A 142,807-nucleotide genomic window follows, 5' to 3' on the forward strand; every position below is an offset into this window, starting at 1 on the left:
CTAACCCTAACCCTAACAGAATATTCTTTACTGTTGCTCAGTGAATGATCTATCATGGCTGGTCTGGTGTTGACAGGGACTCTGTAATCTGCCTACCTAATATATCAGTTAAGTAACCAGCTAATGTAACAGGTACATTTCCCATCCTACTGAAACTAGGTGAGATGGAAGGTCAAAGGTCAGTCTCACCTGGGTTACATCTGGATGGATCCTGGTAGTACGGGTCTAGAAAGACAAGGGGAAACACCAGTCATTTTCTATCTATTTGTCTATCTGTCAGCATGTCTGCTTACTAATGAAAACTATCTTGCTAGCAGAGGAGGACACAGCAAATACAAATAATTACTGTACACATACACTATCAGCACACTATCAGTTTCGACATGAGCTTCTCCTAAAACCAGAATTTGGTGACATGGAGTCTGAGTGATCCATCATGAAATGCTGAAGGCTCTAGATACTGTGGGACAGTTGTGAATGACACATTGTTTCAATAGAAAGTAGATTTCAAGAACAGTCTTGTTGGATTGGAGGACAGGTACGGTGGTCCCAGAAAATGGTGGCCAACAAGGTGCTGGAAAGGAGAGAATGGCCAACTTTAGGATGTGCCTCACTGATAGATCAGTGGGCCAGCTGATTGGGTACTGGACTCTGACAAGGATACAGGTTTATCCATGGACAGGACATCAAGGCACAGCTGAGGTCAGGACAACATCAAGCTGAGAGAAACATAATGTTGTTTTTCTAACTTTGCAGGCCCATGATCTTCACATGTGCTCTAGTATGATTTGGAGGTGAATGTGATGGTCGGAATGAGGATCAGCACCTTCAAGTTTGAAGCCATGGTTCTGTCCCAGAAAAAGATAGCCTTTCCCATCCAGGGGAAAGGGAAGCAGCGACTCCAAGTGGAGGACTTCTAGTACCTTAGCGTGTTATTCACCAGAGACGGTAAGGATCCTGAGACTGACCACAGGTTAGATTCACAGGCTGCAATAATGCAGGTCTTGGTTTGGACCATGGTAGTAAGAGTGCTGAGCCACAAGGCAAAGATCTTGATTTTCCAGACAGTCTTTGGTCAGATCTTCAACAATTAAACTCTTGAGCAGGACTAAAACACTGAGATGAGACAAGGTGGAGAGGTCAGTGATCCAGAAGACCCCGGTATCAAGCCTCTGCATTAAGATATGCCAGTTGTGGTCTAGGAAGAAAGTCCAGAGAAGACCCAGGACACCCGGGAATCTCCCAGGAGAAGCTGAAGAGATTGATGGGGAACAGGACATCTAGACCACTCTGTTGCCTCCACAACCCTGAACCCGGATAAGCAGCAAAACAATGATTTGGCTGAACTGTGTAAATGTAATAACTTCATTAATGTAGTATTTATGGCGTTTTTAAAACAAATAATTACAGAGCTATTCACAAAAAGACAAAAGTAAAACAGAATCAGTAGTAAGACACAATCAGACAAAGACAGAAATTAAAAAAAATAAATAAATATAAGGGACAAGGACAAACATTAGACCCATACAGAAAACCACAATTGGTTAGTAAAATAAAACAATTATTAACTGGGATTTAAAATATGACACAGGGATTCAGGCCATTACCCAAAATTTTCAGCCTTGTGTAAGGAAAGCTAGAAGGCATCTACCTGAGGATCTGAGGATACTTTCAGGCTCACAGCATCAAAATTTACAGAATGTAACTTGGGGCTAGACCAAATTAAGCCTTAAAAATTAACGCAAACACTTTAAAATCAATTCTAAAATCGTTGGGACGGTGCAGAGAAGATAGAACGGAGGCAATATGGTCCCATTTCCAGGTCCGGGGTAAAAGTCTGGCTACTTTACAGCAGTTTAGCTGAAGAGGCATTTACTTATCCATTAGTAGAGGGGTTTATATCCAACAGGCAGCTGGTGGGCCATGGCAGCTGTCAAGTGAGCAGCTGGCCATTTCAAATAGGCTCATTTTATGTTGGAGTCACAACTCAGCTTTGAAATAAAGATTAGTCAGTTATTTTGAGCTGTGGCCAAATCCAAAACTGTTTATGAGCCAGATATGCAGATATGTTCCAAAGAAACTGAGAGAGGTTCCAATGAGCTCAACCTAATTTTCTGAGCAATTCAGTAGAACTGTGGTCAACTGTGTCAAAAGCAGGACTAACAGGATTAGGGCAGAGCAGTCACCAAGCAGATTTTTCAAAAATTTTCATTGACTCCTAGATTTATAAATTCATTCTTATTTACATGAAACATTTCTGTTATTGCCAGAAGTTGCAAAAACCTCCAAATGTTGTCATTTTGTAATCATGGATGTTTTACATAGATTCTTGCCAGAAACTCACAGCTGAATCCATGTAGTATTACTACTACTACCACTACTCTACTACTAATAATAATATTGATAATAGCAATCCATTCATCCATTTTCCGCCACTTATCTGGGACTGGGTCACAGTGTTAGCAGGCTGAAGAAGGCAGCCCAGACATCCTTTTTCACGGCCACATCCACCATCGCCTCCTGGGAGATCACAATGTGTTCCCAGGGCAGCTGGGGTATGTAGTTCCCCCAGTGTGTCCTGGGAGGAACCCAGGAGACATCCTAATTTGATGCCCAAACCACCTCAGCCAACTCTTTTAAATGCAGAAGAGCAGCGACTGTACCCTGAGCCCCTCCCCCTCTCTCTGAGGGTGAGCCCGGCCATCCTGTGGAGGAAGCTCATTTCAGCTGTTTGTATCTACAGTCTCCTATACTTTATTTTTTCTGTTTTAACAAAATAAACATGAGCTCATTCAGTTACACTGGATTCTATACATCACAGTTGTTTGTCACAGAACGCTTCCATTGCTTTCACGCTGTCACATCACTTTCATGTTTCAGAATTGCATTTACTATAGTTTAGTCAAATATGTAATCTCATTTAGACCAATACTCCTTCTTCTTTCTCTAATGTTAGACTGAATGTCAAATGCTCCATGCCCCATATGCTGTTTTACTATATCTTTCCATTGGTTCAGGGTAGGAGGCTCTTTAAGAAGCCAGTGTCATTTGCCTGCCTTCTTGCTTGTTACCATGAGAATTTTTAGTGAGAATTTGGCTCTGATGTCCACTTCCTTAGATATGTTTTCTAAGTAGAAAGTGAGACAAGTGAACTCAGTGAACTATCAAATCCTAATATTCTCTTACTGGCGGCTTGAACATCAGTCCAGGAAGGGTTTTGCTTGATGTAGTCTGTTGAGTTGTTCTTCATCAATAATATATATTAATACAGGTCCCCAATAATCCATCTGGTGGGCTCCGAGTGGTGTGCTTTAATAAACATCCCAGTACCATCAGAGGGTTCTTCCTTGCTCAGTCCTTCCACCTCTTTTACATACTGTAGTAGTGTGAGTGACCTTATAAAACTGTCTCTCTAAACCATAGATTGGAAGTCTACTAATTCCACATACTTTATCAGAGAATCTTTGCCCTATCCGTTCTCTATATCTTAAATCTCAGGATGCTGGTTGAAAATTTGCATCACATTCTGTCCACCTAAGTAATTGTATCTCTTTCTGAGTCTGAAACTTCTTCAGAAAGTTGAGTTATATACCTAAGTGTATCCACAATCTCATTGTTTCTGTCATTACCCAGAGCTTGTGACCAGAGATGAGGGGTGGAATGAAGATTGACAGTATTGTTTTCAGGCTCAGTTCCCTCTGCACCCACTCGGACCCTGAGATACTTGAACTCCTGCACTTGAGGCAGTAACTCACATGCAAATCAAAAGGGGTGAGCCACCTTTTTGCTGCAGAGAACCATGGCCTCAGACTAAGACTTGCTGACCTTCATCCTCATCCCAACTACTTCACAGTCGGCTACAAAAAGCCCCAGTGGATGCTGGAGGTCACATCTCATTGAAGCCACCAGAACCACATCATCTGCAAACAAGCGGTGACACAGCCCTGAGGTCACCATAATGGACACCCTCCAATCCCCAACTGTGCCTTGAAATCCTGTCCGTGAAAATCACAAACAGAATTGACAAAGCACAGTGTTGGCAAAGTCCCACATCCACCAGGAACAAACTTGACTTAATGCCAAGAATATGAACACAGCTCTCACTCCAGTTATACAGGGACCATGTGGCTCATAGCAGCAAACCTGACACCTCAACTCCAACAGCATCCCCACATAGGACATCCCAGCACCATACGGGGTCATAAGACTACTACATATCTACAAAGCTCATGCAGACTGGATGGACAAACTCCCATGACCCCTCTTGTATCTGTGAGAAGGTAAATAGTTTGCACTGTTCCTCCCGAATCTGAGGTTTCACAATCGGCCAGAGTCTCCTTCCCAGCACCCATAAGGTAAGCGTTCCCAGGGAGCCTGAGCTGTGTGATACCCTGATAGGTACTGTCTCCGACCTCCATGCAACATTGAGGAGACGAATCAGCCATAGCAGCACAACAACATACAGGAGAGGAGAAGCTCCTCCAGAGGTGCGAATTGAAAACCTGTCGGACTGGGTCCTCCAACACACCTTCCCAGTTCACCCTCACTTTAGATTAACAATGACCATCCAGTATCTCCCTCGCCACCTGATCCAACAAACAAACAGGTGCCGACAGCTCAGTCTCTTTCTTTACTCAAGTATCCAAAATATAGACACAGGTCTGATGAAACGACCACAAAGTTGATCATCAACCACTGGTCTAAGGAACTCTTGTTTCAAGTATATGGACCACCTTATATTTCAACATGGTGTTTGTTATGGACAATCTATGGCTTCTCCATCAATACCAGTGTTGTCAGTGTTTATGATCAAGTGTTCACACAATGTTACTCTCCAGGTGGTGCCTTATCCAATAATAATAATTATAGCAGTAATAATGATATTACCTGGTCCCTCTGCCTTGACGATGGCCTCGGGGGAGATGCAGACTCCGCGGTCATACAGCGGCAAGTCGTTGCAGGATAGGCTGTCTGGCCAGCTGTGGTTGTAACGCTTCATCACTGGTTCACAGCCACACTTTGCCCGTTCACACACCGCCTTGCAGGGTTTAATGGGTTCATGCTGGAAGTCGATAGTGCAGATAGGAGCGTACATTGCACATAGGAAGAACAGCAAGTCCGGACTGCAGCCAGTACCTGGGCAACAGACAGACAAACCACCAACAGCTGTCAGCTAGTAAGTCCAATCAGAAAACGAGTATATCTATATATATATATATATATTATAAACATTATTTTCCTGAGTTCAGTCGTGTTGATCAAATACGGGTTGACAGTGCAGTCTTATCTGGACTCTTGCATATTGCTCAGAAGGTTAATCAACATTTTGCTTTGGTTTGTTCCACTCATTAATTAATTAATTCATCACCATCTTTTTTTTCATGTTCTTTTAATGTCTCTTACAAGAAAAGATAACCTACCAAAGTGCTATGTACTATCAGTGATCTGAGAGAAAATGATAATGGGTTAGCCCCATGTCACAAAAGATTAGACATGTAAGATAAATAAATAAATAAATGTATGCTTTGTTGCTTTCTCACTGAATCTTATAACAAAATAGTGATTCAACCTTGTTTCAGTGCATGATTTTTTTTCCCCCTTTGCTGTTCTAAACACTCAAGTGTGTAGCAACTCATCCTTTGGAGAAATGTGCTGTGCATGAAGTGATGCATTTTAAATTACTTGTTTGTGAAACATAAACAGAAGAACAAACATCACAGGTCTACCCAGACTGTTTGACCGACAGTGCAGAAGCACCACAGCAGGCAGCGCTTAGCACCAAAGATGGAGACAAAAGTATCAAATCTGTGAAGGTATCACCCGTAAAAGGGGGCGGTAAGCTATTAAACAGGATCTGTGCGTGCACATTTTGTTTGAAGCCACAAAAAACTGCAGAGAACAGATTGTACTTTTGACCTGAGCTGAGCAGGCGGCAACTCAAGTACAAATCCCCATAATCCTTGACACCAAAACCACACTGCCCTACTGAATTGTTACTGATCCCCCACCCCCTGCCAAAGTTCATGGCAAATCACCACGTTGTAATCCTGAATGATGCAACCCAGCTGCAGCGTGTGTGTGTGTGTGTGTGTGTGTGTGTGTGTGTGTGTGTGTGTGTGTGTGTGTAGGGGGGGTTACTGGATATAGAACTGAACTTGAGGTTACACCAAGAAACGCAAGAAACTGACGGACACAGAGTGAAAAACTGGTAATATTCTGCTCCTCGGGTGCGAGGTGAACCAAGTGAGGGCAGCTTCTTCACCCACCCCTCCTGCCCCCTCTGATGCTATACGACCACCACCCCGTCCCAAAGCCTGCAGAGAGGAGCAGAGAGGAGCAGATGCCTGTGCACTTCCAGCAGAGCTGACGCACAGCTCCCAGAAACCCCATGACGACGTTTGTTGTTGCAGTTCAAAAATGACAACAGTTGAGTTTCCAGTCCTTTGGGCAAGAGCAATAATTTGAAGGTGGGTCTGAAATTTAAGAACTGTGGGCAGCATGTTAAACATTTGAAGGGCTGGCTGAACCGCTGCATATTTAAAATAAGATGAGGCAGCACTGGTGGCCAACTGGAGGAGAAAGGACGCTCAGCTCACAACTTCAAGACCGCTTACCAAGGTTTGGAGCAGAGACAGACGACTAATCAGTTAGCCGATTAATTGGGCCAATTTCTGCGCTTACGAGGCTGAAAAAAAAAAATGTCTGCAGACACATCAGCAGGCAGCCTTTTGTTAGCATCGACTATTGGAAAAACTGTCAGAAAAATCGGTCATAAAACTCCTTTCTGATGAAACTGATGTATTTACACACAATCCAAGCCAAGTCTTTTTTCACAAGTAAGAACAAACAAACTAGCTCCAAAAAGTAACCTGGCTGCCTTAAAATGTTGAGTTTAGTGAAGTAAGGATAAGCAGCTCTTTACACTTGCATCCACGTTTGTAAAACTCACAACAATAAGCTGAGCTGACAAACCTGAAGCTCACAGTTTAATTAAATTAGGATTTCAAGTTCAAACAACAACATTTTTAACTCTATTCAACTCAAGCTGAATGAACTGAACGCTGAATGGAATCAATATGTTGCCAGGGCAACAAATTTCTATTGATGTCTTTTTAGTAGCACAAACTGAGACAGACGAGTTGTTTCTACTGGACACCTTGTGGGATCAACATCATGTTTTAAAGCTGCGAGACAACCACAGTCAGGTCAGAGAGGGAGAGAGAGAGAGAGAAAGAGGGAGAGAGGAAGAGAGAAAGAGAGACAGCAGTGGTGGAGCGAGCTAGAGATTGAATAAACCACAGTGACTCCTGAGGAGGAACTGCCTGCTCTCCTCAGCTCCTCCAGCAGCCACACACACACACACACACACACACACACACACACACACACACACACACACACTGCAGCATCAGCACCAGCTGCCTCATCAGCTGGACACTGAATGACTGGGCTGAACTGTGCCAATATTTAAATGTATATAATCTATGTAAAATATACATTATAATTGTATTAATTGTCTTTGTGAATGCTTTGGCAACAACATACTAACTGATCATGCCAACGGAGCAGAACTGAGTGGAACTGAATTAAGTGCATGAAAAGAAGTAAAATGTCATTCTCTGATATTTTTTCCCTGCCAGTTACATCGTAGAACACAGAAAAGGCCCAGGCCTGTGCACAGCCCTGCAGGACGGTGCCACGCCCCGTCACCTGACTGACCGAGTTTGTGCATGTGTAGGATTTGGGTTTCAGGGAAAACCCTGAAGACCATGAACGCAGCATTTGTGGCAGCTGCGTTTCAGCTCGACTCACAGCCAACCGCTTTTACCACTTCAGTCTTTCTGTGCCACTCTCCATATTTTATTGTGTTGAAACGTCCAAACAAAACAGCCTCCTCCTCTCAGACTAATGTCACTTTCACATTCAGTGAAATTATGTTTTTTATTTCAGTTTGAACTGCAGCAGCAGTTATTGATATGGAAACGGGGCTCATTAGTCCTGTGTCAGCCTCCAGTTATGGCTGGCTGTGGGTGTTGGCATTTGGCTCATGCACCTGCAAACATTACCACAATGACTGAGATATATGAAATGTTATCAAATTTAAATGGTTTTATTATTCTGATGCAAAGCATATATATGCATGATATGCACAGACATATTTCTGCTTTTGTGCCTCCACAGATTGTTAGTCTTGAGTTTTCTGCTTGCGGCTCCAGCTCCGATATATGACCCTGATCATGCACTGGGCTCCTGACAAAACACACAAGATGGAATGATTTGAGCAGATGCATGAAATCATTAGTGGTTGAGATGGAAGGCAGACAAAGTCCAGGATTAGCCGGTCCCACTTGTAGGAGTTGGACCTCAAAACTGGAAAACTGTTCAGCAGCCATGAGTCTGCGTTCAGAGCTGAGGTTAGATGAAGCCGTCCTGATCCTGCGTGGCAGCAGCAAACAGAGACAGGATAAGGCAGAGGAGACATGCTATAAAAATACTGTTCCTCTTATCTAATATGTTCAGTTGACAGAGGCAGATAACATATATACAGAACGTGCAGATTTGGATTTGTGTGTTATGAGCCGTGCAGCTTATCAAACCCCCCCAAGGTTTCTGACGGGCGGAGCACACTGTGCTATCAGGCTGAACGTGCTAAATAAAGTCCTGAACTTGAAGTGGGCCGAGCCAGCGGCAGGCGAGTTAGATTCGTGAAGTTCTTCCAGGCATGGCTTTCTGATGAAGTGCAAAATAAATAAACTTGACTTGACTTGACTCGACTTAAAATAGAATCAACTGGAATCTCCTGCGGTTTAGCTGAACTCACAGAACAAACACAGAGCAGGGCTGTGCCGGGACCAATCCCCCAGTGGGCTGGAAAATCTGGACAAAAGAACGAAAAAATACAAAAAAACAACAGTGACTTGCCACGAGCCTATGAGCAAGGCACTTAATCACCAAGCGCTGCGCGGGGCTGCAGTCTGGCCTGCGGCTGTATGGGCACACAGTGAGGCGGGCCGGGAGGAAACTTCAAAAATAAAACTGTGGTGCTGGGCCGTCCAGAGATATTTGAGTGGTTTAGTGTCCTGGGACTAAATCCCAGCCGCTGTGCTTTCCCACCGCCTGAATTAGGAAGAAAAATATCCAATGAGGCCAATCAGAGACGCCTGGCTCTGCTGCAGCTCCTCAAATCAAACAGCAGATCAGGATCTGAGGGGGAACACGTGGTGCCGTCAGGACGCCGCCGCCGCCGTCTGTGCTGCTGGGCCGCTCATAAAGGTGGAGTACAAAACTATGTAAATATGAAATCATTTGTGTTTCAGGGTAAGCCGTTCATCTCTCTCTCTCCCTCTCTCTCTCTCAGATGGCCGGCCACCCAGAGGCAGGTTCTGCTCGAGGTTAACGGGTTTCATTCCTCGCAGTATTCATTAAAATTGTAAATTCTGTAGAAAAAGGTCTGCTAAAGCTTTGCACCGGTTCAAATCAAACAAATGGACTTCTCAGTTGACTTATAACATGTGTAGATATATTTAAATCAGAGTACATGGGGTGAATATGAAGTCCTTGTGTTTTTGGGCGGGTGTTTGGAGAAGAAAAGGCTCCACGGCGGCAGTGAAACGCCTCGGCCGGGCTCTGGCTCCACGGCTGGACATTGTTCTGCAGCGAGGACAATAAAAGCTTGGAAACTTGTGAAAACAAAAAATGGAAAGTGTGTTCTTAACACAAATATTGACTTCACTCACTTTAACATCCTCAGTGTCACTCGGTGCTCGACCTTTGACCTGGCCTCTGCTCAGGTGCTGACAGGTAATTAAACCGCACACCTTGGCTCTTCACCAGTACCATCTTTAAAGACTCTGCTCCGTGTTAGAGAAAAAACTTTGAGTGATTATTTGATGTGAAATGACGGATCTGCTGCTGCTCGTTTGAAATGCTTCACACAGAGAGACACATTCTGGAAGGACTGAAGGATCTGGTCAAAAATATCATATGATGGTTCATTTTCCAGATGTTGTGATTGTGACACGATTCACATTCTTAGTAGGAACGATAATTTCTACATTTGAAATTTCACTTTTGCTGAAGAAGCTTTTAAAATGAAGAATGAAGTTTTCTCCCATTTGGAGAAAACTATTTGTAGTTTACAATTTGTAGCACCATGCAACTTTATTTATAACAGTGTTTTGTCAAATTTTACCTTTAAAAAAAAATGCAGTTCCTGTGTTTTGGATTTTGCTCTTGGCTATGTTGTGATTTCAATAATATTTGGATTAATTGTTCATATGTAGCAGCTGCTTTTTCCTCAGTGGTGCACTGACATTAAGGGACAAGTTTGTGCTTCAGTATTGATCCTGATATCGATCGATGAGCTGAAGGCCTCGTTTGACTTTGACAAACTAAGATTGACTTGTTTTTCTGAAAGTGGAGGCTTGGTGTGAACCAGGACCGCTCCGTTTGGAAAGGAACTACTTTACTCCACAAACTGAGCACGACCTTTCAAGCTGTAACCTTCCGCGCTGAAGCTAGAACATGGGCAAAATGAGGCCCGGGGCCCAGATCCGGTCCACGGGACAATTTGATCTGGTCCTCAGACATAAATGATGATTTCCAGCCGAGTCCAACCTTCTTGCCAAAGTTCTGTTTGTACAGGAAAATAAATTGTCTTGTTTATTCTGAGGCAGGTTAGTGATGAGATGTAGTCCCACTTCCTGGAGTTTCTTCCCCCCAGAGAGCGCAGTGAAGCATTGTGGGACAGCTTTCCCAGCATTTTGCTTATTTTCTCAGAGCTGAGCTGCTGATCATCTGCGTGCCAAACTGAGGCTTTCCAGTTCAAAAATAGACTTGAACAAAGTGAGAGGCAGGACGACTCGGCTGTTCCTGCTGCAGCATCGCACACATATGAAATATCGATATCACTGATCAGCTGATTAAAAAGACGTTTGAATGTGTTGTGAAGCAAAATGCACTGGAAAAATGTACAGAAACTTGACTTACAATCCATTTTAAATTTGGCCCCTCAGCTCGCTAACCCTAACCCTGCCTCCCCCTGAGCTCGGCGACACCCGCCTCCACCAGGCCTGCCATGCCCCGCCCTGCCCCGCCCCACCAGCAGAGCCAAAACAAATCTCCAAACAACACGACTGTGTGCGCACACAACTACTGACAAAACACTGAGTTTCCAAACCGTTTTCCAGCAAAACATTCTGAGACTTTACACCGAGTGTCCCGCTTTAGAAAAGTAACGTTATCTTATTACGATTTTAAAAAATGACAAACCGTCACAGTCCAGCTTACATTCACGTTGTCCGCTTTATTTTAACTTAGAAAAAGTCATTAGCCTCCACAAAAGGCGTAGTCCTCTGTATTTTTTCTGTTTGAACAGCAACATACCGGCAGTACATTCAGAGCATCTGAAAATGATTAATAAGTTTTTATCTGAGGAAGTTTGTTTTCTCCCACATTCGCACTAAATGAAGTTTTATTGAAATCAAAATGATGGCGCTCTCTCTCCAGGTTTTGTTTCACCTGTTTTCTGTGGCTGACTGTTGTAAAAGTGCTCGGCTCACTGTAGGCTGCACTTCAGCGAGCGGTTCCTCAACCACAGCTATGTTCAGTCACCTGTCAAGGCTGAATTATGCTTCAGCGTTAGAAGAGCGTACGGGGGTTGTGCGAAGCATGCATTTCCTACGCAGCGTATGTGTGTCCAACATACCTCTGCGAAACACACTGAGCAATTCTCCTCCCACCAACGTAGACCCTGTGACGTATGGTCACTGCTCTTCTGTACGTCTTTGTAATGGCGAGAGGACGAGTCGTATAGGTGCGGGTACTTGCGCACCTCCTCGGCCAGGCGTTCTTCCGTGAGATCCAGCATTCTCCAAAGTTTTCAAACACAACCGACGAGTCGAGACACAACAGTTGTTTTAAAAATGGCGCTGCCGGCCGGCACAACAATAGGATGTGATGCCGGTTGCAACGAAATGCTGGAAATGATGTACTTCGGCGGACCAATCACAGCTCTTGTGGGGCTGCGTAGGGTCCGCGTAGTTACAATTTTTGGGAGGCGCGCGGCAAGGCGCGCGGCAAGGCTCTGCAGCGGTCGCACAACCCCCGTAAACTTCGCACAACCCCCGTACGCTCTTCCTACGCGGAAGCATAATTCAGCCTTCAGTCGTAGCATTACATGGCTCCCCCCTGTGGCTGATATTTGCACTGCAGGTTGAGGATCATTTTTAAATGAAGAGGTAAGAATAAGAAGCTGAAATTCAAAGTTGAACTTGACGACTCAGTGTTGGGTCGCCACCCTGACTTTGACAAACACTGGAATCTGGACCTGGTCCTGCTTCCTCAGCTGAACCTGGTCCTGCTTTAACTTGTCCTTGTCCTTAACTGGTCCTGCTGGACCTTCCACAACCTTCACCTCAGTTGCATTTATTCTTTCCTCACTTCTACTACCATGTCTCTGTGTGTGTGTGTGTGTGTGTGTGTGTGTGTGTGTGTGTGTGTGTGTGTGTGTGTGTGAGTGTGGCTGTCAGATGAAAGACACATGAAATCTGAATCAACATCAGATTTCTTGTGTTTTAATTGTGTGTGAAAGCCAAGAGTTTAACCCTTTGAAACCTGAGCAAATTGACTTGATTTCTCTTAAAAACACGGAAAAAATGCAATTAGCAACTTAACAAGGAATGACCTGAAATTTTACAGATGTATATATATCTCATATATATATATATATACATGTATATATATATATGAGAGAGGGAGAATTATTAGAACATGATCAAAAAACTGGGGGAAAATGTCCAGAGTAACTTTTATTCAGTAACTATGAGGAGGCCACATTACAAACAAGCTACTTGTTACTTTCAGATAATTTTTTCAAGATCATTTTTGTGGGTCACAGATGATTTAGACATCAGGGAAAGAAAAAAAAATAATATGCAAAATTATCCTGATTAATTTTTTCATTTTTTATTGTTCTTTGTGTTTTCTTGGGGGCTCATGAAACAAAAAGCTGGAGAACCTCTGCTCTAGGCTACTAAACTCTATGTTCTTGGTTTCTATTGGTTCCAAATGGGAAGCATTAACTGATTAAGATCCAGTTTCTTTGCTCAGATTGTCCATCACAGGCTGCCATACCAGACTGTTATTCTATTACGTGAATCACTTTTATTATGTCCAAACTGAATCATGTTTATCACATTAAAACCTTCCATGGTGCTGCTCCCAGCCGTGGGTTTGTCATTCCTGCACGCCCGGCTCTTCTTCAAACTGAATTCCAGGGAAAATAAAATAAAATACAATGTCAGCGGTCCAGTAAATCAAATTTTTTAAGTTGGACATTGATGGATTCAAAAAAATGTGTTGTGATTTAAGTCTTTTTTTTTATTTTTATAAGAGCAGCTGTCATGGTTTTGTAAATAATGTGAATCTGTTCAAACCCGCAGAACTTTATTTCAAATTCTAGCGGAGACGCCGAGGTTTCCAAACATGTGCTGCTGAGTTCCAGGGAAATGTGGACAAAATGAAACACGAGACATGCAGATCTGTTCTATGTGGTGTGATTCTGCAGCATTTTGGTGTGAACATCTAACTCAGTATCTTCAGCAGAGACACCACAGGGTCTCAGTTCACAGCTCCTGTTGCCTCCAAATTAATAAACCCTTTTTTAATCAGTTGGAGTCAATTTGGCCCCAGTAATTTAAAGCTCCAGAGAATGATCATAATAATAGGCCTAATTGTTTGGTACTTTATGATGACCTAAATAACTCATTAAATAAATCAGGTTATGCCCTAAAGCAGAGGGAGGTTTCCTTCAGATTATAAATGTCATGTTCTGGTTGCTCAGTGTCCAAAACAACTCAGACTAATGTGCGTGGCATGTTGATATTTCCTGTGTGTTTTATGCAGCTGAAGAAACGCTGCTGGCCTCAGAAAGTGTGCAGGACGCTGAAAACACAGCATCACGGTCATTTCATGGTTACACACTTCACATTAAATTAGGAAAAGGCATGAAATATGATGCAAATAATAATAATAATAATAATAACAATAATAATAATAAAAAGGTTAATCTGATCAACCACAGATGGTGTGCGGGTTAATTAGTCGGTTAATTAGTCGGTCGGTGGGCGGCGGGTCTTACCCAGCAACCCCTCGAACTGCTCTATGGCCAGCACGGCGTTGTCCTGCGTGCTGTGATGGAGGTGGTTCGGCATCTTGGTCATGTTCCAGGGCATGGACCGGCACAGCGGGATCCGGACCGGCTCGCACGAGGCCGCCCGGACCGGCTCCGGACACAGCGCGCAGGCGGCGGCCAGCAGGGCAACGGGCAGGAGCGGGGAGAACATGTCGGTCCGGTCCGGAGGGGCGCAGCGGGCGGCGTCCGGGCAGCAGCTGCGTGAGCAAAGTTTAAATCCAACTTGTTGAGTTTGTTTGTTTGTTTGTTTGTTTGTTTGTTTCTGCGGGGTTGTCGGTTTTTGGTGGGTATTCCTGTGGCGCGTGAGGTTCCGGTCCTGTCCGCTCTGCAGGCAGCTCGCGACTGAGCGCAAGAAGTTGCTCACTTATTCAACCCTTCACCTCCTACTCTTCCTCTATCCCTCCTCCTCCTCATCTGAGCCTCTCCTCCTCTGCTGCCTCTCCTCCTCCTCCTCCTCCTCCTCCTCATCATGCAGCCTAATCCTCTCCTCATCTCCTCCTGCTCTCCTGCTCCTCCACACCAGAAAATAGATTCCATTTAGATGAAAAGTCAACATCAGCAAAGCCATTTAAAGCTCAGAGACTCTTTCCCTCTCCCCGTGTGTGTGTGTGTGTGTGTGTGTGTGTGTGTGTGTGTGTGTGTGTGTGTGTGTGTGTGTGTGTGTGTGTGTGTGAAATCAGAGTGCACACACTCAGGTTTGCAGCTAGCTGACTTGTTTGGTCGCCTGGCGGCTGAATACACCAAACACAGAGTGCCCAGAGAGCTCGGGACTGTATATTTGTGTGTTTGGACAGGAATGTTTATTTAGTTCCACCTCCATCCTGCTCCGGGACAGAGCGCCGGGTCCCGCCGCCACACCGTCACACTGTCACGCAGCCACGCAGCCACGCCGCCACGCCGCCACGCCGCCACACTGTCACACCATCATGCCATCACACCGTCACACCCCTCAGAGACGAAGCGATCTGACTTCTGAGCTTGTTTCAGAACAAGAACAACACAAGTCAACTTTGTAACCAGTATGATCAGTTACTGACGGCTGATTGGCCTGAGAGACAGTCTGAGCTCCGCCCACACCGCCACAGCTGCTGACTCAGTGTCCCTCAGCAGGACAGGCCTCCTGGTCTCGGCCGTCCCACCGCAGGTTTCTGTGGCAGAGCAGCTTCTGTCCGGAGGATCTGGACACCCTGACTATCTGGAGGCAGGACAGACCCGTTCTCAGCCGAGTTAAAACCCTCAGGACAGGTCCAGGTCCAGATCCAGGTTCAGGTCTAGGTCCAACTCCAGGCCCAGGTCCAGGTCCAGGTTCAGGTTCAGGTTCAGGTTCAGGTTCAGGTCCAGGTCCATGTTCAGGTTCAGGCCCAGGTCCAGGTCCAGGTCCAGGTCCAGGTTCAGGTTCAGGTCCAGGTCCAGGTTGAGGTTCAGGATCAGGATCAGGATCCAGGTCCAGGTTCAGGATCCAGGTCAAGGTTCAGGTCCAGGTCCAGGTCCAGGTCTAGGTCCAGGTCCAGGTCCTGGCCCAGGTCCAGGTCCAGGTCCAGGTCCAGGTCCAGGTCCAGGTCCAGGTGTGTTTCCAGCTGCAGTTCCAGTCTGAGAGTTTATAGAGGCAGACAGTCCTGAGCTTGGGGCTCTTCTGGGCGTCGCCCTCTGGGCAGCAGGTGTGTATCTCCCAGCCAATCATAGCACAGCGCAGTGCCAGAGCGGCAGCACCATATCCAATAGGAAGCTGTGAAAATTGCGGGCATGGAAAAAGGGAAATGCAGTGAGGAGAAACGCCGAGCGGACAAAACTGGACAGGAGGTGCCAGCAAGCCAAATTCCTCCTGGGACAGTGACGTCATTTCATTCTGTTGTGTTTACAAATGACATCGACAACTCAGAGCTGTCAGACTTTGGTCTGAGACTGAGACTCTGCCCCTCCCCCAAGCTCTTCCAACCTGTGATTACACCCCTCCTCCTGAGATTAAGCCCCTCCTCCAAGCCGCTCCCGTCAAAGATTAAGCCCCTCCTCTTGAGATTAAGCCCCTCCTCCTAGCCCCTCCCACCCTAACACAGCTGGTGTGTGTGGCTCTGATGTGGCTGCAGTGTGGAAGCAGGAAGTGGCGAGCTGCAGCTAAGGTCAGCCAAACGTTTTTATTTCTAGGATGGCAAAGTTATTTTTCACATTTCAAGTGGTTGTTTGGCAGCTATATGTTAAAGTTAGGCATGAGGCATCAGTTGTAAGTCAGTTAGCTCACACCTTCACCATCCTAGGGAAAAAAAACTTGTCTACAGTAAGATAATCTATATGAGTACAGCTGAAGTGGGCTTGATGTGATTGGTTGATTGGTTTTAACAAATGAGATTCCAGCTCCAGGAGCCTGAGAGACTGGACGGAGAAAAGTTTCCTGCAGAAGCTTTACTGAACCTCTTTCTGTGGGAACGTTTCCATGACAACCACAAACCAGATTATAGCAAGGTTATTGCGTTCTGGCTCCGGTTATGCTCTCACTTAACTTAAGATAAGATAAGATAAATTAGAACTTTATAATAATAATAATAATAATAATAATAATAATAATAAAACTTTATTTGTATAGCACCTTTCATACAAGAATTGCAGCTCAAAGTGCTTCACAATAAAATGAAGAACATTTGAAAACATTAAAATAAAACATTAAAAACAGCACAGGGTGGAATTAAAAAGAAAAGGCTAAAAACGAGAACTTTGAAATAAAACAAAAGATGCAAATAAAACATTAAAAGACAACAGTGCGGAATAAAATAGGAGCTAGTTAAAGGCTCGAGTGAAAAGGTAGGTTTTTAGTCTTCTTTTAAAGATATCTAGTGAGCTGGCTTCCCTGATGTCTAAAGGTAGTGTGTTCCAAAGTTTGGGGGCATAAGGAACAAAGGCGGCATCCCCAATTTTCTTTCGACTGTTGTAGGGAACCAATAAGCCAGCAGAATGGGTGCATAGCTAATAAGGGAGTTGGCAATGTAGCTCGGTCCTAGCCTAGAAGTGCTTTATATACAAGTAGGAGAACCTTAACCCTTCATAGGGCACTCATTGAAATACTTTGAAATTCAAAAAAACAACCCTAGACTGTTATTAGAGAACATGACAGGACTTTATTACTTCTATAAAATTTTTCTAAAATTTTCATTTTGTAATAGAAAATCAAAGCCATTGAGATTGGTGAAATGCCACAATCATGTGACCTGGGATGTAGAGCGATCTTTGCTGATTGGCTGGGTGAAGACCAAATGATTATTGAACTGACTGAGACAGGGAATGGGCCTGATATGTAAAATTTCTGAAATTACCAAAAATAGTCACTTGCCCTATAAAGGGTTAAAATCAACTCTAAATGTTACAGGGAGCCAGTGTAGGGCAGCTAAGGCCGGACTAATATGCTCTCTCTTCCTGGTTCTGGTTAATAAGCGAGCAGCAGAGTTTTGGATGAGCTGAAGTCTGTCAGTGGTTTTCTCTGGGAGGCCAGTAAAAAGTACATTACAGTGGTCAAGTCTGCTTGAGATAAAAGCATGTATTAGTTTTTCAGCATCTTTTTGATTTATAAATGGTCACACTTTAGTGATGTTTCTAAGGTGGAAGAATGATATCTTCGTCACCTTATTAATGTGAGACTTGAAACTAAGATCTGGATCCAATACAATGCCAAGACTTGTAACCTCAGATTTAATCCTGGGTGCCAGTTTCCCCAAGTTGATGGACAGCATCTCTCTTTTTGTTTTGGGGCCAACTAACAGGATCTCTGTTTTGTCTTCATTTAGCTTTAAGACGTTATCGCTCATCCATTTGTTCACTGCCATGAGACAGGTAGTGATGGAATTTATCGCTGTAGCATCATTTGGTTCGGCAGAAATATACAGTTGTGTGTCGTCTGCATAACTATGAAAACATACATTGTGCCTTCTGATGATGTCACCGAGTGGCAGCATGTATAGTGAGAAAAGTAATGGACCAAGGCAGCTCCCTTGTGGAACTCCATAGCAGTTGTCCTGTTCCCCAGACACATGATCTCCCAGTCTGACATAAAACTTCCTCCCTTTGATGTAAGTTTTAAACCAGTGTAACACACAGTCAGAAAGACCAACCAATTTATGAAGGCGATTGATTAAGATGTCATGGTCAATCGTATCAAACGCAGCGCTAAGGTCTAAGAGGATAAGAATTGAGACCTTATTTTCATCATAGTTAAGTCTGAGGTTGCTGACGATTTTAGCAAGCGCCGTTTCAGTGCTATGATGTTTTCTAAAGCCTGATTTAGATTAGCTAGTTACAGGAACACTAGGTAGTAAAGCAAATGCTAACAGCAGAAGCGCTTAAAAAGGAAAACAATATCAAATTAATTAGTAAAAATAAATCAAAACAAAACAAGAAAATTACATGATAAAATAAAACAGCAAAAGCAGTAAAAGCAGTAGCCCTTGTGTCTGGTGCCGGGACTCCAGACCTCTGTTTTATTTATTCATTAATTTATGAATTTAATTGTTCCTTTTTATTATTATTGTTTTTATTAATTCATCTATTATTTATTTACTTATTATTTTTTGTTTAGCGTGGTTCACTTCAGAGCTTGTTTGGTTCCTGTCTGGAGCTCAAACACACAGCAGACTCACTGCTGGGCTGTTAAAGAGCCAGTCAGCAGCAGCAGGAAGGCTCTGCTGCCGCCCCCTGGTGGCCGCAGCTGTCAGCCGTGTGCAGCCTCCACAGCTGGAAGCACCTCGCTGACCGGGCTGGGTCACGTGACCCAGATGTTGCAGATGTCACTGGGTCATGTGACCCACCTCACTGGGTCATGTGACTCAGGAGAAGCGTGTGTGAGGTGTTCAGGATTCTTTGTTCTGTTTCTTCTTTTGATGACAGCGACACAGTAACGAGACAGCCTCAGATTCTCTGTCTGTCTGTCTGCCTGCCTGCCTGTCTGTCTCTCGCTCTCTGCGTGCCTGTCTGTCTGTCTATCTGTCCCTCTGTCTGTTTTCCTGCCTGTCTCTCTCTCTCTGTCTGCCTCTGTCTGTCTGCCTGCCTGCCTCTCTGTCTCTCTGCCTGTTTCTCTCTCTGTCTGCCTGCCTGTCTGTCTGTCTCTCTGTCTGCCTGCCTGTCTGTCTCTCTGCCTGTCTCTCTCTCTGGTTTTCCTCAGGTGACCTTTGACCCTGGCAGATGTTTTGTCATGATTTTGGTCCATAAAATTCAACGATGGCGCTGCGAACTGCAACTGCAGCCAATCACAGCCTGTGGTGTGTGTGTGTGTGTGTGTGTGTGTGTGTGTGATTTCAGATAGCAGTAATGGTTCTCAGATGTTTGTGGAGCTTCCCATGTAAGAGCTGAGCTACAGCCAACAGACACACACACACACACACACACACACACACACACACACACACACACACACACACACTCTGATCTGACTACATGTGAATCTGAGTCTCTGGGTTTTCTGACTCACATGGATCAACATGCAGAGGACTGAGTCAGCACTTTTCCTTCTCTCCTTCTCTGCTTTCTTCTCTCCTTCCCATCTTTCCTTCACCGCCTCCTTCACTCCTCTCTTTCTCCCTTGTTCCCTTGATCCCTTGATCCCTTTCCTTTCCTCTTTCCTTTCCTTTCCTTTCCTTTCCTTTCCTTTCCTTTCCATCTTTTCTTTTCTTTTTCGTTCATTCTCTCCTTCCCTGCCTCCTATTTTCCTTTTGTTCTCACACCTTCATCCATCCAGTCGGTCCAACATCTCTGTGTGTGTGTGCCTGTGTGTGTTCCTGTGTGTGTGTGTGTGTGTGTGCCTGTGTGTGTGTGTGTGCGTCTCTGTGTGTGTGCCTGTGTGTGTGTGTGTGTGCGTCTGTGTGTGTGTGTGTGTCTCACTGACGTAAAGGCCTCTAATACTTGGCAGGAAAATCCCCTTATCACTGGAACACTGAGCTAATTACACACATATACGCACACACACTCACACACACATACACGCACACACACACATACGCACACGCGTGCACACACACACACACACACACACACACACACACACACACACACACAGCAGACTCTTAGTAAACACACATTCCAGCACAATTGAAAACTTTCTGTACAATCTTCCTCCTCGCTAAGAGAAGCAAAACAAACTGCTAAGGAAACACGACCTGTGTGTGTGTGTGTGTGTGTGTGTGTGTGTGTGTGTGTGCGTGTGTTTGTGTGTGTGTGTGTGTGTGTGTGTGTGTGTGTGTGTGTGTGTGTGCATGGGGTTGGGGGCTTCACTGAAAGGTCTAGTTTCAGGCTGAAAACTATTTCTACATCCGCCTCTCTCTCTCTCTCTCTCTCTCTCTCTCTCTCTCTCTCTCTCTCTCTTTCTCTCCCTCTGTGGAAATATTCTTGGAAACTGCCAGAATCTTTTCCAAGATAAATAAGACTGCAGCTGTCCACACACACACACACACACACACACACACACACACACACACACACACACACACACCAATATGTGGAGAAGTAGCATTTAGTATTTAGTTCTGAGGACTGAAGCTAAATTATTAATAAATAACTTTTACTGCCAGAACTCTGTCCTTGTTTCCTCATCTCCTCTTTCCTTGTTTCCTCATCTCCTGTGTCCTTGTGTCCTTCTTTCCTCTGTCCTTGCTTCCTCTCCTCTCCTCCTCTCTCATTGATCTGGCCTTTCCCTTCCTTGTTTCCTCTCCTTGTTCTCCCCCCCTTCTCCTCTCTTCTCTTTTCTCCTTCCTTGTTTCCTCTCCTCTTATTTCCTCTCCTCTCCTCTCCTCTCCTCTCCTCTCCTCTCCTTTAGAACAATCTGAATTCACCCAGAGCTCAGATGTGTGATCATACAGAACATGCAGAACGCTGTAGAGCGACGAGGCGTACGGTTTGGAGATGTTTCTCTCAGGTTGTGTTTCCCTGGTGATTGACAGGTGACCAGGGGGTGGGCGCGCGTGTGTGTGATATGATGGGGGGCGGGGTTTGTTAAGATGTCGCCTGTGGCCCCACCCACCTGCCACCTCACTGTGCTGGGTGTTGATAAATCCGTGGCGCTGTCCGCGGTGCTGAAGCGGCTCCTCCTCTTAGTCCCGCCTCCCTACCGGCTTCCTCTTCAATCTAGAATATTCTTCAAAAATACACAGAACTTAAGTTTATAGAGTTGCCTTCATGATCAAAGTGACGAGCAGCAGAGAGACACACTGCTGTCTGAAGTATTCCTGTAATTTTCCTGTAATATTCCTCATGTTTATTGGAGTTATTTGGTGGCAGCAGCAGCTAACAATTCTTTTCCTTGTGGATTAATGGGCAGATTATTTCCTCAGTGACTGGATTAATGTCTTGCTCTATAAACCATCAGAAAACAGGGAGAAATGCCACAGCATCACAGCTGACATTTTTAATATCTCGTCTGGAACCCAGTGAAGGAACAAGGAACGTGGAGAACCGGCCAACAACATGTTCATGTTGGTTTTCAACCTGCACACAATCATCTGATTTAAAACACTCAGAGAAGCTTTTATTTTAAAAAATTACTAAAGAACCATTTATGGTCCCTAAAGAATCCATTTTTGACTGTTCTTTCAAGGCACCTTTTGGGCTCTTTAAAGAACCATCTACACAAATGGTTCTCCTGGCTGAAAGGTTCTTTGTGGAACCAAAAATGGTTCCTCTATGGCATCACTCTGAGGAACCATTTCTGGTTCCAGGTAGCACCTTTATTTTTCTGTGTGAAGGATCTGAAATGTCCCAGATGCTCGGAGAGTGACTCAGAACCATCTAGAACTCCCCAGAAGCAGCAGCCAGCGGCGGAGCCTGAGCTCAGATCAGATGAGAACGTGGAACAACAGAGGAACAAAGTTATCTGATGCATGGAGAACCGTGAGGAAACATTCAGCTGCTCCACTGAGAACCACTTTATCAGAGTCTGCATCAGGTTCTGCTGCAGAACACCTGACCTGCAGTCAGCAGGCAGAGCGGTGGCGCCCTCTAGTGGCCAGCCGGCACCACACCTGCACATCACACACACACACACACACACACACACGGTCAGAGACATTAAAATAACAGAGCTCTGACAGACGCAACACAGCAGGATCTGCAAGAAAATACATTTGTAATGAGATTAAAAAATCAAGTCAAATCAAATATTTTTGTGTCATAGCAATGTTTAATGAATTAACTCCATCTTTCAAAACATGGAACAAAGGCTGAAAATGAGAAAATGAGCAAGAAATCACCCAGAAAGAAAAGACATAATTAAAATATTACAAGAAAATTTTCAGAAAATTAGAAAAAATAGAAAAGATATCAGGAAAATGACCATAAATGACCAATAATAAATAAATAAATAACTTACCTGAAACAACACATGGAATCAATAAAATTGCCTTAATAATTTCTTTACTCAAATGATATATTTTAATGTCAGATCAGTGATGCTGAGAAATCAGATTTCTTGTTTTTAAGAGGATTCAGGTGCCTTACAAACATTTACATCAAAGTGAAATTAAAGCATTATTCATTATGCTGAGGGCCCCTGAGGGCCCCTGGGAGACACATGGTGTGGACGCAGAGTCGACCTTCAGCGAGCTGCAGAGCCCGTCTGAACTGATCCTGTCCTGCAGGGACTAAAATTTGTAAAAGAAAAGAAAAACTTAAAAAATGCAACAAAACTATATTTGTAATGCTAGAGATGATTTATGTAAACGTCAGGTCAGTGATGCTCGTTCAGCTGGGGGCCCCTCGAGACCCTCAGGGGCCCCTGGGGGCCCCTGGGGCTCATTTTGGAAACCAGTGAGACAAAGGTGGAGTGTAGGGAGGCAGAGGTGTGCATGTGTGTGTGTGTTTGTGTGTGTGTGTGTGTGTGTGTGTGTGTGTGTGTGTGTGTGTGTGTGTGTGTGTGTGTGTGTGTGTGTGTGTGCGGTGTCATCTTGCAGGGCAGCAGTTTAGAGTTCAGCCTGGCAGCTTCAGTCCACAGGATCGGACTCAGCAGAGCTTTTAACCCCACGAACACACCGCAGGTGATTGTTTTTGTTTTCTTTCGTTTTGTTTTGTTTTGAAAGACTTACTGACTGAGCTGAGCTGCTCTCCTCGACGCTGCAGAGATGAACCTGTGAGGAGAAACGTGAAGCTGCTGTGGAGCCGGACGGACCCGGAGCTTCTGACTGACGGAAAAACAAGTTTTCATCACATCACAGCTGGTGGGCCTGTCTGTCTGTCTCTCTGTCTCTGTCTGTCTGTCTGCCTGCCTGCCTGCCTGTCTGTCTATCTATCTAATAATGCCATTCTGTATGTATACATGTATTTAAATAATGCAGCTTGCAGTGAATGCTCTGGAAGGTAATACTTGTTTTAGGGTGTGACAGTATGAAGTTCAGTGTGTGTGAGTGTAAAAAACAACAGCAAACACACTGAAACACAAACGAAAAAATAATGAAAAACATTTATAAAATTAAATATAGCAAAACATGAAACAAAAGTAATGTTAGTGTGTGAGAATATGGAGTCAGTGGACCGTCCCAGTTCCTCTGCATGTTCAGAGTTTCCTCTCCAGAACGTTCCTCTGATCTCCTCCCAGAGCGAGCACATCACTCCTCCTCCCTTTCCTCCAGCCGCTGGTTTCCATTCATTCCACGACGATATGAACATGAACTTTCAGAGCCTTCACACTTTCTTCACTCCAGTTTTCCATCAGCGGAATAAAGTCCTCCACATGAGTTTTCCTAAAAGCAGCAGCACTGTTGGGTTTTCAGGACTTTTTCAAACTGAAACGCTCCCTCCTCCTCCTCCGCCAGGGAAAATAGTCCCTAAGCGGGGAAACGTTTTGCTTTCTACAGCCATATATCAGCTGTGTGGTTTCTGAATGTTGAGGACTTTTTCCGCTGCAGAAGCAGAACATTATAAGGCGGCTGCTTCAACCACAGAATCTTTAGAATGAATGGTTTCTTGATGTGGAAAATGTGGAGGAGCTGTGTAAATGGAAAAAAAAAAAACATTCAAAAACAGTCCTTTAATAAGAGAGTAAATGTGCATCCCTCACACTGTAACACACTGTGTAACACTTTGTGTAACACCCTGAAACACCCTGTGTAACACCCTGTGTGTGTGTGTGTGTGTGTGTGTGTGTGTGTGTGTGTGTGTGTCAGTCCGGTCCGGGTGGCCATGCAGTCCCTAGCTGAGGAGATCCAGAGTTTCTCTCGGACGCGGCTCAGGAGGCAGTGCACCCGGGTGACGTCACTGAGTGGCCGCCGCATCATCGAGACCTGGAAGGGCTCCACCGTCACCGTGGTGGAAGACCCCACCCCGCCGGAGAGGATGCTGGGATACGTCCCCGACACCTCCTGGGACCTGCAGATCGGTACAGTCAAGCCCTACCTGCTGCTGGGTGAGTGACCGCTGGGACTTTCACACGTTTTCATGTTTCACCCCCATGTTGACTTCCACGGCGCCCCGGGGCCTCAGGGACCCTGACAAGAAAGAAGATATTTTGTTGGTTTTACTGTAACGAATAAATGGCAAAGATTCAGATTCAGCTGAGATTTTACTCTGAGAGCTGTTCTGCTGTGGAAGGGGATGGAGCGATAAAAACACATTGTTGTGTTGTGGATTAGCAGCCCAGGGGAACACAGAGCCACTGATGAGGAGCACTCACACACACACACACACACACACACACACACACAGGGACAGCACAACAGACAGCACAACACTACACCAGAGGACGGATTAGCTTTAATATTAATTCATTAAGTAAATCCTTAACTGGGAACTTCTTTTCTCTACGGCATGAGTTCATTAACTAAGTGACAACTTAGTTAATGAACTCATTATCTACCTGCCTTACTAATGAACCTGCTGACTAACGTGTGTGTGTGTGTGTGTGTGTGTGTGTGTGTGTGTGTGTGTGTGTGTGTGTGTGTGTTTAGGCTCGCAGGACGCTGCCCACGACTTTGGAACTCTGAGAAAATACAAAGTAAGAGTCCTGATCAAACTAACCTTCACCTCGTTATCAGAATTTTCAGTGAACTCACAGCTGAATGTCAGTTTTGCACCTCAGTAAAATAGTTCCAGTGTCACCTGAGGCGTGAATACATATTACTGTCAGTTGTCAATGTTTTGCTAAATGATATTGGATCAGTTTGGGGTTGTGGGTCTGTTTTAGTTTCACTTCCTGTTTACAGATTTGAAGGATGCTGATTGGATTAACTTTGGTAGCTGTAATATTATGTGACCACACATTGTTTAAATAGAAACTTACATTTTAAACTTACATTTTACTAAACCAAATTTAGCTGCTTGTTCCAAACTAACCAGCGGCTCCAGAGCTTGTACTCTGACAGTGAGTCGTGAGCCGCGAGCTTGGTTATTGAAATGCTGCAGTTGTTTGATTGTGAGCTGCGTCTGGTCTCAGGTGTCTCACATCCTGAACGTGGCCTCCTGCGTGGAAAACGTGTTTCCTGACCTGTTCATCTATAAAACCGTCAGCATCGTGGATCATCCGGACGCTGACCTGCTGCCTCACATCAAAGACTGCTCCGACTTCATCCAGCAAGCTCACAGAGAGGTAAACACAAGGCCGTGTATGTGTGTGTGTGTGTGTGAACTGTATGATTTAGCAAAGCACTTTCATTCCAAGGTCAGCATGTAGCGATGCTTTGTTACCCCGTCTCGCTGTCCTGTGGTCGGGGTTGGACATAGACCACCGGGTCAGGGTTTGGGAAAGGTTTAGGCAACAAGCAGGAAAGTGGATACGCTCTGGTCACATGTGTGGAGCGAGGGATGGGACTCCGCCGCCCACCCCGACCTCCTCCCTGCACCGGCTGTCCCCTCCTGCCTGACACTGCCCGGCTGTCCGTCCTGGGGAGCGATTAGACTAGTTTCTGTCTCTGTTAAAGGGGTTTTTAGGGAGCTGTTCCTCGTCTGATGTGAGGGTCTAAGAGGACGTTGAGTCGCTGTAAAGCCCTTTGAGTCAAATTTGTCATTTGTGATATTGGGCCATACAAATAAAAACTCAGGACTCTGGACTCTCAGTCTGCACTGACAGGAGGCATGTCTTTGGTCTTGATAAGTCGCTGAATTTCCAATTTGATGCCAGTTTTGTGACGGACAAAAAGAGGCAAAAAGTACAGAAGTCGTTGCTTTCCTCCTCTCCTTGTTTCCTCTCCTGTCCTCTCCTTGTTTCCTCTCCTCTCCTCTCTTTGTTTCCTCTCCTCTCCTCTCCTTGTTTCCTCTCCTGTCCACTCCTTGTTTCCTCTCCTGTCCTCTCCTTGTTTCCTCTCCTCTCCTTGTTTTCTCTCCTCTTTTCCTCCAATCTCCTCTTAAGTTCAAGTTCTAGTTTATTTAATGCCCAGTGTCCCTGTTTCCAGCCTTTGTGGCTTTTCAGGCCTACAAGTTTATAACAAATGAAACTGGATGAACCCCCCCAATGTTATCCTTGTAGTGGAGCGCACCCCCCACCCCCCACCCCCCCACCCCCCTCCAAAAAAAAAAAAAAAGAAAGAAAAACAAACAAACAAACAAACAAAACAGAAAGCAGGGTGAAATAGGAAGAAATGTTGAGAAGGAGCACAGAGAGAGGAGAGCCTTCATGGTGAGACAGGTGGACAACAGGTGACGACCCAAATAAAGACAAAAAACCTCTCCTCTCTCCTTGTTTCCTTTTCCTCTCCTCTTTTCTCCTCTCCTCCTCTCCTCTCTTGCTCTCCTCTCTTCTCTGTGTTGAATATTTCATGTGTAGTTTTGTTCATGTATAATTGAACTGTGTGATCAGATCTCACTGTCATACAAGCTTTTAGTGAAGCCTGCAGCTCACCTTAACATGAAACCACACACACACACACACACACACACACACACACACACACACGCACATACACACATTACCCCAGGGTGCATGGTCTATGATTACAGTGTTGCAGCTGTAGGAAGTGTGTGTGTGTGTGTGTGTGTGTGTGTGTGTGTGTGTGTGTGTGTGTGTGTGTGTGCGTGTGTGTAATCAAACTCTGATGCTTTTACTTTGAAATGCTGTCTGTTTACCCAGCATGCCTTGGCTGGCTTCACTGACTAAAGTGACATATTTTGTCAGACTGATCAGCAGAAAAACAAACAAACAAACGAACAACAACAACAACAACAACATTGTTTTCTCAGCCGTCTGTGGAAAGCAGGCAGTAAACATGAACTCACGCAACATCAGCCAGGTGAGCAGCTACACCTGCAGCTCGCTCACTGTTCACTCATGTGATGCTTCAACATGGAGTCTGCATCAGGTGTTAGTCAGGACCGAGGCCCAGCTGCTCTGTACGTAGACTCCACCCAACACCGGCCACGTGTCGGTGGTGATCAGCACACTGACACCAGTAATACCACTACAAACATACAGAGTACAAATCATAAAACAATAACACAAGTTAAATGTTACCATGATGATGAGTCACCCAAAAAAAACTCCTCTGCTGAGCCTAAGCATGTCAGGGCAACCATGTCATAGAAGTGCAACAGCGCCACCTCCTGACGTGGTGGTGTAAACCGTGTGGGTTTACACCACCACTTCAGGAGGTGAAACACGGGACACCGTGTTTCAGGAAAGTCTATTAGAGCAGCTCTGATAATCAAACAATAAGGTTTGTCTTTTTTATTAGAAAACTAGGCTTTAGTAGAGCTGTCAGCTTTTGTCAGGCCCTTACACTCACGAGGAACAAACTCAGCAGGGAATAATAGAACACAACAAACCAAAGGAAATGCCGGTGCGGTTGACTGATCTCTCTGTACATTTGGGGGGTTAGGGGTCTTACTGTATTAGATTTCCTCCCAGGTATCAGTGAAGGCGGTAACCCACAGGTCAGATGAGCACACATACTGAGAGGAGCCGCCTCCCACTGAAATGAATGGGGCTCAGAGCTTCTCTGTACTTTGTAGGACAGGGCTGGTTACTGCTGAGCATTCTACTGAAACAAATCCCTCCCAAGAAAAAAAACAGAGGGTATAAGGAGTGTGTGTAAGTAAGCCAAAGCCTCAGGGCCTAATGTTAAACGGCCGGTGGTGTAAACATGATAACCAGCCTTACAGATCACCCAGAAGTAATTTACAGAGAGCTTATTTGTCAGAGTTACACAACAGCAGCCCAGCTAATGTTACTCAGTGGTAAAAGCTACCCGTGTTATAATGGGAAATGGCGACGGTTAGCTTACCTGTGGTCAGTCGGCTAAATACGGATGGCTGAATCAGGTGACAAGCGGGTCGGCTCGACAGAACCTCTGTGGGTGTAACAGGGTGCTCTTTAAAGGAACACTCCACTGATTTTGAATGTTTGGCTCTGTTTACTACAGTTTTCCACAGTTTCCACGTCAACAAACCATTTATCAAGTCCTGCAGGGGAACTAAAGATTTCACAACACAGAATCAAAATGTGAATTTTTGGTTGAAACAGCCGCCTTATAATGTTCTGCTCATTTTCCTCATTAACAAAAAAGAAAACATAGCATCTTCCACACTAACATGAAGCCACAGTGCTGTACTGTAGACTCTGGTGTACCACAAGGCTCTGTTCTGGGCCCAGTAATGTTTCCTACAGACCTGCTGAAACACAGGGAAATCATTTGTAATGTCACCACTGATCTATAACACACTCTGTATGGATACCATAATAACAGACTGGCCATTAAAGGACCATTCCACTGATTTAGAATTTTTGGCCCGATTTGTACAATTTCCCCACATTTTTCCACATTTCCACAACACACTATTTATTAAATTCTTTATATTGAATGTTGTAAAGAATGTTGTCCAAAATGTCCAGAATGTTTTTTCATGCTTGAAATTCAGACTCAGTGTTCTGGTTATTATCAGCACCACAATGTTGAGATTCTGTGGAAAGTATAATTATAAACAATATATATATAAATATTTATATTTTATGAATCCCACAGTAGGAGTGGGATATGACTATTCACAGGAGCAGTATCACTGTCACTTCTGGTTAAAGTTGTTAAAATAAAACTAACACCAGGCCCTGGCCTCTTCCCCCAGAAAGGCGTGGTATTGGTCCACTGCAACACGGGCGCATCGCGGGCGGCGGCCGTGGTCGTCGGCTATCTGATGTCGTGTTACAGCGAGCCCTTCGACGCTGCCCTATCATTGGTCAAGACGGCTCGGCCTGCCTCCTGCCCCAACCCTGGATTCCTGGAGCAGCTCAGGAACTACAAAACACCGACGATGAACGGATCTAAACACTAGAGAGAGAGAGAGACAGAGAGAGAGAGAGAGAAAGAGAGAGAGAGGGAGAGAGAGGGAGGTGTGTCTGTTCTGTGTGTAAAGCAAACTGTTTTTTTTTTTTTAACTCCCTGCTGTAACACAGAGTTTGGATCATCCTGCTGCAAGGAACTGCTGGAAAAAAAACATGAATCTGGTGTCAGTGAGGAAGGTGTTACACGGAAAAGGCAGTGAGCAATTCAGCAAGAAATGACCCGAAAATTTGCAAGAAATCGGGAAAAATGTTACAGGAAAATGACCAAAAAATGACCAAAAAAAAAAAAAAAAAAAAAAAAAAAAAAAGATAGAAAAGGAATGAAGATGACCTGAAAATTGCAAGAAAAAAAGGAAATAAATATTAGGAAATATTTTAAAAATGGCTAAAATGTTTTATAATTTATAATTATAATAATGACACATTTAAAACATGTTACATGTTAAAGGAAAAAATGTTTTCTGTTGTAGTAAATTTTCAGGTAATTTCCTTGTTTGTTTGTGTTTATTTCTTTCTTTCTTTTTTGTTTGTGTTTTTTGACACAGTTTTGGCTCATTTTCTTACTAATTCCTTGCTCATTTTGCTGGGAAATCAAATCCAGTTTCTCCGGTTTCGGAGGCTTGACGTCGGTTTCAGACCAAACAGACGGAGTCGACGCAGGAAGACATTTGCTTTAACTTCCTGCTGTTAGATTTTTATGGCATTTCTATATAAATGCTATTTAAAGAATTAAATAATGACATCTAATCAGCTGATGATTAACGTTAGCTTGAGATAACGTGAAAACTTAGCATCCAGTCATTTTTCAGTAACTTCAGCAGCATGTTGATGATTTTCATTAATTTTCTGCATGAACTTTAAGGTGCAGCCTGGCCAGGAGCTCCTTCTGTCACCATGTACATCCATTCCACCCAACTCTGTTTCTGTGGTTACACGAACCAGCAGCTCCGTCGCTCAGAGACAAACAAATTATTGATTAACTCTGATAGATTTGTGTTGCAGCATGTTTTAATGTTAAAGTATTGATTTGTATTGCAGTAGATATTAACTTTACATGTTATTGATGAAAGCTGTTGGAGTCACTTTGTTGTTATTGATTAGGAGTTTGATGTTTTCTTGTAACGTTTCTGTGTGTGTTTGTTACAGTTTGATAATGTCAGCCGTGATCTGTGATGTTTTCATGTCATGAGAAATGAAATGTGCTGAGTCGCTGTGCTGATGGTGTGACGGAGGCGTGTTGGAGGCGTGACGGATGCGTGTCAGGCGCTCTTTGGGTTCATGAATGTTGTTTCCTCTTGACTTGAATAAAAGCAGCTTCCCTGTGAGTCTCTCTGTCTGGTCGCTCCAAGTTATTTTATTTTATTTGAAGAGTTAATGAATGAATGTCGACTGGCAGAGGTTTCTGCGGCTCTGAATCCGGTCTTTAGACTCTGCTGGAACAGCTCAGGGGTTCTGAGCTCCTTCAGGCTCTGAGTCTCTGCTGCTGTTTGAACGCTGGACAAAAGGCTGTTTGCTCCAGGCTCCTGGTTCTAAAGGCTTGTACTGAGTCTCTTCATTAATCCTGGCTGTATTTTGGGTGTAACATGCAGTAAACCAATCAGAGCACGGTCTCCCGTCCCCTTTAAAAGCCAGGTGTGTCACACCTTGGTGGGTTGCTGTTCTAATGGAGGATTCTCCAGGTAAGAAGGAAGGAGACGGATCTGCTCGTGCACCGAGTGAAAGCTCACGAGCAGATCATCTACGGCGACAGCAGGACTCCATCTGAGCTCCCTGAGGTGAAGCAGCGTCCCTGTGTGTGGGACAAGCAGAGCGGACGCTTGCCAGCGCCCCCTATGTGGCCACCATCACTGTCTGGATAATGAGCTTCAGACAGCAGAGAAACCTGCAGCACTGACCTCAGAGCTGCTGTTTGCTGCTCAGTCACTTCCAACTGGCCTACCGTATAAAATTTAAGTTTTTGGTCATTCATGTTTGTTTCTGTGTGTCCTGCCTTTGACAGAGAGGTGAGGCAGAGTCTGACAAGAGAGAGAGAGAGAGGGAGAGAGAGGGAGAGAGAGAGAGCAGAGTGAGTCAGCTGTGCTCAGGTGGATGATTGGCAGCTGCTGATTTAGTCCAAATCGTGGGTTTGTAATAAATCAGCCAATTAACAGAGCAGAGCAGAAGCCCCTCCCCTGGCTGGGCCGCTCCCCCCTCCTCCTCCCGGTGAGTGTGAGGCGTGCACGAGGCTCGCCGGGCTCAGATGGGCTCGCTCTGCTCGGCTCTGGACCGGAAGACGGCGGTGGTGACGGTGAGGCGGCGCCAGGAGCCGGAGGCGCTGCAGGGGGCTGATGGGAGCTCGCACTCAGAGACAGGTGAGAGAGAGACACTTGTCCTCTACCTCGCTCTGCCACCTCTCTCTCTCTCCACCTCTCTCCCCCTCTCTCTCCCTCTCTCTCGCCGTCTCTCTCTGTCTCTCTCCCTCTCTCTCTGCACTTTCTGTCCCTCAGAATAACAGCATAACTGCTTTTTTTTATATTCTGTTTCAGTAACAACTGAGTTAAATCAGTGAGTCCATGTTCGGCTATTTTCAGAGCTGGTCAGTTTAATTTTGCAAAATGAAAAGTTCAGTAATCTACCCGGCGTTACTGTAAAATCCCTCATCAAATTCTCTGTATTTCTTCGAAAAATATTTAAAAATTGCTGCTCTGTCCGGTGGAAATGCACTTTTTAGTCGGAGTCTCGTTACTGTAAAAAGGTGCGTTCTTTTTTATTTTTTAAATAATTAAAAATGTATTTATTTATTTAAATTTAAATTTTTTTTCCATTTATTTTTCTATTTTTTAATTTTAATTTTTTGGACTCACATGCACATAAAATTTTGGACCACAAACCACCTCTTAAGAACCACTGGGTAGTATTTAATCCAGTGGTATCAGTTAATTCATGAGAAACACCACTTGTCATAATAATAATAATAGTAATATCACTAGTGGGCGCTTATGTCGCTGCTGCAGTGAAAACAGTACAGTTTAGTTTCAGTTGAGCCTTTTAAATGACGTCTAATTGGCTCTGATATGTTTAAAATCAAGTGATTATTGATTAGTTTGATCCAGGCTCATATAAATGAACCTCCTCATTAGTAAAACTGACATGACTGTATTTAGCTGCTAAGGTATGTAATAACACCGTGTTAACAGGCCACACCTTATTATCATCGATTTAAATAACATTTTGCTAATTCAGTAAATTGCACTTTAACAAAAACTAAAATAAAATAGATTAAAAGTGTCACGCCCCCTTGAGGCTGATTCCTCAGTTTCCGAGAATCCAACTGCAACCTGCAGCCAAGCCACACCCATGTATACTGAAGCCACATCCACGTTAGAACAAGCCACGCCCTCTGAGACGGGTTAAGGGAGGGAAAAGTGCTTATAATAGATCTGATGATTACAAAATGCAGTAAAATGTGTTAGTTTTTGGGCAGTTATTATGAAAATGAAATGATGTGTTGTTACAAACGCAGTTTAAATCGTTTCCTCGTGTTTGGACCAGATCCGGTTTTGTGTTTTCTCTGTGGTGTTAATGTTGTTCTGCTTGTTGTCATGTAGAGCCTGTGGACAGACAAAGACCTGAATACATTACACACACACACAGATACACACACACTTGTATACACTCACACAAACACTTCAACTCTCTCCCTCACTCACACACACACAAAAACTACTTCACCTTTACACACATCTTTCTGTTTGTGCATAAAAGCATGTTATTACTGCTCTCTCTCTCTATCACACACACACACACACACTACTTCAGCCACCCACACACAGCAGTCAGCTTTAATTGTCTCTTCAGTATCGGTGCTGATTAGCCAATCAGGTCCCGGCCTAATGAATTGTTATGAAGAGCCAATTAACAGTCAATCAGCCGGCCGGCCAATCAGAGGCTGTGCTGTCCAGCGGCTGTGAGGTTTTGTTGTTTGTTGCTGGACGTTCTCCAGACCGGCCGGCTCTGCAACATGAAGCTCAGGACCTGCGGGGGAAAAAAAATCCAGTTTCGGCTGGTTTGCAGCCTGTAAAGTTTGCGAGAGGAGTGAGAGGAAAAAATGACCAAAAAAGAAGAAATCCACTCAAAAATGAAAGATGGGCCTTAGCAGGATGAAGGTGATGAGTCAGTATAAGTTTGATAGATTGATGTACTTTATTGATCCCAAACTGGGAAATTCTTAAAAGCAGTAGTAGTAGTAGTGGTTGCAGAAGTAGTAGTAGTAGTAGTGGTAGTAGTGGTAGTGGTAGTAGTAGTAGTAGTAGTAGTAGTAGTAGTAGGGGAGACTGGGGTAAGTTGAGCCAAAGGGTAAGTTGAGCCACCCCCTGTTGCTAGGAAACGGTAAAAAATATTGATCATGTGACCAAATATTTAAGAGGAAGGCATCATTTCATGGAGTCTGTGAAGGTAAGAACCACATGGGTAAAGTGTTTAGACATTTATTTCCAAAAAAACCATTTTTTACTCTTGAAAGTAAATTTAGTCTATCATCAGTTTCCTGAGAATTGTGTTAAGACCAAAACAGATCATTTTAAATTTGTTTTATACATCAGTTGTGGTATCTATGAGCTACAACATGAGGTCATAAACCTAGCATAAAAGTGCACCATTTTAGCTGTGGGGACTAAAAAAGTCAAAATGGTAGCTCTGGGGTAAGTTGAGCCATTTGGCCAGGGGCAAGTTGAGCCGGTAGGGGTAAGTTGAGCCACCGGCTCCAGCGTCCTTGCGGCGCGCTCGGGGCCAAGGCCGGGTGGTCCGGGGGCATGGGGGAGTGCTGGAGGCCACAACTGTTGCCGCGGAGCCGAGGGCGAGGCATGGGCGCGCCACAGGATCCCGGAAAAAAGACTCGCGGACGCTCAGGCCGTTTTGACCACTTAAGCCTTTACGAGGGTTAAATATTAAATCTCTAAAACTCCCCAAACCTCACAGAGTTGGTGGTACAGCAAGAGGTCTGAGCAATTTGTGTTCCCCTGCAACCTCGTCAGGTGGAATATTGAGTGAAAGCCAGTGGTGGAGATATGTGGTGGCCAATGGTGGCCACCACAGATGTGTTACATTCATATGTTCATAAGTGACCTTACTGTCAGCAAGGACACCAAGAAACTAGTGTTCTAGTGTTTTCTTTCCAAAAACACAGCTGTTAATGTTCTCTTCCCAAGCACAGTTTAAGGCATGTTAAAACAGCTGTTTATAGTACCTGTTGGATTGTGTTTAATAAATAAAAATACACATGAATGTGAAGAAGTGACTGTTATTTAGGGAGGGAGAAGGTGAGGGAGGGGTGGGACGGAGGTGGGGAGGAAGGTGGGGGGTGAGTAGGGATACGGCTCAACTTACCCCGCTCCTATGCTCAACTTACCCCATACACGGGGTAAGTTGTGCCACGAGACCACTTTTTTTGGACATGCTATATTATGGAAACAGTTATGTTTACACTCATTCTGTTTGTTTGAAGAGATGCACAACATCCTTAAATATATGCAGATATATTAGTTAGCGACAAAACTATGATTGCCTTGATGTAGTGATCCTAAATATGAAAAATGGCTCATCTTACCCCAGTCTCCCCTAGTAGCAGTAGTAGCGATAGTAGCAGTAGTAGTAGTAGCAGTAGTAGTAATAGTAGTAGTAGTAGTGGTAGTAGTAGTAGTAGTAGTAGTAGTAGTAGTGGTTGTAGCAGTAGTAGCAGTAGTAGTAGGCTAGTAGCAATAATAGTAGTAGTAGTAGTAGTGGTAGTAGTAGTAGTATTAGTAGCAGTAGTAGTAGTAGTAGCGGTTGTAGTTGTAGTAGTGCCAGTGCTAGTAGTAGTTGTTGTAATGGTAGTAGTGGTAGTAATAGTAGTAGTACTAGTAGTAGTCGTAGTAGTAGTAGTAGTAGTAGTGGTAGTAGTAGTCGTATTAGTAGCAGTAGTAGTAGTAGTAGTAGTAGTAGTAGTAGTAGTAGTAGTAGTGGTAGTAGTAGGAGTAGTGGTAGTAGCAGTAGTTGGCTAGTAGTAGTAATAGCAGTAGTAGTAGTAGTAGCGGTAGTAGCAGTAGTAGTAGTAGTAGCAGCAGTAGAGCAGTAGTCGTAGTGGTAGTAGCAGTAGTAGTAATAGTAGTAGTAGTAGTAGTAGCAGTAGTAGCAGCAGCAGCAGTAGTAATAGTAGTAGTAGTAGCAGCAGCAGCAGTAGCAGTAGTAGTAGTAGTAGTAGTAGCAGCAGTAGCATTAGCAGTATTACTAGTAGTAGCAGTAGTTATAGCAGTAGCATCAACAGTGGTAGTAGTAGTAGTAGTAGTAGTAGTAGAAGTTGTAGTAGTAGTAGTAGTAGTAGTAGTAATAGTAATAGCAGTTGTAGTTGTAGTAGTACTAGTAGTAGTAGCAGTAGAGTGGAATAAATTATGAAGCTTCTACAGACCAGCTGAGCATGCTTAGGTCAAGAACTGAGTTGGCTGCTAAGGAGTTTAATAGGCTGAGGTACGAAAGAGACTTTTGCTCTGTTTTTTGTAAACAGAGGAGGGCGGTAAACATGAAGGTAAGAGGGTGCCTTTGGTCACCAGTAATGTTGCTTGCCTTATTCAGCATCCTCTGTCTATAGATGCATTTCCAAGCTTGGCAAAGGACTGCCCAACAGTTTGCTGCACAGTGATACGATTTGTCTGACTCTCTTTTTTGGTGCCTCCGTGGCATTGCCAAACCAGCAGATGACAGCAGCAGAGAGCATACTTTCGATAAAAGAACAATAAAACATTAGGAGCACACTGCTACTGACATGAACGGTCAACAGTTTCTTAAGGTGGAACATTCTCTGTTGAGACTTGGTGCAAATTCAATCAGTCCACATGTCCCACTTAACCCTCCTGTTATGTTCACATTTTTGAACATCTTTTATGTTTGTGGTCAATTTGACCCCTGCAGTTTAAACTTCCACAAAATTATTATAACTAAAATTGTTATCAAAGTTTATGTGTCAAGTACTTTATGTTTCTTCGTTGATTACCTAAATAGCCCTTTGAATAAAACATAACTCCCTCCCACCCCCACTTATACATCCAGTATTCGTGTTATGCGACAATTGAAAAATATGCAAATCACTATAAAATCTCACTGATTGATCTAAAATTGGAAAAAATTTTAATTTTTGGTGTTTTAATGGCTTTATATTATTTCTAAGTACAGATTTTTGTTATCTATAACCAATGCGTTACAAAGTGTGTACAGGACATTGAAAACATATCATCATGTGAATTTCATCTTTACCCAGTAGTGCCCATTACATTAGGAACATTCATTAAATATGAAGCAAAAAAAATGATGTTAATCATTTATTTAGAGACGTTAAACATTGGCTGGGGTCAAATTGACCCCAAACATAATAGGAGGGTTAAGCTTATTATCAAGCACAACACCAAGATATTTATACTCAGTAACCTGTTGTATTGGCTTTCCATTTATCAAAGTGACAGAGTTAGGGGATACCTCTTTTCTCAAATCGATACACGTTTCCCTTGTTTTTGATGGGTTCAGGAGAAGGTTTGACTTTTCACACTTTGAGAGGGGAACGTCTTATCGTGAATTATGTTTGTTTGTAATGCATCATAAGAACGTTTGGCATTCCTTAGTTTCAAATCTGCACTGGCAGGTTGTGTTGCCTTTTTTGACTGTTGTTTTATTGCTTTATGAGAGTTAATGAATCGTTCAGCTCCACTTATTTTACCTCATGAAAACCATTTGAAGTCTTTAATAGTAACGGCTTTCAAATCATGAATGCACGCCCCCTCAGTCATTTCATTCAATACTGCTCTTGAAACAGTATTTTGGCAGCAGAGTTTTAACACTGGAGGCTGTGGCTCTTCCATTAAATGAGCCTGCTGACCACACCTGAGCGTGTCAGTCACCTCACTGACTGTCTCAGTGTTACCCCTAACAGCAGGCAGGTAGCAGCCTTCCAGGTAAATAAGCAGCAGCCATGAGAAGCCCACAGCATCTCCAGATCCCGTACAGAAGTTTCCACCTCATCACTCATAAATGGAAATAGTTCATTAATCATAAATAAATACAACAGGTCATCATTCATAAATGTAAGGGACCAGTCAAAATACCAGCAGCTGTAGTGCAGCAGGTTTAAATATACAGGTAAATACATATCATTCCAAATTAGAAAAACAGAAAAATAGAAGAATATATTAAAGACAAGCCATAAAGTGATTTATAGAGAACATTAAAAGGTTCACGTTTTATTCAGGCTCAAAGCTTTTTTCAGCTGTGATGTATTGTGATGCAGACACCGGGCCAGTGTGAGCTGTAATGTAAAGGTCTGACCACTAGAGGGAGACAAAACCCAACTGTTACCACACAGCACTGACCCAAACTCATCAACACACAACACTCTCTCTCTCTCTCTCTCTCTCACACACACAAACACACACACACACACACACACACACACACTTAGTTATGCTTGTTCATTAAATCACATTCCTCATGTTTCTGCCCTCCACTCATCACCATGGTAACCGTATTCAGGTGCAGGTGTGTTGGGAGCCGTCAGCACTGCGTCGGTCGTCGAGAGCTTTCCAGAAACTAAACAACAGACCAGAGCAGCCCCGTCTGACCTGCAGCCTCACAGCGCAGGAGCACACTGCAGTGGGAAACATTGATTATTTTCTATTTATTTTATTTTTTCTGTCTGTGGCTCCACATGTGCTGCCCCCTGCTGGCCATGTCTCAGGCTTGCAGCTGATCACCTCAGCAGATTCTACTCTGACATGGGATTCAGGAACAAGGAGATCCTGCTGATTTGAGCCCAGAATCACCAGATTGTTTTCTTCTGAATCAGCCCAAGTCACAGCAGCGTCTCTTCAGAGTCCAGATGCTGAGGAGGAGATTGGGATTCTGGACTCAAACCAGCAGGATTTCCTCCTAACTGGATCCCACAGGAGGAGAACAAACTTATTTTCAGTTTTTTTTTCTCATAAATTTACAATTTTAAGAATCAGAATCAAAAAAATTTTTTTTTTTCTTGTAAATTTGTGACTTTATAATCTCAACCCCCAGCTGCAGCAGCTCTCAAGTGCCTCCTTAGGGCATTTTGATGAATTCTGTTTTTGTTCTCAGACCCCAAGTGGCCAACAAGAACAAAACTATCTCACTAATCATACGCTGATCGTTTGGTGGGAGGATGAAGGAAAAGTCCTGCCGTAATGTACCGACCGCACCTCATACCCAGACGTGGAGCAGACCCGCCGCTCCACCGCAGGAAAACCTGTCAGCGTCACGTTTCACGACACGCTGGAGCCTCTGAACATCTGGGCTTGTTGGCTAACATTAGCTGAAGGACTTGGTTAAGGTGAGGTTAGGGTTAAGGTTAGGAAACATTAGCTAACAAACTGGTTTTGCTTGGACTTGGATTTGAACTCGAGTCGCTCACAGGAAAGTCTGGACTCTGCCGCCCCCTGCAGGTTTCAAAGCGTGACGCTGACATGCCTCCTGTGCTGGAGCAGCAGGGCTATGCTGTGCCGTCACGCTGGGCTGAACACGCTGTCCTTTACACATTCTGTTTTCAGAGTTTGTTTAGAGGAATCTGTAATGTCAGTCAGAGTCAGTGTGTTTCATGTGATTGGCTGTCGGCGCCGTCACTTCCTGTTTCCGCTCCAGCTGCTGTAACTTCCAGGGAAACAGGAGAAACCAGACGATCCATCAGAACCGAGCCAGTCTGTTGTTCTTCATGGTTTGTATGGAGCTGCATGAGTTGCTGCTGTTTGTGCATTTCAGGAGCAGCTTCTGCATCACAGCATGCAGCTGTGAACCCTACGTTAACGTCACCCGAGCTGACCTTCCTGCCAGCTGTTTGCTTAGGATGAAATGACACAACATGAGAAAAGCTTTAATACATAATTTGGCCTCTGTTTCTTTGGTTCCTCTGCCTGAGTCACGCAGCTGTTTGACAGTGAAGACAATAACTCCCATGATCCCACTGTGTAACTGTGTAAACTGAGCTGGAAATACACCCTGCTGCCTGGCTGAATGAAATATACTCTATTATTCATGATTTAATACAAAACAGAATTAGCACAGCGCGTACTGAACGCAGTGCAGCAAAATGTAAACGTCATAGCTTCACATTAAAATGAACACACATCAATACAAGAGATACAGAGCTGAAGGCAGACGTGCAGCTTGTGAACAGGCAAGGCAGGCAACTGCCTGGGGCCCCGAGCCGATAGGGCCTCCCCGAGACTCGGGGCCTGAGGGCTCTTTTCACCGAAATGTAGTGACCGCACCCCCCTCCCCCTTAAACAACAACGGGCGATTTGCAAAGACATCTCAGTAGGAAACCTCCCGAAAGGGGCCCCACGTCAGTCCCATGATCCCACCTCACGTTAACCTGTGTGATGCTAAGTTATCGTTCTGCAAGTTGGAGAGGAAGCTGAAGGAAAATGAAGAGGAATTATCCATCTGGTAGTGAGAAGAGGAAGAAAAAACAGGATGAAGAAAAAAGAAGGACAGTGGTAAGTGGAGCAGATAATGATATAAGCATCACATTGACAGTAAATGACTGCTGTTATTGAACTGTTACTTTGTCTAACTAACTAACGGGGAGGCAGCTAACATTAGCGCCAGAACGCTAGCTGACGCTAACGCTAGCTTACGCGAATGTGGCGCCCTGGACATTTCATTGGTATCATTGATGTTATTAACTGGGCCACCCCCTTAATTTTTCTGGTTATTCCTGTTGCTTGTGTAGACTCACCTGATTTCAGACTGGACTGGAGTAGTTGCTGCTTTTCGCCAACAGATGGCATGGCAGTAACGACCAGGTAGCATAACGGTTGCTGTTTGCCCTGTTGTCATGGCGACCGCTGTAGTTCAGAGGAAGTCCGGTCAAAGTCGCTCCATTTTAACCGTATCTCCTTATATTACTGTATTAGTGTTTTATCTGTTTGTGTGTTTACAGCTGAGTTAAATATGTTTCCACAAGCATCCATATGTTTAAATATTTTCTGTTTAGTTGCGGTTGTGTTCGTTGATGTTTACACTCGTTAAATGTGAAGATGTGAGAGGTTAGGTTGCAGTGGCTCTAATTCAGTAGAGCGCAGTGTGCGAAGGTCTTTGGATGTGGAGGACAGTGTCAGCATTTGCACCAGCCAAGGTCCTTAAGCAGCATTTAGCCAAGATGTTTGCACTAGCCAAGGCAGAATTTGAACCAGTGCTTAAAAAGTGCTGATCAGCACTAGCATTATAATGTGGGTTATTACAATATAACAACCTTGTTGTTATTTAGTTATTTTTTAATTTATTATTATTATTATTATTCCTTACATTTCTATTTTCACATACTTCATATTTTCAAAATTACAAGGTTTTTCACGTTATTTAATTCTAATATGTAACGTATGGTATGTGGACATTTGGAATAAAAAAAAAAAAAAAGTTTTGATTTCATACATTTTTCGTTGGTGTCAGATTATTTATAACATAATGGTGATGAACACTAGATGGAAGGGCCCCCCGGGGATTTTTGCTTAGGGCCCCAACAGACTCTAGAATTGCCTCTGGTTGAAGGAGTGATATTGTGATCCTTCTTTCTCTCTTCCTTCCTCTGTCGCTCCTCCTCAGTCTGATAATTACTTCTATTTCCATCCCTGTCATTAATCTTAATGGCCGTGTTCAGGGAGACAGGACGCGGCTGCTGGCTCACGGATGATGCACGACTGTTTGAACGGATCCGTCCAATCATCCGTCTGTGCTCACGCAGAGCCCCGCCCACTGCCTTCACACACACCTTGTTCACTAGGGGATTCATTCACTCACCCACTAGCTGTGTGTCTCGGTTACATTTTCATGTGGCTCAGTTTTTTTTTGTTTTTTTTTAACCAGGTTGAGCTGTGGTGTGTGTGTGTGTGTGTGTGTGTGTGTGTGTGTGTTGGCTTTGGCCAGCCAATCAGGGCACACGCTGGCTTTTCAAACACAAGCCGTCACTCAACACAACAAAAAACAGCAAGCTCAACCTTTTTGAAGTCAAACTGACAAAGCTCCCTGCTCAAATCAGATTTCTAAGACAGACTGTCCGCTCTGTTGGTCTGCAGCCGTAACTTTTCCCTCTCGCACGTTAAACACAGGATTTGAGGTTTAAATGTTTACTGTGTGGAATAGAAATTTCTTATGACATAGATTTTAATTTTGCCAGTAATTTTGTTTGTATTTAATTGCTGTTTGGTGTATATATTTGTGATTTTTTCAGCTTTTTACTCTGTTATTTTCTACTTAACATTAAAAGCCCATCAGCGGGGGAGCAGGTGAGCCTGGGCAGGTGTCAGAGCCCCCAGGTGAGGGCGTGGCGGTCACATGAACACCTGGAAATATTCATGTGCAGAGACACACTGATCACACTGACACACTGCCATCCTGCTGACGTTTGGACCGCTGCGCCTGAGGCTTGTCACTTAGAAATCATTCGTTAGCACTGTAAGTTTCCTTTGATTGGGATTTTCTTTCATGGTGAATATTTTGTTTCCGAACCTGGGCTTGAATCCCCCGGGTCCTGAAATGATTGTCACTGACTGATTAAGTTCATTTTGTCTTCTATTGCGATATACAAGTGTTTTCTTCTATTCAGACAAATGAAGAGAATGAGCAGTTCATACCTGCTTGACAGTTTCGACAGTGGCTCCAGTCTTCCTCAGAAGCGTCATCCGACGTATTGCTGACGTGTCATTTATCAGCTGATCGGCCTGGTTTGTTGGTTTCCAACAAACCAACAAATTCAAATGTTGGATAAAAGAGGCTATAGGGATCAGGAAGCGGGCAAACGTCACCATCAACCGGGACGAGGGGGCATGCACCCTCTCGCACACCTGGGATTCAGTGCTCCAAAGACCACCTAGGGAGAGGGGGACGTCACACCAAAATAGTATCGATCTCTTAAAAAAGCAAACAATTCTTGCAAAACCTTTCAGACTCTTTTATAAATGGGTTTTTGTGTCAGTTTTTCAACACATACACAAACACACACACACACACATACATATACACACACACACACATATGTATCCAAATGTGTAAAGTGTGGATGTGTGTTGTGAACATAACACACTATCATTGCAAATGTAGAGATTTTTTCTTTTTCCAAACTGTGCCACTGCAACTCAAACACACAACAAAATCACATTTGAAGAAAACAAAAAACACTTGTATTGGAAAAGAGACCAAAAAAAAAAAAAAAAAAACCCTAACCCTCCTCCTCCTCCTCTTCCTCTCTGGCCAGCTGTTTCCCTGCTGTTTCCCTGCACCTTAGCTTTGATTCGTCAGTGAACTCATCATTTATGTAAAAGTGTTTTCTCACGTCTGAATGTGGAGAGACACTTAGAGAGAGCAGTGTTTTGCACAAAGTGAGTGAACGTCTGCAGGTGTGAAGGAAAAAACTGCAGCTAACTAACCGTCAGCTGTCCGTCCATCATCATCATCATCATCATCATCAACGTCATCATCAGAGACACAACACAGAGACTGTTGGCCGTCCCCATGATGAGTAATGTGTAGAGACAATGATAATCTGTGTTTTTCTAGTTACAGTGGGGATTAAACCTGTGACCCAGGTGATCAGATCAGATCTGTGCGTCTGCTCGTCTCCAGCCTGTCTGTCATCGCTGCAAAGCACATTTTGAAGTTTGAGCGTAGAAATCTGTCTGGAATCTCATCTGAGACGACGTCCGTCCAATGTTTCATGTGTTTCTGTTGCCCAGACGTTCTAAAATCAGTCTGGACGGGACAGATGCTGGCCTGGGAGACGCTTTATCGAGCTTTTAGAGCTGTCAGGTTTCAGTGTTGCTCTGGAGATCATTCAGTCTCGCTGCAGCGACACCACCGCTGTCCTGACCTCTGCTCTGCCCCCTCATCAGGTGACCTCCTGCAGCCAATCACTGCCAGGCATCCACAGCCCCATCCAATCAGGAACAGCCGCACTTTGGGGAGGAGTGTCCATGTGTCCACCAATCACACCACAGCCCGGGACCCCAAGAACTGGTAACACACACACACACACACACACACACACACACACAGTCGTGTTTCCATCACTTCAGAGGACATTACATTGACTTCCATTCATTTCCCAGAGATTTACCCTCACCTTCATCACATACACACAGCTTCTGAGGCCACGCCCCCTCCATGAGGCCACACCCCCCGCATGAGGCCACACTCCCTGCATGCACTGTGCATTCCTCCATCAAATGTCTAAGGGCCAATCCCATTTCTTATTTTCACCCCTACCCCTCTTTTTCGAGTGCCACTTGCCCCTTGCAACAAAGTTACAAGGGGTAGAGGTTGAAATACTCCCCTATGAAATGGGACAACCCTTCATCCCCGGAAACGTCATCATTAGTCATCAGTAACGTTGTAAACAGACGCGCCGATTTTTTTTTTTTTTTTTTGCCGGGAAATCTCAATCTCAAAATGACGTCTTCAGCTGTGGTAATCTCTCTTGCGTGGGCTATTGGCATCTTTTTGCGGTTGTCAATAGCGAATCGGAAGAATGTAAGGAGATGTCTCCGCTGCGCGTTGTGCCGCCGATAAGAACGCCCCTCAGCCGTTGTAAAATCACTGTAACCCACGGCTTCTCGGGGCTTATTGTTTAATTCGACGCCTGGGAGCGCCGGTGAATCAGCTTGAGGTATGAATGATAGACCATAAACAAGTTTTGTTGTAGTTAGCCCAACGTTAGCCACACAACATGCTAGCCAGCCGGTGTAGTGGTGTAATGTCAAACAAACAATCGCTGTCTTTATTGATTTTTGTGTTAATAGTGTGAGAAGTGTGGGAGATTTCTCGTAGCACTTGCTTTGGAGTGTGCCTCTGAAAAAACTCCGTTTGGAGGGCTATATAGCCCTAGCACTCCACCCTCCCCCTCCGCCTCAACAGCAATTGGGACATCCCTACCCCTATGCGTGAACGCGCAAAACGGAGGGATAGGGGCAAATGGTAGGGTTAAGGGGTGAATTGGGATTGGCCCTAACAATCAGCCTTATATTAAAAGCCTAATTACACAAAAAATTCAGGACACTTGTAAATGTGTTGCCTGTCAGCGTTCGGTGAGGAAAACGAAATCATAGGTTCATTCTCAAACTTAGTCCAAAAGATTTGCATTCAATAAACAGGTTTATTCGATCAATGGGAACAGCATGCACTTAATTAAATTCCCAGGGTCTCTTGGAATGTCCATAATGTCCTTAAAAAAACCTTAAATATTCGTGTCCAATTCAAAAATCCTTTATATCAGTGCCCAGTCAAAAATCCCTTTCAAAATGCAAAAATATAACTCAAAAACAGCACTGCATTGCAAAATCTCCGGGGGACGGAGGAGTGGATGGAAGTCCCAACAGATGCTGTAGAACGCAGCTTTAGCTCTTGATCGGAGGAGGTCAGCGCAGGGGAACCCTTCCCTTGGACTTGGCTTTTCCTCTCAAACTAAGAGTCATCCTACTAATTTAACACATTTTAAACCACATGTCCTCTCACTGCTCCCTGGCTTTTCCTCTCTGCTCCCTCTTTTCCTTTCTCTCCACGCCCCCAAACATTCCTTCAATTTCAAACTTCCTTCTCTTTGTTCTTCCAGCCCCGCCCACACAGAAAACTACCAGTAAACACGTGCATGACCATATCGACCCGTTTACAGCCTACGTCATCGAAAAGCTGCGCACGCAGTTTGGTAATGGAAGTACTACTATTTTGCCCCGGGCCGGACAAGTTAACAGCGTTCAATAATACAGTCAGCAGCATCAAAATGTCATGTTGTTGTGTGTACAGTTGTCAAAATCGGTATTCTAAAGGCGGACTGAGGTTCTATAGGATACCTACCGGATCGCGACCATTTCAAAGCAACCGAAGGCAGCTGTGGCTTCAAGCCAGCCTCAAGTCAAATACCAGCAGAGGAAAAGTACTTCTACTTCTACTGCAGTCAGATACCAGCAGAGGACCAGTACTTCTACTTCTACTGCATTCAGATACCAGCAGAGGAACAGTACTTATACTTCTACTGCAGTCAGATACCAGCAGAGGAACAGTACTATTTTTAATCTGATGAATGCCAAAATGTCCGTCTAATAAATAAAGTTTATTTTTGTCCTGCTGTTTGAAGCTGTATGATAAAGGGTTATTATGCAAACCTGACAGTAAAGCTGTTATTATTCCAAACAGAAGGATTTCTTTTGAAAGCAGCTGGAAGTTTTCATGCTCCTGCCTGCCAGCCCCCAGACGACTAATAATACATCAGTGCGATGGCTGCTGTGATGGGCTGTCGCAGTGTGTGTGTGTGTGTGGGTGGATGGTTTTAACTAGATTAAAACCATATGAAATGACCTGTAGTTTAATGAATTAATGATTTTTTAAATGTAATTTTCATGTCATACCATCTGTCCCAGATTGGATTACACAACACGGAATTACACACACACATACTGCACACACACACACACACATATCCAGGTGTCTTAGCAATAAAATACAAACTGATATTAAAATACCTTCATTATAACCATTTAAACTACATTTATTTTCTAACAGTGACCGTGCTGATCTGCATTCACAAACGAGTGTGTTGCTCCTGAGGTGTGTGTCACTCCCGAGGTGTGTGTCGCTCCCGAGGTGTGTGTCACTCCCGAGGTGTGTGTGTAATTCAGTGTGTCCGTGTAACGTTTTTGTGTTGCCGAGGTGTCACAACGACATGTTCCACCCATCAGGTTTAGGTTAAGGTTAAAGTTGGGATTAGTATTAAGTTTAGGTTAGGGTCAGGTTAAGGTCAAAGTTAAGGTTAGGATTAAGGTTGGGAAATTTAGTTTGCGACGTTAGCTAACATTAGCAAACATGCTAACAACAAACTCAGTTTTCCCTGGCTGTGGATTTGGGTTAGGGTTAGGGTGACTCGTGTCTCTGACGGGACGGTCCGTGTGCTTGACCCGTCCTCCTTCCTCCTCATCCAGACTCTCTGTTTGTCACACCTCAGCGACACTGAACACGATGCGGCATGCCGGCGGTCCTGCAGCGGACCTGCGGCTCTGCTCCATGCCTCGCCCCCACTCTGCGCTGCTCGCTCTGGTTTCTCTACGCTTCTGACAAATGGCAGTAAAATTAGGACTGACTTTTATTTTGAAGACGTCGATTTCCTCACAGCCTCACAGAATTCGCTGTGAGCAGCATATTACATGATGCCAATAATCGATTCCACAATCTACACAAACACACTCATTTTGTCTGCTGACATTAGCAAGTTCAGCTGATTGATTAAAATTATAATAATAGCATTGAATAAACAAATAAATAAATAATAAATACATAATTCAATAAATAATCATAAATAATAAAATAAATAAACAAATAATAGTAATGAATGAATAAATAAACAAAACAAAATAAAATAAAATTAATATATTAGGAATAAAGTAATTAATAAATAGATATGGTATATATAATTCAATACACAATCAAATAATTAATAAAAATATTTTGAAAAATATAAAGTTAGTAATACTTTAATAAATAAATATATAAAGTAATAAATACTACTAATCATAAATAAATAATAAATAATAAGTAATAAATGTCAAATTCAAAATGATTAAATAATTAAATGAATAAATTAATGAATAATAGCAACAAATGAATGAATGAATGAATCTATAGCTGCTGTAGAAGTTTATTAAAGGTTAACTCAGGTTATTAAAGGTTAACAGAAGTTAATTCAAGGTTAATTGTAGATATTAGTTACTATTGCTATGATGACCTTTTTTTTTTATGATAATGACATTTGATGAACACACACACACTCACACACACACGGCCCTAGGAGGGCTGAGGCTGCTGGCTGCGCTGACAGGAGCTGCTGGGTTGGATGCTGTTGGCGTCTCTGTTGATACAAATGGGTGCAGCTCAGCCTCCTGGTGGAGACAAACAGGATCTGTGGGAATCTCTCGCAGCCTCAGACGGCTTCCATCTGCCATCCTGATTTGCATATTTGTGTCAACACGAGCAGCAAACACAGTGTGGGGTAATCCACCAGAAACCCAGCGCATTAAAAATCACAGTTATCAGCTGTGTTCACTCTAACAATCAGCTGCAAAGTTAGGAAATATCTGTTCTAGTTCCTTTATTGATCATTTTGACCCTTTGAAACCCTGAGCAAATCCACCTGATCTCTTTGGAAAACATGGGATAAAAAGGTGATTAGCAAACCAGCCAAAAATACCTTTAGTAAACTTCTGCAGGAGGATTTTTAGGGAATCCTGAGGAAACGGCAGGAGTGGTTCGTGAGGTGACAAACAGCCAAGAAGCCAAAAAACATCATTCATTCATTGTCTTCCCTTCACATTTTGCAAAAGTTCAAACGTTGGATAAGATGTTCAAAACGGTGCCAAGAACTGATGAACAGCGACTTTGTTTCTTTACTGGGTGCACCAGGAAATTTAGTGGGACGCTTCGTAAATTGCTTCTGGTGCAGGAGCGCAGGAATGTCCCCACAGATATAAACGGATTTAAATGTTTTGCTATAATCCAGAGAGCTTTACCTGGTGGATTATAGGCTTGAAGAGCGTTGTGTGAACTCCACCAGGCGAGGGCTTGAATGCTGTGGACGTTCATTTATGCAAAACTTCTGCTAGCCACCTGTAAAGAATTTGTTAACTTCGATGACGGTGCTGTTTTGTGTCTTGTGCTGATTCTTTGTGCTTGGTGACATTTTGCTGTTTGTCTGCTTGTGATTTCAAACCTTTTTCATGTTCTGGACCTCCAAGTCCAAGTTCATTGAGCCAGCGACCCCCATCGGAAACAATTTTACCTCAGAAGGTCCAGAAAAGAAAAGATATTTTTGTTTGTATAAAGCGTTACATTATTTCGATGGCAATCTTGAACACAGACGAAAATTCAAAGAGGGGAGATTATAACATTTTTGTATGGCGATCATTTCTAACGACTTGAAAAAAAAAAAAAAAAACGTTAAACCCTTTAACCCCATTAAGAAATGACAGGAAAAGTACATATCTAATGATTAAGATGCTATGTCTAAAGGTCAGATCAGATTGAATCAGATTTCTTCTTGCTCATCATTTTGCTGAGGAGGCTCCTGGAAGACCCTCAAGGACCAGCTGGACTAGTCAGATCTAGATGTTCTCTGTTGTTTTGAGACATGTTTGGGATGAATGGCTTTCCTGTTGAAATACAACTTGAATTTGGTCGGGTGTTGCTGCTGCTGGCACTTTTTCAAAGACGGAGGCTTCAGCTCTTCAAGGCACATCTTAAAATCTCTTGGGCGGATTTCTGAACAATATGGAAAGCTCATTCATGCTCCTCAGACAGTGAACCCTGTCATCTTTGGTGGCCTCATGATGTTTCCCCTAGCGCCACCCTCAGGCCCAAACGTACAAACCCCATTCCCCATCTATTTGGATTCTGCATGTGGACTTGATTGGTCTGTTAGAATGGACCGGGTTATTAGACTGGACTGGACTGGAATGGTTTGAGTTGAATTTGAAGGACGATTAGGCCATGTTCAGACCGCAGGCCAATCAGATTTGTTTCTCAGATCAAATATTTAAGACAGACGGTCTGTTATTAGCATTTGATCAGACTGGATTTGTGTGTCACCAGCCAATCTGCACGGGCTGCTGTGGTAATAAATTAGGTGTGAGTACCTATACATGCTGATGATGCTGCTTTTCCTTTGAATGCTGCTCTGATGCTCCGCCCTCACTCTGGATTTGACGTTGTCGTTCTGTGTCTCATTTTGAGTGATGCAAAAGACAGTTTGAAATCTGATTTGAGCATTCAGAGCGTCGCATCTGTAGAAATCTGCCTGGAATCACATTTAAAATCACCTCCTTCCAACCTTAAGTATGTTTTTTTGGCCATCCAGACTTTCTAAAATCAATCTGATTCCAATGTGGACGTGACAGAAAATGGATTTGGGTTGGCAGTCTGAACGAGGCCTTGGACTGGTTTGGGGGTTTGACTGCACTGGACTGGAATGTGCTGGTCCACAATAAGCTGGTGCATCTTTTTATTCCACTGGCCTGGTGTTTCCATGTGGATCGGGAAACTGGAGCTTTCTGGAAATGATGATCATGTGCTCTTGCGAGTGTTGGCTGTGTTGTATATCGGACAACTTTCGGGTGTTTCAAAACTAAAACTGTGTGAAAAACAACCGCAGCGTGGTGTGGATGGAGGGGCAAAGTGTTTGTGGATTTACCTGGATTATAGATTATTCCTGCAGACTGGATTATTAGAGTGGAGTGGAGTGGAAATTTTGTGGCTTTTATCAACTTCAGTGCAGCATCAGTCCTCTGCAGCTGCGACACACGCACACACAGCACAGCGACTCTCCATCACACACAGAAATACTCTCGCACAGCTTCATACACACACACACACACACACACACACATACACACACCGCTCTCTCCCTCTGCCCCTCTCAGTCGCACAGAGCGAGCGAGTGAGCGAGCGAGCAAGGGAGAGGTGGACGCGAACGAAGACGCCCGTTTCCTGTTTGCATCTGAATTCCATCACTCTTAGCAACCGTTATTGAGTTTCCACGGTAACGCTCTCTGGGATGCTCTCTCTCTCTCTCTTTGCCTCTCTTTTGTTCCCCTCTATCACTCTCCTGTGTCTCCTCTCTGTGTTTCATTTCTGTTCCTCCTGTTTTTTTTTTTCTCTCTCTCTGCCTGTACATCAGCTGCTCTCTCTCTCTCTCTCTCTCTCTCTCTCCATCCATCCGTCCTGCCTGCACCGCTGGTCGCCTTCCTCTTTGTGTTGCTACGGAGACACTTTGGATTCAGCTGGATCGTTTCACAGCGGCAGCAGAAAACTGTCCAACTAGTTAACCACTGAGCAGTCAGCTGACCTGTAAACTGTCTGACTGAGACCCTCTCACTGCTCTCTCACCGTCCTAAACTTTAACAAAGTGTAGTTTGTCCTGGGACTTCTAACCCCCTGCTGGTCTCCTGATGGCCCACGGATCGGGCGGACTGGGAAGCTGATCTGTGCAGGGATCACAGAGCGACCGGAGGAGGCGGCCGGAGCTGCTGGACCGACGCTGACATCACTTCGGATCAGTCAGGCTGACAGGCGCACCGCAGGAAGTTGGATCCCGATGGAAGTTGCATCAAAGACGCAGGGATCATTAACGTGGTGATCAATGGGTTGACAGCGCTCCTTCCTCCCTCCTCCCTGTCCGTCAACATCTGTCCGAGAGCTGTGGACGCTGTGCACCTTCACCCGGATGAGCTGCGGCGTTCTGCGCTCTACTGAAGAAACAGTCGAAGCAGTGTGGGGGGGTGGGAGTTCTGGACTGTTTCCCAGCGTGACCCAGAGCCGGCGTGGGAGAGGAAACTCTCTCTGGACTAAATCCTTTCAGCTGCACAGCCCCCGCCCCCCCGCCGCCCGGCCCCCCCCAGCATGAACGAGGAGGCGCAAGCTGAGGAGGCGCAGGGAGTCGTGGACGGGCTGGACCAGGGCTCAGCAGAGCAGAACCATAACGACCAGGTCTGGATCCGACTCCGAGGAATGTGAGTACCGGCAGCGAGGACCTGTATCGATAATGACGACGTTATCACAAATGTATTGATAAGTGATTGTTTATTTTGAGCCATTTCACATTGATAGATTTGAATTATTTTATACTGGAATGCTGAAGATGTGATATGTGCAGTTGTCATGTGTAATGTGAGGTGATTATGATGATGATAATGCTGATTGATACCGACAACTGATCATATAGGTGATATGTGTGATTGGTTTTGATAATGCTGATGACTGATACTGATAACTGATGAGGTGAGAGCGTTTTGGTTAGAAATCCACTGAGGAGAGGAACGGCTGAGGCGGCATTAATGATCGATCAACAATATTGGCAATCTTATCAGTACAGTGGCGGTGGGTGGTTGCCACGGTAACATTATGGTGGAGGATGCGGATGGGGTGGGGTGGGGGGGTGAATGACAGCAGCCCGCTGGAGAACAACGGGTGCTTTACATCAGTGGGCTGTGTGTGTGTGTGTGTGCTGTATCTGATGGGCACAGTGAGGTGTGCTAAGGACAGTCAGCTACCTGTCTGTCTCTCTGTCTGTCTGTCTGTCTGTCTGTCTGCACCACAGTTAACTCAGTCGTACGAAGCGATGCCGAGCTCGTAGTTTTCCTCCAAACAGAAACGTGACGAGACTTTCAGGAGCACACACACACACACATATGCACACGCGCGCGCACACACATATACACACACACACACACACGCGCGCGCGCGCGCACACACACACACATCAGTCTGTAATTTAGCGACTTCGCTCAGGTAAAGGAGTTTAAATGTCCAGCCTGCTGGTAACCATGACAACAGAATCCCGTGATTGATCCGTAGGTTGGACAGCCTTGACAGCCGACCGCTTCAAACATTCAAACAGCTGTTAGCCGTCAGCAGCGGCCGGAGCTCACAGTCAGCCTGAGTGTGTGTGTGTGTGTGTGTGTGTGTGCGTGCATATATAAAGACATTTAAATCTTTTATTATTTCTCATGTACATTCTTATCCACTTTTATCAACATTTTATCTTTTTATTTTTATCAACATCAACAACAATGATAACAATAACAATAATAATAATAATAATTATAATAATAATTCAGGGAGCTGTGTTTTCATTGTGTGGTCGTCGTTGCTGCTTTATTTTAAATTTGTACACACTCGACCAGTTAAATATCAACTCACTCACTCACGCACTCACTAAAGTTCACTGTCTACCTCACTCGACCATTTCTGTCCCTCTCTCTCTCTCTCTCTTTCTCTCTCTCTCTCTCTCTGTCTCTCTCTCTCTCTCTGCTATGTTTCAGTTTTCTGAAAGTTCAGGTATCCCGAAAACCTTCACTCCAAAGATGCTCATGCATAAAACATGTCTGCACAGGGAAAGATGCATAACAACACTGTAAGCCTTCAGGGGAAAAAACTGATAAATGTGTAAATGTTGATTAGATGAGTGAGAGGAATACATGCCAACATTGACTCCCGCAAATTACACAGCGGAGAGAGGAGAGAGCAGGCTCCGTGACAACATGGAGCCAAATCACATTGTTTGCCGACTCGCTCTCTGCTTATCTAATGTGCTCACAACAAAAAACCTGCCTGTTTTTAAACGAGTGAGTTGGGCTTGAGCTGACCTGCGGGGGAGGCAGCGTTCGCTTGCACTGCCTGGCAGAGTTTCCGACGCTGAGACGGAGGAGGAGGCGCAGCCGATCCAAACTGACAGAGCGGACTGGAACAGAGCCGCTGCAGGGGACCTGTGCTGTCCAGCTGCTGGCTTTATTAGGGCTGAGGAGTGTGAGAGAGGCGGGGGGCCATGAGGGACACATCAGGCAAACACCCACATGAGATACAAAGACCTGCAAACTGCACAGTACTCAGCCTGCAGTCTCTCTCAGAGATATCACAGAGGTAATACGTGTGCAGTTTCCTGTCAGGTGCTGTGAAGATCCTCTGTGCTGGAGACACATGCAAACACATCGTGTGCATGTATCTGATAAATTCTACTTTCAGTTAAGTGCAGCTTCATTATCTTTTGAAGGTCCAGATTGGTTAATATTGAAGCTGACAGCCTCTGCTCTGAAAACTGCTGCCTACTGGGAGAGGAAGGGGAAAAAAATTAGGCCGACATTAAACTGTGCAAAAGACAGAAAAAAAAAAGAAAAAAAAAAACAAGGCCTCCATTCCATACTAGACTATAGATACCTGGCCCAACCTGAGGGGAACTGACGGACTCGGGTTTGGACAAAAGTTTGGAAATTATCTTCAGGCTCAGGTCAGGTTTGGTCACATTGGTGTTATTTTAGTGAAACTCCAGTGTAAAATAAATAAAAATTAAAGCTGCAAGGAGCGATGAACGGGCCCTCGCGCCCCTGCGTACGTCGCGGAACAGTCGCGTTTCACTGCATTTAATGCCAGTCGGCCCAAAGGAGTTGCATCCGAATGTTTTGATACGTTCACATGTTTTTGGAGTAATGAGGCATGATACTTCCTGTGGCCAGTAGGTGGCGCTATGACTCAGATCCAATATGGACACATGAATGTGTTCAGGGCGGGACTCTTATCACGCACAAAAGGTTTGGGTCTCTTAGGATCACGTATGCCGGAGTTATGGCCGTTTCAATTTTCACGGCGAAGGATCGAAGTTCGCCGCCGGCCACGCCCCCTCAGCAATGTCGAAAACTCACCGTTTTGATAACTTTTCATCTCCAAGGCCTGTAGTTGATACTGACTGAATTTCAAGTTGCTGACGTCAAATAACGTCAAAATTGCAACTTTGATCCAAAATGGCCGCCTTCCTGTTGGACTTACAACATGGCTCCAAGAGACTTTTTTGTGCATCTTGACATGAGACATATGCTCAGTGAATTTAATATTTCTATGTTAATCTGGAAGGCGGGGGTTCAATTTTGAAATATTCAAGGGGGCGCTGTTGAGCCATATTGCCACGCCTATGCAAATGAGCTATCCAGGATTTTAACTGGCGTCACTACAGACATGTCTGTCAAGTTTCATGACCGTAAACCCATCCCTTGTCCATGAAAAACAGACTCGTGTTTCATGGCGAAGGATGTGTCGCCATGGCATCAGCGTTAGGTTATGGCTCATGACCTGCTGGATGTAGCATCACCAAGGTCTTATATCTTAGCTGAGTCAATTTCAGGTGCATCAGCCAAATTTTCTGGGAGTAATTAGACAAAGTATGACGCATGATACTTCCTGTGGCCAGTAGGTGGCGCTATGCCTTTTGCTAAATATGGACCCACATGTGTGTTCAGGGCGGGACTCTTAACAAGCGTATGAAATTTGAAAAAGATCAGACCACGTGGAGTCAAGTTATAAGGCATCGAAATTTCATGGCGGCACATCGAAATTCGCCGCGTCACCATGGCCACACCTTTCAATGAAAGGTCACCAACCTCAGGATGTACAATCTCCAAGGCCTTGAGGTTATTCTGAGTAAATTTGAAGCGGATGCCATCACCGTGCTACACACAGGGCGTCAACGTGTAAAACATGTAACTTCCTGTGACCAGTAGGTGGCGCTATGACTCAGATCCAATATGGACACATGAATGTGTTCAGGGCGGGACTCTTATCAAGCACAAAAGGTTTGGCTCTCTTACGATCACGTGTGCCGTTTATGTGACGACGCTGAAGGCAATACATAGGCTGTTTGAGACAGTAAATGTAACCGAGGTCTGCCAAAAACTGAACAAACTGAGCCACCTGAGGTGTCGGTACGAGGCAGGTAAAGCACACAATGATTGCACAATCCGCTGCCTGGACATTTTACTTTGGAGGGGAGGGTCTGACTCCACTCCAGCACTGATGGAGCGAGAATGAGTGAACGTGGCCTTTTATTTTGAAGAGTTCACACAGGCATTTTGAGACCAACCTCCACTAACGACCCCACAGGCCATTTGTACAAGCAGGTTATTACGACCTATGGTTAGGTTTTGAAGTGAGGCGCCCTCTAGTGGTCGTGTATATAACGACAGTGTGGTGTGAGGTGATGTGTCGCTGTAACTACACATTATATCAGATCAGATCTAGAGAAATATTCATGGGGAGGTTAAAAGGCAGCACGGAACAGATAGATCAGATCAGATCTTGTTCTGGTTGGATCAGTGGTTCTGCTGAGATCCACACAGGAACATCAGAGGAGCCTGCCACCGGCTCCTCTCACGACACGTTCACTGGCACTCGGACAGACCAGTTTCACTCTTGTCAATTTCCAACCAGCGACAACATATTTTTTCCTATCAGATTGCCCAAACTGGTGTGGCGAGGCCCTCTTTCAGGGTGGCAGCTGCGAGTCCAGGTCACCCCGGTAGATCTGCCCCTGGACGCAGGACTTTCAGCTCGGAGACCGGAGCTCGATTCCCGTGTGAAGCAAGTCTGGTGTCAGTACCTCAACCCCTGAAGCCTTAACTCAAACCGTGACCATTTTGACGCATGAGCACCTCAGCTTGTGTCATATCTCCTGCTGCGGGTAGGGGGTGCTAAGTTATGAAACGCTCCTGTGGGTCGTATTGGAGGAGAGGAACAAAGCGGCTGTGTGGTCGTGCAGGTCGGAGGACTCGGTGGTGAACCTGCACTGACCGTGTGCTGTCGTTTGTTGAAGGTAGCACACGGTGATATCAGGTGCAGTTAAAGTGTCAATCAAACGTGGGCGAGAGTAATGAAAACAGCTGCGTTCTGATTGGATGGAATCAACTTTTTAATCCCTGGTTAAATAGCTGGTTGGACTCAGGAGAAATCAGCCTGCAGCCATGAAAGAACTTCATAGTTTCCTGATGATTTCTACGCTCAGTGATGACAATACAAAACATTTTGATGAAAAATTGCACATTTTAGTGATGTGACAGTCTTCTCAGCCCCAGGGGAGACGAGCTCAGGACGTTGCAGCTCATGTGAACAGAGTGCAGTAATGTGATGTGATGTAATGGAATGGAAATTCAGGGCAGCGGGGCTCCGCTGTGTGGGGAGCTTTTTCTTAGAAAACACATTTTAGTCTCCCATCACAGTGACCGATGGAGAAAAATAATCACTGCTCAGAATCACCTGCGTTATTCTTTTTTAACGTCATTATCTTGGGCTTATGAGTTAATTATTTCATTGATTAATAATGAGATAAATGAATTCATTATCACATGAAAACGAGCCTTGTTTTCTCAAGATAAATTAACCCCATGACTAAAATTTCCCTGAAATTTCACTTTAAGTAGCTTCACATCTACACTGAGGGAAACATTCACGCCAAGACGCTGCAGAATCACATCACATAGAAAAGATCTGCATGACTCGTGCTTCATTTTAGACTCATTTCCCTGGAATTCAGCAGTTCATGTCTGGGATCCTCTGGAAACCTCTGCGTCTGCTAGAATTTAAAATAAAGTTCTGAGGGTTTGAACAAAAAGCTTGACCCCACAGCGATGACAGACCCACTGGTGCTGCGGTGGAGTTGACTGAAGGTGCAGGGAGGAATTTCAAAAGCAAATTATTTCTTTGCCTGGTGGCCGGTTTAATTTTCCATCCCACTTAATAATTTGTCTCACCAGCCTGACAACAAGTTAGTCATAACATCTGCGACGGCGTGTTAGGGTCACTGTAGTGCAGAGTGAAAATGTGAGTTTGTGGTTGAAGCAGCCGCCTTATAATGTTCTGCTTGCGTGGCGAACAAAGTCCTCAACATTCAGAAACCACACAGCTGATAATTGGCTGTGGAAAGCAAAACGTTTCCCCAGAGACTATTTTCCCTGGCGGTGGAGGAGGAGGAGGAGGAGGAGGAAGGAGCGTTTCCAACCCAATCACCAGAGAAAAATAATGCCATTTTACATTTCTGCAAACCGACAAATATGTTGAGATGTCAGCATTTCTGAACCAATAGTATGCTTCACATCAGGTGCAGCCTGAATGCTAGCTAACGTTAGCTTATTAGCCACTTCAGCCACTTTCACCAGCTTCATTAGTGTCATTAGCCACCAAAACTACTTGGTTTAGGTTAGGAACATGTCGTGGTTAACGTTAACGGTCACTACAAACCTTATGTGGCTAAAAAAAAAAAAACATGGCTCTCCATGTCGTCCACCTCGCTGTTTACTTCTCATTTTATACGACATCACAAAACCTGGAGACATCTCACCGTCACTCCGCCTCCGATTTGAAAACACTGCTGTGCTGCTGCTTTTAGGAAAACTCATGTGGAGGACTTTATTCCGCTGATGGAAAACTGGAGTGAAGAAAGTGTGAAGGCTCTGAAAGTTCATGTTCATATCGTAGTGGAATGAATGGAAACCAGCGGCTGGAGGAAAGGGAGGAGGAATGATGTGGCAGCTCTGAAATCCCACTGCTCGCTTTGGCAGAGGAGATCAGAGGAACGTTCTGGAGAGGAAACTCTCAACATGCAGAGGAACTTATAGTATTTATATTCTAGTTTTCGCTGATGGATCCTGTTATTACTTCCTGCTGCAACAGTCTGATTTCCTCCTCCAAATATTATCTATCTATCTATCTATCTATCTATCTATCTATCTATCTCTGTCTGTCTACACACCACAGATGTAGATTCATAGTATGTGGTTTTTGTCGTCTTGCCTAGTTGCCACGGTAACGGCAGCGCGTTGCGATGCAGCAAACTGCAGAGTGAGCGAGGAGAAAAGAGGCAGCAGCAGATGGAAAGACGGCGGAGGAAGAAAAGTGAGAGGACAAGAGAGAAATAGAGAGAGAGAGAGTGAGTGAGAGAGAGAGAGTCGTCTGCCTAGCAACCACTACACCGCCGTGTGTGTCTGTGTGTGTGTGTGTGTGTGTGTGTGTGTGGTCACTGTGCGCCAAAACCAATGTTTATGTTATATTATATTATATTATGGATTTCATCTTGCTCTCATAGTGTGTGTGTGTGCGTGTGTGTGTGTGTGTGTGTGAGAGAGAGAGAGAGAGCTTTCAGTCGGTGAAGTTTATTCAGGTTATCATGTTTGTAGTTAAATGTAGTTGATGAGGCTCTGTATGTTCACTTGCTGCTGCAGTGGCTCAGATTCCCTGTGAGCAAACCGGACTGAATACGACCACCGCTAATAATAATAATAATAATAATAATCATCATCATCATCATCATAATCATAATAATCATAACATCAACAAACTAAATAATGTAAATATTAATCTGATCTGCAGATGCTGGTGACTCAATTCAAAGGCTTCATGGGCATGAAAGTTACAAGAACAATTTTGCCAAAGCATCAGAGTATAGTTTGTTCAAATGTTTCTGCAGCTCATGAACACCCTGAACACAACATGAACACCCTGAACACAACATGAACACCCTGAACACAATATGAACACCCTGAACACAACATGAACACAACATACCCTGAACACAACACGAACACCCTGAACACAACATGAACACTACATGAACACCCTGAACACAACATGAACACAACATACCCTGAACACAACACGAACACCCTGAACACAACATGAACACAACATGAACACCCTGAACACAACATGAACACAACATACCCTGAACACAACACGAACACCCTGAACACAACATGAACACAACATGAACACCCTGAACACAATATGAATACACTGAACACAACATGAACACACTGAACACAACATGAACACACTGAACACAACATGAACACAACATGAACACCCTGAACACAATATTAATACACTGAACACAACATGAACACAACATGACCACCCTGAACACAACATGAACACTCTGAACACAACATGAACACAACATGAACACCCTGAACACAACATGAACACCCTGAACACAAAATGAACACAACATACCCTGAACACAACACGAACACCCTGAACACAACATGAACACTACATGAACACCCTGAACACAACATGAACACAACATACCCTGAACACAACACGAACACCCTGAACACAACATGAACACAACATGAACACCCTGAACACAACATGAACACAACATACCCTGAACACAACACGAACACCCTGAACACAACATGAACACAACATGAACACCCTGAACACAATATGAATACACTGAACACAACATGAACACACTGAACACAACATGAACACACTGAACACAACATGAACACAACATGAACACCCTGAACACAATATTAATACACTGAACACAACATGAACACAACATGACCACCCTGAACACAACATGAACACTCTGAACACAACATGAACACAACATGAACACCCTGAACACAACATGAACACCCTGAACACAAAATGAACACTCTGAACACAAAATGAACACAACATGAACAACCTGAACACAACGTGAACACCCTGAACACAACATGAACACAACATGAACACCCTGAGCACAAGAACACCCTGAACACAACATACCCTGAACACAACATGAACACCCTGAACACAACATACCATGAACACAACATGAACACCCTGAACACAACATGAACACAACATGAACACAACATGAACACCCTGAACACAACATGAATACAACATGAACACCCTGAACACAACATGAACACAACATGAACACCCTGAACACAACATGGATACAACATGAACACAACATGAACACCCTGAACACAACATGAATATAACATGAACACCCTGAACACAACATGAATACAACATGAACACCCTGAACACAACATGAACACAACATGAACACCCTGAACATAACATGAATACAACATGAACACAACATGAACACCCTGAACACAACATGAATACAACATGAACACAACATGAACACCCTGAACACAACATGAATATAACATGAACACCCTGAACACAACATGAACACACAGCTGTGTTCATGCACATCTGTGGACCCTGCACACGAATCCCATTACAAAGGAAATCAAGGAAGTGTGTGTGTTTGTGTGTGCGCGTGTGTGTTTCTGCACAGATTTGGTTATTGTCGTCCTTCTCAGTTGCCATGGTAACGGCCGAGCGTTGCAGTGCAGCAAACTGCGGAGTGAGAGAGAGTTGAAAGCAGATGATGGAAAGATGGTGGAGGGAGAAAAAAAAGTGAGAGGAAGGAAGAGAGATGAAGACAGAGAGAGGGAGAGAAAGTGACGGCGCCGGTTAAATTTAGACGAGCGTTCAGACAGCAGATGCAGTTTAAAGTCCGACAGACTGTTTTGTGGTGTCTCATCATCGCTCTGAGACACCGGGGAGGAGCTGAGCTGCAGAGCGACAGGAGCTCTCCGGCTGGGAACTTCAGTCTGATGAGGCTGTGATTCTCCTAGAGGTGACTAGAGGTCATTTTCTTCAGCGACGTCCGGTTTGACAAAATGCTCTGCCTGCAGTGAAATGGCTGCTATGGGGGCCAACATCATCACACATGAATCAAATGTGGCTCATTGAATCCACAAGAGTCTCAGCTTTCCAGTCAAAGCCAACTGATGCAGCTCCAAGACTGTTTAGGCCCCAGTCTGCACAAACACACCATTTTACAACAGGCCACAAGAACACATGTGGACTGCAGGCTTTGTGGCCCAAACTGCATGGGATTAGCAGAAGGTGGCCATGTCTGCAAAGGGGAGAGCCGTGGCTGCCCAGAGAACCCATTTTAATTCAGGCAGCTGGAGGTCAGAGGTCAAGGGACACTGCTGGAAACACACATGACAGATTTTCACTCAACAAGATTTAGCAGCGATGTTTAGCCACCTTGTCAACGGCCCAGCGTGACATGTTTCGTCTAGTTTCATTTGATACCAACATCTTTACTTTAATCTGTGCTCCACTCAGGCTGGGAGGTTTGAGTTCAGAGTTGTGGGCCCATTGGACCAACCATTATAAGTGAATGGGAGATGTGAGAAACCATTGGAGGCATATTCATATTTTCTATCACTTCATAACATTCATCTGGGTCATTTTCTGTAGGAGCAGATGAGGCTGTAATGTATTGAAGGCAGAACTAAAATCAATGAACAGAAGGCGTGCATAGGCCTTGGGATCTTCCAGATGCTTAAGAGTCAGGTGGGTGATGCTATTAATTGCATCATCCGTGCTCCTCCCCTGCCTGTAAGCAAACTCTAGTGGATCTAGTTCAGATTCCACTTCAGATTTTAACCATGTATTTTTCAAAGCATTTCATGACAACCGAAGTTCAAGCCACCGGTCTATAATGGTTGTTTTCTGTAGGACAGGGTTTCTTTGGAATGGCAATAATGGTAGATTTTTTTCCAGAGGGCAGGAACCAAATGAGAATCTGCAGACTTCTGAAACACAGGGCACCACGCTGGGCTTAGCTCTGCTGCAAAGGGCTTTAGCACAAAAGCAGAGATGCCATCAGGGCCTGCAGATTTCTTTTTGCATACATAAGTATGCATCCATTGTATACACCCTGCATACAGGAGGAGGTTGAGAACGGAGGAGACGTGCAGGACGCCGGCGAGAGGGAAGCTCAAACGCAGCCGGTCAGCTGAATGACAACAAGTCAAGCAGAATAATGTTTCCCTTTTAGCGTTTTAATGCGCGCAGAGTTTTTATTAAATCACAACAAGGACGCTCAGCCACAGGATCCATTAACACATTACCTCTGAGCCCCGGCGCCTTCACTTAAAGGCATAGTTCACATTTTTACACCTGCAGTTTCTCTCTGCTGCTGCTTATTTTAACTTAATTAAATTAATTGTATTGTTTTTGCAGCTTGCTCTTGTTGGGCTGCTTTGTGCTGTTGAGCTTTTTGCTGTTGAAAAGACGTTAAAAAAAGTGAAAGAAAAGTGAGTGTTTTTTCACTTTAGCTGTTTGTGGACGTTGGCTGAACGTTCACGCTGAGCTGCACACGTTCGCGCTCAGACGGCCAATCAGACGGCCGCCTGCCCGCTCCTCCTTAAGGCTCGTGGAGCCTCACCTGTCGAGCCGGGACCAAATCAGGTTCCAGGAGCTTCACCTGGAACCGTGACGTTGCTATGGAAACGCTTTCAGAACCCGTGAAGCAGTGAACACGGAGCGACGCCGCGGGAAAGAGCGACACAACAAATACACTTGGTTGTTGTTTATTTTTGGTGAATCCATTAGTACTATGTGTATGTGTGTGTGTGTGTTTGTGTGTGTGTGTGTGTGTGTGTGTGTGTGTGTACTGACATATACACTACATCTGTTTACAAAGATTTGCAAAAATCTTCTAATCTAATTCTCTGTTGTTTTACAGGCAGAAGTATAAAAGCACGTCGCAGAGGTAAGACACACACACACACACACACACACATACACACATAATGAGTTCAGTGCTTTGAGTACAATCTGTTCATTGCATGTGTGTGTGTGTGTGTTTCAAATAGCTCTCTCTCTAGAATTGTCGTCTCTCATCTGAATTGCAACCACACACACACACACACACACACACACACACACACACACACACACACACACAGCAGGCTCTCAGTCTTAAGTGTAGGAATGGTGATGAAGTGGCACTCACACCCGCCTACACACACCTGGACTCTCTCTCTCTCTCTCTTTTTCTGTCTCTGTCTGTCTCTCTGTACTCACACACATCCTCCCACGCTTCTGTCTCTCTGTCACACACACACACACACACACACACACAAACAGTCCTATCTTGAACACACACACACACACACACACTGTCACACTCCCACTGTCGACCCCACTGAGGTGAGAGCGAGACTGATGTTTATTAGGCCTGTGTTTATGTTGCTGTGTGTGTGTGTGTGTGTGTGTGTGTTCCCTCGGTGCAGCATAGTGGTTGGTGTTGCTAGGCAACAACAGTTGTGTGTTCTTGTCAGACTAGTTGTTAAAGAGAACGCCCCGGCCTGCTGAAGTGTCTTTGAGCCTGGCATCAAACCACCAACCTCTGACCTCTGACCTGACGGTGGGGGTGAGGAGGAAGAGGAGGAGGAAGAGGACATGTCATACCTGAGATAATCAGCATGTCGTCGCTGCTCTGCCTCACATGAATTCATGAGGCTGGAATTAGCCAGCTAGCCAGCTGAACTTCCTGTCTCGCTCGCCTCACTCCTTCAAAATAAAACTGTTTCTCTCCCAAACTGACACCCTGTTGCCTTTGGGTTCGTCCGGCCTCAACTTCCTGTTTCAACATGAAATACATCAGATCAAGAAAGTAAAAGCCCCTTCCATGGAGTCTTTAAGCAGTGGATGTAAAATAAAAGCTCGATACAAACATCAGATTCCATAATTAGATAATTAGCAAAGTAGATAAACTCATGAACAAAGGTCAAGGACACATGAATGAGGAGTTTACAGAGAAAAAACAAAAATATGATTAATTAGAATTAGATTTAAACTTTCATTTTTTAAATGAATGAATGACTGAGTGAATGAATGAATTATATTCAGCTGTGCAGTGTTTTTAAACCTGTAGAACCTGGCAACAGCTCGGAGCAGAAAACCGTAGGAAACCATGTTTCAGCGCCGCTCCGCTTCCTGTCGTTTGTCAGGACGTTTAAGCGACGACGTCTCAGGAAATGAAAGCTCTGGACTTCTGCCAGCTTCAACTTTTACTTCCTTTTGTTCCCCCTCTCTCCCTCTCTCTTGTTCTGTCTGATTCCAGGCGTAACCATGGTGACTCAGACAGATTTCATCCAGATTACACGAAGCTGTTTGGTTGCTATGCCTACAGCAGGATGCTCGGCAGAGCGGGAGTCTGTTCTGTCTTCCTCTGTTTCTCTGTAATGAGGTTCTGCTCTGAAAGGCGGAAGGTCTGATAGGGACAAAAGCTCACACACACACACACACACACACACACATATTGTATGAGTGTGGCTTTTGTGTGTGTGAGCAGTCTCTTCTTTATTATGAACCGCAGCGTTAGGAATGATCAAATCCCACAAGACCCATTCTTCTTCTTCTAGTCTGAGACTGAGATGTTTACTTGTGGGTCTAAATGTAGGAAGTCATCTGAACAGGCAATCATCAAATATGTCACATGACGTCTCTGTGTGCACGCTGCCATCCTGCTGCGACTTCACACCGAAGAATCACAACCCGACGAGTTTAAAGATTATTTTTTCGGCATTTCTGCTTTATTTGACAGTCACGGTGGAGATAGACAGGAAGGGCGGGGCAGAGGGGGGACACCTGCAGCAAAGGACCTGAGGTCGGATTTTAACCCCGGTTGTTGTGATCGGGGCTGAGCCCTGGCACCTGGTACATGCTCTTTACCACTGAGCCACCGGGGCGCCCCACAACCAGACGAGTTTAAGCCCACTCATTGTGAAACCTGCCGGTTTACACCGCTGAGACTGGATGAGACGGCATATCGTTTCCATAGCAACTAAAGTATAGACCCCCCACCTGAGTCTGTCGGGGAAATTTTTTTATGTTCATATTCGGGTTGGGTTCTGGACCTACTGTCTCTTCTGAGCAGCTTCCTGTACAGAGTTTACATGACGACACTGAAGGCAACACGGAGGCTGTTTCAGACAGTAAATGTCACCTGGCGATGGAGGACGAACCTGCAGCTCAGGTCGGGTTCAGACACAAAAACAGAGCGCCTGCCGCCTTCGGTTCGGGCTCGGTTACTGTGCTCTCGTCTCGGGTCTGATCCAAACTCCACCAGCAGCGACTGTCTTCACTGTTTCTGTCAGCTTCCTGTTCAGCTCCGTGCTGCCTTCACAGGAAACGGGACGTCAGAGCATTACCTATAAAATGTCACCAACATTTACTGTGCCAGCTGAGGGAAATCGTCTTCTTATTGAAGGCACTGATTTTTAATGAAAAATGTTAGACCGTGACGGTCCACCATGATTTAAGATCTACCATCAAAGGTTTAGTTGCTTAATAAAATTAAAAATTAAAAATATATGAAATATTTTCATCTGTGTGTGGCTCATGCTAACAGGTGAACTGAGGGAGTAAAAGTGGACAAACAAATTCAGGATTCCTAAAGCGACTGAAGATTTGCCTCTGGAAAACAAAACTGGCCCAAAATCCTCTCTCAGACTCTTCCTCACCTGGAGACGTGCGACAGGAAGTTCCTGTGATGTCATGATCGTGACCTCGGAGGACTCCGCCTTTTGATTCGTCCCTGAAACGTCCCAAAAATTTGTACAGAGCCACAGGAAAACCTGCTTTTTGCTCCTGTGCTCCACACACTGGGAACACGCCTCCACAAAATTTAAAGCTGACCTCATTAATAATGAATTTTTTGGTTTATTTATTTGAATTTATCTGAATTTTTCTTATTCTTAGTGTTCTTAGTGTTTTTTTTAATTTCACTGTCAACTCCTAGGTTTTAAATAAATAAATAAAATTATGATGATGAGTTTTTAACCTGCTGTGTGTACTTGTGATGTTCAGGCTGCGGGGGGCGCTGGCCCAGATGGACCTGGGTCTGGTGGACCTGGAGGAACTCCGCAGGAACCTGGAGCTTGCTGCCTCCGTCCTGGAGGCCGTTTACATAGATGAGACCAGGTGGGACGCTGCGACGGACAGGACAGGTAATTCATCGGTTGTTGGTAATCCATGCTGTGACTGACGGCTCTTGGTCTCCAGGCGTCTGCTGGACAACGAGGATGAGCTCAGCGACTTGCAGGCGGAGTCGGTGCCCACCGAGGTGCGTGATTGGCTGGCGTGCACCTTCAGCAGGAAGATGGGCATGGCCAAGCGTCGTCCTGAGGAGAAGCCCAGGTTCAGGAGCATCGTCCACGCAGTGCAGGCTGGGATATTTGTAGAGAGGTAAGGACAAGGACACCCAGCACAAAGTGGCTCTGAGAGCCTTGTGGAAACAGCAAAGTGTCTCCTCTGAGCTCCATGTTGCTCTTAAAATGAGCTGAGCTCAGCTGCAGTGCTGCTGCGTTGCTGAAAGTGACTGGGCAACAAACAGCAGCTCTGAGGTCAGTGCTGCAGTTTCTCTGTTGTCTGAAGCTCATTATCAAGACAGTGATGGTGGCCTCCATAGGGGGCGCCGGCGAGCGTCCGCTCTGCTTGTCCCACACACAGGGACGCTGCTTCACCTCAGGGAGCTCAGATGGAGTCCTGCTGTCACCGTAGATGATCTGTTCGTGAGCCTTCACTCGGTGCACGAGCAGATCCGTCTCCTCTGCAGAGAAGCCTTCCTTCTTACCTGGAGAATCCTCCATTAGAACAGCAACCCACCAAGGTGTGACACACCTGGCTGTTAAAGGGGACGGGAGACGGCGCTCTGATTGGTTTACTGCATGTTACGCCCAAAACACAGCCAGGATTCATGAAGAGACTCAGTACAAGCCCAACATTTTTGGCTGGAAGGAGAAACACACCTTCTTTTAAAAATTATGACAGATAAATTTATATGTATGTAAATGGCAATATTTGTGGAATCTGCATCTTCATCAGTCAAGTAAAGATCTCAGTGGGAATATTGTCTTCTTTGGAATGAAGGTTTTTTAAATTATTTAGAATACACTGCAATATTTTTTTTTTTTGAAAGTTTGACTCGGTCATATCACACTTGGTTTCTTGGCTTCCCTCTTTTGTATTCCTCACATCATCTATTTTTCATTTATTTCACTCCCTCTTTTCATGCGTATGCAAATGTATGTACATTTATAATGCATATAATGTGATGAGCTCGGTGAACAGATGTAGTTGTGTTATGCAGGTTCTCCTCCATACTGACAGCAAAAGGGACAAAGAAAGAAAGACTAATAAAAATTTGGAGGGGGGTCTAAAGATAAACACCTTTTATTCCTTTATCATAAGAACACTGTAAGACTTCTGAGCTGCTGATCATATTAAAAATCATGAGGTCTAATTCAGTCTGATGTTGTTAGTGTCTAAGTGAGCCTGGCTGATGTAAGGATGTTATAATTATTTTTTTTTATATATATTTTAAAATCATGACATTCAACATCATTAGTGTCTACAGGAGTGTGGCTGGCATTATCAGTTCAGCTGCTGCAGCTTAATGACGCATGAAATCAGAAAATATCTATCTGTTGCTTACACACATCTCCATGGAGACAGCACTGTGTGTGTGTGTGTGTGTGTGTGTGTGTGCGTGTGTCTGTGTGTAGAACATAGTTACCATAGCTACAAAGACCCCATCCTGGTCATAAACTGTGGGGGAAGAGTGCTTAGAAAATGTGTTTGTCTGTTATTGCCTCTGTATCAATAATGTTCTTTCCTTTAATGTGTGTGTGTGTGTGTGTGTGTGTGTGTGGGTGTGGGTGTCTGTGTGTGATCAGGATGTACAGACGGACGTCCAACATGGCGGGGCTGACCTACCCCCCTGCGGCGCTGACGGCTCTGAAGGTTATAAAACACATTTCTGTTTCCGTCACTTCATCTTCATCATCTGAGCTCACCTGCTGCTGCCTGCCGTTCTCTTATTAAACATCAGACACACAGAAAACATCAAACAACTGATAAATCAGTGTATCAGGCCCATTGTGTGGTTGGGTCATGGAGCCGGGGGAAAGGGAGGATAATATTATGAGAAGAAAACTCATAAAATCATTAATTTACAAGAAAAAAACTCAGATATTCTTGCAGATTAAAGTGGTAAATTTATGAGGAAAAAAAACTTGGTGTGTTGTTTCAAATCATGTCAGATCAGCAGGATTTTCTTCTGACTGAATCCCACAGGAGGAGAAAAACTGCTTTTCACTGTTTTTTTCTTGTAACTGTGTGGCTTTATAATCTCAGAACTCAGAAATCTGAGTTTTTTCCTCATTAATCTCAGAGTTTTTTTTTTTTTCTTGTATATTTATGACTGTAATCTTGGAAATTCAGAGTTTTTTTTTTTCTCTCTTTGTCTCTTTCTGATTGGCTGTTTTCCAGGAAGTTGATCAGTGGTCGTTTGATGTGTTTTCCTTCCATGAAGCCACCGGAGACCACGCCCTCAAGTTCCTGGTCTACGACCTGCTGACCCGCTATGACCTCATCAACAGGTTCAGGGTGGGTGGAGCTAAAACTCAACAGGTTCAGGGTGGGTGGAGCTAAAACTCTTCAACAGGTTCAGGGTGGGTGGAGCTAAAACTCAACAGGTTCAGGGTGGGTGGAGCTAAAACTCTTCAACAGGTTCAGGGTGGGTGGAGCTAAAACTCAACAGGTTCAGGGTGGGTGGAGCTAAAACTCCTCAACAGGTTCAGGGTGGGTGGAGCTAAAACTCCTCAACAGGTTCAGGGTGGGTGGAGCTGAAACTCCTCAGCAGGCTCAACAGTTTCTGAGGGTTGACAATGTCGCATGGTTCCCATGTGTCCTGGAAATCCTGGAAACTTTGTTGGCTAATTTTCCAGTCATGGAAAACACCTGGAAAAATCCAAAACCTATAAAATGTCCTGGAAATCATCATGAGCTCCTGGAAAATGATCAGCCGAGAGTTTTCCTGAGCTCACGATCCACATATTTACCCGCCAACGCCCGGCTCGAGTGAAGCCTTAAAACCATCCAGGGACTGACTGCTTGGGGCAGATTATTCTAGATTATTCTAGATTATTAGAGAGTTTTGGGCTAAAACTGCACAGGTCACTTTTTGTTCTGCAGTTGGAGGAAGGGATAAAAGGCTGAGGATGAGGATGGTCAGGAGGAATGAGGAGGTTGGAGATAAAACTAGGGGAAAGGTCACATTGTGCTTTATATGAAATCAATAGAATCTTCACGTTTATTCTGGATTTTACTGGGAACCAGTGGAGGGAGGCAGGAACAGGTGACCAAGTAATAGTCTGAACCAGCTCTAAAGGATTTAAAGCAGCTTGACTGAGGCCTGTGTGGAGGGGATTACAATAATCTGGACGGGATGAAAATGAAAGTATGAATCAGATGAAGAGATTTTTGTGATTTCTTGGTGTGTCTTGGCTGGACAAGCTGGTCAAAGGTGATTCTCAGCGGTGGGTTAGATATTAGAGTGAAGGTACTTCAGCACACAATGTCTGGTGTAGTACATGCAGTACATGCAGTACTCTCGGTGGTGTGTTCAGGTCCCAGTTCAGGCTCTGGTCCAGTTTGTGGAGGCTCTGGAGTCGGGATACAGCAAACACAGGAACCCCTACCACAACCTGATCCACGCTGCCGACGTCACCCAGACCGCCCACTTCCTGATGTTACACACCGGGCTGATGGTAGCACACCCACACACACACACACACACACACACACACCAGCACACACACACACACACACACCAACACACACTTCTAGTAGCTCATTCTGCCTTTAAGCAATCAGACAGTCACACTGACCAGTAATCGACCAGATACATGATGGTGGTGAAAAGGATCTACAAACAGACATGAAATACATATCAATACGCAGGCCATAATATATGTAAACATAGCTGCAAATGGCAACTCTGGCTGCTTTGCAAACCAAAAACAAATAGCAATTGAAAGTTTCAGCAGCTTCGTTAAAAATATCCACCCAGTTTGGTGACGTTAGGACAAACCATCATTCATTTATGGCCAAATTTGCCCCAAAGTGGCGCCCCCTATTGAGCAATTTCAAATACAAATACACACGCGGTTCAACACTGCAGCTTCTGCTCATCTTGGTCCAATAATGATCCCCAGCAAATAATTCAAAAAATTCAAAATAGTGGAACATCCTTTTTTTTTTTTTTTTTTTTCAAAATTTTGATTAATTATAGCGCCCCCATCAGGCTAATCTGGGTTAGCATTTTCAAGCAACTTCTAATCAATATGCAAAACATCATGTCTCTACCATTTACCATCTGAGGAATTTGCAAAAACATCCCTGAAGAAGAAAAGAAATAATAATGAAGCACAGATGATTTTGATTGATGTATGAACAGTTGATTGACAGTTGAACAGTTGATGACCAAACGATAATAAATTTGAGGGCCCATACCGTAAATTACATAAAGTTTTATAATGAGTTTTATAAGAGCCTGTGAAATATATATAATTTAAATAAACAGTAAATTTCAGGGTCAACAGTATATATTTCATGAATTAAAGACAAACAGCATAACAGAACACTTGGACTTACAATCCATCCAACCACAAGACCTGTTTGTATCTAGGTTTTACTGGTGTGTGTGTGTGTGGCGTTGGAGGGCAGTGTAGCTTCCTGATGAGTTAGCAGGTGCAGTTTTGAGGCGTTTCAGTGACTGGAGCTCAGGATGTTGGCAGGAATCCCACACACATACACACACACACTGCCTGATGTTACACAACAAACTGGTACTACATACACGGCTGATGGTAGCTGTGTGTGTGTGTTTTTTGTGTGTGTGTGTGTGTGTGTGTGTGTGTGTGTGTGTGTGTGTGTGTGTGTGTGCGCACAGCATTGGTTGAGTGAGCTGGAGATTCTGGCGATGGTTTTTGCTGCAGCGATCCATGACTTCGAACACACAGGAACCACCAACAACTTCCACATCCAGACCAGGTATGGTGCGTGTGTGCATGTGTGTGTGTGTGTGTTTTTTTCCCAAAGTCGGTGTTACGTGATGGCCTGTTTGAGCATTTCCAAAACTTGGATGGGTGTGAAACTCCAAATTTTGCTGAAAAAGACACAGAATCCTCCTTCGACTTTTGCACACAAACTCACAGAGCAGCTGGTGGTGTTTCTGTGGTTCTGTTGTTCTCTGGTTAGAACCTGGAGAGTTTTTTGTCTCGGGATCTTGTTTTCCTCTGAAATGAGACGGCTGACGTCTAAATTGGCCATGTCCCGTTACTTTCCTGCAGTGCTCCACTAGCAGGGTTAGCTTCAGTTTTAGTTCCTCTTCAGCTGGAGAGAGAAGGACAATGTCATCTGCAAAAGCTGTAATTCTAATTTTTTAAACACTCAAGCGCTTCATTTTGAAAGTAAGGGCTGTGCGTGTGTTTGTGTATGGTATGAGTTTGACTCCGTTTTCCTGTTTCTGTGATAACACTTTATAATAACCATCATAACAAATGGTAAATTGATAGTTTAGTTATTATTTATTTTATAGTTAGCAAACAAGCTAACAATAATTAATAATGTTTATGTATTACACAGTAAAGTATTTATTGTTGCACACATTATAATATTTAGTTTACTACAGTCAGTATTTGTTAATGATCCCCAGATGATCTGGAAACCTTTCATAAATTATTTATTAAACATGTACAAACATCACACAGACAGATGGAGCAGAGATTTTATTCTTTGTTCATGTGTAATAACTGGTTTGTAAACATCTATAAACATTCTGATGGTTATTGTAAAGTTGTTACAGATGTTAATAATACTTGGTAAATAGTTAATAATTGTTGTGTAGCACAACTTTCAACATTATTTGGTTGGCCCATGATGGTAAAGCTCGGTAACTGATCAGTTTATTGATGAGCTGATCGATGGCGTTCAGGTCGGACGTGGCGATCATGTACAACGACAGATCGGTGCTGGAGAACCACCACGTCAGCGCCGCCTACAAGCTGATGGCAGAGGAGGACATGAACATCCTGACCAACCTGAACAAGGACGACTGGAGGTCAGCACGCACACACACACACACACATACTCACACTAAAAATAAATGAAGGCTGACAGAACTCGATAGATAAATATATTGATGATACAAACATGTAGAGTGTAAACAGGGCTGCACATTGTGGTTTGTGTGTGTGTGTGTGTGTGTGTTTGTGTGTGTGTGTGTGTGTGTGTGTGTGTGTGTGTGTGTGTTGGCAGGGAGCTGAGGGCTCTGGTCATAGAGATGGTGATGTCCACCGACATGTCCTGTCACTTCCAGCAGATCAAGACCATGAGGAACACCCTGACACAGACACACGGGTCAGTACTGCACCCCTGACCTCTGACCCCTGACCCCCGCCCCCCACCTCAGCTAAAATACATGCAGGCTCTTCATTTTTCTGCAGCAGAGTCTGTCACTCAGGTGAAAGGTAATGAAGCCGTCATTTTCTCTTTTGCTGCTGCAGGATTAGCTCTGATAATCCCGTAATCCTATAATCCTTCAAACGTGCTTTTCACAGACGTTCAAATTCGGTGGCAGTTTTCATTTTCAATCCTGATAAATCAGCTTTTAACATCAGAACGCCCCCAAATTCACATTCATTAACCCCCAGAGTGACACCTCGGCACTGACAGACAGATGCTATTTGTCTGGTGATGCAGATCCTTTATTTAAATTAAGAAGGCACAGAGATTAGTTTGTGGAAACAACCAGAGTTTCTAGTTTTACCTCTTCATGAGGTAAGAGCAAACAAGAATTTGGATCAATGAAGTACATCTATCTATCTATCTATCTATCTATCTATCTATCTATCTATCTATCTATCTATCTGTCTATCTATCTATCTATCTATCTATCTATCTATCTATCTGTCTGTCGATCTATCTTTTCAGGGTTTAGAGGGTAACTTTTAAACTTTATTGCATTACCGTTGGCACATAAAAACTGGGATTAGTAACATAATCTAAATTAGCCATTACTCAATAAAGTTTGATTTCCTTTAAAAAAAAAAAAAAAAGACAATTCAAGAAGTTTATTTCAGACTTGTTTTCCATGCAGTATTATAGACGCCTCTATTTGCCTTCTATTCTGAGTTTGTGGCCAACCCCCCATTTTGCGTATGGCCAGGCCATTTGATGTTCGTGTCGAGCTCGGTTACTGTGGTCCTGTCCCAGGTCAGGCTCGGTCCAGGACAGGTGTGGTCCGGGACAGGTGCGGCCCGCTCCGCGCTCTCGAGAGCCAGCTACCCGTCTTACCTTGCCAACATTTCGCTCTCCGTGTTTCTCCCTCCAGGATCGATAAAGTCAAGGTTTTGTCTTTGATGCTTCATGCGGCAGACATCAGTCACCCAGCCAAAGCCTGGCCGCTGCACTACCGCTGGACCCACAGTCTGATGGAGGAGTTCTTCAGACAGGTACACACACACACACACACACAAACACACACACATACACACGCTGCCTCAGATGATGTGATGATTGTCTTATTTCCTGCAGGGAGATAAAGAGGTGGAGCTTGGCCTTCCTTTTTCTCCGCTCTGCGACCGCAAAGCCACGATGATCGCCCAATCACAGATCGGTAAGGAAATCCATCAATCAATCACATGTAAAATACAGATCACTCTTCCACCAATCACAGGCAGGCAAGGACTACTATTAAAGCAGTGGAAACGTGTTCTGTGGAGCGACCAATCAGGCTCTTCTATGTGGCGGTCTGATGGACGAGTCTGGGTTTGGGGAACGCCAGGAGAACGTTCCCTGCCTGAGCGCATTGTGCCGACTGTGCAGTTTGCTGGAGGAGGGGTCACGCTGTGGGCTGGTGTTTCTGGGCTCGGCCTCGGCCCCTCAGCTCCACTGAAGGGAAATCTGAACGCTTCAGCTCACCGACACATTTTGGACAATTCTCTGCTTCCAGCTTTGTGGGACCAGTTTGGGGAAGGAAGGCCCTTTCCTGTCCCAGTATGACTGAGCCCCAGTGCACAGAGCAGCTCCATAAAGGCGTGGCTGGCTGAGTTTGGTGTGGAAGAACTTGAGCGGCCCGCACAGAGCCCCGACCTCAACCCCATCCAACACCTTTGGGATAGAATGGAGACTGTGAGCCGGGCCCTCTGGTCCAACATCAGCGTCTGAGCTCACAAATGCTCTTCTGGATGAACGGGCAGAAACTCCCCAAGGGAATTGCCAGTTCTCTTTTACTGCTCGGGAACATATGTGTACCTTTTTGTCTGTGAGAGAGGTTCACATAATTACCTTGAGGTCCAATAATTAACCCTATAGGGGAACCATTTGTGTAGATTGTACTTTGGCAGTCAGACTCTTGCTGAGCCCTTGTTTCTGACAGTTTGCTGTATCAAATCAAAAATCAAATCAAATCAAAACATTAAAAAAAACAAAAAACAAAACAAAATCATGCTCAATGAGCTGCCAGCTTTGTTTCTCCTGAGCAGTATTACAGCTCCGGGTATCATAATTCATTATAGCCCATTTTCAGCAGGTATGTTTGCTCCGTGCAGTCAGGTTTACTCAGGGAAAGAGCATTTCTGCAGCACTGAGATGTGCAGTGCACAGCTGTCCTGTGTCCTGCCTGAACCAGCTCCTCAGTTTACTGACACTGAGTCAACACTGACACCTGCTGGTCAGGAGGGAAACTGACTGTTAAGACACCTGCTGGGATGAACTCAGTTTATTATGTGTAGAAATCAAGAGACACTAGGACAGATTTATTTATCCACATGGTAGAAAGTCATTTTTCACAAAGTGTTCATAAGTAATCAAAATAAATTAAAAACAAACATAAAAACCCACATAAAAATTATATATTTTTTCTCTGTTTTTCCTCCTCTGTTGTTGCTGTGCAGGCTTCATAGACTTCATCGTGGAGCCGACCTTCAGCGTTCTGGTCGACACGACGGAGAAGGTGATTGGTCCTTTGATAGAAGAGGAGAGAAAGGCCAGAGAGACTGGAAACAGAAGGTCTAGGTACTTCTACTGCTATTACTACTGCTACCACACTAGAGCTTTGATCAGACCCGAAAATTCAGAATGATGCCCCCCTAACCCAAGAAAAAAAAAATCTGTCTGAACCACACAGCAGTTTTGGGCTCAAACCCATATTTCTGCTCCAAAAAAGTGTGATTCCACCCTGAGTGCACATCCTCAGCCAGCGTGCCTGTGGCCTGACCTTACAGCGAGAGTGATCAAAGTACTAAAAGTAAAAAAAAAATGGAGAAATGAAACATGAAACAATGGAGGAATGAGCTAAAGAAATATAAAGTAGCCCTGACTGTCCTCTCCTCCAGTCTGACAGGAAGTGGCTCAGTGACCGTGGAGGCGGTGCAGAGACACAGCAGTAATCGCCATGGCAACAGTGATGACGGACAGATGGACTTTTCTCTGACAGCCATCGACCTGCCAGCTCTCAGGCTCCGCCTCTCCGGCATCATCGCCAGCAACAAGGAACGCTGGAAGGAGCTCGCCGTGCACGGTACAGACACACACGCACGCACGCACGCACACACGCATGCACACACATGCACACAACATCATCACTCTGTTTGAAATGTTTTATGAATTTGATATTTGTGTGCGTGCGCGCGTGTGTGTGTGTGTGTGTGTGTGTGTGTGTGTGTGTGTGCGCGCGCACGTGTGTGTGTGTGTGTGCTGGCACAGAGCTGGCCACCAAGGATCAGGAGGAGAGCCCTGAGAGAAAGGAGGAGGCGGAGTCTAATGCAGACAACAAAGACAACCAATCAGATGCCTCACCCAGCCACAGTGCCCCTGACAGACAAGCTCCTGACCAATCACAGAGCCCCGATGCCTCCTCGCTCGATGACGTGCATGACGACCACGCGGCACCAGACCACCGCACCTGGAACGGTGCGAACCCGCTCTACAGACAGACAGGCAGACAGACAGACAGAGACAGGCAGACAGACAGAGACTGGCAGAGAGACAGAGACTGGCAGACAGACAGACAAAGACAGGCAGACAGACAGAGACTGGCAGAGAGACAGAGACAGGCAGACAGGCAGACAGACAGAGACTGGCAGAGGGACAGAGACAGGCAGACAGACAGACAGACAGAGACTGGCAGAGAGACAGAGACAGGCAGACAGACAGACAAAGACAGGCAGACAGACAGAGACTGGCAGAGAGACAGAGACAGGCAGACAGACAGACAGACAGACAGAGACTGGCAGAGAGACAGGCAGACAGACAGACTGGCAGAGAGACAGACAGACAGACAAAGACTGGCAGAGAGACAGACAGACAGACAGAAAGACAGAGACTGGCAGACAGACAGACAGAGACTGGCAGACAGACAGACAGACAGACAGACAGAGACTGGCAGACAGACAGATGGACAGACAGACAGACTGACCCAGACCACTGGACCTGGAACAGTGTGAACCCGTCGCCGGCCGTTCAGCCTCTGTAGATCTGACTGTTTGCTCCCTCACTGGCTGTCTGTGTGCTCCCACTACCTGTCTGTCTCTCCATCGATGGTGCCGTCTGGTCGTCCTGTGACCGAACAGCCCTAAATGCACCACCCACTCCTGATGGGAAGGGAGAGAAAACAAGCGCTCCCTGATGCCAGCAGGTTACAGTGACTGGTGCTGAGTCTGTGACAGACAGACAGGCAGACAGACAGACAGACAGGCAGATGGACAGACAGAGAGAGAGACTGGCAGAGAGACAGACAGACACAGAGACAGACTGGCAGACAGACACAGAGACAGACAGACTGGCAGAGAGACAGAGAGAGAAAGACAGACAGACAGAGAGTCAGACAGAAGCAGACAGACAGATAGACAGGTTGTATGTGAGACAGTGTTTGAAGGGCAGCATGGTGTGCTGACTCTAACTCTTAGTTTGCTGCAGCTTTACCTTTAAAACACACACACACACACACATGCACTCACACTCACACTCACACACTGACACACACACACACACTCTCACACTCACACACTGACACACACACACACACACACACACACACACACACACACACACGCACAGACACACACAGAGATGACCAGGTGACCAAACAGTTCACTGTCTGTTCTGCACTCCTGTTCTACCACCTGACTGACGTGTTGTCATGGTAACTGCTGTAGGGGAGGGGCCGGCGGAGGAAAAGGAGGAGGAGGAAGACGAAGTGCCTGAAAATCCCTGAAGCTGCTCGGCAGAGGTCGCGTCTCCGTGGCATTCGACGTGGCAGGACGCCCCGCGGCACAGCGGTGACGCCAGGGTTCACTTCAGCACCCTCGGCTTCAGCGCCGTCTCAACTACAACCCACCACTGTTGAAGGGCCAAGACCCCTGAGGGCCCCAGGACCGCCCGTTTGGAAACCCCTGAAACACCACGACCCATTGATTCAGATCAGACAATCAGATTAAGACTGGTAAACAGACTTAATCAGTAAATATTTTAAGATGTTTCTAATTAGTGAGCAGCAGCTTCTCTCTCCGGCTTCATGGTACATTCATCAGTGATGATTCAGTCAAAAAGGTGTTCATGTGATATTTGTCATCTGAGACATGGAGCAGTTTACTGAGAGGAAATTTTAAAAAATTATAGCTCTAAGTCTTAACATGGGTAGATGAGTGACACGAGTGAGCAAACAACACACTATCCAAAAAAAATAAAAAAAAATAAAAAAAAATATGGCTACAGCTAAGACAGGTTTCTGCTTAAACAGAAATAACATAAACAGAAATCTGATAAAAACATAATGAGCCTTGTAGCTGCTACTGAGGAGGCCCAGACTGACCGGCTTTGTTTTTGACCTGTTAATCTCTGGAGCTTAAAGGGATGGCAAACCCAGTTTTCTGATTTAGAATCGAGTCCGATCTTCGTCATCCACCAAGATTAGAGAAATCCCAAAATGCAACTAGACCAGATGGCATCCGGTGGCCTCCAGGCCCTGATCACACAGCCACAGATTTCCACAAAGCAAAGGACAGACCAGCATTCTCATATCTAGGACTCGTCCTGTGCAGGGTTTCACTATAACTGTGGTAAAACAGTTTTAGGATCTGCATTTTCTACAGTAATTTGTTCCAACAAGGCTGGGCGGGCTTTAGTTCCCCCCGCAGGGTGGCAGTCTGGACCCTGAAGACCAACCAGCCGTCCAGCAAAATGTCCTGCCGCAGCTGAAAGAGCCACAGCTAAAACTGGCACTGCATCAACATGTTAGCTCATGTTTATCTGATCCGGGAGAGGACGGCCCTCTAGTGAAGCTTTCGTCCAATCAGGTGCAGCTAGGAAGTGTTTGCATGTTTGTGGGAGAGAGCAACTGCAAATCATCAGGAGTGGCCACGCCCATCAAGCAGCACGACACTGGCTCTGCGTTCCAGTACTCATACTACCATACTATTTAGTAGGCAAAAAAAAGAATTAGTATGTCCCAGTACATAGTATGTCAGATGCAGTATGCCAAGAGTACCAGGATGTTCTACTACATCCGGTCAGATTTCACAGTATGCATGTCAGCATGCTGCTCTGGCCATTCTGACCCACAGCGGAAGTTATGAGGCACTGACTGAGCTGCGTGTACAAGCCACGCCCACATACAGACGACAACACACACACACACACACACGGCACTCACCTGGCTCAGGTACAGCAGCAGCGACAGGAAGACAGAAGATCAGAAATATGACAGAGGACAGCGCAGTATGAAACAGCACCACCATTTTGACAACAACATTCAAATGTGGCGCTACGGACGGCGGCGGAAGTGAGCAAGAGGGTCGGAGGTCAGGGAGGATGTATGTAGTGCGTCCCAATAGTATGCATACGCATGCATACTGCATGCTACACTGCATACTTTGTAAGGGCAGCTGCAGTACATACTAAAAGTAAAAAGTAGAAGTATGTGATTTAGAACACAAGGTTGATGACCAGCAGGAAGGCCAGATGGCTCATTAGTGTTGACGTCTGGACATTAGCCGCTAGTAAAGACACCAGCAGGTACACATCAGGTGGCTGACTGTAGAGAGCCAGTCAGTCAGTCAGTCAGTCAGCCAGTCAGTCAGTCAGTCAGTCAGAATAACAAGATGAGGTGGAGGTGAGGAAGTTTCCATGAAAAAAGCTGCAGTCACAGCCGCTCTGTTTGTCTGCTCGTCTGTTCGCCCCGCAACTGAGTGATGACACATCCTGCTGCGATCTGATTGGACAGTGTGACAAATTGGCCTCGTTGTTCCCTCCCACACTACATCAACAAAAACATGTTGGGAAAATGATCAGGACGTCCCAGACTGCATCTGGAGATCAGAACATGACGTACTGACCCTTTTTTTACTCAGATCTTGACTTTACTTGATGTGGGACAGATGACGTGCGTCTGGTCCGAGGTCAGTTCATCACAACAGCGTCGCCAACATTTTAGATCCGCTCTGATTTTGGATGCTGCCACGCCCCGTACCGATTCTACCCAGTGTTGTTTCTGTGTCCCCAGCAAAACCAGCAAAACCACTGCTCTGGGACTTCAGATTCTCCCAGTTCCATGATGATTTCTACACCCAACGATGACATGAAATGTTGTGAGTTTACCATCCCTTTAACTGAAGCTGAGGTGAGCTGGTCGGAGGCGAGACTGAATCAAAGCCAATTCATGCTTCTCTTGAGGGTTTGCGGCGCTCACGGCGTGTAGAGTCCGCTCTGTCCTCGCTCGTGTTTGGACTCGATTGACCAACAGCGTTTAAGAAGTCTGCATCGTGGCCGTGTGGCGGGAGCAGGAGCTTTGGTCTAAGCCTGACCACGCCACCCTGAGACCTCCACCCGGGACATACTCACACTTTCATAAGACGTGAGATTATTCAGGGTTTAAGAGCGTTCTCTGGTCAGGTATACAGCACGTTTGGAGTATACGTCTCAGTTGGGGTTTCTACCACGGTTTGTGACACACAGCCTCTTGCCTGCTTAAAAAACAAACAAACAAACAAACAAACAAACAAACAAACAAAAAACAGGGCAAACATTTAGCAAAGCTCAGGTAAAGATGCAGTTACAAAATAAAAGCCCACATTTCCAGTTGGAAGGAAAAACACACCCAACATTATGAAAGAGTGGATATCAGCTGCTTTGAGTCTGCATGGCGTCACGGAAATGGGAAAATTAGTGGAATATTCATCCTCATCAGCTTAGTAAGAGTGTTGTCTTTTTTGGAATAAGGGCAAAAATATCTGAATATTTTGTGCATGTGTCAGTGTGAGGAACTCAAACTAGAAAACAACAAAACAGCATCACGGCCGCAGGGTGCAAAAGCCATATTTGTGTTTAAATGTGTTTTACGGTTGAATCCTCCACTGAGAGCGGCGGTCCAGCCAATCACAGCAGCGCCACACGGTCCGCGGTGGTTCAGAAAATCCAGACGTGTTCACCAATTCCAGCCGCACAGACCGCAAGAAGCATGAATTAGCTTTTCCGGCATGGCGTGGCGCGGCGTGGCGCGTACGGCCACTGCAGCCGAGTTGCCGCTGCTCAGGCAGGGATGTGGTTGTACTCCTCTACGCGGTCAGGCCACCGTGTTGCTGTTGCTGTGAGTCTTGGCTGTGAATGGTGAGGAGCAGTGTCCTCCCGAGCATCACCATGGTAACTTGGGCGACAGAATCACCCGGTTCTATAGCAACGGCCCCTGGAGCTGGAACAGTGAAGCCAACATGGCCGACAGTATAAAGTGTGATTGTCAAATTCTTTAAATCCATGGCGCTGAACAGCACTGTGTTTGTTGATGCAATGTGAGCTATAGTCGTGTGCTCTGTCCCTGGGTGTGTGCGTGTGTGTGTGTGTGTGTGTGTGTGTGTGGAGGTGTGAATACTGTACAGGTGCTCTCTGTATTAATGTATTTATTAAACATGCAGAAGTCCAGTTCTCTCCGTTCTCCTGTTTCTCTTCTGTTTCTTCACACTGCAGCAGAAAGTCTTGTTTGTTCTGTTCAGATAATCAGAAGGTCGCATATGGCGGCGGCTGCATAATTAGTAATTTTCTAAATATTTTTGTTTGCTATTTCACTTCATTATATCTCAGTTTTGGCCTCTGATATTGTGAGGAAAATGAACACAAAACGATATTGGTGCCGTATTTTGTGAAGTGATGTTACTTTCAGTTTCCCTCAGTGATGCAGATCAGGCTTCACCTCCCTGGCAGTAGAGGGCGCTGCACTCCTCCCCCACACGCTCTGTCCGGTACATTTCAGCTCGATAGAAACGTCACAGAGCCAAACATACCGAAACTTCGCCTCATTTACTTTCCTACCTTGGGTGAAAGGCAACGCCTGGCACACAAAGAAGGTGAAAACACTTAAGTGGTTTGGATCGACTTCAGTTTCAAAGAATCCTATGAACCAAAACAAACAAACAAACAAACAAAAACAGGTTAAAAAAAAAAAAAAAAAAAGGTAATTAACTGAAACTGTATTGTGTGTTTACAAAACTAAGTAAAATAAACTAAAATTATGGAGAAAATGCCTTTATTGGTTCATCTGTCATCAGTGAAGACATTTTTTAGTTTTTCTTGCACAACAAAAACCTTTGTGACCTTTTTTGAAACTCACCCCTGACAAATACCTTAAACAGGGAGAAAAGACTAAAACTGACAGTGGAACTAATAAAAACTAAACTAAAACCTGAACTAGACATAAAGTAAAACTAAGCTGAGAATAAACAGCCTGAGCTAAAACAGCTGGACATGATGTGCATGTAGTCCAGTCTAAGGTCTAAATGGAGACTTTGTCAGACAGAAAGATTGATGACTGTATAAAAGAAGCATCACCTGTCAAAGTGCCTTTGAGCAACACAGTGAAGCAGTCAGCTAAAGGCCAGAATATGTAAGAATAGCTGCTTCTGTCACTGAGGCTGAGAATAAACAGCAGTGGGAAACAGAGATGCTCTGATGGTGAATATTTTACAATATTGACTCATATCTTAAACATAAGAACCACAGCATGTCCGCTTATTTTTCCAGACTTGTTCAGGCTTTTTCAGTTCAGTCCATTGACTCATCAAAAAAAAGAACATTTTGATGTTTCCTCCGTCATATAAAAAGTCTCCACAGCCTCTCTCTCTACAGCAGTTTGGTCCCACGGGAGTTGGGCTTTAGGATTTGAAATGAAACTATGTGTTTAACAGCTTTCCTAAACCAGGGGTAGAAAAAGGCATAGATCACAGGGTTTAGACAAGAGTTTAAATAGAACACATAGGTCACAGCAGCTGTAGATGAGACAGAGACTTGACCTGCCAGAGAGATGATGTAAAATGGAAAGAAGCACATTAGAAACACAACTACGACAACACCGAGAGTCCTGGCTGCTTTCAGCTCCGATTTCTTAGCAGTTCCAGTCCCTGAAGGCTGCAGAGTGACAGACACAATGTGGGATCTCATGGCACGAGCCTGAGACACAGCCACCACAAACACTCTCATATACAGAACTATGATTACAGTAATAGGGATAATAAAGTTTAAAATAAAGTCAACAGCTCCTGTGATAGAATTAATGACAATCACACACTCTCCCTGGCAGGAATTAGACCTGCCTGGTTGCTTCAGGGTATCACTCAGAACCAGACTGCTGTACAAAACAGAGCAGATCCACCACAGACAAACAGAGATTTTAACTCTCCTCAGAGTGACTTTGGTGGGATAACACAGAGGGTCACAAATAGCCACATAGCGGTCGACTGATATGAGCACCATGTTTCCTATTGAGGAGGAGGTAATGATAAACAACACAATGGGATACAAAGCACACATTAAATCACCCAGAAACCAGCAGGGCCTTATACGCAGGATTTCAAACAGCAACAAGATTCCCACAAGGAGGTCTGACATAGCCAGGGAGAGGAGGAGGAGGTTGGTGGGGGTGTGCAGCTGCCTGGAGACAAACAAGAGATTTGTATTCATCATGTTTGCAGAATCAGTTGATTGCATCACAAGTTTTCAAGCATTATTCAGCGTTCAGCAGAAAACTGATAAAAATTTCCAGTCTCACCTGTAGTGGGAGATGGAGATGATGACCAGCAGGTTGAGAGCCACAGTGAGCAGAGACATGGAGGACAGCAGGATGTAGATGATCATGACCCAGGATTGAGGATGTGTGTTCTTCCTGCAGGAGGTGTTGAGGAGGTGTGGAAAGCAGAGTTCAGCTCCTTCCAGGGTCTCCATCATCAGAGAGAGAGGAGGAGAGGAGAATCTGCTGAGGTCTGGCAGCTCTCTGAACAAAACTCTCTGTCACACAGATAATTTATCTCCTTTTTGGCCCTCTCCTTATCCTTCCCTCTCCCCATTTTCCCCTTCAGAGACTGATCTCGCTCCTCCCCTACTTGGATCATCTTCATCACCTTCATCACGCTCTTTTTCCCTCCATTTCTCTTCTTCCTTACATCTCATCTTCCCCTGAGCCTCCCCGCATCTTCATCAACCTGCTTCCGTACTTAGTCAATTTAATAGACATTCTTTTTTTATGACAATTACAACACTTACCAGTAATTGCATAGAGTTAACACTGACCAAAAAAAAAAAAAAAGCAACTCATCCTTGACATCCAACTTTACGGCTTCCATCGTCCTGACCTGCTACGATTACAGAACGGTTAGAACAGAGCACCCAGTTCTGCTGCAAGAGCCTACAGGAAACCAGTTCCTGGTTCTCCTATAATTTTCTCAAACTTAACAGTGACAAAACTGAGCTCCTTCTCATCGGCACCAAATCCACCCTTTCAAAGATAAATAGTTTCTCCATCTCTTTTGACAACTCCTCAGTTTTCCCCTTTCATGTAAACTGTGCATTCCCCCAGGTTAAGAGTCTGGGTGTCACCCTTGACAGTACTCTATCATTTCAGTCTCACATTAATAATGTCACACGGTCAGCTTACTTCCATCTACGAAATATCTCACGCCTCCGCCCATCCCTCACACCCAACAGCACTGCTATCCTGGTCCACACTCGCATCCCGTCTCGATTACTGTAACTCCCTGCTCTTTGGCTTACCTGATAAATCCATCCATAAACTGCAACTTGTTCAAAACTCCGCCACCAGAATCATTTCTAGAACCCCCTCTTCCAGTCATATAACACCTGTCCTACAGCAGCTCCATTGGCTTCCTATCAAATACCGCATTGCCTATAAAATCCTTCAACTCACCTTCAAGGCTATCAACAACTTCGCCCCTCAGTATCTTGCTGAGCTCCTTCATATCAACATACCCACCTGTACTCTCAGGTCCTCCTCCTCCATCCAATTAACCCTTCCACCTGCTCGCCTATCCACCATGGGGTCGAGAGCCTTCAGCTGCTCGGCCCCCTGCCTCTGGAACTCATTGCCACAGACCATACAACACTCAGACTCTGTCACTCCCTTTAAATCCCGCCTTAAAACTCACCTCTTCAGACAAGCCTATGCACTTTAATCTTGTGACTGGAATGACATTACTGTTGCACCTTACTGTTGTTTTATGTATTGCACTTTGTTTTTCATTGATTATTATGTTTTATTGATTGTTTTTATTGTCCTTTGGTACGGTGACCTTGGGCGTCCTGAAAGGCACCTTTAAATAAAATGTATTATTATTATTATTATTATTATTATTATTATTAAAAGAAAAGCCAGGCTACGGCAGGTGATGTGGACAAGGCCAATGAGTTCAACCAGTTTTATAATAGGTTTGACACAGCGGCCAGGGTCTGCACTGCCTCATCAGCACACCCCTCCACCTCTCCAGCAGCAGCCCCCGCCCCTACACCGCCCTCTCTTCACTCCTCCAGCCCCAACACTGCAGCTGCAACTCCCCTGCCTCCTAGCTCCCCTCCCTTCTTCTCTGTAGATGAGGTGAGGATGGAGCTGAGGAGACTGCGACCAGGGAAGGCGGCTGGCCCAGATGATGTGTGCCCGAGGCTGCTGAAGGTCTGTGCGGACCAACTGGCCGAGCCTCTCCAGCGGCTGTTTAACCTGAGCCTGCAGGTTGGGAGGGTCCCGGTCCTGTGGAAAACTTCATGTCTTGTGCCGGTCCCCAAGGCTGGGTGCCCGGCCGAGCTCAACGACTACAGACCGGTGGCCCTTACATCACACATTATGAAGACCCTGGAGCGGTTGATCCTCCGTCACCTGAGACCACAGACCATACACGCACTCGACCCCCTGCAGTTTGGGTACTGGGAGCACATTGGGGTAGACGATGCAGTCCTCTACCTCTTACACCGGGCCTACTCCTACTTGGATGAGCCGGGGAGTCAAGTGAGGATTTTGTTCTTCGACTTCTCGAGCGCCTTTAACACCATCCAGCCTCTGCTGCTCCGAGAGAAGCTTGGACTAATGGGAGTTGAACCTGCCCTCACTTCCTGGATCACTGACTATCTGACTGGAAGACCACAGTATGTCAGGTTGGGAAGCTGTGTTTCTGAGACGGTTGAGAGCAGCACTGGTGCTCCGCAGGGGACTGTGCTGGCTCCGTACCTGTTCACCCTGTACACATCAGACTTCAGCTACAACTCACAGTCCTGCCACATTCAGAAATATTCTGATGATACAGCTATTGTGGCATGTGTGAGGAAGGGGCAGGAGGCGGAGTACAGGGACCTTGCGGGAGCCTTCAGCAGCTGGTGTGAGAGGAACGGCCTGATCCTAAACACCAAAAAGACCAAGGAGATGGTCATGGACTTCCGCAGGTCTAAGCCACCGATGCGGCCAGTCAACATCAGGGGCGAGGACATCGAGGTGGTGCAGTCCTATAAGTACCTGGGGGTGCACCTGGACAGCAAGCTCGACTGGTCTGTGAATACAGATGCGGTCTTCAGGAAGGGCCAGAGCAGGCTCTACTTCTTGAGGAGGCTCAGGTCCTTCGAGGTCTGTGGGGAGATGCTGGACATGTTTTACCAGTCGGTGGTGGCGAGTACCATTTTTTATGCTGCTGTCTGCTGGGGAGGCAGTGTGACGGAGAGGGACACCCGAAGGCTGGACAAGCTGATCCAGAAAGCTGGATCAGTGCTGGGGAGGCACCTGGACTCACTGGGGATTGTGGTGGAGAGGAGGATGCGGACCAAGCTGTCTGACATCATCGACAATATCAACCACCCCCTCCACCACACCCTGGTGGCGCAGGCCAGTAGCCGCAGTGGGCGGCTAACTGCGCTGCGTTCCAGGACTGAGTGCCACAGGAGGTCCTTTGTCCCTACTGCCATCAGGCTGTATAATGGCTCAGTCTGGGACAGGGGCCGCTGACTCCTTTAGCTTATTTATTACAACTCAGGCTGGACTCTTTTATTCTATTTATGCACTTTAAACCCCTTTTTTCTATGCACCTTACACAGTTTTACAGTTTTTTACAATATCAGACTCACATTTGTATTCTCTGTCTGACTGAGTGAGTGGCTGCCTTTTTTTATATGGTATATGGTGTATGTATTGTTTGTCCCTTATGGTATATGTATGGTATATGTATTGTGTGTACTACGAGCTATGTGACACAGAGAATTTCCCTGAGGGGATGAATAAAGTACCTATCTATCTATCTATCTATCTAAATCCCCGACTCAGGGTTTGCATGCCCCCATGCAGCAGCACCAAGAGGAGGGACCAATGGACTGTGGCCGTGACATGCTTGGCCTCTCCTGGGCTACCACTTGTGGCAATCACATTGTCCTTGTGGCCACAAAATGCATTACTAAGTCAACTGAGGCAGATGCCATGGCTGACCAGAATGCCGCCACCACTGCCAAGACAATGGTCAACAAAATGGTTGGCTGTTTTTTTGCACCCAAAGAACTAAAAGGCCACAACTTCACAGCCAGGGTCTTTGGTGAGGTCTTCCAGTTGTTTGGCATCAGGAAAATGTGCACCACTCCCTCCATCGCCACCGTGATGTGCTGTTGGAGCATTTCAACCAGATTTTTGCCACCCAACTTGCAAGATGAGTTACATGGTAACATCATGTTTTAAGGTTAATGTTGCCTTGCTAGTGTCTCTGTGTGTGCCATGTATGCTGTTTACTTCATTTAATGAAGACTGCTCAGCTGATTTCTGTCTTTTGAGTCATTCTTATGGTAAAAAGCCGCCAGCTCAACACAAGATACATTTGCATCATGCTATATTTTGAGATGTTTAACCCCTCATCGTTCCGGACCTCTCTTAGACCCAAATAGAACATAGACCCACATAGAAACACATAGAAGTGCTCAGCAGTATGTGTTAACTTATTGTAGTCATAAATCAATAATAAAGTGTTAAGAGTGTATAAAGGTTAGAACATTATGATGTTCCAATCCTTTCCAAGCTGAGGCTTAATATTAGACTGAGCATGAATTCTAGGTGTACACATGTTTCAAATTGGCAGCAAACGTGTGTCCACCAAGAGCAAAATATCCTCTCCAAGTCTTACTCAGTTATACACTGAAATAGTTACGTCTCATTTAATGTAAGCAGGGATAGCAGAGTATTGCTGAAATGCTCAAAACATTCAGATAAATGTCAGATCTATATCATGAACAAAGAGTGGTTGGTTATATTGTTAGATGTAATACTAAAAATTAACAGCAGAGGGTGACACAGATTATCTGATAGATGCCAGAGCTTAGAAACATGGCTTAAAGTATGGTGTCTTTTATATGTGTGTCCTGACTTTAGGCTTTTTGAATTAACTGAATTAAAAAGCATTTAGCCTATGGAAAAAAAAAAAAAAAAAACAAAACAAAAAACAAAACAAACAAAAAAAAACAAAGAAACAAAACAAAACAAAAAAAAAGCATTTAATTCGAGTTAGTCCACAGCCTCTCTACAGTATGCTGGCCTTACAGGAGTCAGGCTGCAGGATCTGAAGTGAAACTATGTGTTTAATAGATTTTCTAAACCATGGATAGAAAAAAGCATAAACCACAGGGTTTAGACAGGAGTTAAAATAGAACAGCCAGATCTCAAAGGCCACAGCTGAAGCAGTGATCAAGGTGTCTTGGCCTGTAAGAGAGGGATAGTAATAAGGAAAGAGACATATTAGAAACACAACTATGACAATCCCGAGAGTCCTGGCTGCTTTCAGCTCAGATTTCTTAGCAGTTCCAGTCCCTGAAGGCTGCAGAGTGACAGACACAATGTGGGATCTCATGGCACGAGCCTGAGACACAGCCACCACAAACACTCTCATATACAGAACTATGATCACAGTAATGGGACCAATAAATGTCAAAATGAGGTCAACAGATCCTGCAATGTAGTTAATGATAACAACACACTCTCCATAGCAGGAATTATATCTGCCTGGTTGTCTCAGATTATCATTTAGGATTAGACTGTTGTAGAAAACAGAACAGATCCAACACAGACAAACACAGATTTTAACTCTTTTCTGAGTGATTCTGATGGGGTAACGCAGAGGGTCACAAATAGCCACATAGCGGTCAACTGATATGAGAACCATATTTCCTACTGAGGCAGAAGTTAGAATAAAATCCACAAAGTAATACAGAGTGCACAGGAGGTCACCCAGAAACCAGCAGCCTCCTATGAGGATTTGACCCGGCATCAGCAGGAGGCCCACGAGGAGGTCTGACACAGCCAGAGAGAGGAGGAGGAGGTTGGTGGGGGTGTGGAGTTTCCTAGAGAGAAACAGGAGCATTATATTTATTATGTTGCTGTTATCTTATGTAAAGAACAGAGAAACAACATCCTCTGCTGTAAAGAGTTTTTTTTCTCATAGGTGGCGAAGAAAATCCCAACGCCAAAAGGGGAACAACGGAAGAAATCTTTTGAAGGATCACAGCGAGTCAGAAGCATATTTCAGCTCAGTCAGGAGTGTAATGGATGCTAAGTGGGTCATTGTTATTATTATCAATAGCAATATGAATTATCGAGCATTCAAGAAATACAAGAGAGAGATTTGTCATAATCCATGAGCCGTATGCACTTGTAAGTCTTCCAATTTTATAAAGAATCATGTGGAAGAACTATCTGGCCACCTGTAGTGAGAGATGGAGATGATGACCAGCAGGTTGAGAGCCACAGTGAGCAGAGACATGGAGGACAGCAGGATGTAGATGGTCGTGGTTTCAGAGCGAGAAAGCATCGGCTTCCTGCAGGAGGTGTTGAGGAGGTGTGGAAAGCAGAGTTCAGCTCCTTCCAGGGTCTCCATCATCAGAGAGAGAGGAGGAGAGGAGAATCTGCTGAAGTCTGGCAGCTCTCTGAACAAAACTCTGTCACACAGCTGATTTATCTCCTTTTTTCATCTTCTTGCTGACTAATGTCCCTCCTCCGCCTCTCCTCTCTGCATCATATTCTTCATCTCCATCTTCATCACTGTTTCTGCTGCCCTCAAGGATCAAAGATCACAGATATCTTTATTATCTTTGAGGGACAGTTTGTTGTAAAGCCAGCAGTACTGCACAATCAACAGACAAACAACAAATTAAGTTCAACATAAAAAAAAAAAAAAAAACACATTACATTGTTTACAAGGCCAGCGGGAGCCAGGACAAATGAGTTCTTAAATCTGTTGAGCTGCTTGAACAGGGGGTGTCTCTGATCAGCCTTCTTCGAGCTCCTCACCTGGCACAGATGAATAAGGTCATTCAAGCTCATGTCTGGAGTTCTGCTGCACACTTTGACAGTGACCAATGCCAGCTGACAGAGGAGACTCTGAGGACAGATTCAGTAAAACAAGAATAAAACATTTTCATGAAGAAGTTGTCAGTGTTGAAAGTTGTGAATTCTGAATACCTCTTCTGATGGGCTTTTCTACACACAGCATCCACCTGAAGTTCAGAGGGCAACTGCATCCACCTGCCACCAAGCCAGATTAATCATTTTCTCCTGCACTTTGTGGACATTTCCCTCCACCTGTACCTGTCTCTGTGCTGCTTTTTAAATGATGCTGGTCCATCCATCCGTTGTCCAAACCGCTTATCCTCACAAGGCTCACTGGGCGGAAGGCAGGGAAACACCCTGGACAGGTTGCCAGTCCACTGCAGGGCAGACAGACAAACACTGACATTCACACACAGGGGCAATTTAGTATCTCCAATTCACCTAACCTGCATGTCTTTGGACTGTGGGAGGAAACCGGAGTGCCCAGCGGAAACCCACACAGACACACACAAAGGACCCTGGGTGGGAATCAAACCCATAAAGAAGAATAGCAGGAACCTCATGGTGCATGTGTAACACTGTCTGTTATGGTGGAAGTTGGCCAATCGACACCGCAGCTCCGAGGTAAAAGCTGTCTGTCAGTTTGCTTGTTTTGGATTTGATGATCCTGAACCTTCTGCCAGATGGTAACAGGGATTCTGTGGGCTTTCTTTTTGAGTTTGTTGGTGTAGATAATGCCCAGTCCAGGGAGCTTGAACCTGATGATGCACTGGGCCGCCTACATCACACAGTAGAGGCTGTGACGTTCTGCAGCTGTGCAGCTGGCATTCCACACTGTGGCGCTGTCGTTCAGGATGGACTCAATGGTATTTCTGTAGGAATTAAGAAGTAGTTTTGGAGGTAGTTTAGCTCGCCTCAGTGAGAGAGCCAGGTACCAGCTCCTGGTGCCCCTGGGGCCCCGTGATGCCCCTGTGTGGTGTGGCTAAATGGAATCAGAGTTGCAAAGATGCTGCATTGGCTCTGGTCCCACTTCTACCGGCCAGGCTGCAGACAAGATGATGAAATGAGACCAGTGTAACCAGGGTACGGACTAGAAGTGCCTGACTCAGGGTTTGCATGCCCCCATGCAGCAGCACCAAGAGGAGGGACCAATGGACTGTGACCGTGACATGCTTGGCCTCCCCTGGGCTATCACTTGTGGCAATCACTTTGTCCTTGTGGCCACAAAATGCATTACTAAGTCAACTGAGGCGGATGCCATGGCTGACCAGAATGCCGCCACCACTGCCAAGACAATGGTCAACAAAATGGTTGGCTGTTTTTTTGCACCCAAAGAACTAAAAGGCCACAACTTCACAGCCAGGGTTTTTGGTGAGGTCTTCCAGTTGTTTGGCATCAGGAAAATGTGCACCACTCCCTCCATCGCCACCGTGATGTGCTGTTGGAGCATTTCAGCCAGATTTTTGCCACCCAACTTGCACGATGAGTTACATGGTAACACCATGGGCTCTATTTTCCCGGCGCAGCGCAGGGTGGCGCAGTGAGGCGCACCCCGCGCAAAGCTAGTTTCGACCAGCGCAACCCGTGGGGCGCACAGTTTCGTATTTTCACAGACCGAGGTGTGCCGAGATGGGAGTGGCGGCGCAGCAGGGGGGGGGTGCCGACAGATTCAACTTGGCTCAGTGACATTTTCGTGCCAAAAGGCTTCGCCGAGGTGCGCCAAAAGCTCGCCATCTGAAACCACGTCTACTTTCGGCGCAAGGCGCAGCGGGGCTGGCGCAGTGGAATTTTGGCTGACAGGCGGGCAGTGCGCACAAGTCACCATAACCTCACAGATTGTCAGGCACGGTAAAAATGCAATAAATACCCACAAAAAACACAATTCAATGCTATAATCTCAATCAGCACATAAATGTATCCCCATATCGACTGTCCCGTCACAACTGATGTCAGATCAAAGGAGATTGGCACCGTTTGGCATGCGCAATGGAAACCCAACCTGATCACCTGTCAGTCAAACAATGTGTCCAGTATGGTGATGTCTTTTTTCCAGTCATGGTGTCTGGCGCTGCTCCTGTTAACTACACAGTTCTTCTTCCATATATATAAATAAATATTCCACACTGGGTTTCCGTTATCCGGTAATGTCCGGTGAAAATATTCCCTCTAAGCACAATTTGAATTTTATTAAAACAGTCAATTTTCACGTAATTTTATTTTATTTATTTATTTATTTATTTTTAATAGCCTGCGTGATCCCTGTCTCCAGTGTAACAGAGAGAGAGAGAGAGAGGTTTCTTTCTGCAGAACCGGATCAAAACAGTGGAGCGAAGTCGCCTGGGGGAGAACAAGGTCACAAGACTGATGCGCATTGCAAGTTGCGGAGAGACACTTGAGACTTTCGATTTTAATTCAGCTGCTGAATTAAGTTTTTATTGCATCAATCTGATTTCAAGTTGGCAGCACGCAGCGTTATTAAAATGGTATGAGCCAGTTTTTTTGTTTGCAAATTGTAGTTGCAGTTGTTTGCAATTGTGTGCAATGTTCATGTTAAAAGAGCACAGGCTTGTGCAATATTTATTTATTTATTTTAGACGTCACGCATGTGAGTCAATTGACGGCACTCGTTTTATTTGATATAGCCTACTTTTCAGTCAAAAGATTACGCTATAAATTGACATGCCTTGATATCATTCTTATATAGCCTGCATATAATTTTAAGCTCAATAAATTCAGATAATATTTGACCGGAATTTCAAACATTTGTCCGGGAAATTGAAAACCTGTCGGTCATGTTGTCCGGTGCCAATTTTTTTTTTAACGGAAACCCTGATTCCACACATATCGAAAATGTAAAACGCATCAATTCCTTGCCAGACTCTGGGTGTTTAGAACAGCAAATGTAAAAGCTTTCATGAACCAGATTTTGTTTTAATCTCAAGTATGTCCTTGCATCAGTAAGTGATGGAGTCGAAAGTTGCAAAACAAACATGTATTTATATGAATACGGCGAGGATTATCCTTTGAGGTAAAAACATTCATCAAAAATGGGGGCTTCACAGTTAAATTTATATTTGCTCGTAAAAATCAATACTTTTAACAGACGGTGACAGAGCTGGAAAAAGAGAGATGCGAGGCAGGCAGGTAATGGAAAGACAGGGGAATGAAGAAGACGAATGTAAGGATAAATGCATGGATGGATGGATGGATGGACAGATGGATGGCAGGTAGCTCCAGCGACATTCCAGCAGCCAAGACTGGCCTCTTTGTCCTTAGTGTGTGTTGCGGCTGCTCTCTTTCTCCATGCCAATTGTGTGAACGTTCATTACGCCTTCGCGCAGCGCATTTTAAAGGCGAGGACAGGGGCTCATTTGATTGGTTTAAAGTGAATCGGCTGTGTCAAACCCACTCCACGTCTTCTCTCCTCCCTTGCGCCGGTAGGAGGAACGGCACAGTAGTTGCGCCAAGGCGCATGGCGTGCCAAAATAGCAAAATCCACTTGGCCACACCCAGTTGGCGCAGCTGTGCTGCGCCTCTGCCTCGCCTGGTCTGCGAAAATAGAGGATTCAAGGATTCAAGGATTCAAGGAACTTTATTGTCATACCAGTTCACACTTACATGCTAGTGGTACGAAATTAGCACTCAGGTCCCGGTATAAGCCAAAAAAACCCCCCGGAAAAAAAAGACCAGAAAAAGAAGTGTAAATATAAGTGTAAATATAGAATATAAGATATATAAGATATATAACAGTATATATATATAGGTATAAACAGTATATATAAACAGTATAAACAGTATATATAAACAGTATGTGTGGATATAAACAGTATGTAAACTATAAACAGTATATGTAAATAAATGTAAACAGCATATATAAATGTAAATAAAAATATAAATAAAAATATAAATAGTATATATATAATAAGTATAAATAAACAGCCTATATATAACTAAGTAGTATATGTGTAATAAATAATAAATATAATATATATATATATATATATAAGCAGTAAATATAAAAATATAGAGAAAAATATAAACAGCCTATGTAAATATAGACAGTATATATACAGTACAGGCCAAAAGTTTGGACACACCTTCTCATTCAATGCGTTTTCTTTATTTTCATGACTATTTACATTGTAGATTCTCACTGAAGGAATCAAAACTATGAATGAACACATGTGGAGTTATGTACTTAACAAAAAAAGGTGAAATAACTGAAAACATGTTTTATCTTCTAGTTTCTTCAAAATAGCCACCCTTTGCTCTGATTACTGCTTTGCACACTCTTGGCATTCTCTCCATGAGCTTCAAGAGGTAGTCACCTGAAATGGTTTTCACTTCACAGGTGTGCCTTATCAGGGTTAATTAGTGGAATTTCTTGCTTTATCAATGGGGTTGGGACCATCAGTTGTGTTGTGCAGAAGTCAGGTTACTACACAGCCGACAGCCCTATTGGACAACTGTTAAAATTCATATTATGGCAAGAACCAATCAGCTAACTAAAGAAAAACGAGTGGCCATCATTACTTTAAGAAATGAAGGTCAGTCAGTCCGGAAAATTGCAAAAACTTTAAATGTGTCCCCAAGTGGAGTCGCAAAAACCACCAAGCGCTACAACGAAACTGGCACACATGAGGACCGACCCAGGAAAGGAAGACCAAGAGTCACCTCTGCTTCTGAGGACAAGTTAATCCGAGTCACCAGCCTCAGAAATGTCAAGTTAACAGCAGCTCAGATCAGAGACCAGATAAATGCCACACAGAGTTCTAGCAGCAGACCCATCTCTAGAACAACTGTTAAGAGGAGACTGAGCGAATCAGGCCTTCATGGTCAAATAGCTGCTAGGAAACCACTGCTAAGGAGAGGCAACAAGCAGAAGAGATTTGTTTGGGCCAAGAAACACAAGGAATGGACATTAGACCAGTGGAAATCTGTGCTTTGGTCTGATGAGTCCAAATTTGAGATCTTTGGTTCCAACCGCCGTGTCTTTGTGAGACGCAGAAAAGGTGAACAGATGGATTCCACATGCCTGGTTCCCACTGTGAAGCATGGAGGAGGAGGTGTGATGGTGTGGGGGTGTTTGGCTGGTGACACTGTTGGGGATTTATTCAAAATTGAAGGCACACTGAACCAGCATGGCTACCACAGCATCCTGCAGCGACATGCCATCCCATCCGGTTTGCGTTTATTGGACGATCATTTATTTTTCAACAGGACAATGACCCCAAACACACCTCCAGGCTGTGTAAGGGCTATTTGACCAAGAAGGAGAGTGATGGAGTGCTGCGGCAGATGACCTGGCCTCCACAGTCACCGGACCTGAACCCGATCCAGATGGTTTGGGGTGAGCTGGACCGCAGAGTGAAGGCAAAGGGGCCAACAAGTGCTAAACACCTCTGGGAACTCCTTCAAGACTGTTGGAAAACCATTTCAGGTGACTACCTCTTGAAGCTCATGGAGAGAATGCCAAGAGTGTGCAAAGCAGTAATCAGAGCAAAGGGTGGCTATTTTGAAGAAACTAGAATATAAAACATGTTTTCAGTTATTTCACCTTTTTTTGGTTAAGTACATAACTCCACATATGTTCATTCATAGTTTTGATTCCTTCAGTGAGAATCTACAATGTAAATAGTCATGAAAATAAAGAAAACACATTGAATGAGAAGGTGTGTCCAAACTTTTGGCCTGTACTGTATATATATATATAAATATGTATATATAATATAGACAGTGTAGTATAGAATGGACCAAGCCACAGAACCTGATGCCCGGGACTGGGATTCATGGAACTGTTGGACTTGGTCAGTGCAGAATTAGCTTAGTGCTAGAGCCCCATGTTTTAAGGTTAATGTTGCCTTGCTAGCGTCTCTGGGCTCTAGTTTCGCAGACCTGGCGAGGCGCGGGCGCAGCTCTCTCTCTCTCTCTGGTACACCGGAGACAGGGATCACGCAGTCTATTTAAAAAAAATATATATATATATAAATAAAATTACGTGGAAAGTTTTAATAAAATTCAAATTGTGAATACTTTCACCGGACATTTAAAAATTACTGGACTTTGGCAGATTTTACCAGTCATAGTCCGGTGATTACTGGATAACGAAAACCCAGTGTGGAATATTTATATATATGGAAGAAGAACTGTGTAGTTAACACGAGCAGCACCAGACACCATGACTGGAAAAAAGACATCACCATACTGGACACATTGTTTGACTGACAGGTGATCAGGTTGGGTTTTCATTACGCATGCCAAACGGTGCCAATCTCCTTTGATCTGACATCAGATGTGACGGGACAGTTGATATGGAGATAAACTTATGTGCTGATTGAGATGGTAGCATTGAATAGTGTTTTTTGTGGGTATTTATTGCATTGTTAATGTGCCTGACATTCTGTGAGGTTGTGGTGACGTGTGCGCACTGCCCGCCTGTCAGCCAAACTTCCACTGTGCCACCCCGCTGCGCCTTGTGCCGAAAGTAGACCTGGTTTCAGGAGGCGAGCTTTTGGCGCACCTCGGTGAAGCCTTTTGGCACGAAACTGTCACTGCGCCAAGCTGAATCTGTAGACACCTCCCCCTGCTGCGCTGCCACTCCCATCTCGGCGCAGATCCGTCTGCGAAACTTGGAAACCGTCCGCCTCGCCCGTTGCGCTGGTCGAAACTAGCTTTGCGCGGGGTGTGCCTCACTGCGCCACCCTGCGCTGCGCCGGGAAACTAGAGCCTTCTGTGTGTGCCATGTATGCTGTTTACTTCATTTAATGAAGACTGCTTGGCTGAGTTTATTGATGGGGATGGAAATGTTAATAGACAACAAAGGGTATGAGTGCTCAGCCCTTTACTGGGAATAGTACTACTTGATAATAATAATAAAAAAAAAAAAAAAAAAAAAAAAAAAAAAACTGATAATACACAGTCCATAATAGTATACAGTCTAATTTTATCCTGTCAATATTGTTAAATGTTCCATCTTACATCAAATATTTCTGCTCTACTTCAATTTTAAGTGACACTAATGTGAGATGAAATGACAATCTGAACTTTTGGCCACACGATGGGCAGAATGGCTGGAAAACTGTAGACCAACTGACCAAATACTTCTGTTCTACAAGACAGACAAAGATGGACAAAGATCACATGAATGTGATTAGGGAAATACTTGTAGCAAAAATACTGACAAAGACCTTGACAACTGTAGTCCGATCTACGCATGTCAGTTAGAAACAAGCTTTCTGAAAGGAAAGAAAACACTGACAGACTTTTACTGTTTGTCCTCTTAATTTGTTGTTGCATAACAAATCAGAATCAGAAATACTTTAGTGATCCCCGGAGGGCATTTGGGTAAGACCCACAATGTTGAATGCACAGTTTACATGAAAGGGGGTTCTTGCATTTCATAGTGCTTCAGACTTAATCAAAGGCTGATTCAAGTGACAAAACCATCCTTTCCAAGCTGAGGCTTAATATTAGACTGAGCATGAATTCTAGGTGTACACATGTTTCAAATTGGCAGCAAACGTGTGTCCACCAAGAGCAAAATATCCTCTCCAAGTCTTACTCAGTTATACACTGAAATAGTTACGTCTCATTTAATGTAAGCAGGGATAGCAGAGTATTGCTGAAATGCTCAAAACATTCAGATAAATGTCAGATCTATATCATGAACAAAGAGTGGTTGGTTATATTGTTAGATGTAATACTAAAAATTAACAGCAGAGGGTGACACAGATTATCTGATAGATGCCAGAGCTTAGAAACATGGCTTAAAGTATGGTGTCTTTTATATGTGTGTCCTGACTTTAGGCTTTTTGAATTAACTGAATTAAAAAGCATTTAGCCTATGGAAAAAACAAAACAAAAACAAAACAAAAAACAAAACAAACAAAAAAAAAACAAAGAAACAAAACAAAACAAAACAAAAAAAAGCATTTAATTCGAGTTAGTCCACAGCCTCTCTACAGTATGCTGGCCTTACAGGAGTCAGGCTGCAGGATCTGAAGTGAAACTATGTGTTTAATAGATTTTCTAAACCATGGATAGAAAAAAGCATAAACCACAGGGTTTAGACAGGAGTTAAAATAGAACAGCCAGATCTCAAAGGCCACAGTTGAAGCAGTGATCAAGGTGTCTTGGCCTGTAAGAGAGGGATAGTAATAAGGAAAGAGACATATTAGAAACACAACTATGACAATCCCGAGCGTCCTGGCTGCTTTCAGCTCCGATTTCTTAGCAGTTCCAGTCCCTGAAGGCTGCAGAGTGACAGACACAATGTGGGATCTCATGGCACGAGCCTGAGACACAGCCACCACAAATACTCTCATATACAGAACTATGATCACAGTAATGGGACCAATAAATGCCAAAATGAGGTCAACAGATCCTGCAATGTAGTTAATGATAACAACACACTCTCCATAGCAGGAATTATATCTGCCTGGTTGTCTCAGATTATCATTTAGGATTATACTGCTGTTGAAAACAGAACAGATCCAACACAGACAAACACAGATTTTCACTCTTTTCTGAGTGATTCTGATGGGGTAACGCAGAGGGTCACAAATAGCCACATAGCGGTCGACTGATATCAGAACCATATTTCCTACTGAGGCAGAAGTTAGAATAAAATCCACAAAGTAAAACAGAGTGCACAGGAGGTCACCCAGAAACCAGCAGCCTCCTATGAGGATTTGACCCGGCATCAGCAGGAGGCCCACGAGGAGGTCTGACACAGCCAGAGAGAGGAGGAGGAGGTTGGTGGGGGTGTGGAGTTTCCTAGAGAGAAACAGGAGCATTATATTTATTATGTTGCTGTTATCTTACGTAAAGAACAGAGAAACAACATCCTCTGCTGTAAAGAGTTTTTTTTCTCATAGGTGGCGAAGAAAATCCCAACGCCAAAAGGGGAACAACGGAAGAAATCTTTTGAAGGATCACAGCGAGTCAGAAGCATATTTCAGCTCAGTCAGGAGTGTAATGGATGCTAAGTGGGTCATTGTTATTATTATCAATAGCAATATGAATTATCGAGCATTCAAGAAATACAAGAGAGAGATTTGTCATAATCCATGAGCCGTATGCACTTGTAAGTCTTCCAATTTTATAAAGAATCATGTGGAAGAACTATCTGGCCACCTGTAGTGAGAGATGGAGATGATGACCAGCAGGTTGAGAGCCACAGTGAGCAGAGAGATGGAGGACAGCAGGATGTAGATGGTAGTCGTTTCAGAGCGAGAAAGCATCGGCTTCCTGCAGGAGGTGTTGAGGAGTTGTGGAAAGCAGAGTTCAGCTCCTTCCAGGGTCTCCATCATCAGAGAGAGAGGAGGAGAGGAGAATCTGCTGAAGTCTGGCAGCTCTCTGAACAAAACTCTGTCACACAGCTGATTTATCTCCTTTTTTCATCTTCTTGCTGACTAATGTCCCTCCTCCGCCCCTCCTCTCTGCATCATATTCTTCATCTCCATCTTCATCACTGTTTCTGCTGCCCTCAAGGATCAAAGATCACAGATATCTTTATTATCTTTGAGGGACAGTTTGTTGTAAAGCCAGCAGTACTGCACAATCAACAGACAAACAACAAATTAAGTTCAACATAAAAAAAAAAAAAAAATCACATTACATTGTTTACAAGGCCAGCGGCAGCCAGGACAAATGAGTTCTTAAATCTGTTGAGCTGCTTGAACAGGGGGTGTCTCTGATCAGCCTTCTTCGAGCTCCTCACCTGGCACAGATGAATAAGGTCATTCAAGCTCGTGTCTGGAGTTCTGCTGCACACTTTGACAGTGACCCATGCCAGCTGACAGAGGAGACTCTGAGGACAGATTCAGTAAAACAAGAATAAAACATTTTCATGAAGAAGTTGTCAGTGTTGAAAGTTGTGAATTCTGAATACCTCTTCTGATGGGCTTTTCTACACACAGCATCCACCTGAAGTTCAGAGGGCAACTGCATCCACCTGCCACCAAGCCAGATTAATCATTTTCTCCTGCACTTTGTGGACATTTCCCTCCACCTGTACCTGTCTCTGTGCTGCTTTTTAAATGATGCTGGTCCATCCATCTGTTGTCCAAACCGCTTATCCTCACAAGGCTCACTGGGCGGAAGGCAGGGAAACACCCTGGACAGGTTGCCAGTCCACTGCAGGGCAGACAGACAAACACTGACATTCACACACAGGGGCAATTTAGTATCTCCAATTCACCTAACCTGCATGTCTTTGGACTGTGGGAGGAAACCGGAGTGCCTGGCGGAAACCCACACAGACACACACAAAGGACCCTGGGTGGGAATCAAACCCATAAAGAAGAATAGCAGAAACGTCACGGTGCATGTGTAACACTGTCTGTTATGGTGGAAGTTGGCCAATCGACACCGCAGCTCTGAGGTAAAAGCTGTCTGTCAGTTTGCTTGTTTTGGATTTGATGATCCTGAACCTTCTGCCAGATGGTAACAGGGATTCTGTGGGCTTTCTTTTTGAGTTTGTTGGTGTAGATAATGCCCAGTCCAGGGAGCTTGAACCTGATGATGCACTGGGCCGCCTACATCACACAGTGGAGGCTGTGACATTCTGCAGCTGTGCAGCTGGCATTCCACACTGTGGCGCTGTCGGTCAGGATGGACTCGATGGTATTTCTGTAGGAATTAAGAAGTAGTTTTGGAGTTAGGGTAGCTTAGCTTGCCTCAGTTTCCTCAGAAAGAAGAGTCTCTGTTGAGCTTTTCTGACCAGCTGTAAGGTTTTGTTGGTCCATGTCAGCTGGTTCGACAGTGTGACGCCCAGGAACTGAAGATTATCCACCTCCTCCACTGTCTCCCCATGTATGTGGAGGGGGGCGTGCGGTCCGACCTTAGACCTTCTTAAGTCAGTAAACATCTCCTTGGTTTTGAAGGTGTTGAGGACCAGGTTGTTTTCTCTGCACCACTGAGAGAGATGATCCACCTCACGCCTGCAGGCTGTCTCACTGTCCTCGGAAATCAAGCCCACTATGTCCGTGTCATCGGCAAATTTTATGATGGTGTTTGAGGAGTGGATGGGGGTGCAGTCATGTATAAACAAGAGCGTTGGACTCAGCAAACAGCCCTGAGAGGTACCAGTCCTAAGAGTGAGGGTGGAGGAGATAATTTTACTCACTCTCCACGAGTCCACAAATAACATCCTCACATAGGTGTTTGGTATCTCCAGGTGTGTCAGGGTGAGATGGAGGGTTGTTGTAATGGTGTCCTCTGTGGAGCGGTTAGTCCTGTATGCAAACTGGTGCTTGTCTATGTCAGGTGGGATAACAGCTGGGAGCCAGCCTCTCAAAGCACTTCATGACAATCGGTGTTAGTGCGACAGGAAGGTTGTTGATGTTGCTCGAGCAACATCAAGTGGGAACTGTCACCTCAGCTGGTCATTAGCTGAGGTGAGGTGTCGAAACAGACAAAAAACTGGTTTAGGGCATCGGGCAGTGTGGTGTCATCATCAGGCAACAGATTGGTGGTTTTGTAATCCATCAGTGCCTTGATGTCAAAATTTGCAACATTTTTATACTTTGTTGGCTTAACATACACTACTCACAAAAAGTTAGGGATATTTGGCTTTCGGGTGAAATTTGAGGATGAACCTAAAATGCATTATAACCTTTACAGGTGAACTTAATGTGACCTTCTGTAAACTTTTGAATGCACATGTCCAACTGTTCAGTGTTTCAGTACTTTTTGCACAAGTTGCTGTTCTCTAACAAGGAGTTTAACGGCAAAATTCACATCAGGTGTTTGATGCTCCAGCTCATCGAGGTCGTATCATTAGGGAACGGCTGCTGGAGACTGGGGTACCTCAAATGGAGTGGCCTGCACTTTCTCCAGACCTGAATCCCATAGAAAACCTATGGGATCAGCTGAGTCGCCGTGTAGAGGCTCGGAGCTCTGTACCCCAGAACCTCAATGTCCTGAGGGCCGCCCTTCAAGAAGAGTGGGATGCCATGCCTCAGCAGACAATAAGTCGACTTGTGAACAGCATGAAACGTCGTTGTCAAGCTGTAATTGATGCTCAAGGGCACATGACAAGTTATTGACACTGACATTTTTTGTTGTGGTATATCCACCACTGTTGTTGGCTTTTGTTTCAAGAAATTGTTTGAGATGAGGAAATCACCAGTGTATGCTTCTACTTAAATGCCCTACTTTCATGATATAATATCACTGTAGCGTGAACATTTTACATTTTCCATAAATTTCACCCAAAAGCCAAATATCCCTAACTTTTTGTGAGTAGTGTATGTAAGCTCAGCTGTTTATCTTTAGTATATGTTACATATAATGTTTAAACTTTTTAAACTGTTACACGGGTTTTCACGCTACTCCTCAAGCGCTCTCAGGCAGGTCACATCTCTGTTCATTTCTTGGGCTCGTAGCACATCTGATTCAATTTGTTGAGGCTTTGGGGAGAGGAGGGATATGCCCACCATTCCTCATGGAAATTACACCGCTGAACATCTGGCCACATGATAGCACTAGCCACATTTTTTATCCATCATCTCCAGTAATTAGAGTTTTTTTTTTTTTTTTTTTCATCTTGAAAAACACTTGAGTTAATGAGACATCTGCTGGTAACTCTTTTTTCCAGTGAGAGTTCTACCTCTGTTCGGTCTTTTTTCTGCTGATGTAGGTTTTCTTTTTCTATTCTCTGTCTATAATCCTTGTCTGTCTTACTTCATGGAAAAATAGCAGACAACACATAAAGATGAAAAAGAGTTGAAAAGCTGAAGTGTATTTGCTGTACTTTAGAGCTGACATTCTGTTCACATTTGTAATTTTGAGACATATTGGAGGAAAATAAACAATTCCATCTGAATAAATAAATAAATAAATAAATAAATAAATAGGAAATGTAACAATTAATTTTGCATTTTTTTAAATCCCCTATTTTGTATCTTGCTGCTTTTTTGTTTTTGTTGCAAATGTGCAACTGTGTGTCTATTTCATCTGAGGGTAAAAGCTGTGGTTTGTAGTTTATTTACAGTTTATTTAATTTACAGATCAAAAAATACCTTCTCTCAGATTCTGGTGATGATATTAACCCCCAACCCCCCCACCCAACAGTTATAATATCAATGAATACTTATTTTATAAACACACATCCATTTTTCATTATGGGGCGACCACACACCCACATCTGGTACTGGGAGAGCTTGTCATTTTTGGTAAATCACATTGTGAAGTCTTTGGTTTAATCGGACTCTTTTAGCTTTGTTCTGTCCCTGCTGTTTTTCCTTTTTCCTCCTCACTGTTTGCGTGTGTGTGTCTTAATAACAGAGAGGCCACGGTGGATCAGAAATATGACCCGGCACCAAAGACAGGCGGCATTCCCTCTTTCACAGTTTTAATTACACTAATGGTGGCTTATGTTCACTCCTGGCAGATGTGTTCTCTGCCTGTAACCCAATCCTCTTCATGTGATTAAAAGGTACAAAAAGACAACACAGACCACCTTCTGCCTGTAAAAACAACCTAGAGAGAGAGAGAAAAAAATGGTGAGTTCAATCATTTCATTCATATGTATTCATGAACTGATTGACTTATTCTTCTCAATCCACTTGACAAAAGAAACAGTATTTCTGTACTGAATTTAAATTTCTTATCAGTCTTATTTAAATTTTATTACCTGCCTTTTTTAAATACTTGCACTGTATTATTGTGCACTTGCCCACCCTATGGTTTTTATTTCATTTTGTTATGCAGTTATTATTATTGTTGTTGTTGTCATTGTCATTATCATCATCATTAACATCTTCATCTTGTACTGTCTGCAGGGCTGCAGGAAATGCAGTTAAAATTGCTGTGCTGTATTTAAAACTGTCCCTTTTTTCAAATGAACTTGCCACAACAAAGATGCTGTACTTTAAAAAAGCATGTTTTATTGAATCTTCATCACAGACGATGTTTGGGTTTAACCAACATGACAAAGACAAGATTCTGTAAGAGCACAGGAGGCAGAGAGCGACATGTCAGCAGAGAGTTTTTTCATGACATTTGTGACTTATTTAAGTGCTAATCTGATAAACAATCTCGCTCATCCACAAAACGCTGCCGTCATTATGAATGCACACATTTCACCTCTCATCACGTTTCACCTGTCTGCTTTCAGGCACTCCCCAGCCTCTCTACAGTATGTTGGCCTCACAGGAGTCAGGCTGCAGGATCTGAAGGGTAACAATCAGTTTAACAGATTTTCTAAACCAGGGGTAGAAAAAGGCATAGATCACAGGGTTTAGACAGGAGTTAAAATACAGCAGCCAGACCACAGATGCTGTAGATGAGGCAGTGCTCAAGATGTCCTGGCCTGTAAGAGAGGGGAAGTAATATGGACAGAAACACAAAAGGAATATAACTATGACGATGCCAAGCGTCCTGGCTGCTTTAAGCTCAGATTTCTTAACGGTGACACTCGTTGCTCCGGGCTGGACTGTCATCACATGTGAGTGCATGGCACGAGCCTGAGACACAGCCACCACAAACACTCTGACATACAGAGCTATGATGACACTAATGGGACAAATAAAGTTAAAAACAAGGTCCACAGCCCCTTCGACATAGCTGATGACAAACAAACACTGCCCAAAGCAGGTTTTCTGTCTGCCTGATTGTGTGAGGTGATCCTTTAGAAGAAGACAGTTGAAGAAAACAGAGCAGATCCAACACAGACACACATAGATTTTAACTCTTGTCGGAGTGATTTTGCTGGGGTAACGCAGAGGGTCACAAATAGCCACATAGCGGTCGACTGATATGAGCACCATGTTTCCTACTGAGGCAGAAATAATTACAAAGCCCACATAATAATACAGAGCACACATGAGGTCACCCAGGAGCCAGCAGGCCTCTACAATGCGAAATACCTCACCTGGCATCAGCAGGAAACCCACAAGGAAATCTGAGACGGCCAGGGAGAGGAGGAGGAGGTTGGTGGGGGTCTGAAGCTTCCTGGAATGGGAGATTATTATTATTATTGTTAGCAGTGGTAATATTCTCACAGTAACAAGCAGATGGGCATCATATTGAAATCTATTATTTGTCTTGATAAACCACACAAGGTCACATATGATTGTGAAAATCCTTGTCATCATTATTATGGGTATTATTACCATAAGTAACAGTAGTAATACAATAAATAACACAAATGATGCTAAGAACTTTCAGTGCTATATGACTATGCTAGTATAGATATTTCTATATATTTTTGGCTATGGTGAGAAGCTTATCACTGCCTGAAGTGGGAGATGGAGATGATGACCAGCAGGTTGAGAGCCACAGTGAGAACAGAGATGGAGGACATCAGGATGAAGATGGTCATGGCCTGGGATCGAGGACGTGTCGACTTCCTGCAGGAAGTGTTGAGGAGTTGTGGAAAGCAGAGTTCAGCTCCTTCCAGGGTCTCCATCATCAGAGAGAGAGAGAGAGGAGGAGAGGAGAAGCTGCTGAGGTCTGACAGCTCTCTGAACAAAACTCTCTGTCACACAGCTGATTTATCGTTGCCCATCCCTCCCCTCCCTCTTGCCCTCCTTGCCTGCATCTCTTTTTTTTTTTTTTTTTTTTTGTTTTGTTTTGTTTTGTGTACAGTACAGATTGCTTCACTTCTGACTTGTAATCAGGTTTCAGTTTTCACAGGGGGAAACATGACTGGAAGTGTGTGCTTTTACAGGGCAGAAATGATGAATGCACTGATCTGCTTGTTTTCTGTTCCAATCCAATTCTGACACCTGGGGGGTATTCCAGAAAGCGAGTTATGTGAATATACTCAGAGTAAATTAACCCTGAGATGAGGGAAACTCTGCATTATCTGTTCCAGAAAGTGAGGTAACTGAAACTCTGTGTCAGTCACCATGGTAACAGACTCTGTGAACATAACCTGGGGCCTGTTCCATCAAGCTGGCTAACGGGATAGCCTGGCTTATTTCGATAAGCCTCCCTAATTTAAGTGAGAGTTCCGTTCCATCAAAGTGGCTTGTATGAGTTGCAGCTCAATAACCATGGCAACTTAGTCAGCAGAGCTAGCCTGCTCCATGGCAGGCTTACGGTCCAGCTTAGCTCAACTACGTGTCAAAGAATGTCCGACGGACGGAAACAGACCCCCAAATGACGGCTCCGTCACGTCTAGGCTATATTGTTGCCCCGGCATCACATATTCAATTAAATTCAATTAAATTCAATAGCACAATGTCCGCGTTCGGAAATGTAAGTTCAGACTTATTTCCCACAATGTGACCAAGCATGAATGTATGTGTTTACTTAATAAACATAAACGTAATGAAAATCATGTGTTACCACTGTCAGTCTCCGAAATCAACCAAATAAACAATCAATTACTCAATCAAATTTTATTCATATAACACAAGTCATACATCAAAGGCAACAACAAGTGTTGAACATAAAAGAGTTAAAAAGAACATGAGGTTAAATAAAAAAAAAAAAAAGACATCTTATTTTATTTCCCACCCGCAATTTGCGATGATTCGCCTCTATTCTGCCCGAAGCCCCCTCTATTCCCTATAAGTGGGCGCCCTCGGTTGCAGCTGAGCGCCAGCTCCTCCACCGGGGTGAGGTCCTCAGGTGGAGGACGCCCACCAGTTGCAATTGCCTCCATTCTTTTTCTGGTGGCAACAATGGTACATATTTTCAGCTCAACTAATATTTTAACAAATACATTTCACATTTCATTATAGGCTACTTACCACTCTGGAAAATATTTTTATATCTTATTTTCACCTGATGGCCAGTTCTTTTTCGCTATTCAGATTGCTTCTGTTGAGATGTAGAAGAGAAGAATTAATATAGGCCAAGGGTTACTCGGTGCGCGCGCACACACACACACACACACACACACAATTAGGCTGATTGAACGTAAATGCATTGCAGTTATATCGGTTCTCCTAAGAGAGATCCGACAGACCTGACCGGGTGGGGGCGGTATTGGCCGGTGCCACGGCTGGCCCGCCTGACGCCCTCCAAAAAAAAAAAAAAAAAATCGCCAGTTCTCTAGACTACCATATTGACCCGCATAAAAGACAATCTCTCTTTTTAAAGACCTTTTTTGGAAAAATATTTTTTATATGGACAAAATCTTGTTTGAATAAAAAAGCCACAGGCCGAGGCACCGGTCGGCATCAGGCGGGCCGGCCGCAGCACTGGTCGGCATCAGGTGGGCCGGCCGCGGCACCGGCGGGTACCGCGCCCACCCGGTCAGGTCTGCCGGATCTGACAGGTGAGCCAGAGTAGTAGCAGTAAACTGAAACAACAAAGCAAAAATGACAAACAAGTACTTTGATGGAAGGCCAACACAGCCACCCGACAGAAGCACTCTAACTAAAGACAGTTTGCTCAAGACAGCTCCAATCACCTTATACAAAAACTCTGTTGTCTGGTCTCCACACACACACACACACACACACACACACACACACACACACACACACAAACTAGAATCCTGAATGAACTCCCAAATGTTTCCCGGACAAGCCCCCAGATTTTACAATCCTGGCTTATGGGTCACAACATAAAGTGGAGACAGACAACAGAGTTTTCAAAAATAGCTGTTTTATTTCAGTGAACTTATAAGTTAAAATCCAGGGAAAGAGTACAAATCCCTACCATTTTTGGACAATTGAGCCAGCTGAGCCACCCGCCACCCAAAGACAGGTGTAGCAATGCAAAATGCTGTGGCAGCCCCTTTAATGTTTTGAAGAACTTGCACAGCTAAGCATCATCAACTGGTAGCAAGTAGATTTTATTCATAAAAATGACCGTGACAATAGAATTTTTTAATTTAACTGCAGTACCAGCACATGCCACCATGGCGTTATACCGTAATCAGTGTAATGCGTCTGGGAAGGTGCTGCTGAAGAAGATGATAATCTCTGTGTTCACTGGCTACAGCCTGGAAGAAAGACTGTGGTAGATTAACGACCAAACTATTATAGAGCTACTACAGGTGGCAGTGTGTGTGTGTGTGTGTGTGTGTGTGTCTATCATGTATCAGTATGTGGATCAGTAACGTCAGTCTGGATTTGAAATACTTCACTTTCGCCTATCACCCCTGCTGGGGCTTAGGCCGTCGACAAGGGTCCTCCAGGCATCCCGGTCCTGAGCCAGCTTCTCCAACTGTCCTCAGGTGTAGCCCATCCTCTTGGCATCTGCCTCCACATCTTGGCGCCAGATGTTCCGTGGTCGTCCTCTCTTTCTTTTCCCTTGAGGGATTCACTTGAGGGATTGTCTTATGTTTGAGGCTGGTTTCCGGAGAGTGTGGCCTATCTGTTGCCCTTCAGGCCCAGAGCAAAAAGGACAACTGCAAAATCTGCAAAATATGATGTAAACAGTATTTTTACTGCAGCTGCTTAGCACTGTGCACATAACAAGGCGGAAGCTTGCAACAATAGAAGAAAAAAATAAAATATACAAACAGAATAAAATAAGATCAATAAAGAAAAATAAAATCATGTGTTACTGTCTATACACACTTTTAACTAATTTAGTAATCAGATTTAACCATGTTAACTAACGTAGCTCACCTGCAAAATATGATGTAAACAGTATTTTTACTGCAGCTGCTTAGCACTGTGCACATAACAAGGCGGAAGCTTGCAACAATAGAAGAAGAAGCGCAAGTTCGCCGTTTCCCTCTAAGCAACGGTCAAAAACAGTGGTGCTGCCACCTGCTGGCCAACACGCTCCACAACACTCTACATCACCTTCACATACAAACAGAGCTACTAAACAGTAAATGCATGATAATAATAAACTGAAAAATAAAAATAAAATCATTAATGAACTTGAACTTAATTGCAGTGCATAAAAAAAATAAACAGACCTCTGTTTATACATCCCACATATCCATCTCCAACGTCGCTGTATGATTTCCTCCTCTACTGATTGCTGCTTGGTTAGTTGCCAGGGTTCTTTGTTACTGATGGTAATGGGCCAGTGGATCTGAAGGATTCTTCGGAGGCAGGTGTTGATGAATGTTTGAATTTTGTTTACTGTGCTTACTGTGGTCCTCCATGTTTCCGCACTGTAGAGCAGGGCAGACTTCACATTGGTGTTATATTCTGATCTTAGTTATGAGGGCCAGGTCCTTTGAGCTCCAGATGTTCCTTAGTTGGAGAAAGGCTACTCTGGCCTTGCCAATCCTGACTCTGGATTGCTTCATGATTCAGTCCATTGCCAGCAGGAACAGAAATGGTGACAGCAGGCATCCCTGCCTCACTCCTCAAAGGCGTCGGTGAGTTGGCTTTCGTAGATCACCCTGCGTGTCATCCCCTCATTAGAGTTCTTGATGATGTTACATAGCTTCTCTGGCACACCATAGTGTCTGAGCAGCCTCCAGTGGGTCTCCCTGTCCGTGTTGTCAAAGGCTTTCTCATAGTCAATAAAGTTGATATACAGAGGCGAGTTCCATTCCAGGGACTGCTCTAGGATGATGCGCAGCGTGGCAATTTGGTCAATGCAAGATCTATCCTTGCAAAAGCCAGCTTGCTGGTCTCTGAGCTGGGGATCAACAGTGTCCTTCATCCTGTCCAGTAAAATCCGGTTGAAGACTTTGCCTGGAATGGAAAGTAGTGTGATGCCTCTGTAGTTATTGCAGTTGGTTAAGTCGCCCTTTTTTGGAATCTTAATGAGAAGGCCCTCTTTCCATTCTGATGGCATGTGCTCCTCCTCCCATTATCTTCTTAAAAAGAGGGTGAAGAATCTCCTCCATGGTCTCTGGGTCCTCCTTTAGTGCTTCTGCCGGAACGGCATCAGGGCCTGGGGCCTTGCTACTTCTGAGCCGTTTTATGGCTTTGTGGATCTCCTTCCTTGTAAGTGTGTCACAGTTTACTGGTAGATCTCTGTGCGCTGGTTGAATATCTGGTGGGTTCCTCGGTTCAGCAGCTCTTCAAAATGCTCCATCCATCTTCTTTTCTGTCCATCCTTGCTGGTGATTGGCTTTTCTTCTTTATCTTTCACAGGTCTTTCTGATCTGCCTGCTTTTCCTGTAAGCTTTTTAGTGGTGGCGTACATGTCCTTCCAGTTTCTGTGTCTTGCTGCTTCTTCAGCTTCTGATGCTAAAGTCTCTATGTATTTCCTCTTGTCTGACTTGATGCTTTTCTTTACCACCTTGTGGGCTGCTGTATACTGTGTTTGAGCCTCTGCTTTTTCTGCTCTTGTGTGGCTACTGTTTATTGCCACCGTCTTTTCCCTTCTCTCCTCTACCTTTTTTATTGACTCTGCTGATACCCACTCCTTGTGGTTGTGTTTCTTTTTTTTTTTTTTTATTTAACCTTTATTTAACCAGGCAAATCATTAAGAACAAGTTCTTATTTACAATGATGGCCTGTCAAGAGGCATAAACCTCTTGGGGGAGGGTGGGGGTGGGGGGGCCACAGCTGTTAGGTTTCTGTGGTGTGACGGCCTCCTGCCTAGCAGGGCCTGCTGGGTGTGGGTATGTGTTTCCCCCTGTTGTGTGTGAGTGTGTGTGTGTGTGTGTGTGTTTCCTGTGTTGCAGGTTGCTGCTGGGCGGAGACTTGTTGTCCCAATTAGGAGCACCTGATCAGGCTCCCAAGGGTTTAAAAGGCCCCCTCTCATTCCCTCTCTCTCCCTCTCATCCACCCTGATGGCACCATGACTTTTGTTTGGTTGGCTTTGGCCTGGTTTAGTTTTGTTCTTTCATACAACACCACTCACTCAACATTTTCTCCACTCATCCACCTGCAGACACACTGACATTACAGATTTACAGACCTCATAACTTTAGAATGCGTTTTGGTTACTTTATGTTAATAAATTTTTGATTTTCTACATTAAACTGTGTACCTCCACTTTTTGTCACGGCTCATGAGCCGGGCCGTGACAGTGGGCCTAGTATTTCCTTACATGTAGTTATCACTGCTTCCTTCACCACTTTCCACGACTTGTCAATGTCTTCTTGATCGGTCAGATCTTGCAGGGCCTCGAACCTATTCTTGAGTGTGAGCCTGAATTCTTCCTTTTTTATTGGGTCTTTTAGAAGTGCTGTGTTGAATTTCTTCCTCTGGTTTATCTCCCCTGTCCAGTTTCTCTTCAACTTCAGCTTGGTTTGAGCAACCAGCAGATGGTGGTCCAATGCCATATCGGCTCCTCTGACGCATGCATCCTGTAGGGTCCTCGTGAACTTCTTGGAGATGCAGATGTAGTCTATTTGATTTACGGTGGAGAGGTCCAGTGATAGCCAGGTAACTTTATATATCTTCTTGTGGGGAAATACACTTCCACCTATGACCAGGTTGTTGGTGGCACATAGGTCAACAAATCTCTCCCCATTTTCATTGATCTCTCCGAGACCTTGCTGCCCCATTATCTCCTCATATCCTCTGTTGTCACTTCCAATTTTCATGTAGAAGTCTCCCATGAAGATGTTAATATCTCTTGCAGAGTAGTTCTTGATTGTAATCTGTTGGAGAACTCCTTTCTCTCTTCATCCCTGTTGTTGGTAGGGGCATAGCACTGGATGATGTTGATGTTTATTCTTCTGTGCTTTGTTCTGAATGAAGATGTAATTGTCCTATGTAATTGTACATTGTTCTTACATTCCATGTTCCGATGGCTGTGATAGCCCTGGTTGAGAGGATGGTGTATGGCAGGATAGCTTCCAAATGCTTCTGGCTTTCGCTACTCTGTGTCATGTGTCTTCTAGATGAAGGTCCTTGCTCTTCCAGGGTTGAGATGTCTTGGTTTTTCCTTGTCAGCGTATCTCTAATGGCTATGTTTTTACAGGGTGGGGTTGTTGACCCCACATCCAACCCCCACATAGAGGGGAGAGTTTTGGAGTTGATTTGTTAGTCCCCTTCCCTCACCTATTGTCTTCTCAGCAATGGATTACAGCCTCATACCATGTGAGGCCAGACAGGCTTTGGGTCGTGTACAAACTGTCCCGGCATGTCAAGCCCAACCAACTCCAGCTACTGTGTAAAGAAAGCTGCAAAGCAAACCTTACCAGTAGCATGAGACAGAGATTTGAAATACACATCTTAGAATTAAAAAAAAAACAAGAGTCAGTTCGGGAGAAGTAAATTAGTGGTGGATCTTCAGCTACCCTCAGGACGGAGAGATAAATGTGTTCAGCAGTTACAGTTCCACCATCTAACTTCTGCTGAAACCACTCTAATTTAAAATAAATAAATAAATAAAAGAAATCTAAGACATGTATTTCAGATCCACATGATCCACTGTGTAAGGCAGCTTCAGAGTCACTGAATGGTTAATTTTTTCACTTTGACAGAGCCAGGCTAAGGACTCTCTGAAAAGAGACTTGAGGAAGAAGTCCGACAGAGGGCATCAGAATGAATACAGTAAAGAAAAGATGGACAATATGATGTCGCAAGCTGGGGAAGAGGAGGGACATTAATGAAAAGCAATAAAAGAGAGGGAGAAAAAAGGTGAAAGGAGGGAGGGATAAAAAGCGAGGAAAGAGATAAATGAGCTGTGTGACAGAGAGTTTTGTTCAGAGAGCTGCCAGACCTCAGCAGCTTCTCCTCTCCTCCTCTCTCTCTGATGATGGAGACCCTGGAAGGAGCTGAACTCTGCTTTCCACAACTCCTCAACACCTCCTGCAGGAAGCCGAAGCCTCCTGACTCCGAGACTATGATCATCTACATCCTGATGTCCCTCGTCTCTCTGCTCACTGTTGCTCTCAACCTGTTGGTCATCATCTCCATCTCCCACTTCAGGTGGCAAAAGATTGCTTTAATACAATTCTTTCTAAAATTTTTACTTACATAATGCTCATGGATTAGATCAAATATACTGTAACACATTAAGTAAGTTATCTCAAACTTGATGTCTGCTGCATTTGGTGAGAAAATACTGCTGATACTAAACATAATGAATATAATGCTCCTGTTTCTCTCCAGGCAGCTCCACACCCCCACCAACCTCCTCCTCCTCTCTCTGGCTGTGTCAGACCTCCTCGTGGGCCTCCTGCTGATGCCGGGTCGAATCTTCATAGGAGGCTGCTGGTTTCTGGGTGACCTCCTGTGCACTCTGTTTTACTTTGTGGATTTTATTCTAACCTCTACCTCAGTAGGAAATATGGTTCTGATATCAGTCGACCGCTATGTGGCTATTTGTGACCCTCTGTGTTACTCCACCAAAATCACTCAGAAAAGAGTTAAAATCTGTGTTTGTCTGTGTTGGCTCTGTTCTGTTTTCTACAACAGTCTAATCCTAAATGATAATCTGAGACAACCAGGCAGATATAATTCCTGCTATGGAGAGTGTGTAGCTGTCATTAACTACATTGCAGGATCTGTTGACCTTATTTTGACATTTATTGGTCCCATTACTGTGATCATAGTTCTGTATATGAGAGTGTTTGTGGTGGCTGTGTCTCAGGCTCGTGCCATGAGACCCCACATTGTGTCTGTCACTCTGCAGCCTTCAGGGACTGGAACTGCTAAGAAATCTGAGCTGAAAGCAGCCAGGACTCTTGGTGTCGTCATAGTTGTGTTTCTAATATGCCTCTTTCCTTATTACTATCCCTCTCTTACAGGCCAAGACACCTTGATCACTGCTTCAGCTCTGGTTTTTGAGATCTGGCTGTTCAATTTTAACTCCTGTCTAAACCCTGTGATCTATGCCTTTTTCTACCCCTGGTTTAGAAAAGCTATTAAACACATAGTTTCACTGCAGATCTTAAAACCTGACTCCTGTCATGCCAACATACTGTAGAGAGGCTGTGGACTGAGTGTAATTTTCACAGTAAGGTGGTTTAAGCTGTTCAAGGAAGTAAATTCAAACCACAAAAGTCTGGACAACAACATGCTTCTGATCCTTCATTGTGGGTAACACTTTGTAGTAATGTTCCTTAACAAATGATTCATTAGGTTATTCATAGGTATTTGATGCAGTGCAGTCTGCTCCTGTCAGTGTTTATGAACTTGCTAGATCTCTAATGAGCTATCAAAGAACCTGTGGATTGCTAAAGAAGTGCATGAAGGCTTTTCAGTTTTCATATTTTTTACAAGTATAGGTATAGTTCCATAAGAAATATTCTGAAAAATCCTCATGTTTGATTTCTCTTTTTAAAGGCAGACTCAGCAGTTTGAAATGGGAGCCCACAGTACTTTGTTTCGTCATGTTAATTATGAGGCTGAGGAAGGATAAAACCCCTCACGTTCATGCCAAGACCAATAACCTATAGAATTAATGTATCTCTTTTAGATGCCTGTTTCGATTTCAAATGTTCACAAAATCGTCCAAAAAATTAGACGATTTTGGAAAAGATACAGAAATCTTGGGAGTATAACCATTTTTATAGCATTAATGCGCCCAATCATAGAGAGTGGAAGTTAATTCCATTTCCTAATAATAACTTTAAGATTATCTAACATATCAAGAAAATTCGATTTTAGAAGTTTGAAATCTCTGGAAATCTTAAGACCTAAATAAGTAAAATAGGTAATAGTTAGTTTAAATGGAAGAGACTTCAGAAATACTGGACTCAAGTCATCTTTCAGAGGCATAAGTCCACTTTTATCCCAATTGATGGTGTAACCTGACAGTCTACTGAATGATTTAATGTATGTTAAGAGATGAGGGATTGATGTTTTTGGCTTGGATACAGAAATCAAAAGGTCATGAGCATAAAGATTTATAAGGGTTTCAGAATCACCAAACTTTATCCCATGGATATGAGGGTGTCCCCTAATTCATATCGCGAGAGGTTCTAAAGCGATATTAAAAAGGAGGGGAGAAAGGGGATCTCCTTGTCTAACACCCCGTTGTAAATCAAAAGGTTGGGACCTATCTGCATTGGAAAGAATAGAGGACACTGGATTTAAGTAAATCAGTTTAATCCATTCAATTAATTTTGTCCCAAACCCAAATTTTTCCAATGTTGTGAACATATAGGCCCATTCAATCTGATTGAATGCTTTTTGGGCATCAAGTGATAAGATAAAAGCTTGAGTGTCTTTGTCGTGTGCAGAATATAATGTGTTGAGAAGCAATAGAACATTACTAAAAGAAAATCTACCTAAAATAAAACCAGTTTGATCCGGGTGAATTATTTTTGCGATATGATTGCCCAGTCTTATGGCCAGAAGCTTAGTAATTACTTTATGATCACAGTTAAGGAGTGCTATGGGTCTATAGCTTGCGGGGTCAGTCTCTTCTTTACCTTTATTACAAAGCAAGTAGATGTTTGCCTCATAGAGTGAGCTGGGAAGCTTCTTTCTCTGTAAGGCATTGTTCACCATTCTAAGCATGGAGGGGATTATTTTCTTGTGAAACACTATAGAATTCACAGCTAAAGCCATCAGGGCCAGCTGTTTTGCCAGCAGGAAAAGTGTGGCTAGTCTTAAAAATGTCTAACTCAGAAATTGGTGCATCAATGTCATTTCTGGAGTCACTATCTAGTTAGGGGATATTGAGATTTGCAAAAAAAATCTGAAAATTCTGCCTCTGTAGCCTTAATTTTCTTGGAGTATAGGTCCTTATAGAAATCCCTGAAATGAGTATTAGTATATAGTAATGTATATATAGTATATAAAGTATATATAGTAATATGAGTATAGTAATCTCTCCTGGATTGGTGACTATTTTACCAGATTTGGATTTAAGCCTATGAATGGCTCGAGTAGCTTGTTGTCCTCACAACTGACTTGCTAGCAATTTCTCAGGCTTATCCCCAATTTCAAAATGTTTCTGTTTTAGTTTTGATAGCAGGCTATTGACACTATTACTAGTAATGGTGTTGTATTCATATTTTAATTCAAGAATCGTATTATCATCTGATTGTAAAAGAGATGATCTGTAAGTCTCTTCTAAAACCGGAAGGGTTTTCTCGATATCTGAAATATGCTGGTTTAATTTCTTCTTTTTAATAGATTTAAATGAAATGATTTTGCAAACACAAAGCAACTGCGCATGACAGCAAGATGGTCACGCCTATGCCGGCAGCTGGCCGTCTGAGCTGGTTTTTCGCTGTGTTTGCTCTGATTTTTATTTGCTCATTGCTTTGTGAGAACAGTGCTAGTTCGGTGATTGTGTATGATTTTCATACCTTGTTTAACATCCGTGCATCGGTGCTGAGATCGCTGTCTCATTGATCTGAACAGTGGAGCTCCCACCGTCACCTGCACCGCACAATCCCCGGGGTCATCTGGAGGCCCTCCTGCAACTGCACCCGGCCGAGAAAGTCCAGGAGAAGGAGTAGACGGGCAGGAGCTGCGGAAAAGCTCCGACAATAAACCAGAGGCCGCTCCCTGTCCACGCTCCACGCCATCTCCGAGGCGGATGGCCCCTGCTGGAGGCTGGCGTGCCTACGACCCGTCCTCCCGGCGTCAACGGCGCACCTACCGGCATTTGCTCCGGTGTCCCATCGGCGAGCGCACACGAGAGTGGCTTCAGTGCCTGCGTGTGCGGGAGATCCTCATGTTTCGCCCCCGAGTGTGGAGTTGCAACCTGGAGACGAGCGAGTGAGGAGTGGGACATATTCCAGGTGGTTGCGGCCCCTGCCCCGAGCCTCAAACTTCGGCAGAGCTGGCTCGGACCGCATCGCTTTTGGGCTGATTAACGCCAGATCGATTAGAAACAAATCATTTGTTTTAAATGATCTGTTTGTCTCAAACCACCTGGATTTTCTGCAGATCACAGAGACCTGGCAAAAGGCAGATGAGTTCTCCTCGCTCAATGAACTCTGCCCAGCGGATTGCTCCTTTGCATGTGCCCTGAGACCCACTGGCTCAGGCGGTGGTCTAGCCTCCATCCACCGAAAGTGTTTCCACACACGGACAGTGGGCTGCAAAGCCTACTCCTCGTTTGAAGTCCTCATAAACAAGGTTGGCCGCACAAACCCCTTTTTCTGTGTTCTTGTTTACCGCCCTCCAGGCAAGAACGGATCCTTCCTGGCTGAGTTTGGTGACTTTCTTGCTTCTATTCTCAGCTTCGAGAGAATCCTGATGCTTGGGGATTTCAACATCCATGTAAATAAGTGTGCGGATACATTTGCTGTGGACTTCCTCAATCTCACGGACTCTTTCCATCTCATCCAGCATGTGTCGAGTCCGACTCATGAGAGAGGTAACACATTGGACCTTGTTTTCACTATTGGTCTAACTTTAGTGATGTCCATATTGTAGACTTGATGTTATCAGACCACAAAGGTGTAATGTTTTGCTTATCTTTTGACAACAACTTTGTTCCGGAGAAACGTGTGAAAAGCTCCCGCATTAAAAACAACCTAGCAGTGGAGAGCTCTAGAGCTAGTTTCCACTGCAATGTTTTGATGTCGCTGGATGATGACGATGACTGTTTGGTTCGTGTTTTCAACGCCCACTGCGCAGCCATCCTAGATGACGTGGCTCCTCTCGTCACTCGCTCTGCCTGCCCCACAAATTCATCTCCCTGGATGAATGAGGAGATCTGTGCGCTCAGACGTAAACGCCGCAGAGCAGAGAGAGACTGGAAAGCGTCCAATTTGGAAGTCCATAGACTGTACTATAAAGACCTCGGGCTCTAGTTTCCCGGCGCAGCGCGGGGTGGCGCAGTGAGGCGAACCCCGCGCAGAGCTAGTTTCGACCGGCGAAGCGGGAGAGGCGGACAGTGTCCAAGTTTCGCAGGCGGAGGTTCGCCGAGATGGGAGTGGCGGCGCAGCGGGGGGGAGGTGCCGACAGATTCGGCTTGGCGCAGTGACAGTTTCGTGCTAAAAGGCTTCGCCGAGGTGCGCCAAAAGCTCGCCGTCTGAAACCACGTCTACTTTCAGCGCAAGGCGGAGCGGAGCTGGCGCAGTCGAAGTTTGGCTGACTGACGCACATCACCAAAACCTCACGATCAGCACAAACGGTGCCAATCTCCTTTGATCTGACATCAGCTGTGACGGGACAGTTGATATGGAGATATATGTATGTGCTGATTGTGATCGTAGCATTGAATAGTGTTTTTTTCGGTATTTATTGCATCGTTCATGTGTCTAACATCCCGGAAGCCTGCCTGTGAGGTTTTGGTGACGTGTCCGCACTGCTCGCCGGTCTCCGCTCCGCGCCTGTCTCCTGAGCTCCGCTCCGCCCGCGGCAATAGACCTCCATGTCAGCTGTGTAAACTTTCATCACGCCTTCACGCAGCGCATTTTAAAGGCAAGGACAGGGGCTCATTTGATTGGTTATATGTGAATCGGCTGTGTCAAACCCACTCCATGCCTTCTCTCCTCCCCTCCGCCGGTAGGAGGGATGGCGGAGTACTTGCGCCACCGAGAACGGCGTGCCAAACTTGGAAAATCCGCCTGGCCACACCCAGTTGGCGAAGCGCATCTGCGCTACGCCCCCGCCTCGCCTGGTCTGCGAAACTAGAGCCCCTCATGTCTGAGTTCAGTAAGCTGGTTGAAACGGCCAGGGCTGCTTATTTTGCTAATGTCATCTCCTCTAGCATGAACAACCCCAGAGTGTTATTTAACGCCATTACCACAATTGTTGCTCCTCCTCTTCCACCTGTACCCATGTTTTCAAACACCTTTCTCTTGTATTTTGTCAACAAGGTTGCAGATGTGAGAGCCAACATCTCCCCCTTCCCCCTCCCCCCCGGTCCCCAGTCCAGTTGCTTTACCATCATTGAGCAGCTTTTCACCTGTCTCTCTTGAAGAGCTTCTAGAGGTAGTTAGCTCCATGAAGACCTCCTCAAGCCCCCTGGACATTCTCCCCACCTCCTTGCTGAAGCAAGTCATCTTGTCTGTTGCCCCCTGCCTGGTCACCATCATTAACAGTTCCCTGGTCACAGGTGTGGTGCCCTCTTATTTTAAGCAGGTGGCAGACCAACCCCTCCTTAAAAAGCCCAACCTGGACCCCTCCTCTCCACTTAACTACAGGCCCATCTCAAAACTACTCTTATTTGTCCACCTATAACATCGGTGATAAATTTCAATCTGGTTTCCGGAAAAATCACTCCACCGAGTCTGCACTCCTTAGAGTGTCCAGTGACATTTTGATGGCCTCCGACTCCGGCAAATGCTCTGTTTTAGTCCTGTTAGACTTAAGCGCAGCTTTTAACACGGTCGACCATGGCATCCTATTGGACAGACTGAGGAACTGGGTTGGTGTGTCAGGATGTGCCCTGGAGTGGTTTGCCTCCTACCTCAGCGAGCGTTGCTTCACAGTGTCCGCTGGCCCTTTCATGTCTGATACCGCCCCTTTACACTGTGGTGTACCCCAGGGTTCGGTGCTGGCCCCTTTACTTTTTGCTTTGTACATGCTGCCACTAGGCCAGCTCATCAGGACTTTTCCTGGTGTAGCATATCACTGTTATGCGGACGACATCCAGTTGCATTTTTCCTTCAGACCTGAGAATATGCAATGTCTCAGTGTTCTGCTGGAGTGTTTGGCCGCCATCGAGGGCTGGATGGCGAACAACCTCCTACAATTAAATGCGGCCAAGACCGAGGTGCTAGTCATTGCCTCTGACAGTGTCACAGCCAGGGTAGTAGATCATCTGGGCCCCCTCAAAAACAACGCCCGTCCTAGTATCAGGAACCTTGGTGTACATTTTGATCATCTAATGCTCCTGGACACTCATGTAAAGTCTCTGAGTCGTAATTGTTTCTTTCACTGAAGAAACATTGCCAAACTGTGTTCCATCATCTTGCACTCAGAGCTGGAGATGGCTATACATGCATTTATTTCTTCCAGGCTTGATTATTGTAACTCACTTTTCTCTTGCCTAAACCAAGCATCCATAAACCATCTCCAACTGGCCCAAAATGCAGCTGCCAGATTACTCACCAGGTCTAAAAAATCTTTTAATATCACACCAATACTTGCTGCCCTACATTGGTTACCTGTTACTTTCAGGATCCAGTACAAGTTATTACTGTTCACTTTTAAGGCTATCCACGGCTCTGCTCCCAGCTACATCTGTGACCTCATCCACCATCACACCCCCAGTCGCTCTCTGCGGTCAGCTGACCAGGGGCTCCTGGCAGTGCCCCGCACTAAATTAAAAACTAAAGGTGATCGGGCCTTTGCAGCAGTGGCACCATGCCTCTGGAACTTGCTTCCTCAGGCTTTGAGAGCTGCCCAGTCCGTGGATAGCTTTAGAAAGCAGCTAAAAACCCATATGTTCCGACAAGCCTTCCTAACGTAGGCCTGAGGTTACGCCCTCTCCAGGGCTCTTTTTATTTTTCATTTGTACAGCTGCATGGTCTTTTTCTTTATTGCTGGTGAAAAATGCACTTGCACCCTATGTCGCACTGCCTCTGTCACACACCTATGGCTTTATTACTGATGTTGTTTTTGTTGTTGTTGGTGGTGATGATGTGTGATGTGAAGATATTGATTATGATGTTGACGGTCACCTGACTGTTCTGTTTTATCTGTTTTACTGTAAAGCACTCTGTGTATTAGTACTGTGAAGAGCGCTATACAAATAAAATTTTACTTACTTACTTACTTATGTGCCCCGGCATCACAGCTTTAAATGCCTCCCAGAGAGTGGAGTCAGAGACCTCCCCATTATCGTTAGAAACAAAAAATTCATCAATGCGCAGATTCATGTATTCAATAAAGTTATGGTCTTCAAGAAGAAGAGGATTGAAACGCTAACTGTATTTTGGTTTAGACAGAATATTTTGGAATTGGAGTGAAACCGGGCTATGGTCTGATATTATAATATTATGATACTTAGAATTAGTAATATTGGAAATCAGTTCAGAAGATACCAAAAAATAATCAATTCTAGTATAAGATTTGTGAACGTGAGAATAGAAAGAAAAATCTCTGTCTGCAGGATGTTGTAAGCACCAGATATCAATCAATTCTTAGTTTTAATCAAACCATTCAGAGTTTGTATGGCAGATAATGTAGAAGGGCGAAAAAGGCTCTCCCTCCGCCCCCATGAGCACTATGGAATTAGAGTTGATGAAGACATCCTGTTATCTAACTCTTTCCCTCCTTTGGCCGAGCTCCCTCCAGACCCACAGTCGATCACCTTAAATGTGGAGACTGTGACTCCAGCGGAGAACTGGGCTCAAATCGGGACCTCTTCCCCTTCTGGCTGTCTGTTGTAAATGGACAAAAAAGGCTTTCCCTTCACCCCCATGAGCACTTTGGAATTAGATGAAGCCATCCAGCTATCTAACTTTTCCCTCCTTTGGCCGAGCTTCCTCCAGACCCACCTACTCTCTGCTGTAGCGAGGCGAACCGCACGTTGTTTTCCTCCAGGAAACATGCCTCACCCGCCACTTCCACCACTACCTCAAGCTCCTTGCTCAACAAAAATGTACTTTACCCCATTCTCCTTATTGTTCCCCCTGTTTCTTCAGCATGTTAACACTCTCACAAGACCCCAGGTGCCACTCCCAACCTATCCTTCAAAATGTTTCCATGCGATAAAACTTTGACCCTCTCACCACAGAATTCAGTCAGCGTTCTCCTCAAAGGTAACATCAAGGTCTCCTCCAAGACACTCGGCTCCATACAGAAAACAAGAACATCTACACCCGTCAACTTTAATTGTGATTGGCAGCTAATTCTGTTCCAGGACATCAGTCTCTGTGGCTAGCCTGACAGGCTAACTTTATCTAGCTGAAGAGGCCAACATTACCTAGCCTGACAAGCCAAAGTTACCAGCATCACAGGCAAACGGTAAACACAGACTGATGCCCTTGAAGAATGTGCGCTGGTAGCAAGTCGATGTTGGTGTTAGCCTCCATATGGTTTTAGTCAACCTTACATCGGCCTATTAACATCAGTCCTTTTTGATGGAAAATGCATTTTCAGTGTCTATGAACTAATTTTGGGAGTCACTGTTTACAATAACCAGACGTGTTCATCATGTTTAACTGTCCTCTGGTAGTTCCTCCACTGTCAGTGCATTTTCTTGATGCTGCACATGTGATGTCAAATTGATGAAAGTGTTTTCTTCATCGAAAGAAGCAGACATCATCATAATAAAAAATAAAACCGTTTGAAAACACTGCATCTATCTTGATTGTAGGAGCACGTATTCTGTTTTGAGCACTGTCAGCTGAGAGGCGATCCAGCACCGGACCGAACAGAAAACTGTTTTGTTGTTAAGCCGAAGCTCGAAAGAACAGAACCCACAATGCAGATGCGGTAAAGAAACGAGGTCTTTAATAACAAAAATAAGTTCCAAACAAGAATGAGTGGCACGGAGAAATCCGGGGGAAGGCTGGGCGCGGCAGGCAGGAGACGGAGGGGCAGGCAGGACACACAGGCAGGCAGGGCAGGGTCTAAAGGCAGAGCAGAAAAAATCCAAATATCAGGAGACAGGTCACCACAGAGTAGCAAAAGACCAAAAGTAGGAGCCGGGACGTTACCACGCATGGTACGGGACGAACTGGCGATGAGTGGAGGTCTGAGCCGGGGTTATAAGGTCTGTAGATTGGTGAGATAATGACAGGATGGAAACCAGGTGCGTGATAGGGAACAGGTGAGTGGGAGAGACCAATGATCCTGCCACGCCCAGCCTGTAGGGGAAAAAACACACACAAACACAGGGGGAAGGGAAACAGGGGAAAACACACACAGACAGATGCGAGTCCTAACAGTACCCCCCCCTCAACGGGAGCCTCCCGGCGACCCAGGCTTGTCAGGGTTGGCCCGATGGAAATCCTCGAGGAGAGCAGGGCTGAGGATGAAGGAGCGGGGCACCCAGGAGCGCGCCTCAGGTCCATACCCCTCCCAGTCAACCAGATATTGCAAGCCCCGCCCCCGGCGCCGGACATCCACCAGCCGGCGGACGTCAAAAGCCGGGTGGTCATCAATGACCCGGGGGGGCGGAGGGGGTTCGGAAGGTGGGCACAGTGGACTGGTGGAGACAGGCTTGAGGTGTGAGACATGGAACGTGGGATGGATCTTGAGGGTATTAGGGAGAGTGAGCTTGACCGCAGAGGGGTTGATGATTTCCTTGACCGGGAAGGGACCAATGTAACGGGGTGACAGTTTACGTGACTCAGTCAATAGGGGTATATTTCTGGTACATAACCAAACCAACTGACCTGGCTGGTAGAGAGGGGCTGGTTTCCTGTGCTGGTTGGCAGATCTCTGGGTTGACTCCCGGGTGCGCTCTAATGCAGTGCGTGTGTCTTTCCACACCTTCTGGCAGCGCCGGATGTGTTCCTGGACTGATGGCACAGACAACTCCACCTCCTAGCTGGGAAATAAGGGGGGCTGGTATCCCAGTGACGCCTCGAAGGGCGAGAGTCCGGTGGCGGAACTGGAAAGGGTATTGTGAGCATATTCTACCCACGTCAACTGAGAGCTCCACGAGGTTGGGTTGTTCTCCGTCACGCAGCGGAGTGCTGATTCCAAGACCTGGTTGGTCCTTTCCGTCTGCCCATTGGTCTGGGGGTGATATCCTGAGGAGAGGCTCACCGTGGTCCCCATGGCTCTACAGAATGCTTTCCATACTTTGGACACAAACTGAGGGCCACGATCAGAAACAATGTCTACCGGTATCCCATGTAGACGAACAACATGTTCAATCAAAAGTTCAGCAGTAGCAAAGGCAGAGGGTAATTTGGCGAGAGCCACAAAATGAGCTGCCTTGGAAAAACGATCAATGATGGTTAGGATAACGGTTTTACCTCTGGAGGCCGGGAGGCCGGTGACAAAGTCTAGGGCCACATGAGACCAAGGTCGACCGGGGATGGGTAAGGGGCGGAGTAATCCAGCGGGAGACTGGTGAGAAGCCTTGCTACGGGCACATGTAGTACAGGCCGCCACATATTCCCTGGTGTCCGCATCCATGCTGGGCCACCAGAAATGGCGCTGAAGTAGGTCCAGCGTGCGCCTGGCTCCAGGATGACAGGCGAAGGGGGAAGTGTGAGCCCACTGCAGGACCTGGGAACGCACAGGGTCAGGCACAAACAAACAGTTATCCGGGCCGTTACCTGGGTCGGGGTGCTGGCGCTGAGCATCCCTCACTGCTTTCTCTATCCCCCACGAGAGCTGAGCGACCACCATGCTGGAGGGGAGGATGGAATCCGGGACTGCATTGGGGTCCTGCACAGAAAACTGGCGGGACAGGGCATCAGGCTTGATGTTGCGGGAGCCGGGTCGGTAAGTAAGGGTGAAGTTGAATCGACTGAAGAATAGTGCCCATCTGGCCTGGCGAGAATTCAACCTCTTGGCTGACTGAATATAGGCCAGGTTTTTGTGGTCAGTCCAAACCAGAAATGGTATCTCGGCTCCCTCCAGCCAGTGTCGCCACTCCTCCAATGCTAATTTGACGGCTAGCAGCTCTCTGTTGCCAACGTCGTAGTTACGCTCTGTGGGGGACAGACGACGGGAAAAGAAAGCACAGGGATGCAAGCGGTTACCAGGACCCGCACACTGTGACAACACAGCCCCGACCCCAGCGTCAGAAGCGTCGACCTCCACAACAAACTGCTTGCTGGGGTCAGGCTGGATGAGCACAGGTGCGGATGTAAACAACCCTTTGAGTTTAACAAAGGCTTTGTCTGCCTCTGGGGACCAACAGAACACCACATTAGAGGAAGTGAGTCTGGTAAGAGGAGAGGCAACCTTACTGTAGTCCCGGATGAACCGCCGGTAGAAGTTGGCAAACCCCAGAAAGCGCTGCAGCTCCTTGCGGTTCCCTGGCACCGGCCACTCCTCCACAGCCTGGATCTTGCTAGGGTCTGCCTGGATCTTTCCACTCCGGACAATATAACCCAGGAATGAGACACAGTCAGAGTGAAATTCACATTTTTCTGCCTTAACAAAAAGGCGATTCTCCAACAGCCTGGAGAGGACCTGGGAGACATGAGAGATGTGTTCATCAAGGGAGCTGGAATAAATCAGAATATCATCCAGGTAGACAATGACAAAACGGTTCAAAAAATCACGGAGTACATCATTGATGAGGGCTTGAAAGACGGCGGGGGCGTTGGTGAGGCCAAATGGCATGACAAGATATTCAAAGTGGCCCAGGGGTGTGTTGAACGCCGTCTTCCACTCATCTCCTTCTCTGATTCTCACTAGGTGATATGCGTTCCTGAGGTCCAACTTGGAGAAAATCTTCGCTCCCTCTAGCGAACAGAGAGCAGAATTGATCAAAGGAAGAGGATACTTATTCTTAACAGTTATGTTGTTAAGCCCCCGAAAATCAATACAGGGGCGCAGGGTTGTGTCTTTCTTTTCAACAAAAAAGAACCCTGCACCGAGAGGGGAGGACGAGGGGCGAATAATCCCAGCAGCCAGGGACTCAGAAATATACTTCTCCATGGCTTCCCTCTCTGGTTTAGACAGATTGTATAGCCTACTAGAGGGGAGAGAAGCACCAGGCAACAGATCTATGGCACAGTCATAAGGACGGTGAGGTGGCAATGACATAGCCCGGTCCTTACTAAATACCTCCTGAAGGTCGTGATATTCAGGAGGAACCTTGGAAAGGTCGGGGGGGCAATCCTCCTCCGGGGATGACAAACTGGCACCACCTGGTGGGGGTAAAGCAGATCGAAGGCATAGAGAGTGACAGTGGGTGCTCCAGCCCCGAATCTTCCCAGCTGACCAGTCTATGTGGGGGTTATGAGTGTTCAGCCATGGGAAACCTAGCACCAGAGGGGTCTGTGGTGCGGAAATCAGGTGGAATGTGATCTGTTCACAATGGTTGCCAGAGATAACTAGAGTTATGGGTGGTGTCTTGTGGGTTACCTCTGTGAATGCTTCACCATCCAAAGCAACGGCTGGAATGGGTTTCTCCAGGGGCAGAGCAGTGCACCCTAGCTGCTTAGCCAACTCCAAGTCCAACAGGTTGTCCTCCGCACCGGAATCAACTAGAGCCTGGAGAGGTAGAGACACATTTCCCAAACACAAGGTAGCAGGTACTTGAAGACGAGTTAGTGAGGGGGAATTAACAGGAGAAGGTGGGCTCGTCAGTACCCCCACGCCTACTGACGAGCCACCTCTTTTGGCCGGAGGGGACAGGAGGCCAGGTAATGACCGGGCTTACCGCAGTACAGGCACTCACCAGCTCGAAGCCTGCGGAGACGCTCCTCGGCTGAGAGTTTGGTCCGGCCCAGCTGCATGGGCTCCTCCTCCGCAGGTCGAGCTGGTGGATGTTCGGGGGTGCCTGACTGGGTAGCAACACCGGACAGCGGTTGACGAGGGTGTCTGGGTGGATGCGGGGCGCCGGAACCGGGGAGTCGAGCGGCCCTCTCCAGACGTCTCTCCCGGAGCCGATTATCCAGTCTGATAGCAAGGGAGACAAGAGAGGTTAAATCCTTGGGCTCGTCGCGAGCCGCTAGTTCGTCCTTAATTTGTTCATTTAGCCCTTTAACAAACACTGCCTGCAAAGCTGCGCCATTCCACGCAGCATCGACAGCAAGTGTCCAAAAATCAACGGAGTAATCTGCCACGGAGCGGTTTCCTTGACGGAGGTTGAGGAGACGGCTGGACGCGCTGCCTCCGTGGCTCGGGTGGTCAAACACCAATTTGAGCTGGTCCTCGAAATCCTGGTAACTCAGAGACTGCATATCGACGCTGGAACTGAAAGCCTCTGCCCACGACAGCGCTCTGCCCCTCAACAGTCCAATAACATAATTAATCCTGGCTCCGTCAGTGGCAAAAGATTGTGGCCGCTGACGGAAAACCAAGGCACACTGCAGCAAAAAACCACGACATTTATCCAAATCTCCCTGAAAAGGTTCTGGGTCACTCACATGATTATCCCTGGGTGGCGAGGTAGCCGGAGCCTGAGGAGTTGCCACCGCTTTCACGGAAGTGGCTAGCTGAGCGACCTGCTGAGTGAGCTGGGAGACGGTGGCCATCAGCGTCTGGTTACTGTCCGCCAACCCCAAAAGCACTTGCTCGTGCGAATTCAGCAGGGCGCCTTGTTTGCCCAAAGCCTGAGCAACCGGATCCGCGGGGTTCATGTTGTGTCCAGTTCGTTCTGTTAAGCCGAAGCTCGAAAGAACAGAACCCACAATGCAGATGCGGTAAAGAAACGAGGTCTTTAATAACAAAAATAAGTTCCAAACAAGAATGAGTGGCACGGAGAAATCCGGGGGAAGGCTGGGCGCGGCAGGCAGGAGACGGAGGGGCAGGCAGGACACACAGGCAGGCAGGGCAGGGTCTAAAGGCAGAGCAGAAAAAATCCAAATATCAGGAGACAGGTCACCACAGAGTAGCAAAAGACCAAAAGTAGGAGCCGGGACGTTACCACGCATGGTACGGGACGAACTGGCGATGAGTGGAGGTCTGAGCCGGGGTTATAAGGTCTGTAGATTGGTGAGATAATGACAGGATGGAAACCAGGTGCGTGATAGGGAACAGGTGAGTGGGAGAGACCAATGATCCTGCCACGCCCAGCCTGTAGGGGAAAAAACACACACAAACACAGGGGGAAGGGAAACAGGGGAAAACACACACAGACAGATGCGAGTCCTAACATTTGTGTTTGTAAGGTGAACACGTTGGGCCTTCGGGCCCTATGTGGGCAGCAGGGACAGAGGAGGGAGGAGGAGGTAGGAAAGGAGATGAAGGGGAGAAAAACAGACATGATGAAGAAGAGTGACAAAGGGAGGCAGAAATTGTGATGAAGATGGAAATGAAGAATATGATTCAAGGAGGAAGGGAAGGAGGAGGGACATGAGTCAGAGAGAAAGACAGAGAGGGAGGGATAACACCGAAGAAGGGAGGGATGAACAGGAACATGAAATAAATCAGCTGTATGAGAGATTTTGTTCAGAGAGCTGCCAGACCTCAGCAGCTTCTCCTCTCCTCCTCTCTCTCTGATGATGGAAACCCTGGAAGGAGCTGAACTCTGCTTTCCACAACTCCTCAACACCTCCTGCAGGAAGCCGAAGCCTCCTGACTCTGAGGCCTTGATAATCTACATCCTGATGTCCTTAATCGCTCTGCTCACTGTGGCTCTCAACCTGCTGGTCATCATCTCCATCTCCCACTACAGGTGGGTGATGGAGTTCAGTGTGATTATTAAAAAAAAAAGGAGAGATATTGTCACTTCTTAGTCATTAGTGATGAGAAACAAGATGTTTAATAATGAAAATTGCTATTGTTATTCATACTAATAATTGCCTGCTTGACACTACTTCTGTCTCTGCGATCTCTCCTAAGATTTCTTCCATTTTTTCATTTTTAGCTTTTTCATGTAGTTTGATCATGCCTAGTATGAGGGTTTAGGTCAGGAAGGATTGTTTTGGTTTTCTTTCAAGTGTGAGTCTGTAAAACTCTGTGAGCTTTAACATTGAGTAAAGGCTGGAAATGAACCTGAACTTGATGCCTGCTGCATTTGGTGAGAAAATACTGCTGATACTAAACATAATGAATATAATGCTCCTGTTTCTCTCCAGGCAGCTCAACACTCCCACCAACCTCCTCCTCCTCTCTCTGGCTGTGTCAGACCTCCTCGTGGGCCTCCTGCTGATGCCAAGTCAAATCGTCTTGGAAGCCTGTTGGTTTCTGGGGGACTTTGTGTGTTCACTGTATTACTTTGTCGACTTTACTATAACTTCTGCCTCAGTAGGAAATATGGTTCTGATATCAGTCGACCGCTATGTGGCTATTTGTGACCCTTTGTGTTACCCCACCAAAGTCATTATGAAACGAGTTAAAATCTGCATTTGTCTGTGTTGGATCTATTCTGCTTTCTACAATGGTTTGATTCAAAAGGATCATCTCACACAACCAGGCAGGTATAAGTCATGCCATGGAGAGTGTGTCATTGTTGTTGACTACATCTCAGGAGCTGTTGACCTTGTTTTCACCTTTATTGCTCCTGTTACTGTGATCACAGTTCTGTATATGAGAGTGTTTGTGGTGGCTGTGTCTCAGGCTCGTGCCATGAGATCCCACATTGTGTCTGTCACTCTGCAGCCTTCAGGGACTGGAACTGCTAAGAAATCGGAGCTGAAAGCAGCCAGGACTCTCGGGATTGTCATAGTTGTGTTTCTAATATGTCTTTTTCCTTATTACTATCCCTCTCTTACAGGCCAAGACACCTTGATCACTGCTTCATCTACAGCTGCTGTGACCTATGTATTTTATTTTAACTCCTGTCTAAACCCTGTGATCTATGCATTTTTCTACCCCTGGTTTAGAAAAGCTATTAAACACATAGTTTCACTGCAGATCTTAAAGCCTGACTCCTGTGATGCCAACCTACTGTAGAGCCGCTGTGGACTGAGTGTAATTTTCACAGTAAGGTGGTTTAAGCTGTTCAAGGAAGTAAATTCAAACAAACAAAAGTCTGGACAAAAACATGCTTTTGATCCTTCATTGTATACTGGGTAACACTTTGTAATAATGTTCCTTAACAAATGATTCATTAGGGTATTCATAGGTATTTGATGCAGTTAATGCAGTGCAGTCTGCTCCCGTCAGTGTTTATGAACTTGCTAGATCTCTAATGAGCTATCAACGAACCTGTGGATTGCTAAAAAAAAAAATGCATGAAGGCTTTTCAGTTTTCATATTTTTACAAGTATAGGTATAGCTCCATAAGAAATATTCTGAAAAATCCTCATGTTTGATTTCTCTTTTTAAAGGCAGACTCTGCATTTTGAAATGGGAGCCCACAGCACTTTGTTTCCTCATGTTAATTTTGAGGCTGAGGAAGGATAAAACCCCTCACGTTCATGCCAAGACCAATAACCTATAGAATTAATGTATCTCTTTTAGATGCCTGTTTCGATTTCAAATGTTCACAAAATCAAAAAAAATGAGGTGAAATGCATGGACAATATTCCCTTAACTCGATTGAAATCATTCTGATCAGAGATTCCAGCTCCTCTGTTTGCATGGAGGCCAAATAGAGTGATCCATTGACATGTGTTTACTTACCCCAAAGCATTAAATCAGAATAAAACTTATCTCACCTGCACAAAGTGGTTCTACCTGCTAGAAAGCCTCTTATCTGCTGGAAATATAAATATAAATATAATCCAAGCTAAGTGATGTTGTCCAGTGGCGGCTCTCTCGTCAGGTTGTCCATCAGATTTTAAAAATGAAACTTGGCTGGCTAGCCTTGCTTGAACAACTTGTGGTTTACAGTCTTTTGAGCACAGAGTTATCCTTTACAACAAAAAAGTTGTAGCCGCCACAGACTGGTTGTGTTTTGCTGCCTATGTGTTTCTGTCCCTCCAGGATACTTGTAATATCACATGAGGGAAGCATGTGCAGAAAGAAATACATTTATTCCAACCAGAGAGAAACAATTAGATTTAGTGTTTCTATGGTTATTAGGTGCTAATATTTTCCTGCTGAACAGATTATCAAAGGTTTACACCAGCCCTCTCAACCCAACTGACAATTCCTCCTGACTGGCCCAGCCTCTCTTGATTTTATCCAGCATTTTTATTCTGATTCGGCCATTATTCTCATTTTTAGTGGAATATTAGGGTCCATGTAAACACAGCTAATGTTTACCACGTCATTACAAGGTGGGCTGCCCTCCCCTTCGAGCCATAATCTGCATGCTCTGCCTGTAATTACCCCTCACCCCATTCTCTCTCAGTTTTGCTTACATGTGTTCCAGTCAGCTGGTGCATGATACTACAGACACTCTAAGGGCCTACTCACATTAGCCCATTCGTACCGTGCCCAAGCATGTTTGACCTCAAAAATCCAGATTATTTGACTCGTGTCAGCGCTCCGTTCCGTGCTTCAGTACAGTACACTTTCCCCGCTCTGGCACGGCTGTAAGGGGTGTGCTTCAGTATGGTATGGGTGTTCATGCATAAGCACATGCACGGTCACGCACGCAGCGCGCAAACGTTCATATGACATAAATCATTTCCTCCTGGCTCCGCAAAAATCGTTTTATGCGCATAGCACGATTAACTGTGAATTGACGCCTTGCGCAGTCAAACAGCTAGGATGCCCCACTAGTCTGTCAGAACTAAAGAAGCCTCTTGGATAAGAACTGAAACATCTTTGACAATCTACAAAAAAGTCCAGTTGTCCTCGATTCAACTCTATGTGGATAACCATGACCTGTATGACTGAGAACCTCCACAGACAACCTGGACACCAGCTAAAGGCACTTGCAACAATGCATAGATCACATTTCTCTAGACTGTGCACGTAAATCAATAAATTAGAGCCCCTGGTGTTATTAGACAGTGCAGCTTTTGACATGGCTGACCATACCATACTCTTAGATAGCCCAGAACACTGAGTATGGCTTCCTAGTGCAGTCCTGAACTGGTACATATCACACCTGACAATGTCAAAGAAATGTCTGTGTCATCAATGCAACATGGCAGCATATTGACTACTGCTGGCTTTTAGCTCTACTCTACTTTTCATCTGTGTTTTTTTTTTTTTTTTTTTTTTTTTAATCAATTGTACCCACCAGCGCCACATTGGCTCTTGCAGACTATTCCGCTATTTGGATTTAGTATTTTGCATAGACTGTATAAAGATGGACGTAGCCACCCTGACATCACCCACTGGTTTGTGAACTGCCATTTTGCAGTGCAGAGTTCAGGATGATGACTGCCCCCATATTGTTTTTTTTTAAACTGGCTGCGACCATATTTGGATGAGAGGGCGGAGCTGGTGAGGAGCTGAGCTACACCGGTGTCGAGGGCAACTGGACCGGAGCCAGACTCACTTTGGCCCGTTGCAGGAAGGTTCCTTCCCTGATCTGTGCTGCAACCCTCTCTGAACTTCATCTATGCATGCTACCTGCTCCCCATTGTTGATCTGCTGCTGCCAAGTTTCTTTACTCTGTCTTTCAAATCAGTCCAGGGTCTGATCCAATGAAGCAAGCTGAATCTCTGGGGTCTTGTTGCTCTGTTGATGGCCCCGTCTGATGTAGTTACTGTTTGGCTGAAAGCCAAACTGTGTTCTATAGAGCCGCTAATTGATGATCCTCTCCATCGTCCTTCACAGTCGATCACCTTAAATGTGGAGACTGTGACTCCAGCGGAGAACTGGGCTCAATCGGGACCTCTTCCCCTTCTGGCTGTCTGTTGTAAATGGACAAAAAAGGCTTTCCCTTCACCCCCATGAGCACTTTGGAATTAGATGAAGCCATCCAACTATCTAACTTTTCCCTCCTTTGGCCGAGCTTCCTCCAGACCCACCTACTCTCTGCTGTAGTGAGGCGAACTGCATGTAGTTGTCCTCCAGGAAACATGCCTCACGCGTCACTTCCACAACTACCTCAAGCCCCTTGCTCAACAAAAATGTACTTTAACCCATTCTCCTTATTGTTCCCCCTGTTTCTTCAGCATGTTAACAGTCTCACAAGACCCCAGGTGCCACTCCCAACCTATCCTTCAAAATGTTTCCATGCGATAAAACCTTGACCCTCTCACCACAGAAGTCGGGCAACTTTCTCCTCAGAGGAGGCATCAAGGTCTCCTCCACGAAACTCAGCTCCATACAGAAACCAAGAACATCTGCACCCCTTGACGTTAATTGTGGTTGGCAGTTAACTCTGTTCCAGGGCATCAGTCTCTGTGGCTATCTAAAAGGCTAACATTACCTAGCCTAACAGGCCAAAGTTACCAGCCTCACGGGCTAACACTAAACACAGACTAACCCTAACCCTAACCCCAGCCTCCCTATGGTTTTAGCTGACCTAATGTCGGCCTATTAACATCAGTCTTCATCAATCAAAAATGTGTTTTCAGTGTCTATAAAATATTTTGGGAGTCATTGTTTATAGTAACCAGACATGTTCATCATGTTTAAGTGTCCTCTGGAAACTCTTCCAATGTCTGTGCGTTTTCTTGATGCTGCACATGTGATGTCAAATTGATGAAAGTGTTTTCCTCATCAAAAGAAGCAGACATCATCATAATAAAAAATTAAACCGTTTGAAAACACTGCATCTATCTTGATTGTAGGAACACGTATTCTGTTTTGAGCACTGTCAGCTGAGGGGCGATCCAGCACCGGACCGAACAGAAAACTGTTTTGTGTTTGTAAGGTGAACACGTTGGGCCTTCGGGCCCTATGTGGGCAGCAGGGACAGAGGAGGGAGGAGGAGGTAGGAAAGGAGATGAAGGGGAGAAAACAGACATGATGAAGAAGAGTGACAAAGGGAGGCAGAAATTGTGATGAAGATGGAAATGAAGAATATGATTCAAGGAGGAAGGGAAAGAGGAGGGACATGAGTCAGAGGGATAGCACCGAAGAAGGGAGGGATGAACAGGAAAAAGAGATAAATCAGCTCTATGAGAGATTTTGTTCAGAGAGCTGCCAGACCTCAGCAGCTTCTCCTCTCCTCCTCTCTCTCTGATGATGGAGACCCTGGAAGGAGCTGAACTCTGCTTTCCACACCTCCTCAACACCTCCTGCAGGAAGCCAAAGCCTCCTGACTCTGAGGCCTTGATAATCTACATCCTGATGTCCTTAATCGCTCTGCTCACTGTGGCTCTCAACCTGCTGGTCATCATCTCCATCTCCCATTACAGGTGGGTGATGGAGTTCAGTGTGATTATTAAAAAAAAAGGAGAGATATTGTCACTTCTTAGTCATTAGTGATGAGAAACAAGATGTTTAATAATGAAAATTGCTATTGTTATTCATACTAATAATTGCCTGCTTGACACTACTTCTGTCTCTGCGATCTCTCCTAAGATTTCTTCCATTTTTTCATTTTTAGCGTTTTTCTTGTAGTTTGATCATGCCTAGTGTGAGGGTTTAGGTCAGGAAGGATTGTTTTGGTTTTCTTTCAAGTATGAGTCTGTAAAACTCTGTTAGCTGTAACAGTGAGTAAAGGCTGGAAATGAACCTGAACTTGATGCCTGCTGCATTTGGTGAGACAATACTGCTGATACTAAACATAATGAATATAATGCTCCTGTTTCTCTCCAGGCAGCTCCACACCCCCACCAACCTCCTCCTCCTCTCTCTGGCTGTGTCAGACTTCCTCGTGGGCCTCCTGCTGATGCCGGGTCAAATCGTCTCGGGAGCCTGTTGGTTTCTGGGAGACTTTGTGTGTTCACTGTATTACTTTGTCGACTTTATTCTAACTTCTGCCTCAGTAGGAAATATGGTTCTGATATCAGTTGACCGCTATGTGGCTATTTGTGACCCTTTGTGTTACCCCACCAAAGTCACTCTGAGGAGAGTTAAAATCTGTGTTTGTCTGTGTTGGATCTGTTCTGTTTTCTACAACGGTTTGATTCAAAAGGATCATCTGACACAACCAGGCAGGTATAATTCTTGCTATGGAGATTGTGTAGTTGTCATTAACTACATCTCAGGAGCTGTTGACCTTGTTTTCACCTTTATTGCTCCTGTTACTGTGATCATAGTTCTGTATATGAGAGTGTTTGTGGTGGCTGTGTCTCAGGCTCGTGCCATGAGATCCCACATTGTGTCTGTCACTCTGCAGCCTTCAGGGACTGGAACTGCTAAGAAATCGGAGCTGAAAGCAGCCAGGACTCTTGGTGTTGTTGTGGTTGTGTTTCTAATATGTCTATTTCCTTATTACTATCCCTCTCTTACGGGCCAAGACACCTTGATCACTGCCTCATCTACCGCTGCTGTGACCTATGTGTTTTATTTTAACTCCTGTCTAAACCCTGTGATCTATGCCTTTTTCTACCCCTGGTTTAGAAAAGCTATTAAACACATAGTTTCACTGCAGATCTTAAAACCTGTCTCCTGTGATGCCAACATACTGTAGAGCTGCTGTGGACTCAGTGTAATTTTCACAGTAAGGTGGTTTAAGCTGTTCAAGGAAGTAAATTCAAACAAAAAAAATGTCTGGACAAAAACATGCTTATGATCCTTCATTGTATACTGGATAACACTTTGTAATAATGTTCCTTAACAAATGATTCATTTGGGTATTCATAGGTATTTGATGCAGTTAATGCAGTGCAGTCTGCTCCCATCCAGCCGATCTACAATGAATCACTCCATTCGATGGGAAGAAATTACTCAAAAATCCCCTCATTCAATGGGGCGGAATTGTGCAATTTTTGCAACCCAGTTTACCCAGATTACAGGAATTACTCCAAAATCCCCATCGAATGGAAACGGGTTTCTATTGGCTGTCCTCTGGGGGGCCCCGCCCACCGCCTGCGCATGCGCGAGCCCCGAAGCGAGAGCCTTAAGAAAAATGGCGGACATTCCTTTTATTCTCAGTGGAAAATGCAATATTTTAACATAGCTTATGCATTCAAATGCGTTTTGATAACATTTCTAGCGGGAAATGTGCATTTTATTTCCAAAATCTTCGTTCAGTTAATGTACATGATGTTTACTTTGTTAGTTATTACGAAGATTCTTTCAGGTTTCTATCGTTGCTATGGCTGTTGCTATGGACGCTGCTACCACTATCGCTGATGTAGCTTCCGCTCGGAAGTATTGTCACCGTGGAAATCTGGGGAGGGAGGCGTGGGGTCAGACACGGCGCCCCGCACACGCTTATCACGCACTGCGCGTAGGGCACCAAGTGCCTGGGGGGGCACCAAAAAAAAAAAAAAAAAAAAAACAAGCTCGTGAAAAATCATCATAATAATAGTAATCATAATAATGATATATTTAAAATTGTGTAAAGTACGGAAGCCCTAAAGGGCCATACATAAATATTTTTATTTCCTCCGTTTTCTCGTGATAACGAGATAATTTTCCTCCGTTTTCCCGTGATAACGAGATAAATTTCCTCCGTTTTCTCGTGATAACGAGATAATTTTCCTCCGTTTTCCCGTGATTTCCCGTACTGTTTACAGTTTTGACAGATCTTTATTTAATAGTGGTGTCATTTATTTTTTATTTTAAATTATTTTATTTTATTTATTTATTCGAGTGTTTGGTGCCATATTTAGTTAGTGTTTAGTGAGTGTGTTGTCAAGATTTTATTATTATTATTTATCTCTTATTTTTTCCAACAGTTTTTGAAACATAAATGTTGAAAAGTTATTTTGTAAAATAAAGAGAAACACAATGACAAATACTGAGTTACTGTTCATTTCTGGTGGCGGCGGTGGCGGCGGCGACGGCGGCGGCGGCGTGGGGGGCACCACAAAACATTTGTGCTTAGGGCACCCAAATGGCTAGCGCCGGCCCTGCGTGGGGTTAACCTGCTCTCACAGAAATCCGTGAAATGAGCATGACCTCCTAATAACGCATTGCGTGCTCCTCGCACGTGACCTGTTTTAATCGATTTCTATGGTTTTAATTCTGTGTGGTCACCACACAAACGGTGTGCACTGAAAGTCAGCGAGGTTCCGTGACGTCACGCTGTGGGTGGTGGTTCATAGATCCCGGAAGTGCAAATTTAATCGATATTCCGGAAAAAGGTCTGATTATTAGCCATAACGTTGTAACCATCCAAGGCAGACTTACCACGAGCTATGAGGATGTGTAACGATGGCATGTGCTTCAGCCGAGTCCACAAGTCCCGTATAATATCAACTTTATTTTAAGAAAACACGTTTTATTTGCGATGTCATATCACGGAGAAGCACTACATTACCCATAATCCTAGTGTTTATCAGCGACATGTCTGATTTGACTTTCATCAATAAAGTCAATAAAGTGTAATAAAGTGCATGAAAGTTGATAATATGCTGATATGTTACGCCACTGAACACAACCCTTTCAGTCAGCGAAACAGAGCGGGTGGAAAAACCGCGGAAACACGTCAAAATAGCACTAAAGATTTATATATATTTTTTATTTTTCATAACACATCTTTATTCGTGATATAAACATGGGCTACATGTTAAGGTTATAGTTTTGGTGTTTGTTACGACCGGCTCGTTGGCCGCAACAAAAGAGGAGATGTACAAGAAGTTAAATTATAACAAACTGAATTTTAATCCAGTAAACAAATAAATGTATGGGGTATGGTAGGCAGTATCAGTGGTGTGAGTGAGTGTATGGATGCAGTGAGAGAGGTGTGGTGCATGTTGTCAGTGCAAAAAAGGAAAAACAAACAAAAGAGAAGGCCAGCACGCCGGCAGGGTGCTGCCTGGAGCAAGGACCAGGGAGAATGGGGAGCAGAGTGAAGGGGCTGGCGTCTGGGAAGGCGGGGTTAAGTAGACCTTGATGGGAACACTGGCCAGGTGTTCCCAGTCAGGCTAATGGCAGACTGGACAGACCTGGAAGACAAAACACACACACCAGTACGACGAACACAACACACCAGGCCTGGGGCCGTCACACCCCCCCCCATAAAGTCAGGGTCCCCAAAGGGAACCCTGGCTCCAAAATTGCCAAGCCACATAAAAATCTATACTGAACCTTATAGTTATCAATAAATGCACTCATCCCAACTCCACATTATAATACCAATAAAAAAAATGCAATATACAAGAAAAACAAACAGCTCACCGCTTATGTCCCCCACAAATCCCAGCACTCTCTGCCTCAGCAACTGGTACCCTGAAGCAAATTTAAGAGGAGAGAAAGACCAAGAAAGATGGGACCCAAGTGGAGAGTAGGAAAAGAAAAAAAAACAATCACTAAGAAGGAGCCCGAGACAATGCATCCGCCACTACATTGTCTCGTCCCTTAACATGGCGAATGTCGAGGCTGTAGGACTGGAGGAAAAGAGCCCAGCGAACCAACCTCTGATTGGGAGACTGCAAGGAGCTAAGGAACGTCAGAGGATTGTGATCTGTAAAGACAATCACAGGTGAAGAGCTGACATACACACTGAAATGCTGCAAGGCCAGGACCAACGCTAGAGTCTCTTTTTCTATTACAGAATAATTCAGCTGGTGTCTGTTGAACTTCCTGGAAAAAAAACACAATGGCTTATCCACACCAAGGTCATCAGGCTGCAATAGCACCGCCCCTGCTCCCACAGCACTAGCATCCACCTCTAACTTAAAAGGTCTATCCCACTGTGGAGCTGCCAAAACAGGAGCATTACAAATCAGCGCCTTAACATTTTCAAATGATGATTGACACTCTGACGACCACACATATTTCACTTTGGACTTCAACAGGTTTGTGAGGGGTGCAACAACTGTAGAAAAATTCCTGCAGAAACACCTATAATATCCAACTAACCCCAGAAAACGCATCAGCGCCTTCTTAGTTGGAGGAGGAGGATAGTTGTCAATAGCCTGCACTTTTGCACGCACCGGAGATACTGTGCCCTGCCCGACTACACGCCCCAGGTACGTCACTGTAGCCTTGGCGAACTCACACTTCGCCAAATTTACAGTTAACCGCGCCTTAGCCAAGCGGTCAAACAGCTTCTCAATACGGTCAAGGTGGTCATCCCAGCTGTCAGAATAGATCACGACATCGTCCAAATACACCGAGCAACCCTCCAGATCTCCAACCACCATATTCATGAGGCGTTGGAAAGTCGCTGGCGCATTTCGCAGACCAAACGGCATGACCGTATATGCATACAAACCAGTAGGTGTAATAAATGCAGCAACCTCCCTCGCCCTCTCTGACAACGGGACCTGCCAGTACCCCTTTAACAGATCAAACTTGCTGACATACTTAGCGGCTCCCACCTGATCAATACAGTCCTCCATCCTCGGAAGCGGAAAGGAATCTGGCTTAGTCACACTGTTAACTTTGCGGAAGTCTGAGCAAAACCGTGGTGTATTGTCTGACTTCGGCACCAACAGACAAGGAGACGCCCAGCTAGAAGAGGATGGCTGTGCAATGCCATTGCCAAGCATATATTTCACTTCAGCATCAAGATACTTACGTTTGTCAGGGTGGACACGATAAAACCTCTGCCTAATAGGTTTACAATCCTCAACCACAATATCATGCTCTAACAAATGTGTACGTGTAGGTGTGTCCCCAAAAAGACATGGATATCGCCTTATCAGGTCAGCCAACTGACCACGCCTTGACGCCTCCAAATGGCACAGCAAACCATCCAGCTTCTGCAAAGACTCAGAATTCTTCAAACGACCACAAAGCATAGCCTCATCAGGACCCGGCAAGTCATCTCCCCCTGGCACTGCCACTGCCTGAGGAGACACAGACACACAGACAGGATGGACAGCAGACACCTGCACCTTCTGTTCAGGTAACTGGGATGCACGGGGGTAATACAACTTCAGCAAGTTAACATGACAGAGCTGAGTAGGAGACCTGCGATCAGGAGTAGATATCACATAATTTTGATCTGACACCTTCCTCACCACGGAATATGGGCCAGAAAACTTAGCCTGAAATGGAGAGGTAACAATAGGCAAAAGAGCAAGCACCTGATCCCCAGGGAGGAAAACCCGATCCTCCACCTGGCGATCATAAAGTTTTTTCATCTTGCCCTGTGCAGAAGTCAGATTACTCTTAGCCACTTCCTGAGCCTTATACAGTCTGTATCTGAAACCATTAACATAATCAATAAGGTTTTGGGGTGGTTGTACTTCCTTCCAGTTATCCTGCAAGAGCGCGAGGGGACCCCTAACCTTATGGCCAAACACCAGCTCATTAGGACTGAATCCCGTGCTCTCCTGGACCACCTCCCTAGCAGATAACAGCAACCAGGGTAAGCCTTCTTCCCAATCTCCGTCCATTTGAATGCAATACGCACGTAACATGGACTTGAGCGTTTGGTGAAACCGCTCCAAAGCCCCTTGGCTCTGCGCATGGTAAGCAGAAGCCTGATTGTGACTAATGCGCAGCTGCTTTAATACCTGAGCAAACAAATGTGACGAAAAATTTGACCCCTGGTCAGACTGGATAACTCTGGGAACCCCAAAAACTGAAAAAAACTGAGACAACGCACGAACCACAGCCCTGGCAGTTATGGTGCGCAACGGGTACGCAGCTGGGTACCGTGTGCTCTGGCACATGACTGTCAGCAGATATGCTGCACCTGATTTTGAAGGAGGCAATGGGCCCACACAATCCACAATAAGATGTTCAAAGGGCTCACTTATGGCTGGTATCGGACACAGTGGAACAGGCTTCAAACTCTGATTAGGCTTGCTGGTTAGTTGGCATGTATGACACGACTTTATGTATTTAGCAACATCCCGCTTCATTCGCGGCCAGAAGAAATACCTCAAGATGCGATCATACGTCTTCCTGACGCCCAGGTGACCAGACTCATCGTGGGAAATCTGCAACACCACACTACGAAAACGGGAAGGCACCACAACCTGATAAATTGGGTCACCCACAAAATGTTCGCCCTGAGGCACCCACTTCCTCATTAACACCTCATTCTCGATGAAGTAGCAATGAGAGTTGTTCTTTACCTCACCAGCAGGCTGCACCATGTCCAGCAAACCCTGGAGGGAACCATCAGCCCGCTGCTCCGACACCAACTCACTGTGAGAAACAGACCAAGGAACATTAGTACCAGTTACATCATGCTGCAGGGAAGTGTCATCTTGTCCAGTGCACTCTGTCTCCACCAACTGCGCACGTTTCATCGCGCGCGTTACGGCACACGCCCTGAACACATCAGGAAAATCCCTCTCATTCTTATCAGGGTCACTGGTGACCAGAGGCTCTGAAACAACGATAGCTGGAGGGGGGACATCAGCCCACACCCGACTCCCCGCTATATCATTGCCCAAGATCATGGTCACGCCATCCACAGGCAGAGCTGGGCGCACCGCTACGGCCACCTCACCCTGGAACAGATCACAAGACAACATCATTTTGTGCTGCGGAACCTGCAAAACCTGCAGCCCAATACCCAGCACCGGTATGAAAGCCCCAGTGTATGACTCCTCTGAAAATGGTAGAGCCGACTCCACAATAAATGAATCGAAAGCTGCGGTGTCACGCAATATCCTAATCTGCACTTTCTCATCGCTCCCCACCAAGGAAACGCACCCATTACTGATGAAAGGCAAATAGGACTGCAAATCTGGACTCACTCCTTGCGGTTTTAACTCACCACTCGGTGTCTCCAACACTCTCTCAGGAACAGGACCAACACACATTGCAGGCTTAGGATGCACCGTCGCTCCAGACTTACTGTTTTTAAATGCATAACAGTCTCTCCTCCAGTGTCCCCGCTTATGACAAAAATTACACACCTTGTCAGACTCGCGAGACACGCGTTCCTGTTTCTGTTCCATCCAAACATTTCTCACTGGGCGACCGGACCCTGCACCTCCACTTGAGAAACTCTCCCTACGCACGCCGCCACCGCGCGCACCTGGATGCCAAGTATCGTCCCCATGCGTCAACACGTAGTCATCAGCAAGTGCTGCGGCCTCAGCTGCCGTAGTAACTTTACGCTCATTGATGTAAGTTGCAATGCGCCCCGGCACAGAGTTTTTAAACTGCTCCAAAATCATGAGATCACGCAGATCATTAAATGATTCAACCTCAGCTGCCGCACACCACCGGTCAAATTGAGTTGACAACTCACGAGCAAACTCCAAATGAGATTTATCACCTCTTCTCCAACCACGAAACCGTTGGCGATACGCCTCAGGCACAAGCTCATACGCCTTAAGAACAGCTGATTTCACCACATCGTATTTTACGCTATCTCCACTACTCAGCGTAGAGTATGCCTCCTGCGCCCTGCCAGTCAAAACACACTGCAACAGCAAGGTGCACGTTGACTCTGACCAGCCGCGAGCCTCAGACAGACGCTCAAACAGCGAAAAAAATGTCTCCGGGTCTTTCTCATTAAATTTAGGAACAAGCCTTAAATCAGCCAGATCAGACCCCGCAGATGAGCCACCCGGCCCAGAGGAACCGTCCCCAGGCAGACCAGCCGTTACAGCTTTCCCTTCACTCCCCAAAACCATTTTCTGCCTCTCCAGTTCAATCCTCGCCTGCTCCGTTTCCTGCTTCACCTTCTCAACCAGGACTTCTTTCTCCATTCTTACCTGCTCAGTCTCCTGCCTCACCCTTTCCAAAGCGACTTCTTTTTCAGTCTCCAACGTCAACCGCAACTTCAACAACTCTTTCTGCTGCTCAAAAGACAAACCACCACCAGGACCTGCGTCCTCGGCGCATTCGGAGATGGACACAGACTCGCCCGCATTCAACACCTTCATTTTCAACAACTGAATTTTCAAATTTGCCTTCACTGTCTCTTTCACCCTTTTATCACCCACATTAACCTTATAATGGTCAGCTATTTTAACCAACTGATCCCTGGTACACTCGTCCAACGACGCTTCAGATGGCGCCTGTACAAACGCTTCTACCACTTCATCCATCTTACCTGAATGACCGCAAGAGAAGATACCGTGTTGGAACCCACCCAGTGTGTGGCCAGGCCCGCGCAGCCTGCAACAGAGCCTCCCCGCTATCTAACTACCTAACCAGGAATCTATCTATATAACTCCCCCCTAGTCTTCATGGAGCGTAGCGGCGGGTACTTACGCACTAGCAGCCCGCTGGCTCGGAGAGGCGACCAGAAGCTGGCAACCACCACGAAACCAGGGATGTGCCCCCGAGCAACATTAGGGAAAAGGGAATGGGAAGCTCTAACCGCCGTACCCCAGCACTAACAGTCCCCCACGACGACAACCAAAGGGAAGCCGCCGCTAAAGCCTACAAGGGGAATCACTCCGTCAGGTAAGATGCGTATGCACACACACACACAGCTGGACCGACACTTACCCTCTCATGCAAAATCCACAAACAGATGAAACAAATGGCAAAAATCTCGCTTCCACAAAAACCAGACGAGCAGCACAAACGCCCAAACTTAACTTCAAAAAAGTACATCCCCAAGAGCGCAAACAAACTCACCATATAAGGCAAACTACGTCAGCGGTGACTCCCAAGGAAATCCCGAAAATGACGTCACCTCCACATGAGAGCCGCAAGCCTCTCAACCAAAGGCCTTCCCCAATTATCACCACTTAATTGGAACCACGCGCCCTCGCGTAGACAAAGCAATCCAAACAAAGTTTAAATAACCTATGAAAAATACCTCACAGAAAAAACATAGACTATAACCAAAAACACCGGACCCACCGGACACGAGCCCCCACTTTGTTACGACCGGCTCGTTGGCCGCAACAAAAGAGGAGATGTACAAGAAGTTAAATTATAACAAACTGAATTTTAATCCAGTAAACAAATAAATGTATGGGGTATGGTAGGCAGTATCAGTGGTGTGAGTGAGTGTATGGATGCAGTGAGAGAGGTGTGGTGCATGTTGTCAGTGCAAAAAAGGAAAAACAAACAAAAGAGAAGGCCAGCACGCCGGCAGGGTGCTGCCTGGAGCAAGGACCAGGGAGAATGGGGAGCAGAGTGAAGGGGCTGGCGTCTGGGAAGGCGGGGTTAAGTAGACCTTGATGGGAACACTGGCCAGGTGTTCCCAGTCAGGCTAATGGCAGACTGGACAGACCTGGAAGACAAAACACACACACCAGTACGACGAACACAACACACCAGGCCTGGGGCCGTCACAGTGTTGAAAAACTACCGTATCTATGTTTTTTAAACCTAATTTCAAAACTTTTCCCCTAACCCGGAAGAGGCGTACCAGAACTACAATCTGCGCGGAGTTGCAACACACAGAGGTGTCCTGCGCCATAGATTTTGTAGTTCTAATATGTTATGTCTATTATGTGATGTTGTGATCACTAATTTTTCAATCTTTATTATAGTTTTTGGGTGTGGGAAGAACGCCTGTTTGGTCAGATTTTATTTATTTTTTTCTTAAGATAGTGAAATCATGTTTTTTCCATGTTTTGACACTAGTCAGTGGCGCCCCCTATTGGTTTGCCATCGGGTATGATAGTAGAGGTCAAGAGCTTTCCAAAAATGTTGACCCCATGTCTGTGCCATTTTTTGTTGCTGCACTGTAAGCCTTTAAAAGTGTCTCAGGTGGCCATATTAAGTTAATGGGAAAATCTGAAATATGAAACATTGAGTATTTTAAGGGGAAAATAAGCATCAGGCAGCATCAGGCAGCTCACCTGTCAGATCCGGCAGACCTGACCGGGTGGGCGCGGTATCGGACGGTGCCGCGGCCGGCCAGCCTGATGCCGACTGATGGTGACGCGGCATGTGCGGGTCAATACGGTAGTCTAGAAAACTGGAGATTT

The 142,807-nt window shown here is 45.0% G+C and overlaps 10 protein-coding genes across 11 annotated transcripts in view; 5 read left to right on the forward strand and 5 right to left on the reverse strand.

The window, feature by feature from the left end:
• Positions 1 to 14,591, reverse strand: part of frzb (frizzled related protein) — a 22,935-nt gene extending 8,344 nt beyond the window's left edge. The window contains exons 1-3 of one of the 2 annotated variants that reach the window (XM_030080529.1): positions 14,141 to 14,591; positions 4,888 to 5,136; positions 190 to 225 (exon numbers count right to left, since the gene is read on the reverse strand). In XM_030080529.1, coding sequence (XP_029936389.1) covers positions 190 to 225; positions 4,888 to 5,136; positions 14,141 to 14,345 — 490 coding nt within the window. In that variant the 5' untranslated portion in view covers positions 14,346 to 14,591. The remainder of the gene's footprint in view (positions 1 to 189; positions 226 to 4,887; positions 5,137 to 14,140) is intronic. The other variant, XM_030080530.1, reaches the window with a different exon arrangement.
• A 9,743-nt stretch (positions 14,592 to 24,334) lies between these two features.
• Positions 24,335 to 29,407, forward strand: LOC115380248 (dual specificity protein phosphatase 19). The gene is made up of 4 exons (XM_030081340.1): positions 24,335 to 24,557; positions 25,099 to 25,145; positions 25,584 to 25,736; positions 29,201 to 29,407. Exons 1-4 carry the CDS (start codon positions 24,335 to 24,337, stop codon positions 29,405 to 29,407), a joined length of 630 nt encoding a protein of 209 aa, XP_029937200.1.
• Positions 29,408 to 50,864: 21,457 nt separating this feature from the next.
• On the forward strand, positions 50,865 to 78,878 carry pde1a (phosphodiesterase 1A, calmodulin-dependent). Its single transcript, XM_030081341.1, has 16 exons — positions 50,865 to 50,974; positions 62,134 to 62,160; positions 65,265 to 65,378; positions 65,460 to 65,642; positions 67,133 to 67,199; positions 67,728 to 67,844; positions 68,867 to 69,007; positions 70,192 to 70,292; positions 71,236 to 71,361; positions 71,559 to 71,660; positions 72,634 to 72,754; positions 72,837 to 72,918; positions 74,198 to 74,318; positions 74,639 to 74,823; positions 75,009 to 75,215; positions 78,805 to 78,878. The coding sequence occupies exons 1-16, from the start codon at positions 50,865 to 50,867 to the stop codon at positions 78,876 to 78,878; spliced, it is 1,878 nt and encodes a 625-aa protein (XP_029937201.1).
• A 2,012-nt stretch (positions 78,879 to 80,890) lies between these two features.
• On the reverse strand, positions 80,891 to 82,508 carry LOC115380032 (trace amine-associated receptor 13c-like). Its single transcript, XM_030081059.1, has 2 exons — positions 82,336 to 82,508; positions 80,891 to 82,218 (listed from the first exon to the last, which is right to left on the reverse strand). The coding sequence occupies exons 1-2, from the start codon at positions 82,506 to 82,508 to the stop codon at positions 81,411 to 81,413; spliced, it is 981 nt and encodes a 326-aa protein (XP_029936919.1). The 3' UTR covers positions 80,891 to 81,410.
• A 4,601-nt stretch (positions 82,509 to 87,109) lies between these two features.
• On the reverse strand, positions 87,110 to 88,459 carry LOC115380012 (trace amine-associated receptor 13c-like). Its single transcript, XM_030081027.1, has 2 exons — positions 88,287 to 88,459; positions 87,110 to 87,926 (listed from the first exon to the last, which is right to left on the reverse strand). The coding sequence occupies exons 1-2, from the start codon at positions 88,457 to 88,459 to the stop codon at positions 87,110 to 87,112; spliced, it is 990 nt and encodes a 329-aa protein (XP_029936887.1).
• Positions 88,460 to 96,869: 8,410 nt separating this feature from the next.
• LOC115380020 (trace amine-associated receptor 13c-like) lies at positions 96,870 to 98,219 on the reverse strand. The gene is made up of 2 exons (XM_030081038.1): positions 98,047 to 98,219; positions 96,870 to 97,686 (listed from the first exon to the last, which is right to left on the reverse strand). Exons 1-2 carry the CDS (start codon positions 98,217 to 98,219, stop codon positions 96,870 to 96,872), a joined length of 990 nt encoding a protein of 329 aa, XP_029936898.1.
• Positions 98,220 to 103,049: 4,830 nt separating this feature from the next.
• Positions 103,050 to 104,326, reverse strand: LOC115379962 (trace amine-associated receptor 13c-like). The gene is made up of 2 exons (XM_030080958.1): positions 104,154 to 104,326; positions 103,050 to 103,869 (listed from the first exon to the last, which is right to left on the reverse strand). Exons 1-2 carry the CDS (start codon positions 104,324 to 104,326, stop codon positions 103,050 to 103,052), a joined length of 993 nt encoding a protein of 330 aa, XP_029936818.1.
• Positions 104,327 to 111,450: 7,124 nt separating this feature from the next.
• Positions 111,451 to 112,623, forward strand: LOC115379994 (trace amine-associated receptor 13c-like). The gene is made up of 2 exons (XM_030081000.1): positions 111,451 to 111,623; positions 111,807 to 112,623. The coding sequence occupies exons 1-2, from the start codon at positions 111,451 to 111,453 to the stop codon at positions 112,621 to 112,623; spliced, it is 990 nt and encodes a 329-aa protein (XP_029936860.1).
• A 14,020-nt stretch (positions 112,624 to 126,643) lies between these two features.
• On the forward strand, positions 126,644 to 128,036 carry LOC115379943 (trace amine-associated receptor 13c-like). The gene is made up of 2 exons (XM_030080919.1): positions 126,644 to 126,816; positions 127,220 to 128,036. Exons 1-2 carry the CDS (start codon positions 126,644 to 126,646, stop codon positions 128,034 to 128,036), a joined length of 990 nt encoding a protein of 329 aa, XP_029936779.1.
• A 4,086-nt stretch (positions 128,037 to 132,122) lies between these two features.
• LOC115379985 (trace amine-associated receptor 13c-like) lies at positions 132,123 to 133,515 on the forward strand. The gene is made up of 2 exons (XM_030080987.1): positions 132,123 to 132,295; positions 132,699 to 133,515. Exons 1-2 carry the CDS (start codon positions 132,123 to 132,125, stop codon positions 133,513 to 133,515), a joined length of 990 nt encoding a protein of 329 aa, XP_029936847.1.
• Positions 133,516 to 142,807: the final 9,292 nt, after the last annotated feature.

The sequence above is a fragment of the Myripristis murdjan genome, chromosome 21 (assembly GCF_902150065.1).
Source record: "Myripristis murdjan chromosome 21, fMyrMur1.1, whole genome shotgun sequence".
NCBI classification, from domain to species: Eukaryota; Metazoa; Chordata; class Actinopteri; order Holocentriformes; family Holocentridae; genus Myripristis; species Myripristis murdjan.

Excerpts from the sequence above, each read along its gene's own strand:
- LOC115380020 (XM_030081038.1), bottom strand. The coding sequence starts at position 98,219 with ATGGAGACCCTGGAAGGAGCTGAACTCTGCTTTCCACAACTCCTCAAC. Across the intron at positions 97,687-98,046 it reads ATCTCCATCTCTCACTACAG|GAAACTCCACACCCCCACCA; the intron begins GTGGCCAGATAG and ends GTTTCTCTCTAG.
- LOC115379962 (XM_030080958.1), bottom strand. The coding sequence starts at position 104,326 with ATGGAGACCCTGGAAGGAGCTGAACTCTGCTTTCCACAACTCCTCAAC. Across the intron at positions 103,870-104,153 it reads ATCTCCATCTCCCACTTCAG|GAAGCTTCAGACCCCCACCA; the intron begins GCAGTGATAAGC and ends CTCCCATTCCAG.
- LOC115379943 (XM_030080919.1), top strand. The coding sequence starts at position 126,644 with ATGGAAACCCTGGAAGGAGCTGAACTCTGCTTTCCACAACTCCTCAAC. Across the intron at positions 126,817-127,219 it reads ATCTCCATCTCCCACTACAG|GCAGCTCAACACTCCCACCA; the intron begins GTGGGTGATGGA and ends GTTTCTCTCCAG.
- LOC115380012 (XM_030081027.1), bottom strand. The coding sequence starts at position 88,459 with ATGGAGACCCTGGAAGGAGCTGAACTCTGCTTTCCACACCTCCTCAAC. Across the intron at positions 87,927-88,286 it reads ATCTCCATCTCTCACTACAG|GAAACTCCACACCCCCACCA; the intron begins GTGGCCAGATAG and ends GTTTCTCTCTAG.
- LOC115379994 (XM_030081000.1), top strand. The coding sequence starts at position 111,451 with ATGGAGACCCTGGAAGGAGCTGAACTCTGCTTTCCACAACTCCTCAAC. Across the intron at positions 111,624-111,806 it reads ATCTCCATCTCCCACTTCAG|GCAGCTCCACACCCCCACCA; the intron begins GTGGCAAAAGAT and ends GTTTCTCTCCAG.
- LOC115380248 (XM_030081340.1), top strand. The coding sequence starts at position 24,335 with ATGCAGTCCCTAGCTGAGGAGATCCAGAGTTTCTCTCGGACGCGGCTC. Across the intron at positions 25,146-25,583 it reads GAACTCTGAGAAAATACAAA|GTGTCTCACATCCTGAACGT; the intron begins GTAAGAGTCCTG and ends GTCTGGTCTCAG. Across the intron at positions 25,737-29,200 it reads TCCAGCAAGCTCACAGAGAG|AAAGGCGTGGTATTGGTCCA; the intron begins GTAAACACAAGG and ends CTCTTCCCCCAG.
- LOC115380032 (XM_030081059.1), bottom strand. The coding sequence starts at position 82,508 with ATGGAGACCCTGGAAGGAGCTGAACTCTGCTTTCCACACCTCCTCAAC. Across the intron at positions 82,219-82,335 it reads ATCTCCATCTCCCACTACAG|GCAGCTGCACACCCCCACCA; the intron begins GTGAGACTGGAA and ends GTTTGTCTCCAG.
- LOC115379985 (XM_030080987.1), top strand. The coding sequence starts at position 132,123 with ATGGAGACCCTGGAAGGAGCTGAACTCTGCTTTCCACACCTCCTCAAC. Across the intron at positions 132,296-132,698 it reads ATCTCCATCTCCCATTACAG|GCAGCTCCACACCCCCACCA; the intron begins GTGGGTGATGGA and ends GTTTCTCTCCAG.
- pde1a (XM_030081341.1), top strand. The coding sequence starts at position 50,865 with ATGAACGAGGAGGCGCAAGCTGAGGAGGCGCAGGGAGTCGTGGACGGG. Across the intron at positions 50,975-62,133 it reads TGGATCCGACTCCGAGGAAT|GCAGAAGTATAAAAGCACGT; the intron begins GTGAGTACCGGC and ends GTTGTTTTACAG. Across the intron at positions 75,216-78,804 it reads AGACCACCGCACCTGGAACG|CAAAACCAGCAAAACCACTG; the intron begins GTGCGAACCCGC and ends CTGTGTCCCCAG.